This window comes from Archocentrus centrarchus, chromosome 6, assembly GCF_007364275.1.
Source record: "Archocentrus centrarchus isolate MPI-CPG fArcCen1 chromosome 6, fArcCen1, whole genome shotgun sequence".
Classification (NCBI taxonomy): Eukaryota; Metazoa; Chordata; class Actinopteri; order Cichliformes; family Cichlidae; genus Archocentrus; species Archocentrus centrarchus.
This window is the reverse complement of record NC_044351.1, coordinates 19,204,202-19,348,380: the sequence shown is the minus strand read 5'-3', so window position 1 is coordinate 19,348,380 and position 144,179 is coordinate 19,204,202. Positions and strand designations below refer to the sequence as shown.

The following is a 144,179-nucleotide window of genomic DNA, read 5'->3' as shown; positions in this document are numbered from 1 at the left end:
TTTTGTTTGTTACTACATCTTCAGACACTAGATGACAAGATACACATCAACACAAGTCTTTGATAGCCAATTAAAAATAAATGCAAACATGGTTAATGGCTAACAATAAGGGAGTCTATTCTCCCTGCTGTGCTTTCTCATAGGTGATTGTTTGATCGTTGGGTTCCTATCTATAAACAAATTTAAGTAAATGATTCAAATTATTCAAATGATTTGAATATTTCTTAACTTTGGCATTATTGCTCTTTTTCTTGTCTTTGTGGTGAAGTTTTCTGTAGGTCATGCAGTCTTGTACAAATAAACAGTCTCGGATTCCTTACACTGAAACGTCCATGGTTGGGAGAGAGAGAGACATTTATTTTAAGTGATATCCAGGTCTGAAGTGCCTCCCCATCACCAAAGCACTGTCATTCAATCATTACCTTGTTTATGCCCACATTTCACTGACAGACTTGAACGGCCCTTAAACCAACTCAGGTAATATGGCCTAATAAACTGGGACCAATAAAAAGCATTTAATCGTGAGTGTCAACATGATTAATTGTGCACTAAAATCCATGTGAGACCTCCTAGTCATGGGGGCAGTGAAAAGGCATTTTGCATTTCAGCATAACTGGCACCAGGACAAGCAGTTATGTGAGTCTATCCATGGAATGGTATGAATATCAAATTAATAATTAGTCATGTAATTTCTCCTAAGGAATTACTATGCCTCAAACTGGTTGGTGAATTTAATTATTAGCAGCCTTTTTGTTTCCATGTCCCTCTCATTACTGTCAGGATTGATGTAACGTAAACTTCATTAAAAATTTAAGCAAGAGTCTTAATTATGAGGCTACAGTGACTGAAGTTAGAATTAGCCAACTCAGTGATGTGCAAATGAGAGCATTATTTAAGAAACATGCTGGAAGTAGTTATGCTAATTTCAAGAGTTCACAGTAGCAGACCTTTTCACTTGCAGTTGCATATTCATTAAACACACTATGCAAATTTAATGTAGCAGTCTTCGTAATGCCTTGTTAATTTATTCAGATTTATTGAGAACGACTTGTAAAAAGTACCAATTTAATTACCCTATCTCCTTGGAAGGTAAGGGATATGGCCAAGGTTTTAAACTGTGTAAATCAGCATTAGTGTGGTTTGATGGAGAAAAAGGGAATGAAAGGACACTGCTGTTAATAGCCATGCTTGAAAGACATATTGATTTACTTAAGATATAATCCAGGTAAAGCGCATTCAACCAGCCAAATTTGTACTGCGCTGTACAAAAGTCTCAGTTTTAAGAATAGGAGATGCATCATAATTTATAACTGGTCATGTGTTTCACACCTAAAATATAATCCTGCAAATAAATGCTAATTTAAACAATGAAATAAATAAAGTCCAATGAAAGATTACTTTTTAATATACAACAGTTTCTATTATCATATTACTACTTAATTGCTTACTCATTACACCTGTTCAACTGCTCTGTAATGCAAATATTTAATTAGCCAATCACATGGCAGCAACTCAATGCTTTCAGGCATGCAAACATGGTCAAGACAACCTACTAAAGTTTAAACTAAGCATCAGAATGTTGAAGAAAGGTGATTTACATGACTTTGAATGTCACATGGTTGTTGGTACCAGACAGGGCGGTCTTAGTATTTTACAAACTTCTGATTTACTTGGATTTTCCCACACAACCATCTCTAAAGTTTACAGAGAGTAGTCTGAAAAAGAGAAAATATCCTGTGAGCGGCAGTTCTCTGGGAAAAATGCCTTGGTGGTACCAGAGGTCGAAGGAGAAAGACCAGACTGCTTTGAGCTGACAGGAAAGCAACAGTAACTCCAATAATCACTTGTTACAACCAAGGTATGCAGAAGAGCATCTCTAAATGCACAACATGTTGAACCCTGACGCAGATGAGCTACAGTAGCAGAAAACCACACCTGGTGCCATTCCTGTCAGCTAAAAACAGAAAACTGAGGCTACAATTTGCATAGACTCATAAAAAAAAAGTGGTTCTGATACTCACTAGTCCTTGGCCTCCTTCCTTCCGCTTAGCACACAGTAGCATGCAAGGTATCTGACAACTGGCAGGGTGTAGGTGTTGATTGCCCAGATCTTGTTCTTTCCATTCAGCTGACTTCTCAGGAATTGGCAGTTGCAGCTTTCCTAGCGGCCTCTTCATGGTTCTCATTTGCCTGTGGAATTCCAAGGTACTTGTAGCTGTCCTCAACGTCTACAGTGTTGCCTTCTGGTAGTGTAAGTGTTCTGACTACCTCCCCTCTATTTGTTACCATCTGACTACACTTCTCCTGTCCGAATGACATTCCGATGTCGCTGCTGTAGATCCTAGAGGAGTGGATCAGTGTATCAACATCTCGTTTACTCCTGGCATACAGTTTGATGTCATCCATGTAGAGGAGGTGGCTGATGTTTGCTCTATTCCTTAGTCAGTATTCGAAGCCAATCTGGTTAATGATCTGGCTGAGGGAGTTCAGGCCTATGCAGAACAGCAGTGGGAACAGAGCATCTCCATGGTAAATCCCGCACTTGATGGTGACATTTCTGCCAATTCCTTTCTGGGCCCCGCTCATGTGCCTGTTCATCTTAGCTTAGCATCTTAGCTGCAGCTGGTTGATTTGTGCTGCCAGGCACTCATGGAGTGCAGTCAACTTCTTTAGCCAGTAGATGTGAATCACGTTGGGGCCTTGTGCTGTCCAGCTCTTCGTATGTGAGACTCTTGAATATCTGCCACTGTGGCCCTTTTCCCACTGACCAGGTGTTGGTGCCAAGTGCTCGAACCATTCAGCGTTTTTTCTACCGCGAACTCACTTGGTGCTAGGCCGAAAAATAGGTTCAACTCCAGCACTGCAAGCTAGCTTGGATGGATTGTTTGCAGCACAATAAATAAAGTTTGCAAAAGGGGAGCGTGTTGTCCCACGTTTGTGCACTTTGGCTTCCGTTTTCAGATGAGGTTCAGCCACACATACATAAAGGATCAGCTCGCAAAGCACAGTGGAAACACAGGCGCATTCTTAAGCAGTTTGCCGGTTCATTAGAACCAGCACCAGCACTGGCAAGAGCACTGGCACCTCGTCAGTTGAAACGTGGTACGTGATGGCCACTGAGCATTGGTGTTATGTGGTAACATTACCATCTTTGGAACAAAAGGTTGGGGGTTCGAATCCCAACCAGGACAGGCATGGGAATATGAGAGCGATATAACTGAGCCATACCACCGCTGTTTTGAGGAACCAGGGCACACTAGTACAAAAATAAGTGGGCACTAAATATATATACATACAGTCATACCTTGCTATATCGCATTTCACTTATAAAGCCAAATATATATATAAATAATAAAGTAAATATATAATAAATATGATGCTGCTACTTTGTGAATTGTCCCAGCTTGCCCTAAGGGTGGTCTTTATCCTCCAAGCTCGGGAGAGGCCTGGGAGCTTGGCCCGGCAGCTTGAGGGTCCTGCACAGTAGCTTAGCTGTTCCCAGGACAGAGATCTTGGAGTCATTCTTCCAGTTTGGGGGTCACTGCCCCGAGTGTTCCGATTACCATGGGAACCACTGTTACCTTCACCTTCAACATCCTTCCATCCTTTCTACCTCTTCTGTGAGCTCTTGGTATTTTTCGAGCTATTTCGAGATACTGCAACATCTATCCTTTCTTCCTTTGTTTGTTCACCACTACTATGTCCAGTTAGTTAACCATCACAAGTTTGTCTGTCTGTATCTGGAAGTCCCACAGAATCTTAGCTCTGTTATTCTCGACCACCCTTGGGGGTGTATCCCATTTTGACCTTGGGACCTCCAGGTCATACTTGGCACAGTTGTTCCTGTAACATTACCGTCTTTGGAACAAGAGGTTGGGGGTTTGAATCCAGGCCAGGGTGTGCATCCAGTAAGGGTCCCCAGGCTAGACCCCCCCCTCCCCATGCTATCCAAGCCTACCTCAGAATATGAGCGAGAGATATGTGACTAAAGCCATGCCGGCTCAGACGTCGTACCGTGATAGAATGTGACCTGTGCAACAAGTCCAATCCTGAAACTTCCTAAATATTCCACAGTCAACTATTAGTGGTATTAGAACAAAGTGGAAGTGATTGGGAATGACAGCAATTCAGCCATGAAGTGGCAGGCCATGTAAAATCACAAAGCAGGGTCAGCGGATGCTGAGGTGCATAGTGTGTAGAGGTTGCCAACTTTCTGCAGAGTCAATCGCTACCATCCTCCAAATTCTCATCCAACATCAGTGCCTGACCTCTGATGAAAATTCTTTTGCCAATATAAATATATATATACTGCTCAAAAAAATAAAGGGAACACTCAAATAACACATCCTAGATCTGAATGAATGAAATATTCTCATTGAATACTTTGTTGTGTACAAAGTTGAATGCACTGACAACAAAATCACACAAAAATCATCAATGGAAATCAAATTTATTAACCAATGGAGGCCTGGATTTAGAGTCACACACAAAATTAAAGTGGAAAAACACACTACAGGCTGATCCAACTTTGATGTAATGTCCTTAAAACAAGTCAAAATGAGTGTGGCCTCCACGTGCCTGTATGACCTCCCTACAACACCTGGGCATGCTCCTGATGAGGCGGTGGATGGTCTCCTGAGGGATCTCCTCCCAGACCTGGACTAAAGCATCCGCCAACTCCTGGACAGTCTGTGGTGCAACGTGACATTGGTTGATGGAGCAAGACATGATGTCCCAGATGTGCTCAATTGAATTCAGGTCTGGGGAATGGGCGGGCCAGTCCATAGCTTCAATGCCTTCATCTTGCAGGAACTGCTGACACACTCCAGCCACATGAGGTCTAGCATTGTCCTGCATTAGGAAGAACCCAGGGCCAACCGCACCAGCATATGGTCTCACAAGGGGTCTGAGGATCTCATCTCGGTACCTAATGGCAGTCATGCTACCTCTGGCAAGTACATGGAGGGCTGTGCGGCCCTCCAAAGAAATGCCACCCCACACCATTACTGACCCACTGCCAAACCAGTCATGCTGAAGGATGTTGCAGGCAGCAGATCACTCTCCACGGTGTCTCCAGACTCTGTCACGTCTGTCACATGTGCTCAGTGTGAACCTGCTTTCATCTGTGAAGAGCACAGGCCGCCAGTGGCAAATTTGCCAATCCTGGTGTTCTCTGGCAAATGCCAAGCATCCTGCACGGTACTGGGCTGTGAGCACAACCCCCATCTGTGGACATTGGGTCCTCCCATCCTCATGGAGTCGGTTTCTAACCGTTTGTGCAGACACATGCACATTTGTGGCCTGCTGGAGGTCATTTTGCAGGGCTCTGGCAGTGCTCCTCCTGTTCCTCCTTGCACAAAGGCGGCGGTAGCGGTCCTGCTGCTGGGTTGTTGCCCTCCTACGGCCTCCTCCACGTCTCCTGGTGTACTGGCCTGTCCCCTGGTAGTGCCTCCAATCAGTGTTGCTTCCTAAGTGGACAGAAGTTTTATTTACTTGGAGTTATATTGTCTTGTTTAAGTGTTCCCTTTATTTTTTTGAGCAGTATATATATATATATATATATATATATATAACTCAAGTTTACAAACACACACACTTGCCATGACTTATTTTCAGGGGAATATAGTATTAGGGAATATAGTATAGTATATAGTATGTCCTTATAATACACATAGATTACTATAGCATTGAACTTAATATTAGTATAATATATATTCAGCAACAAAAGTTTTCTGTGTTATTCTAAATGACTTTTCATTTTGTTTGATTGCACTAATATTGTTAAGTACTATTCCAGTTAACTCTACTGACAAAATATTGATGCATAATCTGGTCCAACGTGAAAGCATCTCTGCAATGCAAATGACTCTCAGAATTTATCAGTATAGAAACAAGTTAATTTCCTTCAAGTTGGACTTCCAAATTCCTGTCTCAAACTCCTGATATAAGACTGAACCTGTTTACAGGCTATCTTTGACTTATATTTTTTGGCTTAAATTGACTGTTAGTCGTAAAGCTGTATGTGCTTATTTCACACCAACAGGTTGAATATGGTACACCAAAAAGAACAATAAATAAGACAGAAGACTATAATACAAAATAATTTTCTTCTGTGTATAAGAACATATCCAGCAATTATAAAAACAGCAAAAAGAACATCAACTAATTGCTCTCTCAAGTAAAAATCTCAAGTAAAATCCAGAGACTGTTAAAAATGGATACTACCATCATGACACTGATTTGTAAAGTCATGCTTTGAAGCCTCAGTTGTTGAATTATGAGCATATGAGCATTTATATGTGTGTGTATATATGGTTGCAGGTACAAAATACATTTCACTGTGCATTGTACTGTGTATAACTGTGCATGTGACAAATAAACACTATCTTAATCTTAATCTTAATCTTAATCCTGTTTTTGGAGCCATATACGTTGCTGATGTTAGCTAAATTATCAGCTTAAAGTGCTAACTTTAAGCCTTAACATGGTTTAAAAAGGGTAGATTACCCAAAAAGTGAAAACTCATCACCTGTACAGTTGTCATAGTCGGGGGGGAAATTATTTCAGTTAAAACACCTGCCTGAAATGGTCTCAGTATACTCCAGTGGACTTTTAAATCGTGAAATCAAAAATTAAATTGGCAGTAAAACAGCTGGAACAATGGCCAAAATAAGACCCAGCTCTTGTATGCTTTTGGGTTTCACCACTTGCATTTCAACTTAAAATATTATTGATTTGCAATCCATAATTGTTGTGTCAGAGCATATAAAATATTGGTTCAGTGAAAGGTGACCATTACAAACAATACAGCAATAAACATTTGCAACTGAGAGCATGTTTACTGCATTGGACCATATCCAAATATAAAGAGTTACTGCACAAAGAGAGGGGGGTTAATTAATATGTGATCCTAATTCAATCTATAAGCCCCTGAAGACAAAAATAAACATGTCTACACACATCTGGACTCGACCCGTTTCTTATAATAAACCAAAATTTTACAGGCTCATGTGTTTGTGGAAGAGCTTTTGATTTATAAACTAACAACAAAACCAGTATCTTCTCAGGTACATATCAGAACCTTCACAAAGGAAAGAAAGGGGAAGCTGCTACATTGTGCAACCAAATAATCTTGTTAGTTTCAAGTGGTATGGCCAGTTGTCAGTGACTAGATGTTAGTCCTGAGGGACAGAGTTGAAAGACTGAACTGCAGAAAAACATCCTTGGGGCTTATGAAGGAAGAAGCCCAATCACTGTGGTGGGAAAAAAAATAACCTGCAGACGAGCACTGAGGGTCGCATAGTTCTGACCGTGGCAGGGCAGAGCTCAGTGACTGCATACACCACTCCAGGAGATAATTACACTGGCTGGGTGTCTCTTGCTTGTGTCTGTTCATCACTCTCTGTTGTCCCTCAGGAGTCCCTTGGGGTGTGTATGTGAAACTGTGTGCGTGTGTGTGTGCGTGTGTGTGCGTGTGCGTGCGTGTGTGTGTGTGTGAGAGAGAGAGAGAGAAAGAGAGAGAGGTGGACCCTACAAGCCTCTCACTGGTTTGCTGCATTTGACGCAGTCATCCAAATAAAAATTAAACAAAGACACTAAACCAATTAATATGAACTCTGAACAGTTAAGCTGCCCAGGGTTATATTTATTATTTTGAAATCATGGATAAGGCTTGTTATTTCTTTTATTAGACTCTCAATAAATAAACTAGAAAGGGCATTTGGTGAGTGCATGTGCGGTTTTAAAGAAAGTGTTCTGGATCTGCACCAAAATTTTATGGGCTTTTCCTTTGCCCATGCGCCATCATTTAACCTTTAAGGAAATTTACACAATTTACACATTTAAGAAAATTCTGCTTGATATATTTCCTTTGTAATCTTGCTGACAGACAGAGAGACAGCAAACAATGTAATTAAAAAAAGACTTTCACTTGAAAAGGAAAATATTTGTAGGTAGAATCATGTATTTTCTTTAATATAATGAAGAATGCTTTAACATCATTAATGTAGTTAATATAATTCTGCATGCTCATAAATAAAGTTTGAAATGCCATTAAGCTACTTAGATTTTTTTTTTTTGTAAAATGTAAGTAAATTCTTTTGGATAACACAAATAGACCAGCTGCACACAATCTCAAAGTTCCTCTAAAGAATATTTTAATTGAACCTTTAAAGTTATATTTTTATGACCACATGAGAAGTGTGGATGAACTCATGTGAGTTCTGGACACAAGCAAGCTAAAAATAAACCCCCGAATCTCCCTGTTACCACGTTTTTTCAACCAAATATGCAAATATGTAAATATAGTTGGCATTATCAATTGACATTTAATGACCTATAACCCCATAAGATAGGTTTAGATGGGCAATAAATACTGGAGTCATTTGTCATTAACTCTGTATACTTTGGTTTTAGGACATTGATAGTGTCTACTGCTCCTGTTTTTCCGCATTATTCTGGCATTCAGTGCTGATGTCAGAATTAAAATGCTGATTGTATTCATCCCTATTGAACCTCCAACTAGAAGATGACTTAATATACATCCTTTATCATCTTGAGGGCAATAATTTCCATTTTTTCTACTAAGAGTGACAGATGCGAACCATCCCATTGACCATAATTAATCTGTGTTTAAAATGAACAGGCTGCATAGAAGTGGAGGCATAGCCCAGGGTCTGAGGGCCCGCGCCACAGTACTATCTGTCTGGCCCCATGCATCTCAGTGTAATTATCCCATTGCCATGAATAATGGGACAAGGGGGGATCCGAGTGATGCTTTGATAGAGATGAGATTAGTTTAATCAAGTTCATTGCTTGGGCTAGGCCACCGAATCTCATCATCGTTCCTCTCAAATCACCAGACCCTCACCCCACCCGCCAAAGCTCCTTTTACGCCTGCCACATTAGCAAGAAAAATTTATGACATCGTTAGTTTTTAAGTGCTACCTCTGTTAGGACAATACATACTTAAAGCAGAAGGCTTTGTGACAAAAGGATTCATATTAAACGGGGCAAAAGCAGGAGTCCTGAATATCAAACGGTCTGTAGGTACATTTACAACAGAAAAAAATATGTACATAACACAATAATTATGTTATACAATAGCATGTAATAATAAAATATAGTCAGCAAAATTATGTATTTATTTTCTCAACAGATTTATGAATTACAGTATTTCAGACATCTCATACCTTCAACTATAACCTTGGCCAAATAATTGAATAATTTAGCACCACATTTAGATTCATCATAAAGAAAAACTGTTGGTTTAGAATAGTTTAGGCACCTCCCATTAGAAAGTCAAACATGGGATTTGTCAGTGTAATGTGTTATCCCCCTGAGGCAAATATTCAAATAATAAAAAAAAAAGAACATTACAGGGCACTCTGTGTATTTACAGACAACAAATCATGTTTGGCAAAAGTGACAAACCCAGCGTGCGACAAAGCCGGTGGACTCCTATAGTGATCTTAGCTTGGAGAGATCTATAAACACATGTTCCCTACAGCACACCATCACTCTCTGCTGCTGGCCTGACGTCAGAGGACAGGGCTTTATCTGTCTTCAGAGGACGGCAACTTTGCAAACAAAGCCTCAAGTGAAGCCTCTCGGAAGTCCCGACTTTGACTTTCTCCTAGCTTCGTGTCAACACACCTCTCAGCAGCCCCCTCCACAAAAAAATACCACTATTACAGCACAATTTGGGAGCCATTCATCAAATAAGACATAGGATTAATTAAGCCCGAGGACTGAATTAGCCTCCCTCTTTACTCATCAAGGTGTACCCTTGGCCCGGGGTTGGAGAATGGGGGGGGTGGGGGCTCCTTGATGGTGGTGGTGGGGAGGGGGTGGTGGGGCTGTTATTTCATACCATTAGTATGTGTTTAGTAGCCTATGCCACAGATTCATGCTGAGACAGAAAATGAAAATTTCTTTAGCAGCAATTTGGTTATGATGTACGACAGTTAAAAAAACTCCAGAGGGGAATGCTACACCAGTGCTCTTCATTACATATTAGCTTTATGACAATATATTTATCAGCGATTGAAGCCTTAAAGGAAAATCTTGACAAATGATTGACTGACAAAACTTCTTTCCCTGCTGCTGCTTTTCCTGTTAAATCAAAAACACACATCCATTTCCCATGTATACTGCCTGTTGGAGCCAATATCACACATGATATATCACAATGACATTCAGCCTTTCCTGGTTGTTTTTAGTTGAATAATTTCACTTCCATAACAAGATCAATGGCATTAGGGCAGACCAGGCTCTACTGCCTGGTATGTTTGATGTGTTATGATAGTATGATCTAAGTAAAGATTCCCTCCCCTATGTACAGAAATATGACACGCATACATTCATAGCTTGCACTGAGTTCATTAGTCCATAGCATCCTGTCCCTGACTGAAGAGGGTCATGGTTTTGATGAATGGACTGTGTAGCATGTAGCTTCAGGCTAAGATTCAGCACCTCAAGAGGCAGCGAGGACTCATCTCTGGATAGAACGAAGAAAGAAAAGAAAGAAAGGAGGAAATGAGGGAGAGAGAGAGAGACGAATTTGGATTACCCAGGAGTTCTGTCTCCCCCGAGTCCTGCATCCAAGATACATTAGGAATCTAATGTGCTATTATTCTCTATCACCCCCCTAAGCCTAAAACATCTGTCCTTGGGGTGTCTCTGGTAATAGACAAGGGCTTTCAGACCCCTCGCTAAGACAAGATAGCAGCTTCTTCAAGGGCCCTTGACGTCCGGCTGACTTAATCTGCAAGTACTTCCACAAAATTGACATTGCCTAGAGAGTACAGCAGTGAGCAGACAATGGCGTTACAGAGCATTTATATTTCAGTGGTGCTTCCAGGGACAGTAAAACCTGACCTTTAGAAGAGAAAGAATTGGTTTTCTTTTTTACTGGTTTTTCTAACTTCAGCAGACTTTGATTTGACATTTGAGCTTCTTCAGGATTAGCGGAAGGTGTGTGGATCATTTCAGAACATGTGTGGGTGGGTTGTATGGAGATATATTGTATACAGTGTGTACACCAACAATATTCACAGCTATACATCCAGTATTTGTAAAAGCTGGAGAGTAACATGCAATATCACAGTAATGTAATAACTGTAATATGACATTAAACTCAATTTTCTTACCATTGCAATGTAAAAAGGGCGTTTTATCAACGCCCCAGTCACTGGTGGATTAAATCACTTGATTAGTGCTATGAGTGAAGTCAACTAACAATAGAAAATTATTCTTACATTTGCTCCAGTTCCTAATAACAATCCCAATGTAAACTTTACATCCCGTTTTTAAACTTGTGTGCTTTTTGCTAAGTATTAAAAGGCTTAAGCCAACAATGAATTAATCCTAACAAGTGCTTTCTGTGTACCACATGTGTGAATTGCTGGAATGACAATGAATCTAACAATGACTCTGATAAGCACAGGAAGAGCAATTTATTTAGAGTCAGGTCTACCTGTGTCCCCCAGTTACATAAATCACTTCCACATAAGCTGGTCTACAACCAAGCAATTATTTAATTCTATCTGAGCATTTAAAAAATACAGCGCCCAGATTTTTCTCTACATATAAACCGTTGAAAGCAAATATTTTTGACCAGTTTCAGTAAGCAGTTATGTCTTCAGTGGACATGCACGGGCTTGGAGCTTAGAGCCAAGAGGGAATTGAGGAAGAATTGACAGGCAGAAAAATGCATTGTTGGTTTTGGTGACAAAAAAACATGGCACATCTTTAATGACTGCAAATGCTAGAAAATTCAAAAGCATTTTTACTGCCACATATTTCCGTGTGTGTTTGATAGCTTTGAAAAATATTTGAAGGCTTTTTTGAGTTTCTTTCTGATCTAAAAATTTACCGCTACCGGTGCAATAAAGGGGAATTACTTATCCTAAAAAAAAACCAAACCCTTTTTTTGGTAAACCACAGCATTGGAGAAGAACGGTTTTCATATGATCAGAGATACAATATTCATGATACTCATTTTTAACATGAAAGATCTGTTAATGGAGGCATAGTATTTGATGTTGTATTTCTACTAATTGATTTAAATCTAGTCAAAGAGCAGAAATATTTGTCTTTAAGGCTTTTGGACCTCCAAGCTCTGATTATAAATGCATCCCATTAAATGAAAAGAATATATCTCGATTCATCCATTATTAAAGAGATGGAGCAAAAAATACTATGAGTACTCATTAATTTAAGAGAAATAATGTTTCATTCTTACACAGGACAACATAGCAGTAACTCTCCTTTCATGCCCATGGAGTCCCCTATATCCATCATACAGGGTAATGGAAACCATGCAACCTGTTTAAATAGGACGTTTCTTTGCTAAAGAGATGTGGGCTGAACAGATGGCCAACCCTGTGTCTTTCACTACTGTTTCTATTGAGCAATTAAAAGTTTCTGGCTGTTTTTCTCTCATCCCCCCAAAGTACAGATTGCAAACATGACAAAAGGTCAAATATCTGCAAGGGAAAAAGGAGTGGAACAACTGTTCCACCAAGCTGCTGCGGCCACAGCTGGTGTAAGCGCGGACGAGTATTCACCTGAACGAGGACTGGTAATCACCCCACACCGAAGTGAATAATTAGTGTAATAATTACCAGGCTTAAAATGAATCTGTGAGCTGCCCTCTCTCACAATGCCATCAAGAATAACAGGTGTTGAAAGTGCCTTGAAGGGACAGAGATTAAAGATTATTTCGTTATCCCGAGTCTCCTTCAGGCACAACTGTCTTGTGTTTTATCCTGTCATCCACAGCGAGGGTCATGTGGGGGCTCATTTTCCTCTGGCTTGGCAGTTCTGGGAGCTAGGCATTTGACAGAGAGTGAATGTTGTTTAATCTGGGAGTGTGGGCTGTCCTTGAGCTTCCTGGACACTCCATGTCCACATAACCTCCAGCTACATGGAGTTCGATTGTACTAATGGTTATTATTAGCTGCCACATTGTCTGTTACTTGTAACAAATAAAAAAAAAACAAAAACAAATAAAAATCACATTTCTGATCTCACTAAGACTAAATTCATATTTATTCAACAATCTCCACTATCTAAAAACAGGGAGTCCTTCCCCTTCCCTTTGCATTTCTTTTTTAAAATAGTGGACATCTTTCTCTGATTTGTGTGGCAGCCTTGTGGCTGGATCTGTTTTGACTTAAGCACTGAAGCAAGTAAGCCTAAGGGTGTTTGTTCTTGTAAGACTTACTTAAAGACTTGTCAAGATGCCACAACTCGTGCTTCGGTTCCAAGGCTCTCTCTGTGTTGATTATTTAGACTTCCTGTGTGTTTTTGAAATTGCTACAGCAGGTGTAACATGTCTTAGACACGGCGAATTAAATATTTGTTTCTAACGTTTAACAGAGTGTGTTTTGTGTTTCCATTTCACCGAAACTGGAACAGTCCCAGTAGTATTTCAGGGAAAAAATATAAATGTAATTGTAATACTGTTATAGTACTGTTGTGTATTGTAGTGATGTCACAATATTTTTGTGTGGGACCCACCTGCATAAATAGCTATTTGTATGTATTCCTCAGTGTTTCCTTTCAGCAGCGACTAGAATATGTGAATGTCTATGCAAAATCAAGATAAATGTGCAGTTAAAACAGACATTGGTTGATTATAGTACAAATATGACATCTCGCACTTTATCTTTTACCATGGCCTGTTGTGTTATAATGTTATATCATTAGTTTCCATGACAGTGATTTAGCATGCAGACATCTACCCCATTGACCTGTGCTGTGTTTAAATGTAACCTTCTTTTGGCCCTAGCCATCATTTGTCAATTCTCAGCTGTCAAATACACATAAATTGGACACAACCTGCCACTTCCAGTGAAAGCGAGACACAGAGGGGTTGCAAAACAAAAGCGGGGCAGTCACCTGCATCCAGTACATTTACATGGTGTGGGAAGGTTAGCAAGTTGTTCCAGAAAGATTACCACCTCTAATTTCTTTGGGGAGGATGGGACCTTGGTTCTGCTGCCAAGCCTGCTTTTCAGGTCAGGGCTCCCTGAATGTTAACTAAGACCCAAGAGCAGGTCAGCAGGCAGGCCAGGGGACCAGAGGAAAGCCTGTGCCCTACTCTTACAGTGGTGGCCAGCAAGTCGTGCAGAGAGTAACCATTCATCTTTGGCACAATCCTAATGATCCACTGTGGGTGATGTCTGTGGTTAGGAAGGCTATCCAGGTAGTCCTCCACTGGTGCCTCCCTGCAGCTAAGCGCAACACCAATTCTGAAACCTCTGCCAACAAAAACACAGACTCACTTACCAAAGAAATTCTCTAGTATTATTTCAGTAGGAGGCAGAATTGTTTGATGCCCTCACAGCTGCTCATCAACCCTTTGGTTGTCTTCTTTAAGCTATGCTGCAAGAAATGTTCATGCAGTGCCACAAAAGCGTGTTGCGCTTTCAGATTTTTTTTTTTGTGTTTTTGTTTTGTTTTACTTTGATCTCAATTATGAAGCATTCGGCTCAATCTCAAATTGTTATGAGTACTGCAACTATGTTTCTGAAGCTGTTATAGCCCTAGAATCTGTTTTGGAATGGCACTGAGTGCCTTCCTTTCTGTGTTGCAGGCAGCCAGCTAGACTGCATAAAAAACACAGGTGCAATATGTTGTTCAAACAAAAATAATTAGTGATTTCTTCTGCATGTGGACACACATGAAAAATCTCAAATTAAACAAGAACAAATTAAACAATTAAATGTGATTAAATATGTATAAAAGTATTTTAAATTAGGGTAAATTATAATAAGCTTCAACTCACTCCACTGAACATCTGTAATAAACTAAAAATCCAGAGTAAAATTCTTTTAAGTTTTCACTGACATTAATGCAGGCATGCTCACATTGTAAACCATACACATCTCAGTCAGTACCTGTAAAGGCAAAAATTATACTTGAATTTTAATAAATAATCCATGCTCACATACACATAATATCTATATATCTATAGAGCACATGTCATTTACCACATATAATAATTAATATTTTATACATTTATGACACACATTGTATACGTTAGCTGTTTTTAAAAAAAAATAAAAACAAAACTGAAGACCAGACATCATAAGCGTCAGCAATGTGCCCCTTGTCATTTTTATTTATTTTGGTTTACAAAGAAATGGCCAACTAAGAAATAACTTCATTAGTTTGTTAATAAAGCAGGGGATGGACTCGAGGGAACTTTTCAACTGGAAGTTAATTATGCAGTCTGGTATTCTCAAATGTTCTCTGCAAATGTACAGTGAGACTGTAATGCTGCTCTGTGCACTGGTTCAATTTCATATTTGCATAGCAGAGAGAGTGCCATGTGTTTTGCAGCTCACGCCACATGCAAACGCTCAGCTTATTTAGAAAATGTTGGTGGTATTTGTATGTGTAGAGATGCATTATTGGTACATCATACCTCACTGGGTTCAGTTCCTGGGACATAAGGTAGTAATCCCCAATGTTTGATTTTCAAAACATGAGTATAATCATATATTTATGTTGCTGATGCTCTGTAATCCACAGAGCATATAAGTACAAGAGCTAAATCAAATTTTCAAATGGTGCGTATAGATAAAAATAAGATGCAGTTCATCTAAATAATAAATTTATCTAAATTTATATCTATGAGCTGTACAGAATTCCTTAATGCGTTCACCTGTCTTCATTGAATTGCACAGGGAAGCTCAGGGTAAATGATGCTTGAACAGCAGGAAGATCACTCATTGTTAAACATATGGTTTTGTGCAAAAGGTCACCAGTGTTTCTGAGGGTTAATATCAAATGCCCAAACATAGGCAAGAGGGATCCATGCATATTAATCATAGCTCATATTCCCTTGTGCAAAGGAGACTGGGTGAATGGCAAATTTGTATTATTTTTTTTCAGACAGCTGCACACATAGTGTTTTCAGTAACTTCATAATCAGTGAATAAGTACTTTGTTTATTCTATTTACCTGACTAATACAATGACATTTTTAAGTCAGCCATCATGTCACACGTTAGACTGAGATGCTCTGAACTCACTCATGAAGTTTAAATATATAAAGATCACAAATGGTTACAATGAAAAGTGTGCCATTTTCCCACTTTTCTTTTGCCGACATTCCTCTTTACATTGACAGTGAGCGGGATCAGTCTCCCCCACCAGCTGCAATAAAAAATGTATTGGCTTTTAACAGTTAAACTAAAACATATGGATGCTCAAGGCCATTCCAACTATGTGCGAAAGCCTCAAGGCTTTTATGCAGAGTGCAGCTTCCCTGCAAATCTGCAATGAGCAACCAAAACAACTATCACTTCATGTGAGAATTAGCAAACAGTTATCATTTCTATGACATAAAAGAGTCCGTGCCAACGTGCACTGAAATAATAAAATATTGAAATGTCTATGAAACATAAATGTGAATTCTTGCTACATCTGTCTCTTGCTAATTGAGTTGCTACCAAGAATGTTAGTACTCTGGAGAATAATTTGTCAGTGCAAAACATCGAATGGACCAATTTATTGGTTGCTGCAGGCTGTAGAGTTCCAACAGTCTTTGATCAACCTTTTTAGGTCAGTATCTCTCGAAATACAGAGAGGAGAATTACACAGCAGAGAAAATATTTCATCTTTTTAAAAGACAAGGAGAAGTATTCTTGTAGTTACACTGTTTGGCTGTAATAGTGAATAAATTCTTTGCTTGAAGCCAGAGAGGGAAAGGGGAAGCTTTTGTGCACAGTATTTATTGTTTTGCATGGATGGAAACTTAAACATTTATTGTGAAAAAGTGACAGTAAGAGTAATTATAAGTTTTGTTTTTTCTCATCACTCGCTGGATGTAAGACGCACACACTGACAGCTACCGGTAGGCTTTTCTGACATACTAAATTAAAAGTGTGCTTCAAAGAGTTTTGTGTTAGCTGACGGGTTGATCTGTCTTTGATTTTTGTCATTTTGACAATGAATGAACTCAAGGTTATTTGATATATTAGGGAAGTATCAGAACTCTGTTTTCGCCAAATAATATTATAACTCTTACAGTTAGAAGTAGAAGTTGTGTGTTGGTCTTTAAGACAAGTGTCCTCATTGAACCTGATTCAATTTAAAATTCACTGCTATTATATAAATAGTGCCTTATCCTGATGTGCAATGTGCCAAATGTAGCCAATATTTCTATAAAAGTAAATCTTACTACCTTATATAAAATGACATAACTTCTACTAAAACCTGTGGAATACTTATATAGCAAATATGCTGCAAATAAGACTTTTACCCGTGTGTGAAAATAAAAGATCTATGCTTGTAAGATATCATTTTAGAACATTTCAGCTGATGTCTTCATCTGAATTGAATTTAAAATGTCTTTATATAACGCTAAGACTAGGTGTAATTGTACATGGTTGCTACACAAATCAAAGGTAACTGTGAATACTGAGGACTGTAATGTTGATAATTACCATTACCATAACCAAATCCTATATTTGCAGTCCAGTAATTCAGAGTTCAGATGTGTCCTCAAAACTGCTCTGACAGCCCTAAATAGCACATTTCAGTTTGTATCTATATAAATAATATTAAAAGTGGCCTGTTGGAGGAAAGCAACACGTAAAAAAAATCTTCCCCGCTTTCTCTTTATAATATTCCATCCATCATTTTCTTCCATTTATCCAATTCAGGGTCACAGTGGGGCTGGAGCCTATTCCATGATTCAAAGGGAGAGAGACGGGGTACACCCTGGACAGTATGTTGCAGGGCTAACACATAGGGACAGACAATCATTCACGCTCACATTCACACCTACGACCAATTTAGACTCACCAATGAACATAACAAGCATGTCTTTGGACTGTGAGAGGAAGACAGAGTACCCAGAGAGACCACGGAGAGAACACACAAGCCCCACACAGACGAGAGGAGCTTGCCAGGAGCTGACCGGTGGATTTAAACACAGTACCTTCTTGCTGTGAGGCAACCGCACTAATGACTATGCCACTGTGATGCCTGTTTATTTCCCACTGAAAGAAAAATGTTAATTTAAGTATCTTTTGTTAGGATTATGTTGATGCTGACTGCAGAAGAAGCTGAGCAGCTTCTTCCTGACAGAATTTGTGTAAAGACTATGCTTACTACTTGTAAAGATGCTGCTTTAGCACCCATTTGTAACATTTGTAACATTTTACAGTAACAGGTGATGTCTGCCTAAAACACTATATTGGAGTTTCTAACTTAGTTATATTACAAATGAAGTTATGGAATTTTCTTTAAAAATATACTATATTAAAGATGAAAAGACACATATTGTATTTTAATTAGGAGTGCAGCTGTTCTTTTTCTTACTTAGCAGATTTAGGTATAAAGAGTCTACATGCTGATCACCTTATCCCATTCATTATATCTATGAATGGTCCCTTGTTCACATGACTGGAAACTCCATTTATGCTGGCAGGAAAAAGGTAAAATTGAGTGGTACATTTAAAAATGCTGAATTGCTTTAATTAATTTTGTAAAAGTAGACTTAGCTAGTGGAGGTCTATTCTCCTGCGTCCTTTTCAAAAATGCTGTCTCAACACCACGCCAATGCTTTGTGCCCACATGAATCTAAAAGTAGCCATGTATACTGATATTCAATTCACGTAAAGCTGTATTGACAATCAAAAACATACGAGAGATTCTAGTTTGAAAAACTGGGTACAATCATATATGAACTGAAGGATACTGAGAAAAGTAAAGCAAATATGTGCTTAATATTATAATGATTTTATTATATTGAAACTACACTACTATTAAAAGACTCAAACTGGAAGAAAAAAAAAGTTTGACTTATCGCTTAATTCAGACGCAACAAACTTAAACATGTTTGCTTGGAATATATCCACACTCCACAATAGTGAGGTCATGCAATTCATTTTTACTCAAAACATTTCAATGAGGCCCTTAAGATAAGATATCAGGTTGTACAGCGCACTACATCATTAGCTCACACATGTACAGCATCTCAGAGGGCCTTTAATTTGAGTAGGAAGAGTCTGTTCCTTCGCTACGAGGTTAAAGAGTGGGTGACAAGTGAAGAAAATCACAGTGGAATGGATTAATTGGGTAGACCTAAAAGCATATTTATCAAAGGCTAAGCCATACAGGAATTATCTTAGAAAGGATCTAATAAAGATGTGGAGGTTAATAGAATAAAAGGGCCTTGGATAGAATGTGTGCTTATACATAAAATATCAACCACCTCCCACATGTAAAAGAATCATTAGAATATACAGATTAAATGTTATGGCAAGCAGATTCTTAACAACTAAAATGACCTCCATGTGGTTTGACAGCGGCAATTTGCTTCCTGTGGTCAATCTGATTAAAATGTCAAAACCTCTGACTTAATTCATTTTGGTCAAATTCCACATGAAACGGGCCAATATTTGCTCAGAGAGAAAAGACTGATTACATAAACCTGAATATGCTGATATCAGAAATAAATATTTAATGAACTCCCTTAAATCAGAAAACACCACGCTGGTCCACAGAGAAAATAAACAGCCTGGTGATTCTAGCTGAATCATCTAAATGGTGTCAATCACAAGTGAATAAGGAGGGCTCCGCTCCCGGGTCGTGATGACTGATGGCCCTTCAGCGGCGACTGAGGCAGACGGGGCTGATTGAGAGAGCTTATCTTTATAGTGGAGCCATGGAATTGTTAACAGGATGTGATGGCTTGCGTCCGCTGAGTTGAGCTGGGAAATAAAGCTGTTGGGCTCCGGCTGCCTTGCCATCATTCACAGAGGTAATGATCTCTGTCTGGCTCAGAAGTAAGTAATAGTCTGCCCACAGGTTAGTAAGGGCATGACACAGCTACCCTGACAAAGTTAAACTTGGACAGATGAGCACAGGTCAGAACGCTGCTACATTTATAATAAATTTAATAGGCAGTTTAACAAAAATTAGAATATGTGGTGAAACTTAAGATTCATAAGAGACGTGCAGCCTTTTATTTCTATCCATGGACATTTTTAGCTTTGTTTCTTATGACCCGTGCAGGAATAATGTCACGCAGCTGTAGAGCAAAAGATCTGCAAAACTCTGAATACAGTTCTTAAACTGGCATTACTATGTTATTACACCTTGGCATTTCTTTAAGGCGTTTCCTGACAACATTTTTCATTGTGGAAATTATATTCCTCATGTGATCAAAAAGAAGGCATATTGAGAGAAAGCAGTCAAAGATCTAGCTCCACTCAATTAGCTTCAGCAAGATAATTAATCAGTTCAGTATGCACGTCCAAGTCTCAGAGGCGTATTTGAGATAATTGTTCTCATTGACTTGAATAATTATTTGTTTGCTGATTTAATTATTTTCACATTTGGAAAAACAAATGAATGTGTGCCGGTACATACTTTGGATTTTTATTTCTTTATATATTTTTTATTTTGATGTGTGCAGGTGAGTGTTGGACTAAAAAAACGGATAACTCCTTTCAGAGAATGTGTCTTGAGAAATTATCTGCAACCAAATTCAGACAGTGTCATGATATTTTTTTTAAACCCTAACCTCAATATGAAGACAGTCAATAAAACATAAAATGTTTCTTCCTTTTAGCATCAATACAAGCTCCACTGAATCAAAGGCTAATATTTCTCAGACAGGAGGTCATCTCGGGGTTACAGACACAATGTCCTCATACACTGACTGGCATGGTGAAAACAATTGTCGGAGTCCTCACTTCACACCATTACAACTATGACTGAGACCTCGCGGCTACTGTAGCAAATAGCACAAATTATGAGGGCGATTTTAATGGCACTCTCGACTATTTATCATGCTGTTTTAAATGTTTTGCTCATTTGTTTCCATTAAATATTTCATCTTCCCTTAAATATTCATTTAACTTCCTCTTTAAATTTTTTACCACTCTCTTTGCAGTTGCTATCTTCTTGCCTCCCTTTTAGGCTTTGCAATCATAAATAATTATTCATCTACACCCAAAAAGAGATTGCATAAAACATGCACATGAATCCTTTTTGTCTTTTCTCATTAGTGATATACTTCGAGTAGCCTAAATACTTCCCGCTACCCCACTTATGGAAATTGGTCGGAGAACCTTCCTAATGATTCTGCTTCACAAATAGGATACAGCCTGCATTTCTGATCCTAACGTTCATCCCTCCTTTCAGGATGAAAGGTGGAGTCTGCTTCAGATCCCAAGTTTGTGTATTACTTTTAAAAGGAGGAATCATCCTGATACATTCTCCATCAGACAATGCTGTTTTAGCTTTCACTGTTTAAATCAAATGCTGGGCTACAGCAGACCTACTGTACTCTAAATGCAAAAATGCCTGCTTGCTGGCACTTAATTGTATATTGAGGAAAGAGGTTTACAATGCAATGCAACACAACACAAAATCACAACATTTCTCTTTCACTGAGTTTACCTTCCCATGTCCTTCTGACTTGACAGTATTTTATTTTTATATCCTTTTAATTAATTAATTTCTTTACCTTCAATATTTCTCGCCCTCATTTGGATTTTCACAAGTAAAAAAAAAAAATCACATCAAGGGTCAAATTTCAGCTCTCTTCCTTTTGGGATATAAAAAAATCATTCATAAATATTTAAGATAAATTCTTCAGACTGTGTTGCTAGATATGATAATAGCATGCCTTGGCTCAGTATATTTTCCTTGGCTAAACAGGCAACATTTGTCTTAATTTGTTAAATAATTTCAGCGTGGCTTATTAGCATGTAGTGCCATGTTGGGAGGTGAAAGGGAGGCATAAACTCTCAATTTGACTGGATTATCCTTTTGTGATGACGCCTAATGATCCAGTAGAGTAAATAGCAATGTGTTAATTAGAAATTACAGTGAATGATCCACTGCACACGGAGATGGTATTAACCAGGCTGCATCATTATACTATTGTTAAACCTTAAACCTTAAATCTTTCCTTTTCTTTTGAAATCTGAACCTAAAATGTCTATAAACAAATTATAGCATCTTTGATTGTAACTGATTGATAAGCTCCAAAAGTACTAATTTACCCGAAATGTTTATTGCTAAAATCACCCCTAAGGCATGACGGAAAGCATATTATATGGAGAATATATCTGTTAAAGCAACATGTACAGTAATGTATTAATTCCTGGATTAGTATGACTTTCCTGAATTCTGTTAATCTGGGAATATTATGGAAAGGGTTCTTGGAATTGTGGTTGCACTTGCCAATTTCAGACTTTGTTCAGTTTGGATGTTGCACAGTTTATAGCAGGTTTTAATCAATAAAGGCATCCCCCGAAACTACAACATTTAAGTAAGCGTCTGCCTCCATCTAGTGGCAAATGTTGGTTACTGGAGCTAGAGGGGATAAGAAATATTGAATTGTAAAGACTGATTAAAATTCTGCTGGTAGAAGAAGGAAGTGATATAAACCAGACAGTGTTACTATTATATGCTATGAAAGAATTTTAAAAAAAAAGCAATTTTGGTCCAATCTTTAAATGCACTCATCATGGGAATGAATGTCATGGTAAATTAGGGCTTGTGGATTTATTTTAACTGTTCTCTTTCCAGGGTGGAATGATTGCTTAGCATACATCTTTAATGACAAAAATTCAGTGCACAAGTTTGAATTTATTTTTGGAATTTCTCCAATCACTCACTGGATTGACCAATACTCAGACCAATGGGAAAGTCCAAGGAACTCAGTGAAGCTCTAAAAAGGAGAATTGTAGATTTACAAAAGTTAGAAAGGTCTCTTGAAGCCATTTCTAAAAAATCTGTAGATTCAAAGTTCAAGTACAAGTACAAGTTATTCGGCTATGTCGCTGCTTTGTTAATGTCTGGAAGAAGACCCAAACTGTCACCCTTAGATGACAGGAAATTGGTTAGGATGTTGAGGAAAAACACAGGGACCACCAAGGCTCAAGACTGCCATCAACTGGAAACTGCTGGAACACCACCGTCACTGTCCACAGTGAAGCGAGTTTTACATCGCCATGGACTGAGAGGGTGCTGACCAAGAAAGAAGCCTCTGCTCCAAAATCAACACCTTCAAGCGCGACTGAAATTTGCAGCGCCCATTTGGACAAGCAAATGCCTTCTGGAGAAAGTTTTATGATCGGATGAGACAAAGCTATTTGATCACAGTGACAAGAGGTGTGTTTGGAAGAGTAAAGGTGAGGCTTTCAAACTTAAGAACACTCTACCAGCTGTAAAGCGCAGTGCTGGTAGCATCATGATCTGGGACTGTTTTGCTGCCAGTATTATTGGTACATTGCACAAAGTGGATGGAATAATGAAGGAGGAGGAGGACTACCCCTAAACTTTTCAACTTCACCGTAAATCAACAGCTAGATGGTTGAAATTTGGACACAACTGGGCTTTCCAGCAGGTTAATGATCCCAAACACACATCAAAACTGGTTTTGGAATGGATAAAGCAGGTTAACATTAAGCTTCTGGTCTTCCCAAAGCCTCAACTTCAACCCTATGGAAAATTAAGGGAATAAAGGCTGGAAAACAAATTTTAGCAGTTCTGCTAAAAAGAGTGGTCAAACATCCAGCCAGAATTCTGCCAGAAGCTTGTTGATGGTTACTAAAAGCTTCTGGTCAAGGTACAACTTGCTAAGGGCCTCTTGTCTATATTTGAGTCTGTATGTATACTTTTGACGCCGTGTGGATTAGAGAAAATCAAAAAATAAAGTCAAACCAGTTTTTGCAAGTCTTTAGAGATGTGTGCTATACAATGATTCTATCCTGAAAACAGAACAGTTCAAGAAAATTTTTAAAAGACCCAAATTACCATGACATTCATAGCCAAGCTGAGTGTACATAAACTTTTGACCACTTTTGACTACATAAAAAAATAAAATAAAACTGTTATTATTATTATTAGCAAGTTGCACACAGCTACAAAATAGCATTGCATTATGCATAGGTTTGGTTGAGTGTACTTTGCAATGTAATAAGTTACTGAATAGAGTGATAAAATGTATGTAATCAATGACTTTTGAATTTCTTTAAAATTAATCACTGAAAATGTTGCCTCTGAAAATGTTGCACCTAAAATTAAGAAATGGATACAGCCACAAAATTTTAACTTACACAATGATTCTTTTTTTCAGCATTTTCATGCAAACAAAAGCACTTTGCATAGTCAACATTTACAGTTATTCAAACCAAATTAGCCTTGCAAAAGCAGAGGCCTACTGTACTAGACAAGTATCACATGCACGTACTTCAACAGCTTCATTATTTCATTGGTAATCATGAAAAAAGTATTTTAAAGATGTAATGAAAGGATAATCAATATCAAACATAAACTCCTTTTTACAATGTAACCTTTTCAGGCACAGCTGGATTAATGCTTATTAAATAAAGTGAATGTACATTAGGTTGACTGAATACTAGCTGTTACAGACACTGTAACAGAGAACAGTGACATCCCTAGTATAAACCATTATATCAAATGAAAACGTTGTGGTTTTAAAGTTTTAAAGAGATTAAATGGAAAGCGAACCCACTGCTGCACTAGCCGGTAAAATAAATAAATAAAAAAATAATAAATACAATTTTGACAAGAGAGCTGGCGTAGATATGTGCGCAAACCAGACTGTTTACCCCCTACCTTTGCAATTGGTACGTTTCCAGGATCAGCAGAGGGCAGTGAAAAATTGCCGGGGGTGTGACTCGTCTAACGGAAGGGGTGCCAGATTTGCTTGTTTTCCACGGAGCAGAGCAGAGTCGGATGCGTTAACTCTTTAGTTATATTCCGTTCCCCACCTCCCACCTTTTATTTTAAATTAAATGTTACTAACTTCATTTTGTTTCGACATGTGAGACACTGGAAAGAAGTGCCAGTTTTTGAAAATACAACACGATAATGCAACGCAGGGTCACAGCGGGGTTGTAAAAAAAAAAAAAAATTGCATTATATTGAAATTCAGCGGGCTTTTGTATGATTTGGACTTAAAGAGATAAATGCAGAAATTTCACGTCGTTTGTGCAGAAGAACCTACAAGAAACACAACTGGCAACTCCGCAGACCCATAAACTATGCATATACACGCTGTGGTACAGCTAGGCGTAGTTCGCAAACAGTTAACTTCTGTCATTAAGTTGTTGAGGCTCGTGTGTTGGCAAATTAAGGGAAGTAGTCTTTATATTTAACATGGGTCCAAAAAAACACTGACCTTACGCTGTGTTGCAGTTGATAACTGGCTTGAATTCTTTCTTTTTTTTTAATATCATAGCATTAGTTGGAATACATAGCTTGTTTTTGCTGTAGCTAAAGTTTTCTAGCTTCAAAGCTAGCGTGACTAACTGCGTTAGGTTCACCGGAGAACCCTCTGGATTTGGAGGAAGGAAGGAAGGAAACTGATAAGTAGGCTCACTGCGCACCTATGCTCGTGCAAAACTAGCACTCTTTAGGGCTCTTGGGTTCACACCGTGACGCAGTTAGAAAAGGTGACTATCTGTAGGCTTTGCGTGATATTTGACACTGTTTGGTTAATGAGATATGTTGTTACTTGGCATAGCTAGCTGCTAGCGCCACGTCTCTGGCTAGCTGTACGGCAGGCAAAAGCTATCCCATTAGCCACAAACTTCCAAAGAAGTTGTGTAAGCCAGATTTCGTCTTCTGATTAATCTTCACGGACGGACTCTTTAACTCTGATCCGCTCTAACACCGGGACGACCGGAGAAACTTAATGGCATCGGATGTGATTGAGAGTGAAGCTGTGCTGAGGGGTGTAAGGGATATGAATTTGAACAATGGCAGCCCAGATATTGTCACACCCAGGAGGACTCATGAGGATTTGGGAAACAGACAGACTTCTAGCCCGTCGTCTTCCGGTGTGTCGGGAGAAGGTGATGACGAGGAGACCGATGAATTGCAAAATAGCACCGCTTCTACTGCTGAAAAGGGCGAAAAGGAGTTTCAAGACAGCTTAACCAAAACAAGCGGTACGCCACAGGAAAGGACGACTCCAAACAGTGTCCAGAAACAGCGAGGAAAAAGCTCCACTCCAGTGAGCATTCCCCAGCCGTTATCACCATCTGGAGCCACTGGAAGGTGAGCCTTTGGACATTTTTTGTGTTTTCCTTGCATAGAAACAAACATGAAAACGTTAGCAAAGTTTGTGGTTCAGTCTGTCTATCGCAGCACAGAGTCAAACGATAGTTTTATAAATGATTCAATGATTGGACGTGGGTGTACATGTGACTGTGTTTGGTTGCTTTTGTGTTTGGTGTTCGTTATGGCGTAGTCTGACGACCTGTGTCAGCTGGAATAGCCTCCGGTGTCGTGCCAAAAAGCGATTTCCGGTATTTAAATTCTTGTAAATGACTTTCTGGCCTATAATCTGTGAAAGTTATCTCAAACATATCTCACACGAATGATGTCAAGTTATTTTGAGCCAGAAACAACATTCCTGGTGCAAGGTAGAAGCTGAAATCAGTTTAGCAAAGTGACTGTATATATCCTTTATTTATCCAGGTAAAAAGTCTCTGACATTGAGAGATTAGACCAAGAGGGCAGCAGAAATAGCAACAGATATAACATAACATTTCTTTAAAGAGATTTTAAGTGGCCAAAAAGGACTGGATTCGTTAAAATGTAGAACACAGGGTAGGTAAAAGAATGCAGAATCATACAGATACTTGCAAAACAGGTGATTTATTTATTTTATATATAAACCCTTTAATAAATCCTGTTCACTAGAGTCTATTTTACCAATATAAGTGAAGATATTAGTCATAAAAAAACGCATAGAAACATTTGTTTCGCTTATGGATGAATGAATTTCAAAGTTAACAGGCTACCAATCCTTAAGCGTAATTGTCAATAAATATTGCTCACTGTGTGGAGTTTGCATGTTCACCCCATGTTTGCACGGGACTTCTACAGGTACTCTGGTTTTCTCCCACAGTTCAAAAACATGCAGTTAGTGAGGCTAGGTTAATTGGTAATTCCAAATTGCCCATAAATGTGAATGTGAGGGCGGCTGGTTGTCTCTGTGTTAGCCCTGCGACAGGCTGGCGGGCTGTCCGGGGTGTACCGTGCCTCTTGCCCTATAGTATCTGGGTTAGGCTTTTTTCTTTTTTTCTTCAGTAATCTTGAAAATGGCTTGGCAGCTTCCTAAAATATCATCGTTTAACCTCACAGTTCATCTTGTCTGAAAATGTTTGAAACCAGTCATCCCAAAACTGAGTCAGGACCATTAGATTACCCTGCTGATGTTTCAGTTTCGCAAAATGGATGATTTACAAAAGTTTTCCTAACTCCTCAATGTGTTAAGATGCTAAAAATTTAAAGAGCTCAACCCTTGACATAAATAAAATGGGAAAATAATAAATAAAATGGGGTAATGCAGCATATTTTTATTACTGTTGAAGTCATGTTTAAGAAAAGTGACTTCTCATTTAACTGGTAACGCATTTAATTTCACCTTGAGCTTTATTTAAACAAGTTAGCATAAAATCTGTATGTTTAAAGTGTTGTTATAGTCAAACTATCCACCACTAATGCACATATTAATTCAGTTCTCTGTTAAGCTCAGTATAATAATTACAGCTTTAAAATGGCTTTCATTCTTTTCCTCTGACTTTCTAATGTAGCTAATTCCTTTTATATGCTTTGGTGAGCGTTGATTGCAATGGTTCCTTTTCAGGTAGCAGTTGGATTTCAGATGTAAAATGTGGATTAGCACCATGCATAAGTAGACAGCTAACGTGAGACGTTACGAAACGTTGAGTACTAAAATGCCCAGAATGCTTGTGTGTCTGGAGGTACAAATACTGCAGTGTATATGATTAATACATCAAAGGGGGCTCTGTACAACATGGATACAGATACCATTGGCCTCCACTGGTGAGCACTTGGTTTATAAACTAAGCCCTTATCGCAAGCTTGTAAGCTTTTTAAGAAGCCAGTGTTGTGATTAAGTGGCCACATGCAAGCTGAAATGCTGAGATTCTCAAACATGGGTCCACGTATTATATATGATTACTTCCATCTCATATTGACACATTTTGTTGATTGAAAATACCGGCAGTGAGGATATGCTTTCTTTTAGGATTGTTTTAGTCATTAAAAACCACATAACTGCTCTTTACAGTCTGTAAATATGCTAATCAATAGATTTTTTTTCTTCCACTTCAGTTATCCTTGGTTGGTAATAAAATAATAAGAGTAGAGCCTGACAGTTATAGAATTTCTAAGACTGATACCAATATTTAGTGATTTAAAAATCAAATGTATCAGCTGATTTTTTTTTTTTTTTCAGACACCTGAAACAACACAGATTTCCCTAACATTTGTTTTGTGTACTTATTTAGGAGCCCTTACTAAGATATCATTACAGTGCAGTTTCAAAATAAACTTGTTTTATTGACACAACAAGTCATGGATTACTCATTAATGCCTCGGTCAGCTCTGTGTGTGGGTGTTCCAAATAGGTGTTAACAGGTAAGTTTCAGAGTTCCATCTGGTGGACAAACTATTCAACATCAACACTGATAATATGGCTGAAGTGTGTTTCTCTCGTCTCTTATTTTGACATTTTCATTCATAATGGCTAATATTGGCTAATATTATATGATATATATATGGTTGTGCTCTGAATAAAAGTAAACAATTTTCATTATTTTAGTTTTATAAATTCATAAATGCAGTAAAAATTGTATTATTTTAACGAAAATGCAAAGTTAAGCTAACTAATAAGCATATATAGGACACTGCATAGTAGTCACATGTAGAAAACGATTTTAATTTGCACATATTAGTAATAGCCAAATTTATGCTTGGAGGCTGTGGCACCTTCATTATAAGGCTTAAATATATTTTGTAGCTCCTTATGGATTCTTTTTTTTTTTTTTTTTTTTTTTTTTTTTTTTTTTTTTTATTTCTTTGGTCTTGGTTTTGTCAGTAAAGGTTGTCAACCCCTGATTTGGACCTACATACCTGTAAAGGTACATTGAGTCTGTCAGTTGGCAAATTTTCAAGTACCAGAGGACTGATTTTTAATGCACCTTTTACATTAGTAGAGATTAAATTAAATAGTGAATAGTATTCTTCCTTGTCAGTTGACTCATTTAAAATGAAATCAATTCTTTTCTGAATGAAATCCAATTATTATGGTGGAAAAATTTCCCTCTTTTTTTGTGCACAGTGTATGAATATGTGCTTTTGTGCAGCCAAGTGTATCTATTATCCACTAACGTTTTGAAGGTTTTAACTGATGATATATTGGCCCAAGGGCAAATGTTGCCTTAGTTTCTGCACATCACTAGCACTTTTGCATTTTCCCCTAATCATTTGAAGACTGAACAACTCACTGTTTTAAGATGCCCAGTTATGTATTTGGATTTCACAGATAATCTCTGCTTGCCCAGCTCCTGATCTTAATACATTTTCTAGTACAAGACAACGATTGAGTGGTTGGAGATCATTAACCATAAAATATTCTTCGTCCTTTTTTCCCCTTTCATTCCCAGCTTGGAGCTTCAAGAGTCAGTTGCCACAACAGAAGCACGCTTAAGAATGGAAGGAGTTGAACTTAAGGAAGAGTGGCAGGATGAGGACTTTCCACGGTACTGTGTGAATTGCACTTAAATCATGCTTTGCATCACATGTTTCGGTTTTGAAATTCCAATTAACCGTGAACCTGCTGAACTTAAGGTTACCTCTTGTTTGAATATTAGGCCCCTCCCAGAGGAAGAGGAGCTTGAAGATGAGCTTTTTGCAGGAACCTCTGAGGCAGAAAACCCTGGTAATGAAAAAAGAGTACTGCTCTCTGTACTTTTACAGCCACAAAGGAAACTTTTACAGCATTTTATCTTAAAACTCACGTCCATATGTAAGTTAAGAGAGTTATGATAATCAGAGACCATCAGCTAAAACGGAAGCCTCTGCAGTCAAGTTTGACAAATCAAACAGGTATTTTCCAAGGTAGTCTTTTTAATACCAAATCCTCTCAGGTATTCTTCTCTTTGGAATGATGTTCATGGAAACAGAAATTTCCATGTTCAAAGACTTTTAATGTTGAAATTGGCTCTTGATTTGTGTACTACTCAAGCTTTACATTAGATTTGGCTGAACTTAAAATTTTCCACAAACAAGCACTCTGGCATACCAAAACATACATGTAGTATTAATCTGGCCTTGGAGCTGAAGACTAGTACTGATTAGCTCCAGCATTGTCACTTCAACTTTCACTACTTTAGAAATTTGGAAAATGGCCCTGAATTGGGTAAGAAGATGATTTCTCTCTTCATTATTGCTTTATAAACATTGTCACTGTCAGTTTTATTTATAGAGCACATTTCATTATGTGAACTCAAAGTGCTCACTATTATAGAAACATAAACTACATAGGTCTACATTGACTTAAAAAAAAGTTACAGTTATCAACTGTAAACCTGTGAGAATTAAAAGGTTTTGAGTCTGTTCTTGTATTTAGACACAGTTGTAATTGACTTTAGGTCAATAGGCAGCTTGTTCCAAAGAACAGTCCCACAGTAACTGAAAACACCCTCAGAGCACATAGATCTAATTCTGGGAACAGTTAATAGATCTACACCTGATGACCTGGAGATCTAATCGAGTTATAGACACTGAGCTACTCAGAGATGTACTGGGGGCCTAAACCACTGACTGCTTTATGAACCAGTAGAAGGGTTTTAAAGGTAATTCTGTATTGAACTGGGAACCATGAAGTGACTTCAGTACTGGGGTATTATGTTCAAATTTCCGTGTACGTGGAAGGACTCTGGCTGCTTCATTCTGAACATGGCGTCGTCCTGCTGGTGATTTGGGTCATCCTGCAAATAGAGCATTGCAGTAGTCCAATCTGCTTGATATACAAGGACAAATTTCTCAGTCAGTTTGAGATAAGAGTTTTCTAATTGTTATTGGTTGGTGTGATAAACTATTATTGGATCTTTTATCAGACCAACTCTTACATTTGCTGTAATACCGTCATATATATATATATATATATATATATATATATATATATATATATATATATATATATATATATATATATATATATATATATATATATATATATATATATATATATATATATATATATATATATAATGCTATTTCACTCTTCCCAATTCAGATGAGAGAATTTTCTTTTTTTTTTTTTTTTTTTTTACAGACACCCACTTTCTTTAATTTTAGGCTCTGCACTGAATCAGTGTAGAGCCTACAGCATAGCCTTCCCCAGCAGCCTATGCCATTTCATACTTGTGCTAGCATGCCGGTGTTGCACTTCAATTTCACCACCGAAACACTAGTTGGCGGTGGGGTTTCTCTCTCCGAGTTGATGCTTCCTCTTCCAGTCAGTCCTAAAAATGGCAGCTGGCAAAGTGGCTGGAAGAGCATAGGAAATGCTACTCCAGGTTATGGAATGAGTCCAGGCATAGGATTTCAGAAGGGCTTGTGGTTATGATGTACCTACGATGTATAAATCCTATCTAAGGAGTGAGGGCAGCATTAGTATTCTCACACATGCAGGCTGTGCTCTTAGTGAATATGGTGGTGAAAACTAAACACTGTAAAATGTGGCTGCGTTTCACAGAAGTCTATGCAGACAGTACTCGTTGTCTCAAGAGAAATAAGTTGTTTTTGGCTGACATGCAAGAACTTTCAAAACATTTAGAAACTGTGCTCACTGGCCTGGTTACATGATATATGCCAGCAGCAAAGAAAATCACACTTTAACAAAATAAATGTTAAAAAAAATAATCATTAGCTAGCTGATTGTTTGGCTATAGACGCTTTCATAAATTCAGTGAGATGGTGGGAGAATCACCATGAACTGTTCAGAAAATTTGTTTCTGAGCACTCAGCTCAGGGCTACATTTAGATGTTGGCAAGCTGAATGCTGGTTTTATTTTCACCACTTCTGTAAGAGAATTTTTGGTATTAGCAGTGGTAGAAAATGTTTTATAAATGTTTTCCATACGCAAAACAAGTAATGCTGCACAGTAAAAATACTGTCAAGTAGAAAGCCTGTGTTCAATGAACTCTGAAGGAGAGGGTTATCAGTAAAATGTAATTACATGCAATTTAAATTGTTTATGGCAGTGCTTTGATTATTACAGTACATGATGCACACACATCAACAGAAGTGCCAATAAGAATATTGCCAAAGTATGGGCTTTGTAAGTTAAAATGCTCATCCCTACCAATCCACAATACCAAACCCTGCTTAAATAAGAGATGCCCTGGAAAAGAACTCTTCACCACATGCAGTTACTGTGTTATCTTTGACCTGAAAAAGCTTGAACCCACCAGTAAACTGTTCTCCCAGTAGACAGGATAATCATTATTGATTTGGCATCCCACCCTAGGCTACGCAGTGAGCCATGGCAAGAAGACCAAGAAAAAACTTGCAGCTCCAGACATCAGTCTTACTCTAGACCGCAGTGAAGGTTCTGTTCTCTCTGATGAGCTGGATGAAAGCACAGAGCTGGACCTCAGTGACATGGACACACCCTCTGACAACAGCAATGAATTTGAATGGGAAGGTAGGAATTTGATGTAAGACAATGATAAAAACTTAGTATTTGGTATCCTTTAACCCTCTTTTTTTCTTTTCTCAGTTTGCTTGTTTAAAGAAAGATGTTAAACTTTAGCTTTTAGATGAGGTCAAATGAGGACGTAATGGCTTATTTCTGAACAGAAGGTCTCCAGCCTTTTATTTCTGGGTTCTTGCATCCATGTGCATTTTCCTTCCTTTTACAGGTCTGCTTAGGCAGCTGACTGCCTGATGTGTAGTTAAAATATGCTTTGTTGTTTTTGTGTTTCCATACTGCTGCCTTCCTCTTTTTCACTTGGAAGAATTGTTTCCATTCTCTGCCTGGAAACAGGCTGAAGGCCAGCAACAGGTTTCTCACTTCCTCGTGGTAAGGTCGTTTGGGCGGTTGTCTTTGTTCAAACAAATCAAGTTGTTTTTTTTCCTCCTTGTGTCATACTTTTTCATTTTTATTCAAAGTGTTTTTTTTTCTTTGCCTTTCTTTCAAATGTTCCTGTTTGAGTAAACAATAGCAGCTTGTCACTTAATGGTGAAATTGTTGGCCATTTTGTGCTGTTAGTAACATTTTAAAAGCCCTCAAACTTCAGACAGTTGAATATTAAATAAATATGGGAGCAGGAAAACGTCATTGAGCCCTGTAGCAGAATTGATTTGTCACAATTGCTTAACGCAGTAAAAAAAAATAAGGGAATGGCTTATAGTATAAAACTTAAATTGGAGAGACATTTCTCTTAAATTGATTCTATGTGGGGATCATATATTGTTCCAAAAAAAGACCTGACAATTAAAAAGCATCATAAATTCAGTACATTTTGGCCCTCTTCACAGAACAAACCCCCTCAATTTTGTCCGTTTGATTTGATCTCACTATTTGATAAGTTTTGATTTTTGCTTGTTGCATGCTTGATATCATGTGAGTACTTTGTTTGATGTGCGCATCATGATTAACTTGACATTCTGCACATCATGGAGCTATACTGTAAATCTCACAAAAGCTCCACAGACATTCTCAGGTATTTGAACAAATGCGGTGTGTTTCGTATTTCTTTTTTCCAGGAAATTATGGGTTTTCTCCTCAGTGAAATGGGGACATGGAATTGAGGTTGTGATTGTTGGTGTTGATTCAGAGAATGAGCTTTCCATACACAAGATTAAAGCAAGAAAATAAGCACGATTGAAAGTTAAAATATGAATTATTGAGTGATCAAAATAGATCTGATTTGAATTCCATCCAAAGTTTGCAATATTCAGGTTGTTAGTTTAAAGTGCTTCTTCTCCTTCAGATGATCTTCCTAAGCCGAAACCCACAGAACTCCTACAGAAGGGCGTGGAGTCAGTTCACGAGTATTCAGTCTCAGAGGAGAGGGAGGAGAGCCGACGCTGGAAAATGCTTCGTATTGGAGACCAGGAACACAGAGTGGACATGAAGGCCATTGAACCTTACAAGAAAGTTATCAGCCATGGAGGTCAGTAGCATCAAAGTAGTTATAAAAATAAGTCTTGCAACTCAGCAGCCATTTTGGCAGCATCTTGTGACATTTATTATTTTGAAGTCCCTATCTAAATTAATTGGAAAAGAGTCCTTATGTTGGTGTCAGTGTTCCACTGGGACATAGAAAATGCATTTATAGAATCATCAGTGAAATCTGATTTAAAAAAAAAAAAAAAATGCCATAATTGATGTTATGGATACAGTAAGCCAAGAAAATGTTTTTTTTTTTTTTAAAAAGTACATTTGTCTGCATGTCCAATATGTCTGCCACCACACAGCTGAAACTGGTGAGCCTTTCCTGTATGTGTAGCAGTGCAACAATGTGATTGGCTCATATTTTACTCGTACCTGCTGCTGTTTGGGTTTTTGGAGGCAGCAGCAGGACATCTTTACTGTTAAGGAATTCTCCCATTTTTCTATTCAGCATTAGTTGCGTGCCATGTCGCTTCCATATTCTCCTAATGTCTCTGACACTCACACCCTCACACCAATGTGGTAATTGGATGCAGGATGAATATTCTGTATTATACGTGTTTGACATGATTCGATCCGTCTGTACACGTACACTAGTACGTTGGTGTTTTTTTTTTTTTTTTTTTTTTTTTTTTTTTTAAAGCTTTTTAATATTAAAACCATTCTTTTTGAATTTCTCACTGCAGGTTACTATGGAGATGGTTTGAATGCCATAATTGTGTTTGCTGTGTGCTTTATGCCAGAAAGCAATAAACCAAATTACAGATACATCATGGAGAATTTATTCAAGTGAGTGTTCATTCCAAATTTCTTTTGATCACGCTTTTTTAGAGAGCCGCGTCTGATGGGATGTTCTCGTTTCAGGTACGTCATTGGCACACTGGAGCTTTTGGTTGCTGAGAACTATATGATTGTGTATTTAAACGGGGCAACTTCTCGGAAGAAGATGCCAACTGTTGGCTGGCTCAGAAAGTGTTATCAGCAGATTGATAGGAGGTGAGTCTGAGTTTTCACAACTTGGAAAACAAGTTTTAACAAGAGACAAAGCAAAGATTCCATCCAGTCTGTGAACACAGGCCTGTGACCTTTGGGTTATTTCAGAGAAATCAACTACAGGCGCTAACATCTCTCCTCACTCTTTTGTACAGGCTACGGAAAAACCTGAAATCCCTGATAATCGTGCACCCCTCTTGGTTTATTCGAACCCTGCTGGCACTCACCAAACCTTTCATAAGGCGAGTGTAATGTTGAAGGTCATTAAAAATCAAGCAAAGACCTTCTTGGTGTAATGTTTTGGTTCTGACTCGTTCCGCTTTCTTTCTTTTTCACAGCTCCAAATTTAGTCAGAAAATCAAGTATGTGTACAGCTTGTCGGACCTTGCTGAACTGGTTCCAATGGAGTACGTGTCCATACCAGATTGTATCAAACAGTAAGTGTGTTAATACAGCTGCACTGTTTTAAAATATAAGATGTAAGAAAGATTTTTTTTATAGTGTGTTGAACTTCTGTGTGAAGTCAGTGGCATTCAGCTGTCCTAAATGCACACACTGCATCTTCTTACAAAGCCTGAATATTCTTCAACAGCAGGTATTTTCCAGTATCACCGATGCTGTTTGCCCAAAGCCCATGAGCATTATTATTGTCATGCTTAGATTTCAAATGACAGTGAACACAACTCTAAGTTCTCAGTGTCAGCAGTCCTGAAAATAATGTAATTTAGATAAATGTGTTGTGTAAACTGCTATTAAATATTATAGCCTTCATTTCTTGGCTGATATGCATAACTGTTGAGTTGCACTAGAGATTGCTACTACCTTCTTCCTTGATGTGGCTCTGAACGTGGCAAGTCTTGTATTGTCACAGCCTTTAAAAAGGCAGCACGAATAACTGATCTCGACTCAGTGAAACTCAGTAAAAAATGTTTTACTCTTTTGGATGTGTGGTTGCTTTCGGCTGTGTCTTTGTTTTGTTTTTCCTTCTCCCTAACCCGATTTCCCTGCCCCTTCTTAAGGTTTGACGAGGAAAAAAATAGGAAAAGCCGTAAAAGGTATATGCACTTTCACCCAGGGTCAGTGTCTGCATCCTCTGCATTTCATAAAACTAACAGAGAAATAATGAGTTGGCTTTCAGAAATGCACCAAGACACCTAATATGCTTACTCATTTTCATAGTTGGATGATTTCCAGCGCCCGCCTGGCCAAAATCAACAACTTTCCTCTTCAGTTGCTCCCCATGTTTACCTGATTTGATTTAGGATTTACATTCATAAACGGATTGAGAGTACGTTTGGTCTCCAAAAATAGGTGGCTTGGTGATTATTTAACCAGATAAATAGATTTTCTGAGCCAATTCTGTAAAGATCAACACAAAACCAGTTGCATATATATTTATATCCAAGTATATCAGCTATCTGAACATTATTTAGAGCACTTTATACTTTTTTTTTTTTTAAAGGCTGCAGAGGCTACTTACTCATACTAGCTGTCACAGGCATAACTTCACAAGCTGTATCAAGATAAGGTTTTGAGGAAGCTGATTGTGTTGCTGCTTCTGAGGTAAAACATCAGGGTATTAAATTGCACTTATTCACATCTGTCTTGTGAAAAACAGGCTCATAATTTGAGGAGGTTATGTTTGGTAAGTTTGTTCCTATGTACAAATGAATGGGGTCAGGCAAGGAAGTAGCTCGCCTTAGTCACTGTGGTTTGTGGTTGCACTGTAGCCGTGTCCTCACGTGGTTCTTAGTAACTGGCTCTTGCTGAACACACAGCTTGTTCACTCTCACAGCTCTTTGCATGACTCACTGCTTTCCCTCTCCCTGCTGATTTTTGGTAATTGCCAGAAACAGTTTTCAGCCTTACTGGTATACACAGTAATATTTTGCTCATTATTGATTAAGTAATAACTGCTCATTTGAGGAGGTGAATAATTGACAAATATTTACATTGAAAAAGTTTAAAATTCAGGCCATTTAGGAGGATCCACAGGATCGTATATGAGATTCAGTGTTTTGTTTTTTGAGGTTACAAAACATTTCAACAGTTAGTTGTACTTTTGTTCAGTACATGTGTTTAGATTTTTTTTGACTGACCCGCAAGGCAAATGTTTTTCTGACAATATTAAAAACGTTTGCAGCTGAAGTAGAAGCTAGAGACACATGTGTCACCTATGTTAAGAATTTGTTCTGGGCAAGTAGGTCCAGTAAGTCTGGTAACTTTTACACAGATCTGTTTGCAGAAATATTCTTGACGCAAAACATTCTCGTTTTGATGGTGTCAAAGATCTGCGCGCTTTAATGATCACTGAATCTGTCTGCAGAATCGACCAGGAAATGCACGGCAAAATGGAGAGCGCAGCTACTACTGTCCCGGAGTGACCCTGCTCACACTTTGAGACGTGGAAAGGAGCAACGAATGTTTAGGACTGCAGCCATTTATGTTTGTTTTTCGGGGTGACGGGACTGGAGGCTTCTTTGAACTGAGAAAGTGCCTTTTTGAAATGATGCTGCCTGTTACACAGTGGACCCTTTTGCTGCATTTCTGCGTCAACCAGCTTGATCTTCAGCATTTCGTCCACATGCTGTCAGAAATGTTTTAATCCTTTTTATTTACTCCTGTATGTCATGGCAAACTAAACACATTGGTTTTCCTTTAGTTACTGGTGTATGTATGTACACTATTTAAGGCACTCTGTTACAAGTGGTTGATGCATGTTTTACTTTATTACATTTAAAAGTATATATTTATATTCAAAAGGTGTCAAAGGAAATAAATTAATATATTTTTATGGTGGATCTGATTTTAAACTGCATATTAGGTCACTGACTCACTGAGTGGCATTGCATAGAACACGTTTGATGGCATCTTGTTCACTGTTCACTGCTGATGTTCTTATAAAATCCTGCCTGGGGAAAATAATTTTTTTTGTTTTGTTTTTTGCCCCTCACTTGAATGTACTGTTTTGCTAGCTGAGGGTGAACACTTGTGAAAGCAATTTTCTGAACCAACGATGTAGGTCTTTATTTTCTCATTTCCTTCAAGTAAAACCATGAATCCATTCTGATTGCTTTGCCATTTTTTTCTCTATTTAGTGCATGTGGTACACTAATGTGGTAAACTAATTTAGCCTTAAACAGTAGGTTTGCAGTAAATCTGTTTTGAAACTGTTCATTCTGAATGACAAAATTGCAGAACCCCCTGTTTAACTAAAATATAATGAAGACTAGAAGCAGCACCACCACCTTTGCATAAATCTTCTGCTGTACTTGGTCTCCACTAGGTGGCACCATAAGTACAGGTTTCACTGAAATCATCCAGGTATTAAAAAGCACAAGTAAGAAATGACAGTGACATCCACAGGTGTTTGGATATTACATGACTGACATTTTGGTAAAGATTCTCAATATTTTGACAAAATATTGACTCCCTCAGTTCAGCTGTTGAGCCTCAGGATGCTTGCTTCGTGTCACTACACCTCTTCAACACACTAAAGGCAACAAAATGTTTAAAAATATATATATAAATTTGATTCTAAAAACATATCAATGCCATATTTAATATCATAAATGACACTTTGAAACCCTTCTAAGCATTACTTAGTGGCTGCATCTTGCTGAGTGAACAGTGGGTCAAAGCCTAAAGCTCTGAAACGCAGAAAGGACTCCAGGCACCTAATGGCAATATCATCAACCTCTGGATCAAACTTGTTTGCAAAGAAGTGGTGTTGTTTCAGGAGCCACTGGAGGTCACCAGTTCCATACACACAGACAGCTCTTCTGTAATCACCCGTGCATGGCTCATAGGGTGCTCCCTTGTTCATGTCTCCTGCTGAATAGATCCACTTCACTGCACGAGCAACGGCTAGCATGTCTGACACATCAAACTTATTGTTTTGAGGCAATGATCCAGGAACAGAGGGCATCCTCTGTAGAGTGGCCCATAAGTGTTCGTCAGGGCTGTATGTGTCCTTTTCCCACTCCAGAAATTTCTGAACCTCTCCGTCCTGCATCACATGTTCCACAAAAGCTCTTGAGACCACAAAGTAAGCATTTCCTGAGAACATAGGGATGCTAATAGGTGGGGGGCTTTTCATCACATCTGTCCTGATAACACTGTTTGTGATATTGTAGTGATATTGCCAACGAATTTTCTTGTAGTCAGAAGTGGCTTCAGACTCCAAGCTGTTCCTCCCATTGAGGGACTTCAGTGCTCTTACCATCTCTCTATTTGTTTTGATGGGGAAGTCCGTCCCACAGGTGTTAAGCAGGTACCTCCAGTTAACATGACTGTTCAGCAGATCTTTCATGCAATTCAGATCTGCCTGAACTCTGAACCAGGAGGCATATACCACTCTTTCTAATTTACTGGCTACAAACACATTAGGAAAGCATGAAACAATACCTGCCACAGCCTCCTTAAATTTTGCAGAGGATTTCAGGTCCATATGTACACAGTAGATGTTCTGAGGAGCATAAACAGCTCGTAGAAGCCGCTCAAACATCTCGATGTTCTCGTGGATCACCATGGAGTATGCAATGGGGAAATCTTTCTCCTCCTCACTGAGAGGCACTGTGATGAAACCTCTCTCTCGAATGTAAGCTTGACAGTCCTCTGTCGCATTAATGTAGAAATCCTCAGAAAAAACATTCTTCCTTCTCCTGGATGACAGAAGTGCTTCTAATTTACCTCCATCGCCACTAACATCTCCAGTGATAATAGCTGAGCATCCAGGCAGATCATTAGAGAACTGATGAGGTATTTCCAGATCACGTGATGACTGCTTGTCAGAGACAGTTCTCCAAAGAACAAAAGAAAGGGGCAAAATGATGAGGACGAGAAAAAGAGTTCTCAACACACAGCACTTTACAGTAGTCATTTCCTCGCTTGTAGGGGACTGCCACACAGGTGACTTTTTCTTCTGTGCAGGTAACAGTTTGACTGAATGGTGAGAGGCTAGATTAAACAAGGAATGCAAATGAAGTCAGCCCCTAAGGGTGTGTGTCAAACTAAGGTGTGGAAAGCTGAAACATTTCCTGGAAGGGGTTTAATTTTTTTAAAAAGCCTGTCATGTCTGACAGATCTTGCAAGCAGAACCGGTATCTGAATACACTGTTGTGCTAAACATATATGCTCTTTCAAGATGAGCTCTATATATAAACATTAACAAGGCTCCTCTTGTTAATGTTTGTCCCTTTACTTTTTTTATTTGTTATTTTTCACTTACATATATTTGTGCCAGAGTTGACAAGCTAAGGGAAAAGAAAAGAGAAAAGAAAAAAGGAGAGAGAGAGAGAAAAGGATAATGGGGAGAAAAAAGAAAAAAAAAGGGGGAGATAGAGCACAAGTAAATAAATCAAAATAGTTCATCAGCTACTGTACCTGTAAAAGAAGAAAAAAAACAATATACAAAATACAAACAGTACTTGAAAAAATAAATTTATGTGGGAAAAACAAAACATCTGAAGCACGGCTACGCAAACCAACAATTTTGTTGTGTTGTGATTGTCTGAGTGTTGGCATCTTTGTCATGAAATGTGTTTACGTAGGCATTCAATTCCTTGGAATCGTTAGTCTTCTTGCTTAATGATTCCGCTTATCGATTCCATTGATGTGAGGACACATTTACGTGATTACATTACACATGCGCCTTATTTGCTTCTGAATATAATATCCAACAGCGTTACACCTGTTAACTGGCCGCTCCAAAATCACCAAAAAACGCCTGAAAAAGCATACCCAAATTAAATCAGCTGCTGTTCCTGAACTCTTTGGAGTACATGCAAAAACTTGGTCTCTTTGTGAAGAAGACAAGCTATATTTTTCATTTTTGCAGTCAAAAATGCTGTAATTGTAATGAGTATGTAGCTATTAAGTTTGGAACACAGAAAAATTAGACAATTTTTGCCTCACCTGGATTTTTCCTGTTTGTTTTCATGTAACTACACACTGAGTGTAGAAGGTATCGACTGGAAAATATAATGAAGCTGTAGAATGAAGTCTTTTTACCATGTATTTCAAATTTTATCAAGATACCACAAAAACCTACTGTTTTGTAAAGGTTTTTGTCTGTTGATGTCCGGGCGTGGTCTTGCATGTGCCATTTGGAGACTCCGAGTGCCACATGAGAGCAGCCTTTGTTATACAAACTTCAAATGTCTGTAACTCCTCAATGCTTCAACATACACTCTAAAAAGTGTGACTGGGCTAAATTAATATTTACAAAATAAATATTAGTAGTTTTTTCATAAAAAATGACTGTGTGTAGTTTGGTATATTATTATGTTGATTTAATGATCTTTTAATTATTTATTAATTGAATTTTACTTAGTATTCAAAAAATACTTTCAGCTCAAAATTATTGAGTAGAATTTAATTACATTTTATCAGTAAGTTCAACAACGTCAAATAATTAGTAAATTCTACCCAATGGGAACTCTTTGCTTTTAACTGCCGTACACTTCCGCCCCAGCCAGAAACTGCTCCACACGACCGTTGGTTGAAGTGTGTTACTGCCTGTGGAATGCAATTTTATTCAAGGTAAGAGGCTTCAAAAGTAACACTTTAAGTCTATGTTGTTCAAGCAGTTGGATATTGTATTACTTTACCGTGAGTAACCTAACAAGTTTACTGGCAGTATGTTCTATTTAGTCCAGTTTATCGTAATTCAGAGTCGTAGCTTCCATCCCTCCCCACCTCAACAAGCTAGCTAAAAATTGAGCGCGAAGGCACACAAGAAATGTCCTCAATCCCTATTTATTCCGTGTTATCAAACTCTTGATGATTGGTTGTGGTGAAATTTTATCACACTAACGCCGTTAACGTGAGAGGTTAGTAACTAGGCTCCTACTGAGTCCGGCGAATTGTGCGCATTATAATAAACCGCGCAGACTCTGCTGTTCGCGGTCATTTGAGATATAGAGATCATAGTCGAATTATCTACTTTTCCCCCAGCAAATTCCCACACTTTGTGTCAGTTTGGAGAAGGAGAGTGGGCCCAGGGCGCCCTAATTGGGCACTTGGTGCCTTTCTACTCCACCAGGGCACCTAGCTCACACACCTGTTAGTGTGGGAAAGTTGCATGGCGGACAGCCGCAAGGACGCACAGACAGCTTGGTATCACCTCAGTGCTGCATAAAGCATGCTTCAGGTGTTTTGAATAACAAATATTTACAGGTTCATCATTTGTCTTATAGATCCAGGATGAGTTTCACCAAATTACAACTGGAACTGCATCTGGAATGAAAGTTCATGTCCAGGCTGGACGAATACTCTCCTAGGCTTCTGAACCTTTTCCACTCAAAGGGTGGGGCCATCGGATTAAGGTTGTGGACTGTCCTACTGAAGGTAACCATAAGTTTGGCCATATAATGTTTTATTTATGTTTGCATCAAATCTGTAAGAGAAAATGTTAGCCTGTGGTGTCTATAAAATGTTAAATAAGTGGATACTTTTGTAATTCCAGCGGTTTGTATGCACTTAATAGTAACCAAATTAGACATTGTTCATCACACCTTTTCAAAAATGTGACCATTTAATTGGTTCATGCAAAATATTTTCATCTTTACATACAGAAATTAAATAGTGTGCCCTATATACACTATATTGCCAAAAGTATTGGGTGATACCACAAAATCAATGATTTTAAGTGATAAACATGACATTTGAAATGTATTGGTTTTATGGAAGGACTAGTTACCTTCTGGAGTGATTGCTGGATTACTGCTGAAACCTAAGTTTAGACAGTAAGTGATTCAAAAGACTTGCTGCTTTGGCACTGCATTATTAACAATGGTTTCTCTAAATCTAAGTGTCCTGTTAAAAACTGAACTATGATCTTCAGTAATATTAATTTGTCATTTTAGGCTCCTAGCAATCCTACTGTCAGCTTGACGTGAGACCTTGTCATCCAGTGTTTGATGTTGTACTTTGGGGAATCTGCAGTTCCGCTCTTTACAGAGTATTGTGTAAGTTAAAATGCATATATCCTTCTATCTCTGTTTTTTGACCATCATCTTTAGCTTTACAGTCTAAAATATATATTTTTTCCTATTGTAGGATGCAGATGAAGACCATGTGGCACAGAACCTTTCTGGACAAGCAATGAAGATCTACAGCATCAAAACTGATCCATCAGAGGATAAAGAGGACATTGGTATTGCGATAGATGGAACAAAGGTCCTAGCTAACCTGGGCAACTTTCTAAGGGCTCGTGCCATGCTCAAGGTTGTGACTTATGCATTGACTCTTGTGTACCCCAAGGAGGTCAGGTACACTTTTGAAGCCTTTCAGAAACTCTTCCTCGAGCTGGATGGGTCAAAGCTTTCCCCAAAAGTACACAACCTCAAGAGCAAGTTACTGGCTACTTGAGGGCACAGAATTTTGTGCTGCATGTAAGTCTTCAGGACTTGTTCAGAAAAACAAATGTTATTGACATTGATTTGAAGGATATGATGTAATGCTTTTGACAATGACAAATGTTTTGAAAATGCAGAGCTTCTTGATTTGACTATGAGGACTTTGCCACCAGCTTAGGATCTATGGATATCAGTGACAGAATACAGTCCACTTTCACTTTAAACCACCTCACAGTTCCAATATGAAGATCGACAAAATTGTTTGACCTTCATCTGTTTTGTGCAACTCTTAATTTGTAAGCGCTTGCTGTACAGATCTGACACTAAGAAGTCAACCTGTGCAATTGTTCTGCCTCAAATACAGGGTGTCTTTGTTTGCCTACAGAAATACTTTATCACTCTGGTTGTGGGCCTCAAAGTTCTTGCCACTCTTGAAAACCATTTGAAAACAAATCTTTTTTTCTGATGTAGTGTTTTTTGTTCACTGTCACATGTCTGAGTTTCAGTGTTGCATTTCGTAAAAAAGTCAGTTTTTCATACTTATTGAGGGGCTTGCTTTTGTGACTCTGCTGTGTACACCAGGGATACATAATTGTTGCATGTTTTTAATAGAGGAATTTTGAATTGGCACAAATAAATTATTCACTTTGTACTTTTAAATTTTACACAAACATGGTTTAAGAAAAGGATAAAAATGTGTATGTTAGCAAAATTACTTAAATGTATACTTGCTGGTTTTGTATATTAAGTGATAATTTCTTAACTGACTTTCAATTAATTCTTGCAAAAAAGAAGGTATGATATTAAGTAGATTCAACAGAGAGATGTAAATAGATTTTAAGACGTGGTACTAGTTCAAAGAGAATTTGAACAATTAAGTAAACATAACCAACAGTTGCAGTTAAAATGTGCTGAATTAAGTGACACTGATACAAGTTATAAGTTTATGAAACTTGATTTATTTATTCAATTTAAATAAATCTTAATCAGAATTTTAGAAATATAGCATCAATTTTACCCAGCAAAATTAATAAATATGAATTAATTTAATTCAGATAATTAGTAAATATAAATTAATTCAACCTAATAAATTAGTAAATCCAAATCATTTTTTACAGATATTTGGTATATCAAAATTAAATTCTTTTAGATATTTAGTAAATATTTATCAGTTTTTGCAATAAAATTGGTTTGGATTTACTCAAAATTTGTGAAACTATTAGTAAATCCAACATATTTTAACCGATGATTTCATTATTTCCTATTTAATAGTTTTACTTAAATTTACTTAATTAAATCAATAGTTTTTACTTAAAGTTGGAGCTCTTAAAATCTACTCAATTATATTAAGTGTCACTTTGTTGCCATAATTTTTTTAAGTAGATGGTGGTCAAACTTTTCTGAGTGTACAGTCATCAATGAGGGCTCTAATCAAAGATACTACCCCAAGGAATCCTCTGCTAAACACAAAGTTACTGATAGTACAAATTAATTATAATTATAGACATATAAATCAGAAGTTGCCCTAATTTGTAAAAGAAGGAAAATGTTAAGCCTTCATTCAGTCTATTTTCAGTGATTCCTTCACACACCCAAAATAAGTAAATTGTATATTGCTCAAAAGTTACAGTAAATGTAAACACTACCAATTCACATAAAATAAAAAAAACACAATCCTCCAAATAGTCCTTCTCTGATACACAACTTACAACCTAGTACTATATCACCCAAATAGAGTACTTCACTCTCACACTGCTGGCTTACTTGTGGTTCCTAGGATACTTTTTTTATGCATTTTATTTTAAGTTTTCAAGGTTAGAACATACAGACAAACAAACAGGCAGAACCCAGATGCACAGGGTATACATAAAACATTCCAGTTGACAAATAATGTGTTCCTAGGATACTTAAGAGTAGAATGGGAGGCAGAGCCTTCAGCTTTCAGGCCCCTCTTCTATGGAACCAGCTCCTAGTTTGGATTCAGGAGACAGACGCCCTCTCTATTTTTAAGCTTAGGCTTAAAACTTTCCTTTATGATCAAGCTTATAGTTAGGGCTGGATCAGGTGACCCTGAACCACACCTTAGTTATGCTGCTATAGGCCTAGGCTGCTGGGGGGGGGGGTTCCCATGATGAACTGTTTCTTTTCATTCACCTTATTTACTCTGTTTATACTTCACTGTGTATTTAATTAATAATAATTAATCTCTGTCTCTCTTTCACAGTGTGTCTTTTGTCCTGTCTCTCTCCCCACAGCCCCAACCAGTCACAGCAGATGACTGCCCCTCCCTGAGCGTGGCTCTGCTGGAGGTTTCTTCCTGTTAAAAGGGAGCTTTTCCTCCACTCTTGCTAAGTGCTTGCTCATAGGGAGTCATTCTGATTGTTGGGTTTTCTCTGTATTATTGCAGGGTCTTTACCCACAATACAAAGAGCTTCGAGGTGACTGCTTGTTGTGATTTGGCGCTATATGAATAAAATTGAATTGAATTGAGATAAAAATACGCAAAGGGCATACTTAGCGTCTTGCCCATAATCGCTGTTGGTGTTTATACACAGATACTGCCTTTTTGTTTAGACCGTAATGTGTGTTCACAGCACAACAGTGTCGTCTTCCACAGAGCCATGTGTGTTTCTAGGTACATAATAGTAGCCCAGGACGGAACCCCCCCCCCCCCCCCCCAAAAAAAAACTAATAGGCCTGTGTACACTATGTTAAAAATATATTCAAGTGTAAATTTCTACCCTTGCTGATTTTTTAAAAAAAAAAAATTTTATTATTATATAATGAACAAGCTAGACAGGCACGCACACACACCCCACAAAACCAAAAAAAAACATTCTGGCTTAAACCTGTTTGGCTCACACTGTAAGTATGACTCACAGTCACCTCCCAGAAAGAGACAATGTGGGTATATTATACATTGCCTGAATCCTTAGAGTCCTGTGAGTATTGCAGTGGTTGGCTTTTGTGTCCCTGATGTCCCTGGATGCCAGAGGGCTAAAAGAAACTATTTAGTTTAGGTGAAAATTATGGGGAAAATTGTATTATTTGTGGTTTAAAGATCTCTACTAACCTCTATGTTGGTCAAAGAGATCCAAAATCTGGCTCAAACGAAAGCCACGAGGGTTCCCTTTAAAATGATACCAAGCACTATATTCTAGACCATGAGCCTAAAGTAGATATACACAGTGTCACAAAACAAAATTTTTCTTAAGGGGTTGTTAATTTCATGAGCCAATAACCGTAATTAAGTTACCTCTTTGAAAGGGCTATCATACCAAAATATCATCTACAGACATGTAACTTTTCAAAAATTATGGTTAAGTGTTGTCACCCTGAGATGGACCAAAAAGTGGTCTGGCTCATGGACTATATGCAGATGGATTGTTAATACGAAAAAGTATTTCTAATCAGACCACTCAGTTAATCAATGTAATAATCCATAGTTGCAACCAGGGTTATAATAGTTTTGGATTTTACATTATCGTTTAGTTTCAGTTAGTTTTTACTTTTGTTTCTCTAATTCGGTTAGTTTTAATTAGTTTTCAGAGTGGTTTTGCTCATTTTTATTAGTTTTTATTTTAGGTTTAATGCTTAGTTTTAGTTTAGTTTCAGTATTAGTTTTAGTATTTTCATACTTTGTCAGGTGCAAGATTCAATGCGCAAAAGTGACTATTGTGTAATAAAAACTCAACAAAAGATACCATAAAGAAATATATTCAACAACCAACGGTTGACAGAAGCACTACATGCTAAATGTGTAAAAATTAGGACGCACATGAACATCATCAGGGAGAAACAAAGAAAAATATGAACTCCCAAACTCAATAAATTCTACAATAAACTCCCAATAAACTCCAGCGTCAGTGCAGTAGATTAACAACAGCTACATGTGGTGTTTGACAAAAACAAACTATTTGAAGGAGTCAAAGGTCAAATCCAGCTGCATCCTGATGTTTTCCACTACCCGAAGCTGCTTCTGTTTTGGAGCTAGCTTGGTTAGATGCTGCTAATTAAACTTGCAGGGTCTTTGCAGCCTCTGTACACAACCTGCAGAAGTGTCCGACCTCATGTCCGCATTTATGCTTGTGTAGCTGTGTGTGTTGTGTGTGTTAATTACCTTGTGGTCGTGTGCTGCGGTGCCAGCTGGGACTTTTTTTGGTCCTTGCTCTTTGTGCTCAGTTTTTTGGCTGCAAACATATTTGTCCCTGTTTTTCCACTTCCTTCATTTCCTCACGTCCATTCCGACAGCAGTCTCCCTCCAGGAATTTGCTGACATTTGTGAGTCCTTATACTGATGCTTTGATTATTATTCCTGATTGTTATTCTCTCACTGATAAAGTAGACGGAAACGCACAAGAATTGAACAGGTTCATCACAGCGTTGCGGCAGCGTGGATCCGCTCTAAACCCGGTCGGTTCAGAGCGACTCTGCCGCTTTCTCGTGCACACGCACGCACACAGCTGCCCGACGGCGCTCCCAGCTTAAACTCGGAGAGCGGAAAAATGATCAATCTACAATAATTTCAGTTAGTTTTAGTTAGTTTTTTAAACTCACAATACAGTTTTAGTTAGTTATCGTTTTTTCCTTTTAATCATAGTTTTTATTTATTTCAGTTAACGACAATGTTTTTTCAATTTCAGTTTTCGTTATTTCGTTCGTTTTCGTTAACTATAATAACCCTGGTTGCAACCCTATTTTACTGTACTGATTTCACTATACTGTATGAATAATCTCCATCTCCTGTAACATTTAGCTGATGAGGACTGCCAGAGTCTGGCTGGCTCAGTGGCCGTTTCTCGCACACCTTGCAGTTGTATTTGATGTTAAAATGTTTTTTTTTAATGTTAAAATATTAATAGTATTAATTTTGAAAGAGGAACTCTTATTTTTTCATACCAGTTTTAATTTTGTTCTTTTTTACATTAAAAAGAGTTAATGCAAACCAACCCATTTGCGATATATTTTGTTCACTAACCCAGTGAAAATCGATAAGAGAATCAAGAGAAATCGAGTCGATTAGTTATATCGACAATGGAATCGGAATGAGGGAAGAACGCCGCAGCTCCATCCATCAGAAGTAGAGGTGGGTAGAGAAAGCCCCAGGAAACCCAGGCCACCAGCAACCCATCAAGAGCCATGAAGACCCTCGGTCATACATTCCAAAGACAACTGCACGCCCACCCCAGCAGATGGGAGAGGGAGGTCCCAGATCGAGCCCCCCACCCCCAAAGTCAAGGAGCAAGGGCCCCAGAGAACCTGAGGAGACGTTATTGCTCTGCTCGTTAAGTAATGACTGCTCTTTTTTTTTTTTTTTTTTTTTTTAGGTTACAAAGCATTTCAACAGTTAGTTGTACTTTTGTTCAGTACATGTGTGTAGATTTGTTTGTTTTTTTGTTTGTTTTTGTTTTGTTTTTCTTGACTGACCCGCAAGGCAAATGTTTTTCTGACAATATTAAAAACGTTTGCAGCTGAAGTAGAAGCTAGAGACACATGTGTCACCTATGTTAAGAATTTGTTCTGGGCAAGTAGGTCCAGTAAGTCTGGTAACTTTTACACAGATCTGTTTGCAGAAATATTCTTGACGCAAAACATTCTCGTTTTGATGGTGTCAAAGATCTGCGCGCTTTAATGATCACTGAATCTGTCTGCAGAATCGACCAGGAAATGCACGGCAAAATGGAGAGCGCAGCTACTACTGTCCCGGAGGGACCCTGCTCACACTTTGAGACGTGGAAAGGAGCAACGAATGTTTAGGACTGCAGCCATTTATGTTTGTTTTTCGGGGTGACGGGACTGGAGGCTTCTTTGAACTGAGAAAGTGCCTTTTTGAAATGATGCTGCCTGTTACACAGTGGACCCTTTTGCTGCATTTCTGCGTCAACCAGCTTGATCTTCAGCATTTCGTCCACATGCTGTCAGAAATGTTTTAATCCTTTTTATTTACTCCTGTATGTCATGGCAAACTAAACACATTGGTTTTCCTTTAGTTACTGGTGTATGTATGTACACTATTTAAGGCACTCTGTTACAAGTGGTTGATGCATGTTTTACTTTATTACATTTAAAAGTATATATTTATATTCAAAAGGTGTCAAAGGAAATAAATTAATATATTTTTATGGTGGATCTGATTTTAAACTGCATATTAGGTCACTGACTCACTGAGTGGCATTGCATAGAACACGTTTGATGGCATCTTGTTCACTGTTCACTGCTGATGTTCTTATAAAATCCTGCCTGGGGAAAATAATTTTTTTTGTTTTGTTTTTTGCCCCTCACTTGAATGTACTGTTTTGCTAGCTGAGGGTGAACACTTGTGAAAGCAATTTTCTGAACCAACGATGTAGGTCTTTATTTTCTCATTTCCTTCAAGTAAAACCATGAATCCATTCTGATTGCTTTGCCATTTTTTTCTCTATTTAGTGCATGTGGTACACTAATGTGGTAAACTAATTTAGCCTTAAACAGTAGGTGTGCAGTAAATCTGTTTTGAAACTGTTCATTCTGAATGACAAAATTGCAGAACCCCCTGTTTAACTAAAATATAATGAAGACTAGAAGCAGCACCACCACCTTTGCATAAATCTTCTGCTGTACTTGGTCTCCACTAGGTGGCACCATAAGTACAGGTTTCACTGAAATCATCCAGGTATTAAAAAGCACAAGTAAGAAATGACAGTGACATCCACAGGTGTTTGGATATTACATGACTGACATTTTGGTAAAGATTCTCAATATTTTGACAAAATATTGACTCCCTCAGTTCAGCTGTTGAGCCTCAGGATGCTTGCTTCGTGTCACTACACCTCTTCAACACACTAAAGGCAACAAAATGTTTAAAAATATATATATAAATTTGATTCTAAAAACATATCAATGCCATATTTAATATCATAAATGACACTTTGAAACCCTTCTAAGCATTACTTAGTGGCTGCATCTTGTTGAGTGAACAGTGGGTCAAAGCCTAAAGCTCTGAAACGCAGAAAGGACTCCAGGCACCTAATGGCAATATCATCAACCTCTGGATCAAACTTGTTTGCAAAGAAGTGGTGTTGTTTCAGGAGCCACTGGAGGTCACCAGTTCCATACACACAGACAGCTCTTCTGTAATCACCCGTGCATGGCTCATAGGGTGCTCCCTTGTTCATGTCTCCTGCTGAATAGATCCACTTCACTGCACGAGCAACGGCTAGCATGTCTGACACATCAAACTTATTGTTTTGAGGCAATGATCCAGGAACAGAGGGCATCCTCTGTAGAGTGGCCCATAAGTGTTCGTCAGGGCTGTATGTGTCCTTTTCCCACTCCAGAAATTTCTGAACCTCTCCGTCCTGCATCACGTGTTCCACAAAAGCTCTTGAGACCACAAAGTAAGCATTTCCTGAGAACATAGGGATGCTAATAGGTGGGGGGCTTTTCATCACATCTGTCCTGATAACACTGTTTGTGATATTGTAGTGATATTGCCAACGAATTTTCTTGTAGTTAGAAGTGGCTTCAGACTCCAAGCTGTTCCTCCCATTGAGGGACTTCAGTGCTCTTACCATCTCTCTATTTGTTTTGATGGGGAAGTCCGTCCCACAGGTGTTAAGCAGGTACCTCCAGTTAACATGACTGTTCAGCAGATCTTTCATGCAATTCAGATCTGCCTGAACTCTGAACCAGGAGGCATATACCACTCTTTCTAATTTACTGGCTACAAACACATTAGGAAAGCATGAAACAATACCTGCCACAGCCTCCTTAAATTTTGCAGAGGATTTCAGGTCCATATGTACACAGTAGATGTTCTGAGGAGCATAAACAGCTCTTAGAAGCCGCTCAAACATCTCGATGTTCTCGTGGATCACCATGGAGTATGCAATGGGGAAATCTTTCTCCTCCTCACTGAGAGGCACTGTGATGAAACCTCTCTCTCGAATGTAAGCTTGACAGTCCTCTGTCGCATTAATGTAGAAATCCTCAGAAAAAACATTCTTCCTTCTCCTGGATGACAGAAGTGCTTCTAATTTACCTCCATCGCCACTAACATCTCCAGTGATAATAGCTGAGCATCCAGGCAGATCATTAGAGAACTGATGAGGTATTTCCAGATCACGTGATGACTGCTTGTCAGAGACAGTTCTCCAAAGAACAAAAGAAAGGGGCAAAATGATGAGGACGAGAAAAAGAGTTCTCAACACACAGCACTTTACAGTAGTCATTTCCTCGCTTGTAGGGGACTGCCACACAGGTGACTTTTTCTTCTGTGCAGGTAACAGTTTGACCGAATGGTGAGAGGCTAGATTAAACAAGGAATGCAAATGAAGTCAGCCCCTAAGGGTGTGTGTCAAACTAAGGTGTGGAAAGCTGAAACATTTCCTGGAAGGGGTTTACTTATTGTATAGCCTATAAGATATCTCAGCTTTGACACTGGTGAGGTCACTGGTGTGTGAAATTCAAACAGATGATGTTCCCAGACCACTGCATCATACAGTACCAGTGGTACTGTATGATGCAGTGGTCTGTTTCAAGGTGTGCCAAAGACATCAATTAGAAAATATTTTATTTCTATTTACAACAAATCATGCAAATTTCACTTGTAGCATATGACCAATCCACTGTTTCACAAGCACATCTTTAATATCAAGTTGAAAAAAGAATATACATACATTTACACAAATATGTGTCATTTTTCAGTCTTTACTCACTTGTCTAAGAATGTGTATTATACAGATACAGGCACTTCATAGAATAAATATTCACCTGAACTCAAAAGAAACGTACCAAAGCAAATTATCTCTTCATTCTCTTTTACACATTGACTACTTTAACTCTGAATGCTTGTCAATCTTGATACTGAGTATCCACAATACATTCCTTAATTACTGTAAGCGCTAGTTCCATCTAAGTTTGACTAAAACAGGTGTTCTCGTCCACATCCTGGTCTGCATCTGTGTCCTGTTCATGGATGAAGCTGTAACAGCGGTATACTGATCCACCTTTACTGGTATACACCATATCTACCTCATCTCCGCTATCTGGCTCAGGCACACCATGAGGCATGTTAATGTTGGCGCTACCACTCAGTCTCTCATAGCTCTGGTTCCAACAAAGCCTCTTCCTGGTATGGGCCTTAACCAAGACAAATACAGCTAGTGCCAAACCGACTGCCAGCAGCAGGACAACTGGCAAGGCAGCTGAGGTGTGCTTCAGAGCACTGGAGGACAAGCTCATGTCGGTTTCCTGGCTGTCTCCTGATTTGGGCTGGGGGGCCTCCACACAAAGTGCTAGAAAAACACAAAAATAATTAAAGGCATCCAAACAGTTCTACTTTGCTAATGATGGGCAGCATCTCTACCTGAGCGGCTGTCACAAACACAGCAATTAGTGTAATTCCCTGCAGTGTGACAGCAGCGGGCACAACGGTTCTCCACAGCATGAAGAGCAGAGTCAGTGTGACAAGTCAGACAGTGGTCAGGTCCGGGGCCGTAGCAGTGCCTACATGACTCGTCGCAAGGCTCACAGCTTTCCTACAATTGAATAGTTAGACACATAACCATTAGGCAAATAAAAGGCCCACTGTGTGATACTTGAAACAGATTGTAAACAGCATGTTAGAGTTGTTTGTGGTTTATTTTCATTTTTGTATTAAAACGCTAAGTTATTTTATTGGTTTTTGCTCAGGATAATTTGTAGTTTCTCTTTCTTTGGGAAATCTGAGTTAACTTTTTTCTGGCCGATCAAGCCTATTTTACATAAATAGGTAAAATGGGACGAGTTAGGCAGGCATAGGGACATATGTTTTTTACCAGGTGACAGTGAGGCTGCAGGCTAATGTACCTATATCTATAGGTTTGATGGAATATGGTGAATAAACCTTCAGAAATGCACTTTATGGTATGGAGTTTGTCTTTGACCTGCATTTGATTTTGTTTTAGTGTGGACAAATGGCCACTATACAGCACTGTTTCTACTCTACTAACTGTAGCCTGACAACGCAGTACTGTCACAGGCCGGCCCATGGCCCATAACAAAAAATGAGGGGAGGCAAAGGTATAGGCCAATCAAAGTAGGTTTATTGAAAAGTATACTCAAAACCCAATGAAAGATAACAAATATGAGATGTGGATATGTCAGTATGTTGAGTGTGTGCAATGCATGAGTGAGTGGACATGTATGTGTAAATCTGGAACAATCCTGCAACCCAAAACCAAACTAAAACAAAAGACAAACCGAGTTTACCTGGAGGAGCAGAGAGAGGAGAATGAGCCCTGCCTAAATTACTGAGGACAAGTGGTTCCAATTACTCTGGGCCCACCTTTGCCTGCAGGAGGCACCAACCTTGCAGGTCAGAGGAGAGGCCATGACAATATAAACAGTGATTATTCTGAGAGGATGTATGCGGACTTTATTTTATGTAATGTCACAAATGACCAGTAGGCATCCAGTGAACCTCAGTGGTATCTGACCTATATATGCATGACCTAAATTTTCATGTAACATTTTTATTATTGCATTCATTTCCAGAGTAATGTGATCAATTAGTGTCTGTAGACAGACTGTATACTTTAAAGAGAACACCTGAGATTTGCCTTTAAATATTATGATTATGAGATACACAGTAGTACAATAGCAAAATGGCAAATAAATCATAACCCACCTTTTCAGAAAAGTATCGCCCCTCCTTACAACGTGGATAGCAGACTTTGTCCTGGAGAGTGCTGCCCCAATCACACGTCAAGCACCCCTGAGGTGAGGCATCTGCAAATACAAATACATGGACTGAGCAGATGCCTTATGCAAAAGTGAATGCTCACTATTGGAAATATATAACACATTCAGAAAGCATGCAGCGTAGCCACCAGGTTCTTGACCACCTCTAATTCAAAGGTGATTTTCTCACGATTGCTCAATTTGGCAGGTAGCCAACTCTAGAAAGCGTGCTTGTGGCTCCAAATTTGTTCCCTACAAGAATATTGGAGGCCAGTGTCTCCAGATTGGTGCCTCCACACAGCCCTGTCTTCAAGTACTGTAGGGAGAGCTTTTGAGTTAAGTTTGTTTTTGCTTTTATTAAGTGGCTTGCAAAAGTATTCATACCCCATTGAACTTTTCCATATTTTGTCACATTACAACCACAAACATAAATATATTTCACTGGAATTTAATGTGAAAGACCAACACAAAGTGGTATAAAATTGTTAAGTGGAAAGAAAATTATACATGATTCAAAACATTTTTTACAAATAAAAAACTGAAAAGTGCGGTGTGCAAAAGTATTCAGCCCCCCTGAGTCAATATTTTGTGGAACCACCTTTTGCTGCAATTACAGCTGCAAGTCTTTTAGGGTATGTCTCCACCAGCTTTGCACATCTAGTGACTGAAATTTTTGCCCATTCTTCTTTGCAAAGCAGCTCAAGCTCAGTCAGATTAGATGGAGAGTATTTGTGAACAGCAGTTTTCAGATCTTGCCACAAATTCTCGATTGGGTTTAGGTCTGGACTTTGACTGGGCTGTTCTAACACATGAATATGTTTTGTTTTAAACCATTCCATTGTAGCCCTGGCTTTATGTTTAGGGTCGGTGTCCTGCTGGAAGGTGAAGCTCCGCCCCAGTCCTAAGTCTTTTGCAGACTCCAACAGGTTTTCTTCCAAGATTGCCCTGTATTTGGCTCCATCCATCTTCCCATCAACTCTGACCAACTTCCCTGTCCCTGCTGAAGAGAAGCAGCCCCAGAGCATGATGCTGCCACCACCATATTTGACAGTGGGGATGGTGTGTTCAGAGTGATGTGCAGTGTTAATTCTCCACCACAAATAGCGTTTTGCATTTTGGCCAGAAAGTTCAATTTTGGTCTCATCTGACCAAAGCACCTTGTTCCACATGTTTGCTGTGTCCCCAACATGGCTTCTGGCAAACTGCAAACGGGACTTTTTATGGTTTTCTTTTAACAATGGCTTTCTTCTTGCCACTCTTCCATAAGGACCACATTTGTGCAGTGCATGACTAATAGTTGTCCTGTGGACAGATTCCCCCACCTGAGCTGTGGATCTCTGCATTTGGTCTAGAGTCACCATGGGCCTCTTGGCTGCATCTCTGATCAGTGCTCTCCTTGTTCGGCCTGTAAGTTTAGGTGGACGGCCTTGTCTTGGTAGGTTTACAGTTGTGCCGTACTCTTTCCATTTCCGGATAATGGATTGAACAGTGCTCCGTGGGATGTTCAAAGCTTGGGAAATCTTTTTATAGCCTAAGCCTGCTTTAAACTTCTCCACAACCTTATTCCTGACCTGTCTGGTGTGTTCTTTGGACTTCATGATGCTCTTTACTCCCCAATGTTCTCTTAACAAACCTCTGAGGCCGTCACGGAGCAGCTGTATTTGTAATGAGATCAGATTACACACAAGTGGACTCTTTTTAGTCATTAGCAGTCATCAGGCAACTTCTGAATGCAATTGGTTGCACTCAGAGAAAAGGGGGCTGAATACTTTTGCACACCGCACTTTATTATTTTTATTTGTAAAAAATGTTTTGAATCATGTATAATTTTCTTATATTTCAGGTTTTCCTTTAAATTAAATTTCCTATTTCCATTATGGGGGTATTGAACTGAAATGAACTGCAACATAACAAAATGTTAAAAAAAAAAAGAAAAAAGCCTTTGAAATAATTCATCCGTACCTATGCATGTCTGACAACTGGTGTGGCACTGTTTGCAGATGTCATTGAGCGGATAGAAGCGGCGTGGGCAGTGCTCGACACACAGCTTGGTGCCTTTCAGCTCTAGAAGAGGAGGTGAACAAGCCCTGCAGGACTCGGGCCCTGGTCCCGTGCACAACTCACAGGACTGGTGACATTTATGACACTGGGAGCCCTCCCTGTAATACCTGAAGAAATGCATAAAAAAAAAAAATCAGACATCCATGGACATCTAATGCTCGGAGTCATTCAGATATCACGTTTATCACATATGTAATTGAGAAGAAATGTTTTTAGAATGTGTTACCCTACTGCTGAACAACAAGAAACCACATTACAGCCTTCTCCTTGAGAAATATTAACTTCCAAAACAAATACTGTATTGCAGTTCTGTATCACAGGAATGTGAATGTCAGCTGGCTATTTGCACATATCATTTGTCTATATAAAGTAAACAATAAAGTAAACATTTAACAATATTGTGGTAGAGCACTGAGCTTTCTACCCAGCGGGACAATGCATGACACAGAGTTGGAGGAGCCGCAGATATCCTGGAGAACAGGTAAGGCAGTCTCTTGGTGATGCACCAGTGCAAGTGGAGCAGATGTGGTCACATGGGAAACAGAATCCCAACATCTTTGCATCAGCTTCCTGTATGGTGGCATATGTACCAGCAGGACACTCACTAACACACGTGCTGTCTGGAAAATAGCATACATCAACAGAGTTAGCATCTCGACTTGCTAGTTTATTCACTTCAAAGAAGCAAACGATTCATCCAACAGTTGTTCAATTGCACAGATCTGTTAAACCTGGACTGAAAGTGTGAAACAGTTTTAGAAAAGCCATTGTCATGCAGCCAGCTGTGAAAGCACTAAATGCAAAGACAAAGTCTAGAACTCAGGCAAAATTTTCATTTAGTTAGGAAAGGTTATTTTCAAGCCCCTGGAGAGCTAACACTTTATAGAGAAATTGTTCTGATTTGTTTGGTCTTTGCACAATAAATTGACTTCAAAACAATCTGTTTTATACTGATTTTCATTTATGCCACAAACCACCTCTGTGTCTGCACTTTAATTTATGGAAAATGCTCACTGTGAAGGTATCTGGGAACAGCGCAGGTCTGGCAGTCATCGTTGCCTGGCCCCTTGCAAGAATAACAGTGTCGGTGGCAACTCTTGCAGGTGAACTGGTCGTTGTGTAGGTAGGTGCCTTGAGGGCAGGCGGTATCACCTGTCACACCACATAGTAATGTGTTTGGATCCAACACAAGTCCCTTCTCACACTGGGTGCACTTGTTGGCGTCCGGCCCGGTGCAGCTAATACAAGTCTGGTGGCACTCTAGACACAGCCAAACAAGACAGACGTCATCACTCTAATGTTACAGTACCACACTGACACAACAGCGTGTGATAACCATATTTAAAAGGTAAATAATTATCATTTGATGTAAATAGTGCTTGGCATATCTAGACAACAGTTCCTTCTGTACACTTTTTCTGTCGATCTCTGTTTTCTGGCTGATCAAGCTTTCAAGGTTATGTCATTGTGCACCTCTGGATCACTTCCAGTGTGCTCTTTTTAGATAGTTCTCTCTGAGTCTGTATGTGCTGGCCTACAGCATACTGAAAAGACCACACCAACACAAAGACCACCATAGGCCCTCAGGCATATGTGGCTCCTCGTGAGTTTATCCTCTTCCCCAAAATGAAATTCATGTTGAAGGGCTGCTCTATTGACACAGTAGATTGTATTGTAGACACACAAATGGAAGCGCTAAGAATGGCACAATTGTGCTGAGTGAAGCAGAAAGCTGTGCTGGAAGCAATGCGGTGCTGCTAAGGAGACTTCCTGCAAACTGATTAGTCAAATATGTTTTTGATTTGAGTGGCGTCACAGATTTATGATCTCACCAGAAGTAGTAAAAATCAAAAATAGCACTGGCGAGTAATTTTTCAGAAGTTGCATGCTTCAGCGATAATATGTTTTATTTCTTAGGGATTTTGATGTGCTGAACCCAAATATGATAATTAAAATAGCTTACTTATTTTTTTTTTACCATCCATCCATCCATTTTCTTTTGACCATAAATTGTCAGCTTATATTGTCTCACCTGTTTATGGTTACTTCATAGTTCACCTTTCTTTGTTACTTAACATTTTAAAAATCAGAAAAGGTCTATATGGAGCTGGTTTGATATAAAATACTATCATAGAAAGCATTGCTGGGTTATTCTACCTCAATTCACAAAAAAAAAAAAAAGAAAAAAGAAAGATTGAATTTATTTAGAGCCATGCCAGTTTACAATGCTGTGATAATGCCAGTTTCATCAGTTACCCAGAGTATTATGACATGCAGATGCACTGGTTTCAACATTTGGTTACATGTCTGCCTGAAAATCTCTCATTTTCTTTCACAAGAAATGAGAGAATATTATTTGTGGGGTATGGTTGTAAGTTTAAAAAAAAACATGTAGCTTTAATGTGCAGCATTACAGATTTCCTGCTACTAGGAAAAATGAAGGTAATATCACTGGATTTAAAATTTGACAGTTGTATTTCATACTTGATACAACTTCAATTCATAAAAAATTGGATGAATAGTTAAGGAAACATGGCCATCTGAAAATTTGCATCTACCCCCAATTTGGGCCATTTTGTATTGCAAAATTCAGGGATTGAAATGTATTATAATCATTTCTATTTTAATCAAGAACTTTTGGTCTTAGAACTGACCTAGCAGCATAATGAAAATTCAAGCCAATCAGCCAGCACTTTGGCTGTAGAACAGCATAGCCAGTTTTTAAAACCCAACCAAATTTATGAATCCAGAGGCTCACCTTGACACTCCATAGCTGCAGTCTCGTAGTAAGTACCAGTGGGGCAATCCTTTGAACATACACCTTTATAGAGCTTGGGGCTGATGGCTGAGCAGGTCTCACAATCATCTGCCAAGGGCCCTGAACAGCTGCCACAGGTAGGGTGGCACTGAGCACAGCGGCCCTCCTCCATGTCCTCATAATAGCCCTTGGGACAACTGGCCTTACACTCACCATTCAACATCATGTAAAGGAAACTGCACCCTGGAATTATTTGATGGAGGGGTGGAAAAGTTATAACACAAGTTAGTGATTTTAGGATGTATTACAATCCCTCATCAGTTTAGAACCTCAGATTTTTTAAAAATCTGTTGACTATGGTAACAACTCACTGAAGCAGGTCCTGTCATCTGAGCAAATGTCACAGTGGGGGGGGCATCGTCTGCAGGTACCGTCTTCTGCAGGGTACATTCCCAGCGAACAGTTGAGTCTACACATACCACTCTCCAGGTAGTAGCCATCAGCACAGGACAGACACTGGGATTTGATCTCATCACATGTGAGACAGGAGCTGTCACAGGCTTCACATAACCCCTCTGCTGTCTCAAAGTAACCTCTAAAAATTAAAGTCAAGAGAAACCATAACACACAAAGAAAAGCAAAGTGTAAACAAGACCGTGCCATCATTGCCAAGCTTTGTGTTTGTTTTACTGGTTAACTGATCAAACTGCTTACTCTGGGCAATTAGACCAGCATCGGCCTTGGTGGAGAAAAAGTTTGTAAGTGCCTTTGGAACAGCTGATGCAGATATCACTGGTGTCCGCACAGGTCTCACAGTTTGGAGAGCAGTTCTCACACAGCTGAGTGGCAGAGTTGGCAAATGAGCCAGGCGGACACTGTTCTACACAATAACTGTCCTGATCCAGGAAATATCCTGTGACACACACACACACACACAAAATACACATTAAAGAATTAAGCTCGTTTTCCAATTGACTCTGAATGATCAAAAGCTGCAAATATTACCTTTAAAACAAGAAGAACAATCCAGTGCTTGTGGGCCAAAACAGGTCTTACAGGATGCATCACATGTGTGACATTCACCATATTTCCCTGGAATTAAAATAATAATAGTGCAGAGCCTGTTTTACCTATCCCCACCACAAGAGGGAACCATAACAAATTGCAAGCATCTCGAACACAGACTGTATAAAAAGGCTTTATGGGCCGAAATAATTCAAAGTGATTAATATTCAGGTGTCTTGGATGACTGTATTCTGTATTCAGAAGGAAACACTGAAGACAGTTATCATTCCTTTTAAACCATTTATGTTCAGTTTTGTCTATGGATAAAACAGGTACCGGTATTAGAATACACTGAATTGCAAACGCACAACTTAATAATTGTTGTAATTCACCACAGTGCTTTGAGGTAAAAAAATCAGTGAAGCTTTTATTTACAATAGGCAGCAGTGTACTGCTTGGAAAAATACTTGATGCCTGAATGAGAACTGCTCCTGACAGGGCTGAATTACCCATGCAAGAGAGTTAATAATAAAGTCAGTGATGCAGAAATGAAAAATATCAGCTTACTAACTGTGTATGGCTGATCACAACAACAATGGAGTACTGTATCTGAGTGCTGGTGACACAGACAGGAAAGGGAAGCAGTTGGAGAGGTAGATGATTGAGGCAGATGACCCCGGAGGTCCTTCAGCAGGGCTTAAGCCTGTATGCTCAGCAGCAAGCATTCACCTTCCTAAAGCGTCCTTGAGCAAAACAACGAATCCCTCCAAATTTCTTGGACAGTGTACTGACCTCTAGGGTCACTCAGAGGAGAAAAGCAATCATTTCCATCAGAGACTCAGTGAAGTATCATGTTACAAGTGTTATCTATGACTCAGCTGTGGCCTGATATGCCACTCTGTCCATTGTTCACTTTGATTACAGTGGATCTCATGAAACTTCTTTTTAACCAGCCTAAGTTGGGCTTCATCATAGTTGTTCCACTTACCATCAAAATACTGTCCCAAAGGGCAGTTAATGTGAGGACATTGTCCATGTAGAGGAAAATTCCCACCAGGACAAAGGTCACAGTCTGCTGAACGAGGTCCGTGGCATGTCTGGCACGAGCTGTGGCAAGGCTGGCAGCGCCACCCACTGGAGTCATGGAAGCTTTGCTGAGGACACTGTTTAATACACTGTCCCTCTGACACAGAGAGGCACAGAGAGGAAGTGATGTTATTATGACATTATTCTATTATCACACATCATCTATACTGGCAATACCACAGCTTGAAAACATAGACAATATAGCAGACAATACATATTTCTCTATATTTTCTTCTTTATCTATTTTCTTTAGACACCAGACATCAAAGTAGAAAGAATGTCAAGAGAAACACTAAGAAGTTACTTTTATTTGTAAAACACAATATTTATTTTTGAAATGGCTCCGATGTACATATTCCCAAAAGTGAGCCGTTCACTTTTCTCCTTTGCCTGCCCTTACAAGATCACTCTCTCCAAATTCCATCTGACTGCCCAGGCACAAAACAATGACCTAGATTTTTTTTAAACTGGACCTTGTAGCCAGAGAAGGTAGAGGCCGATTAGTGTAGCAGCGTGCTCGCCAATCTTTGTTTCTTATAACTTTGCTCTCAGGCTTTATTTACAGTCTCCAAGCTTTTTCCTCCCATGCCTATAGGACACAAAAATGCAATCCAACTTCTTTGTTTACATAAATCATACATTTGCATATCTCATGTTACAGATTTGCTGAAACGAACATGATTTGCAATCCAAATTAAGACTCGGAGTGCTTTCATTTGTCTTCGGACAGAATGACTGCTTACTCTCACGAGCATAGTGATTTAAGAATATATTGAATATACTCTTTTAGTATGGAATGGAAGGCCTGAATCATTTAGTATGCCAGTACTAAACAAAACATATAAACAGGATTGTTATTTGCAACTACCACTGAGGAAGTAACCAGGCTGGCAGGCAAGGCAGTGTGTGTTATTCCTGCAGTCTTCACACGGCGCTGGGCAGGAGAGACAGACACGTCTGCCTCTGTCCTCATAGGTGCTCTGGGGACAATGTCTGCGACACTGGTGCCTGAAACTGCAGGAAAAGTTTCATTCAAAATCCATTTGTTTTTTGTTTCTTTTTTATTTGTTTTATATGCTGAGAATTAATATTCCCCGGCAATGAGCAAAGTATTTGTCCCGAATAGGACTTGTCTATGTGCATGTAATAAGGTCAGTGGCCTTTCCTTGAACTCCCTGCCACGGTTATTAAATAAAAGTAGACTTTTGTTTTGCAAAGCAAACATGCAGAACAAAACTACTGCGATATCAAAAAGCTGATGAAAAGCACTGGGATCTGATGCCAGCAAAAACACAAAACGTACCACATGCAAGAGGTAATCCCAATATTGTGTCATTCCACAGCACACCTGTAGCTGAATTATTGACTTCAATACGCTCATCTCCCAAATGATACCATTCAGTCAAACAACAGTACGGATGGTAAATGGAGAGGAAGCACAATGTAGGCTGGCTTCCTTCAAGCATATTGTGGTTCTATTTTCTTCTTAAGGCAAAAAGTTAATTGGTATTTTATTTGTAGCCCATGGGTATGGGGTGATTTCTGTCATTAACCTATTCCATCAGTCCTTCAGGGCTTAAACTGTCTTATTAAATATGAGACAGCTGACCTAGAAACGAGCCTAAAAAAGTGTAGATTTCTTTTGCAAAGATGTCACACTAAAAACACTAAGGAAAGAGGGACCCAAAATAAAGCAAGCTAAGCAGCAATAAGCCACTAACATTTTCTAATTCAACATCTTCTACTGGCTATTCCTACATGAGGGAATCTGGCCAGTGACAGCCCAACCTGCCCTTCCTACAGCGTTGCCTTGGATCTGGGGCTAAGATGTGGGGGTTGTTTGAGGAGGAACAGCTGGAGGCGCCACACTGCATCCATCAACTAGTTCACAATAGCAGCTGGTGCAAACCAGGCCCTGTCTCTTGCCAGGAAACAGTACTCTGCTTTAAAACCTGCAGGATGTTTAAGAATCCCTCTGTGCAAACATCAGGCTATCCATTCCAGAAGAGCACATTTGCATTTCCAACGCAACTTTTGTTTAGGTCTTTTACTCCTGGGCTTTGTTAATAGGGAAGAAAATATGCTGTAGGTAGTCTCCAAAAAGAGAGAGCCCCAGGAAATGAATGGTTTAAATTATAGTGAGGAGAAAGAAAAAAAAAATCACAGCAATTTTTGGTTTAGCTGCACTTCTTTGGTTCCTTGGGGAGGAAGGTAAATGCCAATAAATACCAAACATCCATCACGCTGTGATTTCTTTTAAAAGGCAGTGTTTAATGCAAGAGCAACATTGGCCTCACTGATTCATGGTTATGCCAAAGCTGTCGAACTTTAACATTTTTCACTACTACCAGCGAAACCTCAAATGGAGGAATTTCTCTAAGTGCTGTAAACTGTCGCAATCTGTCCCAGTGCGGCTGTTTTCCCAATTTATAACAGCTCCCTGCTGTATTATATTTATTTCAGTTCTATCTGCTACACATGGTAGATATATAATAGCTATAACTACATTAAATGTGAAGCTGAACAGTCATTTCAAATCTCTAAAGCCACGACTGTTAAGGAAAACTACACAAGCAGATGCAGAAAAGTAGACTGCCTGTGTAACATCAATAAAAGGAGGGGAGTGCAGTGAAGTGGTGGATTTTTCTTTCATCCCATCTCAGCAGTCAGTAAAGTTAAAATGCTGCAGCTATATAGTCACAGCTACTGGCTTTGATTTCCACTTATTTGTCCTTGTTTTTCTTTATTTTCCAGCGCTCCTCACACAAAATATAAGAACTCACTTTGTTAAGTCTCTTCTGAGCTCAAACCAAAGCTCAGGTAACAGCGTATGATTCTGAAAGAAAGGTAACCCGACTCACACGATTCCAGGAGGCCTAAACTCAAGGGAAGAGTACACAATTGGGGGTTTGTTCTGGCTCTATAACCTGTGGTGCACACTGCATCCAATTGATAAGCTGGTGTAAACAGAAATATAGATGCAATTTTCTGAAGAGGGAAGAAAACTAAGCAAATTCTGATAAACAATTTGTGAAAAGACCGCGCATATAACGCCTCACAGTGCACATACATTTGCCCAGCTCTTTTTTTTCTCTCCTGCAAAGCAATACCAATGAAAAATAAAAAACAATTACAGGGTCGTTTTGAGGTTAATTGTTTCGTGGCAGCATATTTAATCTCCATAAAAAAAAAACCACATAGGAAAAAAATGTATGAATAAATCATAGCACCAAAAATCATGAAATATCACATGCACATGTATGACAGCTTGATGTCAAATAAACAAACAATAAAGTCAACTTTTCTAGTGTTACTGTTTACAACCTTTCAATATTTGGGGACTTTATTTTCTGACTATGAACTGAATATTAGCAATTATTAGTAAAAACAGAAAAATTTAAATCAGCATTAGTTTTGTTGTTTATTTGTGGGGTTTTTTTCCTTGTTTTTGAGCAGCTTTAAAATTTGTTAATCATAGTAATAGAAAATACTGGTCAAATTAATTGATAATGAAAAACTGATTTCTAATTGACACCTTTGTTCATAAATGTAAGGGATGTAAAGGAAATGCTGTGGGTGACTTTATCGCAGAACACGAGGGAAACACAGTTATTAAAAGATAATAGTAAGCTTAAAAAAAAAAACTCACAGAAAATAACCTTCAACACAGCTGCTACAGATCTCAGGGTCTTCTGGGAACAGAGGAGAAAAGGTGATTAATTAGCATTCATGGGGAGAAACAAACTGCATTGTGCACCTTTATCATCTGGGTTTTAATATACATCGCTGATCCTCATTACACTGGGGAGACAACAGTATGGTGTGTGGGCCTCATACAGAAAGCATGTTTACCTGTGGAACATGTTTTGCAGCCAATTTCACAGTCAATGCACTCTCCTGTATCAGGGTCCTGCACCTGCCCTGAAACACAGAGACCCAGAATACTGAATGCCTCTCTGTTAGGCAAAGATACAACCTACGCAAAAACTCTGCTTTACATTTACCTATGCCACACAGTGATGTTTGGCAGACCCCACTGTGAAGTTTGTAGTGTCCCCGACATTTGGCGCATATGTTGCCATCTGTGCAGAGTTCACAATTGGCTATGCAGGGCAGGCAGGCATAGTGACCCCTGTCAGGATAGAATCCCCGTGGGCAGTGCGTCCGACAGCGACCTTGGTGGAGGAAACGTTCCTGTCCGTCTTCATCTAAAGAAGTAGAGGAGGTCACGGAGGAGTTGTTAGCATACTCTATTTTTCTTTATCATAAAAATGAGTGCTATTTGCCATCCCCAGAAATTGAAAAACATTCAGATTCTCACAATAAACACAGAGATAAACTTTAATCTTTCCATCATCCACTTGGCTGTTGGATGAAGGCGAGTTAAAAGGACACACCAACCGTGTGCCCAGAGGTACAGCAACTTGCTGGAACAGTTGAAGTGAAACACTGGGCAATGAAAATGAAAGACCAAGCTTACTAAGTGAATCGGTGACACCGGATTCAGAGATTGCACAAGCATATTTAATAGAAACAGAGAATAGTGGCAGCAAATGGAAGGCATAAACATCATCATAAACTCACTGCAGATAGCAGCAGTGTGAGATCCCTTCTTGACTGATGCTCCAACTAATATAAACACTGGCAATTAGAGGGAGACCAGAGATCAGAGCTGTAGGCAGAGACAGCCTTGTGTTGGCCCTAATGATTAATGCTCTGCCACCTGCCACTAGCCTAGCAAGGCACCTGTGGCACCTGAGGCATCTCTGAGAGCGGCCGAGTTACAGCATTGTCTCATCTCCTCAGCACCGCACAGAAGATCTGTGAGACAGGGAGGAGAGCGCCCACGAGCTGCTGCTGCTGCCTTTTTGCCCTTCCACTTCCCTCAATCACAGCATGATCAGAAAAATATGGCATGCCATGACCATGACAACCAACCACCAGTCCACCCAATTAATGAATGTATAGTAAGATAATCAGTAAAAAAAAAAAAAAAAAATCTGTTGTTGTGGTAATGTGTATTCAGTTTGAGGGAAAAAAAAGGAGAGACTTGCAGCTTTTGCAGGTTGAGCCTAGTGAACTGCAACTGCAATACTTCCAGCCTGAGGGGATTTTTTTTCTCTCCCTTCTGATTAACAAAGGCCCCTTTCTGACATGATCACATTACACCGTGAAAACTCGGCTGAAAAACGATCATACATTCAATTCTTACCTGTTTCAAAGGTACCCCTGTGACAGAAAAAAAAACAGGTCCTACAGCCAATCTCTGACTGTTTAACAAGAGTAAATGGTAAACCAGAGCCGAATGCTCCTCGTAGAACAAAAGCCTTTTAAAAACAGCTTGGTAATCATTAAATAGGCTTGTGTTGCCTTAAAGTAAAAAAATTCACTATTTGGATTAATGAGTCTTTGACAGGTCTTTGTTAGAATCTGGCATCTGTGTGTTAAAATACAATTAAAATTTTGTTTGATAACAGGAATTATATGGCCAATGGCAGACACATTTAGTGGTTTTATACGCTCGTTTCATAGATACTATGTTGGATTTTTGCCACATGATGATAAAAACTTAGTTATTCTCACACATTCTCTACATGACTTTAAAAAAATCCGTGGGTATATTAAATGAAATAGACATTTAATAAACATCGCCGATTTTTCATTTGAGAAAGCCGTCAGTAATATATTCCCTTATAGCGTTATACATGCAAAGGAAATCACACTCACAAACTCCACAGGTAGTGCATTCAAACAGCTCGTGTCCGTCGCACTCGGAGCAGGTGGGATGACACAGGACGCACTGGTTCTTCAGCATAAACTGGCCACTCGGACAGGGCGACGAGGGTTTACATCCAATAAATCCGATGCAGAAGACGAAGAAGATCACAAACGCGACGAAGGACCTCATGACTGTGCCCGAGGACTTTCGGCTGAAAGTGAGAAAAACAGCAAACAGTGAGGACTGTCTCCAAAGACGCAGTGTCCGTGCGGCAGGTAAGGCTGGCGGATCGATATGGGGCTCGGTGTGAGGCACCAGCCCAGAGATAACTTGCCGGACCAGTTCAAGTGAAACACTGGACAATGAGAATGGACCGCGGTGAGCATTTAGTCAATGAGCCAAACAAAATGAGAAAACACCCAGTCTCTGTGAGTCACAGTAGATAAACAGCTAGACGGATAGACCATAATTTCCCTGAACACTGGAATTGAGAGCCCAAACCAAATATCTACCTGTGAGGTAGGTCTACTTTAATATCACCATTAAATACAGTTGGAGAATTGCATTCTTGCAGAAACTCAAGATTTGTCCTGTGTATGGTAAAACTTTTAGGTTAAAAATTGTGATTTTATATATTTTTTCAAGCCATGCACATGTTGGCTGCTTTTCAAGAATAATTTATTTCAAAGATTTCCCTAACCTTTTGTCTAACCCATTAACAGCCTAGTAGCCTTCCTCACCACCACCCCACCACCCATTTTGACTTCAGTAACAAAAATTATGTAAAATTAGGCCTAGGGTTCTCTTTTTGTTCTAAGTAATTCAAACAGAGAAAAACAGAGATACATTCAGTGGAATAGCCTTGTAGTCACCGGAGTTTTATGCAGTCTGGGGTTTTCGCTGGCTTGCTTTTTTTTTTCTTTTTTTCACAGCGGCCTCTGGCGGCGAAATGCTGCATGCGCATGCGAGGGCGTGTGCAAAGGGGCTCGTCAGAGGCAGACGTCACGCGGCTGCCGGAGGAGGCGTGGCTTGGTTCTGCTGCAGCGGAGAGAAACATGACATGGGGATGAGCGAGAGAGAGGGAGTGAGTGACACAGCCTGATAGGAATAAACGGCTCGTCAGAGGTCTGGACTGAAAACGTTATGATGGAGAGCAATGACTGAAAACGGAACGGTAAGAGACACGGATGTTTTTTATTTTATTGTATTTATTTATTCTGCACGCACGGCGCGACACATAGATTCGTGGCTCGTTTGGTAGAGAGCACAAAAGGCTGCCACTGCAGACAGGTGCACCTGCCTTTATGCGAGTACGTGCCTCGATGCAGTCAACTTCAGCTCCAGTGCAAATACCTTTAATTTTGGACGGAGGCAGACACACCGAGGCCACAGATCTCCTCGACGGTTTGGGATGAGTCTTGGGAGTACAATGCTGTAAACATGGACCTCTATGCTTAGTCACAGACCTTTGTGATGTAGCAATGTAATATAGGCTTCATCCGAGACAGCTGGGTATATATTTTGCAGCCTATTCTAATACCTAATTTGCTTTTTGAGGCTGTGAATCAGTGAAGGTTTCTTTTTCAGACATGGAATATGAACCATTCCAGTGTTTTGTTTTTTTTTTTTTTTGGTGCCAGGTGGCTTACATGAAGATGGTGATGAAACACACAACAGCTGGTTGTTCTATGGTTAAATCACAGCAATCTCACTTTTAGCTGAAGCCGAACAATAACTGCAAACACCACTGCCTGGTTTCATCCAGGTCCCTGTATGCTTCTCTTATTGTTGGCCTGGTTGATAAAACCTACCAGTTCTGCCTTGCCTGTAAAGATAGTGAGGCCACTGATTCATTGCCATGGTATTTTTAAAACACATTCACGTACTCTGACAAAGACCTTCATAATAATACCTCTTTTCTATCACTAATACCAGCTTTTATTTGAGCTAGGTGCAACACTAGTGTAATAAACGCCACCTGATTTGAGGAGGTTTTGCATCAAATCAATGTTGCTGTCTTAACTTTGCCTCCTAAGCAGGCCTTTATTACCTCCTTTTAAATTGTTTGCTTGGGTTTGTGAGTCGGGCAGCTGACAGTAGGCGGGTGTGATTTGGAGATAGCTTGAATAGTCCAGGGCAGAGCTACAAAGCAGAGCCCGCGGTTTCAAGGCCAAGCCAGGCCATACCAGCTCCATGGAGGGCTTCGGTGCAGCAGGGCACCAGGGAGAGGGCACTTGGCACCTGATCAGTTACCACAGTGAATTCTGTTCCTGTCAGTGGCATTTAGCTACAGAAAAGCAGAGCAGAGATGACGGCTGTTGTTGAACTCAGTTGGGCTTTCATGTCACTGAGGCAGTGCTGCTTTATCAAACTGCTCTTTGACTGATACAGAATGACAGCCCCTTGCAAACATCTGTGCCAGTTCCCCTACCTACTCAAAAACCTAAGCAGAGAAATGACCTTCATAACATATCACTGTGGAAAAAACCCCCACATTAGATTCATTATAAATGCACCATGTCAAATTTATTTTTATATACATTTTGCACCGGGAGGACATTATAACTAATGCATTTTTCATCTGGTATTACTCTAAACAATCAACATATATGTTTTGTGGACCCTAAAAAAGTTAAGTTCTTCAGAGGAGATAAAACGAGTCAAGTACCCATGGTAATCATGGCCCAATCACTGACTGCATGGCTTTGAAGTGGGGTCTGTTCTTCAGACATCTCTACAGGTGGGGAGGCAGTGTTAAGTGGTCTGTCTGCAGGCAGAGGGAGGTCAGCTAGAGGCCAAGAAGTCAGGCAGAGGGGCTTCTCTCACACATCAGCATAGAAAAGAGCAAAGCAGGTAGTGGTCAGCTTTCCAGTCACTTGCACTGTGGTCCAGTATGAGGACTTTTTTTTCTGGAGGTGAGCAAGAAGAAAGGCCTCATTCAGCACATTGTTGAATTTGTGTATGAAAGAAAATATGACGTGTACCTCGAAATTACAGCTCAACTGTGTCATAAAGCTCCAGTAAATCCTTACACAAGTATTTCCTTTCATACTGTGGTAAAGGCTTCATTCACAGAAGTGTTCTAATAAGCTGATTGTGGAAACCCTTTATTGTAGTTTTTTTTTTATTTTTTAAGGGAAGCTATATTTGTCCATTTTCACTAGAAAGGCAAAGGCTTGTATTTTATATTTTCCTGTTTTTGATGTCTGAGTAACTTCAGAACTACACACAGCTTGTAACCAAAGGGGATCCACACAACCTCAAGGTTCCTAAAAATGATGTTTTGCGATGAAGCACCGACTTTTGTCGTGTCGTTTTTGTTTAAAGTGATAGGCTGAGACGCGTGTCAATCAAGCAAACACTCCCACAGTGATGCCCCTCTTTCACCCTTTATGTTGTCAGAATTAATAATTTGTCACCCAGTTAACAGGAAAGGCATACATAAGCCTAATTTGAATCAAAAGTATTTAAAAGAGAATTTTAGAGCTTTTCTTTTAATACTGACTGCAGACAGTTTGGGGTGTTAGGCTTTACCAAGAAGATGTATGCATGCGGGCACGTTTGTGTCTGCGCCTCTTGCACCTAATTGCATTTGTTTTGCTCGGCTTGTCTGATGCTGAGCCTAGGAGCAGGGTGCTCCTGGAGACATCTGCCATTGAAACATTCCCCCCTCAAGGCCTAGTGGGCACAGCCATCCCCTGTTCTTCCTTGAATCAGCAGGGGAGCAGTTTCTAAATCAAACAGAACACTGTTGCACAGGATACCCTTGGTGACTCAATTTAGATTCAAGCAGGCCCACAGCGTAGGTCATTTTCATTCATTCAGAGAAATAGGTCAGACTTCTTTTTCCCTGAAAAATCCAGCTGCATTTTTTAGAAACTCACTGTTTCTCCATTTTGTCACATATTAAAAGGGAAATGCACGCAACCATGGGAAGAGAGTAGCACGGGTGCTGTATTTGATTGTGCTCTTTACGTCGTTCATTTCCTTAAGTACATACAGAAAATGCTCTCACTGTCACTGCTCCGTCTTTCCTCTTTATTTCTTGAGCCATATAATATATCATTAAATGTGTAAATAAACCCCTTCGTGGACTGTTTAGGAGAGAATTTGAAAAGGTCTGAGAGAAAACGACTGTTTCAAGAATTACTGTAGTTTTTGTACACTTATTAAAGTTTTTGCTGAACTTGTTGATGTTGCCCGAGTTAATAGGCACACAACTGCACATACTATACACTCAGAATTTCCCAAGAATCTGTGGCAGAGGTGTACTTTGATAATTTCCCGGCAGCTGCTTTCCTCCCACTGGTTTTTGATATGAGGTCACCATATGTGTAGGTTGGGTCACAGAATTTTTGAGATTGTTTAATTATTTCTTATACAAAGCAAGAATTGTGCTTGGATTGATGCCATTCTTATTAATGCAATTTATATCAATCCAAAACTTCTTTAAAAAATAATGTGCACATTATTGTCAGTTTGGCAACACTAACTGCTGTGGTCCTTAAGATTTTAGTGTCTTATGATTGTAATCCTCAAGGTTTCGTGCTTGATTCAGCAATGCTAATCTGCAGGCAGCAAATTGAACAGCTGGCTCTTGCAGACCACCGTTTGGATGTGGGGGAAGTAGCTAGGTGTAGGAACAGCAAGGTTTAGCGTGAGCTCATGATCTGCAGTGGTGATAATCTAATAACTATGTTGTGAGAAGATACAAACTTTGAACTGGCAACAGAATTTAGTGAAACTTCTGCCAATGCCTTGGTGCCAGATACAACAGGGCATTTTCGGATGTCCTGTGTCTACGCGGCTGGTGATGTTTTTGCTGATGAAGTGGATAATTTAAAGACAAATCAGAAATATAGGGAAAACTTGAACCCTTGACCCCAACAGTGAGTCTATTTGGAAGAATGGTAGATTTCCAGAAATTTTGTGAATCAACCCCTTTTCACTGGGTTTGGCCAGTAAATCTAAACTGTACTGCAATACTGATGAACTGACAAACTTCAAAACTTTATACAGATCAGTGAGAGGATTACATTTATTAAACCTCTTGAATAATAGTTCTCAAATGCTAGAAATGGGTTAACAGAAAGATGCAAAATGTACAAAATAATTTGGCAGTAGATTTTTATGAAGGAAAGTCTATAGTCTATATTGTTAATAATGATAAATTATCCTACTTTTTTGATTCTTTGCATGCTAAGATATTGCTACCAAATTGTATTATAGATTTAACATAACTTAAAATTAATATTCAGCCACCTTTGTCGTCTAGTAAGTGTGTACAAGCGCTGAGAGGTCAGCCAGCTGACCTCTTAGTGTTCCTAACATCAGATTGGACAGAGGCTGTTTTATGGAGGCTTAGCTAAGAATGGCGTTAAGGTGCAAAATGCTCCCTAGGAGTTTGTATACCTTTTATTCTGCATACTATATTAAGGATAAGGTTATGTGATACTGTCCTTTCCACCTACTCAGTGTACATGCACAGCCATGCATGCACCCACCCACACAATCAATCCAAAAGTGGTGAAACTCTGTACAATGTTAGTATTGTGAGATGTGGACTCTGGTATAATAACAGGTGTCAAAACATTTTTTTCTGTTTACCTTCTTATTTGAATTACCCTGAAAAACTCTTTATTTGTGGGTGTGTTGTTGGACAGTGGTGGCTTTTTGGTGATTAAAGCTGGATTATTTATAATAGATTATCTTGTTACAATGGATGGGTTCCGTAGGCTCAGCTTTTAATGTCAATGTGTTTTGAGGAGTTAAAATGAATAAGAAGAAAGTTCTGAGGGACTAGAGGACCAAACTAGGATCATTGTACATGATTGGGTAGGAGCATCTCCAAAACAGCAGGCCTTACAGTGGATAGTACCTATTAAAAAAGGCCCAAAGAAGGAAAATCAGTAGTGACAGTGTCAAAGGAGTTAAAGGCTGACCGATTCTTTTGGAGAGAGAAGGCTGGCGTGTGCGCTCCAATTTCACAGAAGATTTACTAATGCGATTGCTGAAAATCGTAATACTAATGAATGGTGTCAGAACAGTGTACTTCATATGGGGCTTTGTAAGTGCAGACTGGTATTGAGTGCCCATCTTGACCTGTCTATTGCCAAAAGAATCCACAATGAGTCTGAGTATCAGAACTAGACCATAGGGCAATGGCAAAAGGTGGCTTGGTCTGATGAGTTCTGTGTTGTTTTATACAGTTACAGCCACAATTTGTGGGACAAAGACCCAGTTTTTATACTCTTACTTCTGTACACTGCCACAGTGGGTTTTAATGTAAACAGTCAATATGTGACTGGAATGCAGCCATTCAGCTTTTATTTCAGGGGTTTAACAAAAGTGTTGCATTAACTATATAGGAATTACATTATTATGCACAGTACCCCATTTTCAGAGGCTCAACATGAATTTTAAAACTAACATAATTTTAAATATAAAGAGTCTTTTTTAATATTTGAATGAAAATCCTTTGCAGTCAGTGACTGTCTGAAGTCTAGAACCCATGGACATCACCAAATATTGCATTTCTTCCCTTGATCTGCTCTACCTGGCCTGTACTGCAGCCTTGAGTTGCTGTTTGCTTGTGGGTGTTTCTGTCTTCAGTTTTGTATTTAATAACTGAAAAGCATGCTCTATTGGGTTGAGATCAGATGAATGGCATTGAGGAATATTCAGTTTCTTTGCCTTGAGAAACTGTTGGGTTGCTTTTGAAGTATTCTTCAGGCCATTATCTATTTGCACTGTGAAGTGCAGTTGAGTGCTTTTGCAGCATTTGGCTGAATCTGAGCAGGGGGTATAGCCCTGTACCCTCCAGAATTTACCCTGCTGCTTCTATCAGACGTCACATCACCAATAATCACTAGTGACTGGTTGCACTGAGAGCCATACAGGCCATGCCATAATAGTACCGCCACCATGTTTCACCATTAAGATCATGAGCTGTTCTCCAAATGTTTCTCTTCTCATCATCTTGTACAAGTTTCATCTATACAAATATTTTTTTCCAGAACTATGCAGGCTCTTTTAGATGATTTCTGTTAGAAATCTAATCTGGTTGTCCTGTTCTTGAGTACAACCAGTGGTTTACACCTTGCTGTAAACCCTCTGTATTTCCATTCATGAAAGCATCTCTTGATTGTAGACCTTGACAATGATACATGATCTTAAGCATGTAAATAATTCTCTCATCCTGTACTTTAGTTGTCTTCTGTGGTCTTCCAGGCCTTTTCGGTGTTGCTGAACTGGACAATGCCTTTGCAAATGCAGAGACCCTACAACAGTACAGAGTAAACCCCAGTGACCCCCTATAAGCAAGCTCTTGGCAGCAGTGGGAACGAAAAACTCCCTTTTAACATGAAGAAACCTCCAGCAGTACCAGGATCAGGGATGGGCAGCCATTTGCTGTGATGGGTTGGGTGTGAGGGGAGCGAGACAGGACAAAAGACACAGCGTGGAAGAGAGCCAGAGATTAATAATAACTAATTATTAAGTGCAGAGAGGTGTATAAACACATAGAGAGTGAAAACAGGTGAGTAAACACGGGAAACCCCTCAGCAGCCTAGGCTTATTGCAACGCAACTAAGGGATGGTTCAGGGTCATCTGATCCAGCCCTAACTATAAGCTTGATCAAAAAGAATACTTTTAAGCCTAATCTTAAAAATAGAGAGGGTGTCTGTCTCCTGAATCCAAACTAGGAGCTGGTTCCACAGAAGAGGGGCCTGAAAGCTGAAGGCTCTGCTTTCCATTCTGCTTTTAAGTATCGTAGGCACCACAAGTAAGCCAGGAGTCTGAGAACAAAGTGCTCTATTGGGGTAATATGATACTATGAGGCCTTTAAGATAAGATGGGGCCTGATTGTTCAAGACCTTGTATGTGAGAAGGATTTTAAATTCAATTCTGGATTTATCAGGGAGCCAATGAAGATAAGCCAATATGGGTGAAATCTGCTCTCTCTTTCTAGTCCCTCTCAGTACTCTAGCTGCAGCATTTTGGATCAACTGAAGGGCTTTCAAGGACAGCCTGATAACAATAAATTACAGTAGTCTAGCCTAGAAGTAATAAATGTATGACCTAGCTTTTCAGTATCACTCTGAGACAGGATGTTTCTAATTTTAGAAATATTGCGGAGATGCAAGAATGCAGTCCTATATATTTGTTTAATATGAGCATTGAACGACATGTCCTGTTCAAAAATGACTCCGATTCCCCCAAGGTAATGCCATCCAGAGTAAGTATCTGGTTAGACACCATGCTTCTAAGATGTTTAGAGCTCAGAACAAAACCTTAGTTTTATATGAATTTAGAAGCAGGAAATTAGAGGTCATCCAGGTCTTTATGTCTTTAAATCGTTCCTGCAGTTTAACTAATTGGTGTGTGTCATCTGGCTTTATGGATAACTAAAGCTGGGTATCATCTGCATAGCACTGAAAATGTATGCTATGCCTTCTAATAATACTGCCTAACGGAAACTTATAATGTAAACAGAATTTGTCCTAGCACAGAACCCTGTGGAATTCCATTATTAACCTTAGTATGTGATGAAGATTCCCCAATTTTTAGATATAAGGAAGGTTAGAGATTGGCCTATAATTAGTTAAGACAGCTGGGTCGAGTGATGGCTTTTAAGTGATGGTTTAATTACTGTCACCTTAAAGGCCTGTGGTCTGTTGCCCATTAATAGAAATAGATTGATCATATTTAAGATTGGAGCATTAATTAATTGTCAGACTTCTTTGAGCAGTCTTGTGGGAATGGGGTCTAATAGACATGTTTATAACTTGGAGGAAATAACTAATGAAGTTAATTGATAAATAAATATCAATAGAATGTAAAGTAGCTGTATGCAATTAGATATAGGTTTACCCGTGTGGTGGCTAAATTATGGACCAAACTGTATTATGTGGATAACTGGGTGCAGTGTTGTTTATTTGGTAAAGAGATGGCAGAAGGTTGCACTATAGGAAAAAAGCAAGCTGGGAGAAGTAGAGTGATGCTTTGGGTAATGTTCTGCTGGGAAATCTTTGATCCTCGTATTCGTCACATACAGCTGTTAATGGCAACAGTATTCCCTGATAACAGTGGCCCTAAAGAGTTTATGTTGTGAACTTGTTTTCTGGACTCTCTGGATTTCAATGTGATCATCTGTGGGACATGCTGGACTAGGTTCAGTCTATGAAGTCAGCATAGACTGCAACATAGATTTGTCTATAACATCCCTTGTTGAGGACATTTATTACAATGTGTTGCTCTTGTGGTTTCTTGTGCTATTCAAGATGAAATAATGGAAATAATCAGGTTAACAAAATAATTTGAATTACAGTATAGCCCCTTTGCTTAGCCATATGTGGCCGAGTGTGTCTCATTTCTGAAGTTCAGAGAGTGAATTAAAAAGGTACACTATTAAAAATTACTGTATACAGTTCCTGGCCATAGCTAAATATGCACAGTAACAGTACAGTTGTGATAATCACTGACCTGTAGTTGATGACAACCTTATCAATCTATTGTATTTACTGAAGAGATCCTCAACAACCAAGACTACTCAAAGACATGCAGGTCTTTGAGTTGGTGAGAATAGTGAAAGCAAGCACAAATGCCTTTGTGTGTAACACAGAAGACACTCTCCCTCAGCACAAACTCAAATAGGAAACACCAGCTGGCTTCACTTATCTCACGTGGCATCAGAAGATTCATCATAAAATAGCAAGCATTTTTATATACCTACTTTGTATATATCCTTGCTTCTATGCTTTAAACCCTCTCTACAAGTCTTTAATATACCTGACAAAGATTGCTAAGTGCTATTTATATCCACAGTATGTTGAGTGCCCCCCACCCCCCTTTATTTGGCTTCTTCTTCAAATCAACAAAAGTCAAGTTCCTGCTTTGGAAGTGCTTCGGTCTGTAGTCCCAGCTGTCTGCTTGTGGCATTCTGTCTAAAAGGGACCAGTCAGGAAAAGAGGTATTGGCCATTGCAATAAGAAGGCTGAAGGGACTGACATTTTAAGGGGTCATGATCTTGTTCTGTGCCCCTCAGCTCTTTGTTTGGGTGCACGCTGTACACACAGCTGAGCTGTGTTCAGCTCTGTTAGAACTCAAAGTTTAATTTCACCATACAGTCACGTGAAAAGGAAGGTTTCTGTAAGACTCTATGCAGTCCTTTTGTAAAACTAAGCACATTCTGTGGCTGCAAAACAAGCCCTCGTCATCACTCCTCCACCACCGTGGTTGACAGTTGGTATGAGGTGTTTGTGCTGATATGCTGTGTTTTGTTTTCTCCAAACACGGCACTGTCTCATTATGGCCAAGCATCTCCGCTTTGGTCTCTTCTGTCCAGTGGATGTTGTTCTGTCTTGCCTTGTGGTTTGTTCAGATGCAACTTTGCAAATCTAACCTTGCTGCCATGTTGTTTTTTTCTTTTCTTTTTTTTCCTAATTGCACTGTCATGAACTTTAATATTTAAGATGTTAACTGAGGTCTGCGGAGTCTGAGATGCACCTCTTGGGTTTTTTGCAATTTCTCTGAGTATCGCAAGGTCTGACCTTGGGGTGAACTGCTGGGGTGTCAACTCCTGGGAAGATTGTAGCATTGTGTCACCACACATCTGAATGCTCCAGACCAGTAAACTGCCAAAACATCTGCTTTTATAGAGTTGGCCACACTTACTGATGATTGGTTAGTTAAGTGCATTTAATTAGTAGCACCGGACTGCTGCTTACCCTCTTAATTCCTATGGAAGCAGGAAGGATGTACTTAGATTTTCACAGGATTACATAGAGTCCTGTAAAAATGTACTTTATTGCATGACTGGAGGTCATACAATTGAATTTGCTTTGTTAAACTGATTTATTGCTTGTAGTGTAAATACTTTACACGGTATTTTGGGAATGCATGAGGCATAACCTCAAACGTGAAGCAGAAAAGTTGTGTTTGTAAATGAAACTTTCATAGTGCCTGATTGTAGTTTCTAAATTAAAAAAAAAAAAAAAAACTGCTTGGTTTATAACACCAGCGTCCCTCAGGTACTGTAAACAGCACATTGTCCATGCTGTGCAATGCATCATTAATCACAATTTACCTCAAATAATAATGTGATAATACATTTTAGTGCTAATTGACAATATCTCTTCAGTACATAAATATGCTGTGCTGGCAGTATGCAGCGCAGTAATGAAATGCAAAGTGACATTATTGCTTCTAGCAGCATCTTTCTCACAGCATGTACAAGGTAACTGCACTGGAGTGTTTTTTTTTTTTAAGTTTAACATATGAGAGTAGAACAGAAGGTAACGGTATGAGTGTGTACGTTACTTCATTACAGACTCTGTCAAGAGGTCAAGAGTTGTGACTACGTTGTCCTGCATTAAACAAGAGTAATTAGTGTTTGATGTGAAACAGAGCTCATCATTCCACATTGTCAGCTTTTCTTCTGTCTCCACATTCTTGTCTCTGGAAGTGCTTCTCAGCAGTTGATTTCTCCGAGTGTGGGGATGCTCTCAAGTCCCTGCAAAGAAATGTCATTTGTTGGTTTTTCTGATGGCAGGCTAAGTCCTGCTACTGAATAAAGTATCATGGAGGGACAAGTAGGGACACAGCACACTCCAAGATGTTGATTGGAGAGGGAGAGACAGACATAGTGGGTGCTCTCAGAAATCAAAATTATTTAACTTGATGAGCTGACACCAGGTCAGGACTGCTATCCAGTGCACTGATTGAAACACAGCAGGCATTCCACAGACCACCTATTATCCTGTCCTGATGATGGGATATATGCATTTACATCAAGCAGGAACCTTAAGGCCTGAAAAATGAAGCCAATGCAGATGTGCCAAAAACTGCAGTTCTTTAAATGGCCGCTTGAGGCAGTCCTCATGTTCAGAGACAGAGATAAAATACATTATACAGCCTGGTATAAAAATCGGTTTTGGTCTGTATTGCTAATTTCTCCCTTCATAACAGCTGTCTCAAGGATTTTTCTTTAAATCATGTGTTTGGATTTTGCTAAGGTTTAAAGTTAGATATGTGGCCACTTGGAATGACTTTTGCTCTGACACAGGCAGCTGCAGGGATAAATGTCTGCGAGACCTCACTTCCTCCATTTCAAATCACTGAGCTGGACCTGTTTTTGGCATTGGTGCCTATTGAAGTTTTTTTTTTCTCTTTTGGAATTAACTGACAAAATAATATGGCCTGCTGTGTGGAAAAGCACATCCAAAAAGTCATTGCTCCAATTTTGGTGAGTGAAATTTTAGTATTATATTTATATGTTACTTAGCACTGATTAGCTGGTATCTATGGTTGTGCATTGCACCATACAGTTTATTGCTAACCAAGTTTGCCAGCATTAGTTGATAACTTACAAGCCACCCTCTCATCTAAATATGGTAACTTCTAGCTCCAGAAAATCAAGATGGCAATGGCCATAAAGTCCGTCTTATTATCTACAGCACAGGCACACACTTCTGAGGTAAGTGTGCAGTCACCACAATTGCAAGCTTGTCATTGTGTATGCAGTAAGAGAAAGGACAGAGATTGAGGCTAGCTGACTGATATAAAGTCTGAATAGCAAGTGATGCTTCCACCACTCTGCATTGAAATTCACTAATTGAATCTTGTGCTCTCAAGCAAGGACTTTGAATAGTGAAAGTGCTTAGTCTTTAGTTTGGCGAGATGTTATAATATCCCATTACATGCATTTCCCATGCTAGAAATGTGTGCATTGTGTTTTTGAAGCACACTAATGGACTACGTTGATTATTCAGTACCGATGCAAGGTGGAAATGAACTGTTTTCCTGGAACAGTGCTCATTTGTTTCTCCAGTATATAATTACCCCGAGTTAAATGTTTTTCCATTACTGTATTTTGCCAGTGTGTGCATTTATGTATTGAATCCATCAATAATAGCTGGTGTTGTTGTTGTTTGCTTTTGGTGTTTTCATCTTGTAGTATATTAAAATATCTGAGCTGTGTCCATTGTTGCAAAAATAACGGGCTTGTTTTTGTGTTTCTCTCGGACCATAACTGAGAGGGTGGCTTGACATTTTGCTGTGCACAGGCATGTGAATAAGTACTGGGTTAGAATGAATGCCATCTTTTATTAGCTGTCGTCTGTGTTTTGGCAGCCCTTTGTGGAAGCACTTGCTTCGTTAGCTTTGAGATTGGTAAACACACTGAGGGATCACAAAGTGAACATGCCACAGTGTTCCACACAAACACGTGCATTTTTGCATTCACACACTCATGGACTCCAGAGAAGAGGATCATAGGGTGTTTATCTACCAATGTTGAGCACAGCAGTTTCAGCCTGTTGGTTACTGGGCCTGCTAACTGCAGCTCAGCTCACATGCTGGTGAAGAAGCCACAGTTGGCTCGAGGAAGCTGCTTGTGCGAGCCAGAATATAAGATTTTATTCTCTGCTTGTCTTGAAGATTCCAAAATATTCCGTCCAGCAGAGGAGGGATCATGCACTTTGAAGACTGATTTGATTCAATTTGTGTTTAACCAACAAGCCCACATCGTGTCCAACCTCGATGGATCGGTCTCATGCCACTATTTTAGAAACCAGGCACAGGTTTTAGGTTTCAGACACTCTGCTGACACTTTGGACTAGTGCTTCCCAGTATACTGATGGGAAACTGTGTAAGAAACGGGTTATTTACAAGCAAAATGCACTGAATCAGCCTCTGCAATTACTTATGTTAGTTACGAATGTCATTTATTTTGCAAGAGTAAAAAATGTTTATCAACCCGAAACTTTTGTTAGAGCCAATCAGTGAGTTTTCTTAACAAGAGGACATGTCATACAGTGAGCAGTCAACACAAAAATAATACACTGATTGCTCATAGATCAGATCAGAAGAAAAAAATATATTTAAAAAATGCAGCTACATGTAATTGTCAACTTTACAATTGTAAAAAAAAAAAAAACAGTGTCCTCTCCGCTGGCACTGGGTTGAAGACTGACACCAGATGTTCTGCTATTGGCAAGTTCAGCACTAGAGTGTCACCATGTGGCACTCAGTCTTTATAAAAAGGTTTCATTCACCATCTTCAGACTAAAAAGCTTTATGCTTTGTCAAGTTAAGATGTTTTTGCATCATTGGTAGGTTCCATGAGACCACAGACTGTATATAAAAGATGGACATAGCTTCCAAGTTTAAAAAGTGAAGCTGACGCAAAATTGCCTTAAACCTGCATTCTTTCTAATGGCCAGCAGGAGGTGTCTATGGCAAAATTATGCTTTGGCTCCCTTGATCGGTGTCCTCAGTAAATGATGATGGGTTCATGGTCTTAATATCTTGTTACAAGCTGTATTAAGATAACATGATGTTCATTTTATAAATTAGGGTCCCCAGAGTCAAAAAGGAGGATAAAGCAAACTATGCTTTGGGACAGGCAGTGTGACTGACAAGTTGCTACTCTGTAATGCCACTTTTCTCCTAGTACCTACTCAGTGCAACTCAACTCGACTTAAAACGGTTTTCTTTTGTTTTCATTACAATTGCATACCACCTCAATGTGGGTGGAGTTGATATAGCAACACAGGCAGAAGTCATGCAACTCAACGGGTCCATTAGCTCTGAGACTTCCTGATATACTCTCATTTCTCGTCTGCCACCATGAGACCACCATGGAAACGTCTTGGTCGCATTTGATTCTGGTGCAGGAGTTGCTCTCGTGACACAGCTAATGACGACACACCCTGGCCAATCAGCATGCTGTTCTTCGATGTCACATTTTTGGGATCGCCTCATATCGCTTGGAACCCTGGCTGAGTGGGTACTAAAAAACTATCTGTTACCTGGTACCAGGACCTAATGGCAAACACTACAAACAATGTCGAGTCGAGTTGTGCTGAGTGGGGAGTCCTTGGTTTCTTAGTGTGAGCTACCTCTCGCTGTTTTGTGTCCTGTTTAAAAACAGCTAGATGATGAAAGCAAAAAGGGTCAACTTCAGCTTTCAAAATGGGACTGATCCAATATCCAGTACTGGTTACTGTATATAATTTATTCGAGCTGGGTGATTTGCTTCATAGTCCAATCGTCTTAGAGGAGCCTACCATTATGGTTGCGCTATCCACAATCCACAGCATACAATGTGTGTCCAAAAAAAAAACAAACAAAACAGAGCACAGGTGAAAGAGAAACATGCACACCTGGAGTTTATTCCTGACTTCCAGTCTAAAGAAACGTTTGCATGTTGGCATACAGCGCTGATTGATTTAGCTGACCATAACTACTGAACATAAGTTCCGGATGTTAGCTGTACAGCTATAACATTATTAAGTCATGACATTTACCAGCTCTTTAATTTTTTTTTACTTATACCAACAGTTCTACTAACTTGTCCAGTTAGATTTTTTCTTTGTAAAATGGCTCACCTGTGACTCGTGGACTCTTCACTGTGCCCTTCTCCACACACAGCTGAGTTTTTCACCAACAGAAATGCCCCGTGGGAAAAGTTAAGGGGACGAGCTAAATGAGAATCTCTGCAAATGCACTGTCGCATTACGCTCTGATATAAAAATCAGTCCATCAGTCAGGTATATTCCTTCTCCTACTTTCTCACATTTGATGTTGGTTACAATGGATCCTTGTAGCCACTCCACACACACATTAACTTCAAAGCATGTAGAAGTCGAGGCATGAACTTGTACGTGCACACCTGTGCAGACAAGTGTCGGATATATATGTGGAGGTCTGAAATGAAACTGTGGCTTTGTAGATTTAACTTATGAATCTCAGAATAATGATAATATTAATTTAATGCGTCAGTGGGGAAATTAGATCAAAATTGCCTTCATTGAAAATCCCTGATAAAATCATTCATCGGCACAACTCTAGTATATATTGCACTTATGGAGTATATATTGCACTTATGGATAACACCTTTCTCATGATATAATTTACATTGTGTATAGTCCTGGGCTATGAGACTACACTGCTTTTTGTGTGATTCTGTTTCTGGGAAACAGTGTACCGGGGTTTTATTATTCACAATATTTTGAATAAAAAACAGACACCTCTGTTATGTTTTAAATTTTTGTGTTTTTGTGACTTTGCTTCACAACTTCACATTTTTTTCACAAGAGTTGACAATCTTTTTTTTCCCTGTTTTAGGCTATGTTCCTCATAGCCAGTTGAAGATTAGTGATATGTGGCATAGCGTCGTAAAGCTTTATGCACCTCTCAGAGGAGAATAATTCAGATCCACCCAAGTTAGATTGTGCCAGAACAAATATTTGGAGTGTGGAGAGGAGTGAAAGACAAGCCATTCTTCCTATTGAGTCAGTGTGCCATCAAATAATTTGGAAGCTGTTTTTTTACACAATGTTGTCACCAGGGTTATAATAGTTTTGGATTTTACATTATAGTTTAGTTTTAGTTAGTTTTTACTTTTTTTTCTCTAATTCAGTTAGTTTTAATTAGTTTTCAGAGTGGTTTTTCTCGTTTTTATTAGTTTTTATTTTTGGTTTCATGCATAGTTTTAGTTAGTTTCAGTTAGTTTCAGTATTAGTTTTAGTATTTTCATACCTAATCAGGTGCAAGATTCAAGGTGCAAAAGTGACTATTGTGTAATGACAAAAAGATACCATTTAAAGAAATATATTCAACAACCAACTGTTCACAAGACATGCTAAATTTGTGTAATATTAAGGACACACATGAACATCAACAGGGAGAAACAAAGAAAAACATGAATTCCCAAACTCAATAAATTCTACAATAAACTCCACAATAAAGTTCAGCATCAGTGCAGCAGATTAATAACGCCTAAATGTGGTGTTTGACAAAAACAAACTCTTTGAAGGAGTCAAAGCTCAAATCCAGCTGCATCCTGATGTTCTCACCACCTGAAGCTGCTTCTGTTTTGGAGCTAGCTTGGTTAGATGCTGCTAATTAAACTTGCAGGGTCTTTGTGGCCTCTGTACACAACCTACGGAAGTTGTCGACCTCATGTCCACATTTATGCTTGTGTAGCTGGATTGTGTGTGTTAATTACCTTATGGTCGTGTGCAGGTGTTTGTACTCAAAGAACCTCCATACGAGACTCTGCCGCTTTCTCTGCAGACCGCAGCCATTACTTTGCGGACCAGCACATGCGCACGCACATGCGCACTCACACAGTTGTCTTATGGCGCTCCCAGCTTAAACTCGGAGAGCGGAAAAAAATGATTTCATATCAATCCACAAGGCTTAAAAAAAAAAAAAACAAGTAAATGAAAGTCAGTTTATCGATTATTTCAGTTAGTTTTACTTAGTTTTGTAAACTCACAATTCAGTTTTAATTAGTTATCGTTTTTTCCTTTTAATTATAGTTTTTATTTATTTCAGTTAACGACAATGTTTTTTCAATTTCAGTTTTCGTTATTTCGTTCGTTTTCGTTAACTATAATAACCCTGGTTGTCACACAGACCTAGAAAAAGTGAGTATTCCCCAACTGGTTGGCATGTGGTTGCTGGCAGTTGCTATGAAATTGATTGCTAAAGCCCCAGTCATGCAGGCTTAGAGACCAGTCATTGATCTCCAAGCACCCTCTAGTCGTTAGGGAAAGTGTGTATTTCCCAACTGGTTGGGAAGTGGATCCTTGCCGTGCCTAGGTGAAACTGGCTACGAATAGGCATATGGTGCTGAATCAGTGTTTTTCATGCAAACTAAGGGTGACTGCAGCAATATGCTAGTGACCAAAACTATTGTAAGGGGGTTTTTGGTACAGCACTCTCTTTGCGACTGATCTCAACCAATGACAGCCAGCAACCTCCAGCAACCAATTGCCACCTAGATGGGGAATACATATTTTTCCCTACCAACCAGAGGTTTCCAATTGTTCTCTAAGCCTGTATGACTGAGGCCTTAGATAGATAACTAATGATAGCTTTGTAGAACTCACCATTGATTTGACAGTGTTTCATCCAGATGAAAACCACATGTAACTTTGTTTTGTGCACATTCACAAGACCTGAGTTTAAATGCAGGATTTTAGGTGTTGCGCTTAATTTAGCTGATTCTCACAAATCTAGCACCTTTACAGACCCCACTGTAGTTCGTTAAGTAGGCAATCCATGCACCAAAGGCAAGCCCTTCCAGAAGCATCCTGGCTGAGTGCACCCTGGGCCATTTTCTGTGTGCCATCACCCCCCCCCCCCCCCCTCACTTTTCCTGTCTACGCTACATTATCTATCAAATAAAGGCAAAAGGGACAAAAAAATAATCTAACACTTTTATTTATTTAGTTCCCAAACACAGTTGCAGTAATATAATGTTTAGCTCCAAGTTTGCACTGGTGGGAAGCAATTAAGCAGAAGTGCCACAGAGGTGGACTGACAGCTGACCAGAACAACACCTGCTGAGCTCTCTCTTCCACTCTTTATGAGGATAAGCACTCCATCTGCTATTTCAGGAAGCCTTGTTAACAGTTGCTGAAAGTGCAAACAAAAGTACCCGTAAAGTTAACAGTAATGACTTTAATCCTCAGGACCCTGAGACAGATGACATTAAGGTGAAGCAACAGTGCACAGACAGGTTTGGACTAATTGCCTTAGAATATATCCATTGGCTCAGTCTGTAAAATACAGGGCTGACACAGACATGACAGAGAATAGGGAAAGAGCAGAGCAGGTGAGAATAGGGCAAAGTATATAAATCCCCTCTTATGTGAAAAATTTGGGGGGGTTTGACCCCTGCATTCATCCTGACAGGTGTGTAAGGTAAGATATTCTCCAGAAGATATGAGTAAACATTGCTCAGAAACTTTTCTGTCTTAAGTCTGTATTATTGTAGGGTCTTTACCTTACAATATAAAGCACCTTGAGGCAACTGTTATTTGGTGCTGTATAAATACAACTGAAATGAAATAACCAAATTGAAATGCTTGAAACAGGCCCAAAACCTGCACTGTTTTTTTTTTTTTTTTTTTTGTGATTTGCTGTTGTTGTTGTTCTTATTCTTCTGAAAGGTAAACATATAATCTAAATGTTAATTGTTTGCAAATAATGTGAAATTGGCAGCTTTGTGCTGCAGTTCTATGGCACGTACACGTTTGCCATCATGTCGTAATGGGGTTTTTGGCCTCCAGGACTCTATGCTAGTCACATGACTGAAAACTGCAAATTGCTGGATTCGATTTTCTTCAGCGTATTTCAGGCAATTTCACCTGATGCTAAATTATATCCACAGGTGCCATAATAAACAAAAAAATTACCTAGATTCAACTAGTAACACTGGCAGGTCCTCTGCTGTGAAATCAGAGTTTTAAAAAAGCTTCTCTCTTTTTATTAGTTATGTGATAGATATACAGATTTTTTTCAAGGACAATACTATCAATGGACCAAAATAGAGTATCTCTTACGTAATGATGTGTTTTTTTTTTTCTTCTTTCCTCTGAATAGCATACTGTTTATCTGTTTACGCTCCTCTGATTAGAAGAAGTGCTTGAGGGGTTGTAGAAAGCATGCTATAAGAAGAAGGCAATCAAAATCCAAAGTGGAAACAGACAAAGCAGGTTTATGGCCATATAACCTGTGAACATACTGAAAATTAATGAAACCTAACTGCAAAGCGTGTAACCAATTGGTTGTGTAATCTGACAGCTACATTAAATCACATTTGCAAAACCTGGAAATGTAAATCAAAACAGAAACAGGCTCTGAAAATCCTATTTGAGAGCATAACTGCACATGTATACACTGCTGCTGACCTCCATATAGGGTTTGCTGCCTGGCTATTTTCCAGTTATGGAGGAGATTCAGTGCAAAGAGTAGAGTGTAAGTGTTTGTACAGTATGTTCACCTCCCACCTGCTGTGTATCAGCCTTGCACGTGGGCGATCACCGCTCACTATGGAGACAATTATCTCAGCTATAACTCATCCTCTTGCTGTAAAATGGCTACTTATACACATGCACATCATGGAAAAAGCCTGCAGTTTTCATGTAATGGTTTAATTTATGGAAAATGGAATCTTTAATAGATGACAATCTGTGTGGAACAAATTGTGTCGAATTGATTTTTCCTGTCCATTAACTATTCGCAAAGAGAAGGCTGCACTTTTTTCTTTTTTTTAGATTCGCTGATATAATTTCACACTTTTTAATCACCCATCTGGTTTACTGGTGCCTTAAAGTAGTGAAGCTTTACGCAGTGCTGAACATATCAAAGGAAATGGTGGGTGTGAACCTGTGTGCGAGTATTAGCTTAGCGTTGCTGTTATGAAGTGATACGGTATTTCTTAAAAGGGTCATTAAAATTCAGTAGCTATAAGGACCTTCAACTAAAGGATTGACACAGGTAGGTTTATTTACTTGCCTTATATACAACAAATCATTTTAAATGCCACTTAATTAACAGTGTCTTTGGTATTTTATTTATAAACATTAGCAGCGTACTGCTCTCAGCAGGGTGGATCCATCAACTCCATTTTATGGTTTATTGATATTAGTCTTTTCTGTGCAGTGTTATTTAAATTCAGGCCATTGTCTATGAAAAACTGCAACTGAGTTAAAGTCTGAAAAAAAAAAAAAAGTGGGTTTATATATTATTTTCGCATTTGAAATTTAGGCAAAGCTTCTTTGTGCTTGAGAGTTCACTGGACTGTCGAGTGTTTGTGCAGCCACATAGTTAAAAGAAAAAGTCCTCTGTCTTTGTATTTTCTACAATTGAGCCTCGTACATATAGAGGGACTGCAGGCAAAATGCTCATGACTCAGGAATATAGGAGGTAAACAATGCAGTATGAGTCTGTGTCTCAGTGGTTTTTGAATACAGTTAAAATACACAACTTGACTCTGTTCCTGTTATTTATGTATCTGTCTGCTACTCGGCAGTATAATTAGAAGGGTAAGAGACCGAGAACAGGAACGCTTAAGTGAAAACAAGATTATTTCACCTCTAGTCTAAAATTAAAGTGTTTTGACCACAAGATCAAAGTTACAGAAGATACAGCCTACAGCAGACACGTGTTTTGTCTCTGATGCAGTTATATAGTACTAGCATACACACTATTGAGCAGGTGTGAAAAATTCTGTATGCACATACCATATATTGAGACAGATGAGCTTTATTTGGAAACTTTAAAATCAGTTTTGTTTGTTTTGGGTTTTTTTTAACCTCTCAGTTGCTTTAGAAATTGAAGAATTCAGTGATGAAGAGGTATTCTGGATGTTAAGTAACATTTGCAATAATAATTTAAAGTATTCCAATAAGTGAAAACCTTGATAAGGTATTAGTAACATTTGGTTACCAGGGTAACCCCTGTTCTCTGAAAACCAAGTGTGGTATCTCATTATGGTAAGTGCCCTCTGTGATTGGTCATACCAGAGGGCACTTCCCATAATGAGATACTGAGTGAGGTTTGAAAGAGAACATTTACTAAGACAAAGTGAATGTATTCCTTTTTTTCTGTCAGTGTTATTCTGTTGAATGATTATTAATTAAATCTGCAACAGTGTTTAATATTTTAAAAGGGTTAACATATTTACATGCAACTGCTGATGTAAAAATGTAATGTAGTCTGAGGTTAAAAAGCTGCATGAAATTGAAATTGCATTGGTATCAATTCTTATTTAGTACTTTCAGATTGTATTAAACAACAATACTTTAGTAAGCGTATTTCCACCAATCCACCAGTGAAAGAATTAGAAACAAGTGACAGCTGGGACTGAGGTGGCAAAGTGATTTCACCAATCATTGTGAAACTGATGATCCGTTATTGGGCTCCTCATGCCTGAGTGTCTTTAAAACAACTCCAAATTTAACACTTACATTTTGTAATATTAATCATAAATAACAGATGTACCCCTCTAGTGTGCACTAAATTGGAGAGGCAATTCATTTGGTCAGAAGTGTGTACTTTTATTGAAAGTTAGTCAGGGTCCAGCATGAACCTTTCAGAGTGACTCTTACCCAGACAAGCCTAATATAATTCCATATAACCTGTGGTCAAAGGCCCTTTTATTTCAGATTTAAAGTACAAACTATAAGTGAGGATTGGCTCAGATTTCAAGGTAACACAGAGTGCTCTGGCCAAATCGTCTGTGAGAGTTTGTACAAATAAACAGGATACATAGAGTTTATGAACATTTCTTCTGTTGATGTGAATAATACATGATGCTGAAGGATATTTTAGTAGCACTTAGCTTTCACACTAACTCCTCAGCACTTCACAGTGCTCTGCTGAAAGGGTGGAGAGAGGCGTCGGCTGGTGTAACCAATTGGAGACACTGCTGCATTTGAACTGGAACTTCATACTTACTCTTCTCTCGTTGCTTATATTCACATGCTATATAGCCTAAACACACATTTGTCTGCTGTATCATGCAGGATCATCCTTGAGGTTCATTGTAATGCACAACAAATCCAAAGTCAAGTGCTAAATTTACTGGCTTCATATTCTTACCATTTTATTACATAAAAGCAGAGATCAAGAGGCTATCCCTGCATTTTCTTTATCACTTTTTGTTCCAACGAGCACAGTGAGTTATGGAACATTTACATCTTAAGCTATTTTGTGGATTTAGAAACATTTAAAAACACAAGAAGTTATAGCAAATGGAGAAGATGGTTTGAAGGTTCTGTATTATTTCTAGATCAGCAATCCAACCAAAATCATTTAAGGGGAACTGATCATGTTGACTCTTTTGTACAAAAAAGTCATATATCCTTGAGTTATATTGTATCTATTGAATTGAGGATTACATGAAATTTGTTTTAAAGAGCTGGCAGGGTGAAGGCTCTTTTATGTCTGCTTTGACTTTTCTCATTCTCATCCTAACCTGTATAAAAGATGAACATAGCCACTGTGAGATCACTCATTTGTTTTGTACACTGCATTTTGAAGCCTCAACAGCCTTTTGGTAGGTTAATCAGCCAAACCCAGTAAGCTAGTTTATCAAGCTGCATACTTAATCTGTACAGATGCATTAACAGACTAAACACTAGAATTTCACTCTCTAAAACTGAAGCACAAACTTCTTGGACAGGCTGTTCCACTCAGTAAGCCATGTGTCAGATAATTCCATTAAAAATGCTCCCAGAGGTACCAACACGGTTGAGAGAGGTCTAGTTCAGTGACTAATTAGTGGATGTAAAGCCAGGAAACCTGTCAATCAAAGCAGCCACACCCCTAATTCTGATATCCAGGTGGATGAGTTATTAAAAATAAATAAATCAGCCCTGTCATACTGTTGTGAAAGGGAAACAGGCTGTAACCTTGCTTTTTATATGTTTGGCAGTTGACTCACTTTCAGAGTCAGTCTCAAGTTTTTGGCACTTCATGTTGGCTTTATTTTTCAGCCCTGGAAGTTGCTGCTGGGTTTTCACATGCAGCTCTCTTGGGTGATGTCTATAAAAGTTCAGGGTGCGTGCAGTGCATATGAAAAAGAAACAGATGCCACTCAAGCTTCCATCGAGTCATCAGAGATTTGTTTAAGTGACTTAACTTGTAGCCATTGTTGACCTGTTAATCCAGCCAAACTTTAAATAATTAGTATTGTGATGGGTCTAAGTAAGTAAAAGTGACAGAAAGTGGATCATTATTTTTAGTAAATGGGTCCAAATCATTGCTAGACTTAAGGTTTGTAAGTGGGCAGTGCATAGCACTTTATAACACTTTCTGGACACTGGATCAGTTGTGCAAAGCACAATCAAGCACACCAAAAGTAAACACAATCAAATCATCAAGCTTCAGTCACAGAGCGGTAGAAAAGCAACTTTTTAACAGAAACAGAATTCCAGTGAAAATAGTAGGACTCCAATCAGCAAAAGTACTGTCTAGTTGTGGTCTCAGAAGATGAGTAGTGGTCTCTAAACTGCTTCACAACTCTTATTTAAATTATTTATTTATTCATTTATTTGCCCACTCTGGAGTTGGCCATCTGCTCCAAATCCACTCCACCTTGAGAAGAGAGAAGTAGCACTGTAGTCATCAGAGACATCCACAGGACTGCGTCTTTGTGGAGACGCATTTGTACTGCAGCATGATAATGAACCTAAAAACACCTTTGTGAACAATACCGAGAAGTGCTGATTGTCGCAGACATTCCTCCACAGTTACCCGAAATTAAACCCAAGTGAAGATTTATGGGGCACTGAGAAAATCACAAGAAGCTAATAACCCATGTCTGCATAACATGGGAGATTCCATCATTAAAAGGGATTAAGATGATTGGGAATATTATTTGTTTGATATTTCATCAGCATTCAAATGAGAATATTGACTCTTGTAGAATAATACTCCTGCCATAGTAATGACTTGCAGTTATTTGGCATTTTGGTACAGTACTTCACGGCAGATTCAGAATAACCTTAGCCAAAGCAAAATGGCCATACCTGAATGTTTTAGAATGCTAATGTTCAGTGTCTTTTGTGTGTTTTAGGATTCTCTTCTCTGCGTCCCCAGTGTCTTCCTTTTCTCTGCTGCCTCTGAAGTCATGGACTAGCCCTCCGTCTGGTCCTGTGGTCATCAGATGGCTTCTGAACAACCCTCAGCGAAAACACAGAATGTATGTTTCCCCACTAAAGAAACAAAGTTGTGTCACAGTCATCTATCTTGTCACATTCAGCTGGTAGATGACATTAATAAGATTAGACTGGACAAATACAACCCCACTGTGTAGCCAGGTTCACCTGGCTCCCACTTTCTCCAAAAACACATCAGTGAGCAGCACTGCTGTGCTGGGCAGCTTGTTCTTTCATTGATGGACATGACTATTGTTGATTTGAGTCTCAAATGCAGCCTTTTGTGTGTGAAATGTTCATTCATATGTTTTTTAATTTGTTGTTTGCATATTACATGTTGCTATCTTGAGCTAGCTTTCTTCTGATAGGCTGTCCCTTGCAAAAAGAAGGTTTGAACAGCAAGTGGGTGGGGCTTCCGTGCTCATAGCCAGAACTGTGTGCCTGAGATGATAATATTAGGAATATCCTCTCTCTGTGACATTATGCACAGCCAAGAGTAGAAAAAACTGTGTAACACAGTGTTTAGAGCTGTCTGAAGCCATGAGCCATGGCTCACAGGGATTACTTATACAATACTGACCTCATTATTTGAAACTTTGGCCATGTTTAATATGTTTATTCACCACTGTAATGCTAAATATATGGCATAAAAGGTTCACTTTAAACTGGAAGTAGTGTTTTGCTGTTTTGTGGCAGATAATTTGCTGGAGATAATTTGACCTCATTATATGTTACTTTGGTATTGAAAACGTCACAATATGGCATATTTTCAAAGCTTATGGTAAGCTTGTATGTAGAACCTTAAACAGCAAAGTATTGGAAGTGATGCATGTCTGCTTCTACAAGTAGGCGAGGATCCACTCAGGTCAGAGTGACACATATATCATCGTCATAAGGCATACACAAAGGTCTGCATAAACTTTTGTGTACCCTTCAGTTTTTTTTTTTGCATGACCATAGATGTCCACAGGCTTTAGTGTCTTCAGGAGAGTATCATCCTAGTAGTTTCTGTACTAGTTTTTTTTTTTTTTTTTTACAGCTTATATAGCAATATAAAGCAAAATAAATTTTAAAAAACTGGAGTCAAGAACAATAATTAAATGAATTTAATTATTTGCATTCCAATACAGTTTGCTACTACACTAATTACACTACTACACTAGTTACACTAATCAACATCTAGATATTATATTTTGAAGGAAACTTCACTGGCCAGTTGTTCAAGGCAGTTGCAGCAGACATTGCACAGGAGTTTTGGTCCTTTTGGTGGATTTGTCAGCAGTAAGAAAAAAATATAGCAATGTCACATGCCAGCCTTAACCTTTAAAGTGGACGATTTTGACTCGACTATGCTGGCTGTAGCTGTACTATAGCGTTCTACTTCACATTTTACAGAAGCATAACACATTGGGGTTGGTGATAAATATGCTAATTGTCACAATGACTAACAGGAAGCTGGATAGACCTATAGATGCTTTGGCCCACATGTTTTTACATCAGATAGAAAAGCATATATTTGAGTGTTTTTGAGTCATAATTACCTCCCACAGGGAAAATGACCTCAATGGGGTTGCTCTTATGGGAAACTATGAGGCAGTGGCTTCTAAATAATCAGTTATTTCTGTGTCCTTCTCCACCACTCATCAAACTTTTTAATTGCAGAGCATTATTGATATTCTTACTTGACAGGCAGCCTGTTAATCTGTATTGAATCTGTACTGAGCCCCTAGAGCAGGGAGCAGGAGGTGTTTTTGTTGTTGGACTTTTTTTTTTTTTTAATGAATATAGGAATATATGAAGTGCTCAGAGACCCTGAGAGACCCTCACAGCAAATGAGACGGGAGCCCCACGCAGGCTGGGGAGTATGCTTGGCAGCCTGTAACGATCCTTCCGCAGGTTAACCAACAGAAATCTCATTACAACTTTTACTTCCTTTAGTTAGACAAGTTTGATTGCCGAACATTTTTTCTACACAAAACAAGGCTAGACTCACCTTCAGCTGTGTTTACAATCTGATCACCATCAACAAAAGCCGGCTCTTCAGTGCAGCGCAATGCTGAAAATACTTGAAGTCACATGGTTCGATCTTGCATTGTAATTGGTTCAAGGGACGTGGAGGCTTTTATGGGCAATGGGAAGTGGCGTTTTGAGGCTTTTGATAATTCAGACTAGTCAGGGATGGATATTTAACAGGTTATGATGTGATATGATTGATTGGCATATAGTACAGGTGGAAAGGATTACATAAATATTATCTCATTTTTGAAAGAGGTGGCATTTAGGGGCTTTTGCATCTGAACTCTTCACATTTTTTTCCTCACTAGGCTAGTCTTGATTTCAGTAATATTTGGGGGGCCGGATGGAAATCTCTGGTGGGCTGGATGTGGCCCGCAGGCCGCCAGTTGATGTTCACTGCCCTAGAGTGTAATTATGCACACAATTTTTGCCTCTTCAGTCCTCAAAGATGATAAATATCTCACAGGCTGCATTCAGGGGTTTTGAAATTCCTGTAAGCAGCATTTATGGCGGAAATAAATTGTTTGCCTTTTACAGAACGACCATTTTACAAAATGTCCGGTTTCAAATAGTTCCAGATAAAGAGATGAAGTCACATACAGTGCATGCTGTCTCATAACTTTATTACACAACCACAATCTCATGATCGAGGACAAACTTTTGTTACACTCAACCACTCTGTATTTCCTCTGTCTAGATTCTCTCAGTACAATAATCTACATGCAACACAATGCACTCTAAGTAGGTCAGCTAAACTACAGCTTAAGTGCAGCTTTAACTCATTAATAATGCATATGATAAAGACTAAAGTTGCTGAGTGTTGAAGAATGACGTTTTTAACTCTAATGCCAACAATCAAAGAGCACTCAGTTATATTCTTTTATGTCACGTGCCTTTAATTTTCATGTGATGATAATTGCTGACTGAGGGGACATTTCAATATTAAGGTTGTTCTGTCATGGTCAGCAAAAGATGCCATGATATTCTGCTTTCCCTCATCATGCTGTCAGAATAATTCACTGTTTTTTTGTAGCCTCAGAAGCGGGAGTGTCTGTCGGTCCATAACATTGAGCCAAACCCCGATGGACTAGCCAGTCCATGTGGCGCACTTGGAGCTAGTGCTTCTGTCCTGCTTGCTGCTGTCATGCGGGGGCAGAGTATCTGGATGGCTTCAGCATGCTCTCACTCTTCTGAAGGTCAAAGTCACAGATCTGAACTGCTTTCTAACTACTGGTCAGTACACAGGGGCCTGGTGTCAGAGCTTCAACCTGTAGGTGTTTGTTTCTTCACTGACAATGCTCTGAGCTCAGTTCCTCTTTCAACCCACACAGAATGAAGTGGCATGAAAGCTATTCATTCATTCCATGGGCTGAGGGAGTGAACATGTGTGCATCTCAGTTGTGTTGTTTATGACCTAACAAGGCGATGTTTGTTGATCATTAGACCCCTGGTGCTATGTAAAATGTCATCATACTAAATAACATTGCACTGAATCACACACTTCCACAAACAGTCAGAGGCGTCCTTCCTTGGAGTCTAAATCAGAATATTGATGTGATTAGATACTGGATCATACCCAAAGCTCTCAGGTTGACATTCAGTGTCAGGAAGAAGCTCAGTGTTGTTATGCTCATGGGCAGTTGGTCAGATGCATTGGGCATATGCAGGTGAGTCCTGGATGTGATTGCTGGTTGTGATGTTGATATCACTTCTGTGATGCTGGTTATTATGTTGTGTTATGTTATGACTGTTAGCACAGGCTGGGAGGAGTGCTGGGAGTTGAGAGTTCTTCACATTATTATGAACTACGCTCTATAAAGCACTGCACACCAGTACAAGCTGGCTTGGGCTGCTGGCTAGGATTAAAATTAGAGAGCGGGGCAGTCTCTTCTCACAGGGGTTAGTGAGGAATGAGTTTTTCAAGGTGTGGCTGATGCTATTAAACAGTCTGCTTAAAGCCTGCTTGTGTTTTTCTCCAGATGAGAACGTGAAGGCTGGCGTCCACCAAGGCCACCGCTGCACCTTGGGCAGCACACACACATGATCACATGACTCTGGACATGGACGCGGTCCTGTCAGACTTTGTTCGGTCCACTGGGGCAGAACCAGGTCTGGCAAGAGACCTGCTGGAAGGTAAGAGATAACTACAAACTCCTTTCATTAGCAGATTTGGTGTGTGTGTGTGTGTGTGTGTGTGTGTGTGTGTGTGTGTGTGTGTGTGTGTGTGTGTGTGTGTGTGTGTCTATATATATTTTTTTTTTTTTTTTTTGATCGGCTCCTCCCTGTTGTGCCATGAGCAGAAAGGAGAAAGTAAAAGGAATGGAAAATAAAGAAGACAGGAGGAGAGGAGAGGGGCCTGCATCAGAGAGCAAGCTTGCTGATTTAGAGGCCTGTGTGACAGTTTTACGAGGGCGCTCCCCAGAGAAAGCTTTGTGCCCATTCATTGGAACTCATTGAGGAGCAGAGTGTTACTGGCACTTGTATAGCTTGGATGCAGTGCAGCTCTAAAAAAAAAAAAAGGAGAGGAAAATGCAAACAGCCTCAGAAAGCTGAGTGACAGTTAATTGAAGCAGCTTCAATAGATATATATGTTGTTCTCGGTACTCCCAGAGGAATTTCTATGATTTCATCTAATTTAGCGTAAAGCAAAGCATGCACCCTAAGTGCAAATGCATTCTTGTCTACTTTACAGGTATAAAAGCTTGCACCACAGTAATCAGACATCCATTAGGGTGATGAAGTCTTGGTGGAGTGCTGGCAGTGTGTGCGTGTCCTGGATATGTTTTTGTCTGAGTGTACATCCAGTGTCTGGGCTGATGAAGAATGAAGGTTTTGGGTGTCCCATTCGCTCTCCCTGTTACTGTCATTTTCCCTGATTCTGGTTTGGCACTACAGTGGACTATTTGTGACACTAACAGACACCAAACAAGACGGTGCACTCAGACAAGACAGACAAGAGCCTGGATGAGCTGTTTCATCCAGGCTCTGTGACCCTGTGGTCTGAATCAAGATGGTGTGAAGAGACAGAAATATGACAGAGCCACATGTGGTGCTTCCCTCTAGAGGCTAGTTTATATACTGACTCTACACCATTGAATAGGTTTTTGGCCTTTGCTGTCACATGTTATGAGTTTTAAGGAGATTATTTTTAACTTTAACAGGAAATGAAAAATCTTGTGACCTCACTTTGTGATTTTTTTTTTTTTAATTAACTACTAGTTCAAAAGTCTGTAATAACAGAATATAAGGTCACTGAAGCTTCAGAGTATCTAATGGATTGTGATTTATGTTCATACCGCAGATGAATTTATAAGTAGTTTTTTCTTCTTTTTTTTTGCAGACAGCCGTTATAAATGAAAGAATTGAAACGGTGATTTCCAAGCCAAAGTAATAGTGGGCTGATGTAGAAGCTTTTAAAGACAGTGCATTAGGTGCTGAGTGGCTGTGCAGCTGGACCATAAGTTGTATTCCTGTATTTGTGTAGCTCAAGATACCAAGATCCATAGAGTGGAATTAGCTTTGCATTGATTGGTGTGAGAGACAGCGATTAGTGGTGCCGGTTTTCATATGCAGACGCTTTGCAATCATTGTGTCTGGAAGTCAGTAAGAGAGGACAACTTCCTGCAGGTCTATTTTACAAAGGGATTCCATTAATGGACTCTGACTCATGAGCATGCTCAGATTACATGACAGCACACCCGTGGGTTTTAAAATGTGTGGTTTGCAGAGAGTTCCTGTGGCATTGTTAAAAAATATCACACTGAGGTATAATAAGACTGAGACTTGACTCGTGTCTTTTAAACCTTGAGGGGATTTCTGTTAGAGAGACAGCACCCAGAGGAGACAACTGTGTCTCTGCGAGTGTTACCAGTATGTGTGTTTCGTTGTGGGTCCCTCCTGCACATCAGGATATTGCTGTCACAATGTTAATGGATCTGCTTCCCCCACACTGTCTTTATAACCTCAACATCTACGTGTGTATTTTATGTGATGCAGCGTGTTTTCTTCAGGCAAAAGCACTGTGTGACTGTGCTCCATGTGGGCCGTATAGCGTTACAGTTGAGGCTCATTCTTTTAAAATTTTAACATATGGGAATTTATCTGTATTTATCTGTACCAAATGCGTGGATTGCCCTTTATCAGCAGCTTTTTTGCATTCTACCCCAGGGTTTCTCAACTTCCTGCAATAGGTAGTATTTTACCATGAGATAACTGTGGTTACTGTAAGCTGTAATTAAGCGTGTCTTGTTGTTAAAAAATGGTTTTGAAGAATGGCAAACATTTGGTGACACATTTTTTTATTTTTATTTTAGAAGAATCACAGCAAATTGGCCTACTTTATCAGCAGCATTTATTCTTAAAATACACGCTATTGCCAAAAGTATTCACTCATCTGCCTTCACACACACATGAACTTGAGTGACATCCCATTCTTAATCTATAGGGTTTAATATGATGTCGGCCCACCCTTTGCCGCTATAACAGCTTCAGCTCATATGGGAAGGTTTTCCACAAGGTTTAGGTGTGTTTATGGAAATTTTTTTCCAGAAGTGCATTTGTGAGGTCACACTGCTGTTGGACAAGAAGGCCTGGCTTGCAGTCTCCGCTCTAATTCATCCCAAAGGTGTTCTGTCAGGCTGAGGTCAGGACTCTGTGCAGGCCAGTCAAGTTCTTCCACACCAAACTGGCTCATCCATGTCTTTATGGTCCTTGCTTTGTGCACTGGTGTGCGGTCATGCTGGAACAGGAAGAAGCCATCCCCAAACTGTTCCCACAAAGTTGGGAGCATGTAAATGTGTTGGTATGCTGAAGCATTAAGAGTCCACTGCTCTAGAGTCCAGTGGCAGCGCCGCTACACCACTACATCCGATGCTTTGCATTGTGCTTGGTGATGTAAGGCTTGGATGGAGCTGTTCGGCCATGGAAACCCATTCCATGAAGCTCTCTGTGCACTGTTCTTAAGCTAATCTGAAGACCACATGAAGTTTGGAGGTCTGTAGTGATGGACTGCAGAAAATTGGCGACCTCTCTGTGATTTTACGTGGCCTACCACTTTGTGGTTGAGTTGCTATCATTTCCAATCACTTTCACTTTGTTATAATACCACTAACAGTTGACAGTGGAATATTTAGTAGTGAGGAAATTTCACGACTGGATTTGTTGCACAGGTGGCATCTTATCACGGTACCACGCTGGAATTCACTGAGCTCCTGAGAGCGACCCATTCTTTCACGTTTGTAGAGGCAGTCTGCATGCCTAGGTGCTTGGTTTTATACACCTGTGGCCATGGAAGTGACTGGAACATCTAAATTCAATAATTTGAATGGATGAGTGAATACTTTTGGCAATATTGTGTATATTCAGTGTGTCATTGACCCCTTTTTTTTTTTTTTGTCCCAAAGGTAAAAACTGGGACCTCAGTGCTGCTCTAAATGATTATGAGGAGCTCAGGCAGGTCCACACTGCCAACCTGCCGCAGGTCTTTAACGAGGGCCGCTATTACAAGCAGCCAGAGACGCGTGACACGCCCACCCATGTCAGCAAGATCGACAGGCCTTGTGCGCAGAAGCAGGAAGACAATGCACAAGGTAGCCAGGCCATCTCAATGTGACCATCACCATTGCCAGGGTCCAAAAATATTTTCTTTTTTCAATTTGCTTTCCACTCAATTCATATTTGTCTCTCATTTCTAGAGAAGCGTCTGTCACGTGGAATCTCCCATGCCAGCTCTGCTATCGTCTCCCTGGCTCGGTTGCAGGTGGCTAGTGAGTGTACCAGTGAGCAGTTCCCTCTTGAGATGCCCATTTACACATTCCAGCTGCCAGACCTCAGTGTCTACAGCGAGGACTTTAGGAGCTTCATAGAAAGAGATCTGATAGAGCAATCCACCATGATGGCTCTGGAGCAGGCTGGTGAGTACTGTAGGATATAATACATTCACTTACTTGTCCTCCAACTGATACAAGATATGTTATGAGAATCTATGAATCTCCCCATAGTCCCAGTTTAGATCACACTGAAATGCTGAAGCCTCACAAAGCAGTAGCACTGAGAAAAGGCTCTGAAAGTCAGTGAAGCAGACTGATGTAGAGGGTTAGGCTGAGATTAAGACAGAGAGACGGAGCAGATCAGAGTAGCAGCATCATCTGGAAGGGAGATGACAACAGCTAATTCAAAGCATCCAGGACCCCAAAGGATTCATATCCCAGCCGATGCTTTGAATTACGGAGAGAAACTAGTTAGAGAAGTTTCCAGTCTTCCTGCAGACTTTCCACACCAGGACTGCAGAGACTGTAAAACCTCTCAAACCTGATTCTGTTCAAGATCTGGGAACAAGGAATATTGGGTCAATTAACCATTAACACATAAATAAGACAGAAGCACTCTCTTTATAGTCATTTTTTAACCAAACACAAGATGTATCCAATCTCTTGTGAAAAAAAGGATTTACAGTTCTAAAAGTCTTAACACTACTGCAAATTTACTCTGAACTTTATGCATCACAGACTGTGGGTACCACAGCTCAGAAACTATTATAAAATGCATATTTCTGCAATTAAGAAAAGGTACAATAAAGTACAACCAGTTGCGTATTAGCCTTTCTTCATGGGTGGTTGAATCTCACTGGAATATTCCATGTGCAAGGCATATGGATTAGTCTTTGATGTAACATCATAAAAAGCACTGGGAAGTCACGCTAGTCCAACTTTCTAGACAACTGACTTGAATATTTATTGCAAAAAAAAAAAATCAGGAGCTGCAAATCGAGAAAACATCTGCATTCTGAACCCATCTACACTGAGGGGTGAATCATTCACAGGCTCTTCTGTGTTAACTGTTGTTAAATAAATGATGCAGTCAGATCACCCCCAGCTCAGAGCAGTGAGGCTAGCTGCAGTAAAGCAGTGTGCAGTGCCGACGGCTGTGAAACAGTCAGGCAAGGTGATGATGAATTGGAAAACTGTAGATACTGGAAAAGCTGGGCTCATTTTAGGGAGACGTACTGTTTTTGAAACAAATTGTACTTGTTTTTTTTTTTCCCTCCATAAACTGTTACTAGACCCAAGTCCAATGCACTGACTACTGCTTGCTATATGCATATAAGTCACAGACTGCAAAACTGCAATTATCAAACTTCCCATGACATGGTAAATGACGTCTTATCTATATATCTTATTTGCCTAGTTATATCTAAATTAGACTTTTTTTTAATCAACCTACCCTTAGACTCTACATTTCTGTTGTTAATAAATACATAATTATTTTGCCCATCTGCTTTAATTCACTTCTTCAGGAAGCAGAGTAGAAGTGTTCTGGCACGACTTCAGCTCCTTCCAAAGTGCATGGAAAGAAAGAAAAAAAATCTAAAGACATTTAAACTCCACTAAGTCTTTACTGCTAAACCAATACGTTCTGGCATGTAGCCTTCATGTGGGTCAGGATTTACTTTTTCCCATCTTGACTCCTCGGTCGTTCATGCTGTGTCGCCCAAAGTTTCTTTCTTTCTGTGTAATATTTTTTGTGTCTTCGTGTTGCAGTTTCAGTGATTCATGAGAACAATGAATCAAACTGTGAAAAACGCTGTTTTCTTGTTTCTGTGATGCACAGAGACATTAATAAATGTGTTTTCTGACATCCTCATGTTGCTCTCGCTGTTGTGTGCAGGTCGTCTGAACTGGTGGTCTACGATGTGCACCAGCTGCAAGAAGCTGCTTCCTCTGGCCACCACAGGGGATGGGAACTGCCTTCTGCATGCTGCCTCTTTGGGTGAGTTATTCACTAGTCATAATATACCCATATATACCCATAATAATGGAGCGCTTCTCTGAACATCAGCTGTGCAACTTGGTGTCAGATCTATCTAAAAATCGTGTCAGTGCTGCATCACAGCTGCTGAATATAAGGAATGGATTAAGGAAGGAGGAATTAGAGAAAGCTGAGGAAGGGAGGGAGGCAGGTGACCTATACACTGCAGGAGACTTTCAGCTGTAGGGTTTAAGAGATGGCAACATATTCACGTATCTGCTGAAGCTCCCCAGTGTGAGGACTGCTAGAACAGCACAGGGTTAGACACACCAGATTTAATGTAATCTGCTGTGATAGTCAGACAGCTGAGGCTCTTTGAGGAGTGATGCAGGACATTATTAATAAAAGGCTGTGGACATCAGTGATTTATCAACATAACTGTGTAGCTTGGCACAGATAAGAATTACATCTTGCTTTGTATGTAATGACCATTCAGTAACATGTTGTGTTTGTATTTATCAGGGATGTGGGGCTTCCATGACAGAGACCTGATGCTGAGGAAATCCCTGTACACCATGATGAAGAGCGGAGCAGAGAGAGATGCTCTGAAGAGGAGATGGAGGTGGCAGCAAACGCAACAGAACAAGGAGGTTGGGAGAGCGTCAGTCTCCACACACTGAAAGTCCTAAATGCACCGCGTCCTCTTTCATTAATGACATATTAATAAATCCATATGAGCAAGCATCGGATGAGCCACAGTTAATAGCCGTTGATTTTAGCTTCCTTGCCGAGCAGCTAATTTAGATTTTTGCTGTGAGGAAAATTGTCTTTCTGTGATACCAAGTGTGCATTAGTAGCAGTGCTGCTAATACTGTCAAATCCTCTACATTTCCTCCCTTCTCTTGATGTTCGTGGATTAAAGTATTTTCAAATCTATTAGAAAAATGGTGTCACCAAAGATAGCTCAGGCAAAGAAGTAGTCCAGATGCTCATGTTTTAATAACGCCCAAGGCGTCCTGGTGGCCCAGTGATCTAAGATGCATCTCATGTAACGCACCGTCCTGGTTTGAGTCTGGGCACGGAGCATTGTTTCACGTCAGCCACCTGTCTCTAATTAGCTGTATTTCCTGACTTCCTCTTTTACTAAATACCCATTAACAGTGGAAATATGACAAAATGTCCAAGTGTGAAATGCGAAAAGCTCCAGCAGATAATCTTGTCCGGGACGCAAATGGCAGAAATGAATAATTATAAAAGGGACTGTGTGGGTGAGTGATGCGCATATTAATCAGAATCTTTTTTTTTTTTTTTTTTGGGTTGGGGTGTGTGGTGGTGTTTGTGCAGTCGGGGCTGGTGTACACTGAAGAGGAGTGGGAAAGAGAATGGAACGAACTCCTGAAGTTGGCCTCCAGTGAGCCTCGAACCCACCTCAGCAAAAACGGGAACACCAGTGGAGGGTAAGGTCTTCCAAACAATCCCACAAGTCCATGCACACATTCAATTCCCAAGACACATTCCTTTGACCAGCAAAAGTTGCTCTGTAATCACTTCATAAAATGAACAAAATGAGACAAGCTGCGCTGTTTTAATCCCACATTACAACCCTACTCCTTTGTTTCCTAACCCTCTGTGTTGAAGCACCACACAAAGCCCACAGCTAAAACAAAAGTGACCTTCTCACTAAAATCAATTTGTCAGGGAAACTCATTGTTTCCACTTGGACAGTTTCTCTCCAGAACTGCTGCCTCGCTTTAATAACATTGTTTAAGCTAATGTGTGAGACTGTGCCATCTACTGGCTGTCATCAGTATTAGTTTGTGCTGTAAGCCTCCCCTGAGCTGTGGGTTACTTTTAGCTGCAGAGAGCCGCATAAATAAGCGTAACGTGGGGTTTATCTCAGGCTACAGAGACAGATTTGAAACGTACTCTGGTTTCCTCCTCCTACGCAGAGAAACTTGTGGTTTGTTTCTGTTTCCATATTCACTGAAATAAACATGCATACTTTCTCACGTAGATGCTCGGTATGGTGAAGTGAAAACAACTACGATGAACAGTCAGATTCATTAAGGTGTCTGCTCAGTTCAATAAAGTTCCATTTAAAGAGGCTGTGGTTATCTTTGCTCATCATTACATTTTATTTGAGTTCAAAGTTAAGTGTAAAAAGTTTCCTTACAAACTATTTCTGTTTGACTGCAACATCTTAAAACAGCACAGTGTTTCTGCATTATTCCCAGTGTTTACTTATCTGGTGCATAGCCCTCCATTGCTGAAAATTTGGTGTTAAAGAGAATAATTTCCACATTTTGTCTGGTGTTTTTAACCTCTCATTGAGTTTGACTGTGATACAGTAATCAGGTTAGGGATGTTTGATGGTCCTAGTGTGAGATGAGGCCCTAAATAGGATGAGTGGGATCGCATATTAAGAGGCTCTTTATTAGAGTGTGTTTGGCAGCGTGGCTGTTTGTGTGGCTGACAACTTAATTGTTGCACATCCTCTGGTTCCCTGGTGGGTGCATGCCTGAGAGCTATGCCTCTGCTTTTTCCTGGGCTCTCCATCCCTCCCTCCATCTTTTCCTCTTCTGCTCTCTTTTACTGAAACACATGTATGACAAGATGGACACTGTTGTCCTGTCTGTTACAGCCAGCCAAATGGGAAGTGGATTCAAGAGGATCAGATTAGCCACGTGACTAGCTTGGATATTTGCTATGTTGGCTGTCATCAATACCAAAGCAGGAAATTGCCACCGTATTGCTGTGTGAAATGTTATGTTTCTTTTTTTTTTTTTTCTTCCTTCAGGGTGGATAACTCTGAGGATCCGGTCTATGAGAGTCTGGAGGAGTTCCATGTGTTTGTGCTGGCCCACGTGTTACGCAGGCCAATTGTAGTTGTGGCTGACACAATGCTCAGAGACTCAGGAGGAGAAGGTATACTGAAAGCATCACGACTCCCTCCTCTGCAGTACAGCAGGTCGAGCAATAGAGTGAAACTAAATTACAGTTCTCTAACTGAATTCCAGCGTTTGCTCCCATCCCATTTGGAGGTCTCTATCTGCCCCTCGAGGTGCCCCCGAGCCGCTGTCACTGCTCCCCACTGGTCCTGGCGTACGATCAAGCGCACTTCTCCGCACTGGTGTCCATGGAGCAGAGAGACCAGCAGCGTGAGCAAGGTAAGAAAATGTCTAGCATCTCAGAACCACTTGCATATCCTGACAGAAAGAGCCGATGGCATCCTCAGGTGGGAATCTTTAATGCAAACCTTTTCTTGACCTCCTGTTCTTGAAAAAAATCAAAGTTTCTGCTGACAAAATCTGCAATAGTTTGACAGTCTTTGCTTTTAACTTAGTGGGTGGAGGACTGCGAGAGGGAAGGCGAGTGGTCTGCCTGTCCTGCTAGAGGTGAATAATGTATGAGACAGCAGTCTAATTACTCGTGATCCATTATTTAAACAGGCCAGTTGGCAGCAAGATCCTGAGAGTAGCCAACATGCAGGAAAGTGGACAGCACGCTCCTTCTTCTGGCTTATTAAGAGCTGACCAAAAAATTCAAACCTCACCTAAAGTCACTGTTGTGAGTTTCATTTGTCACAGTAGGGGTGTCTGTTTATATGCCTGCCTGTCTCACAGGAATTTGTGAAATGGTGCTGTGCAGAGCACATTGATTGTGTTATGTTGTGGTGAGGAAGTGTGGATTGTCCTTTGTGTAGAGCAAGTCTTGTTTTATTCTTGTTTTGCTTATTCGGATGCCAGTGTTCTCACTCTGGGTGCATTGCTTGCTCTTGAGGTCAAAGCATTTCTCACATGGATGTCTTTAATTGATAAACAGAGTGGATCTCCCTGACAACCAGTCTTAGTAGTCACGGCACTCTTCTCTATCTGACTCAGTGGGTGGAACTCACGTGTCATTTGCGGGGGCAGCTGGCTGACTCTGTCTCTGTCTCTTTTTTCACACTCTCGAGTACACAAACAGTTTCATTCTTCCTCTCTGTCTTCCTCCTTCCCGTCTCTCTCTCTCTCTCTCTCGTGCTTTTCTGAATATTCAACGTCCTAATCTGGGTCATTAAACACCAACCTAGTTATTAAGTCTGTCTATAACCACTGCAGGCTAGCAGACAGACATGATTACTAACCTGCCATTCCTGCCCTGAAGTCATTCCCTTTAATGCCCTAGCAGCACTTCAAAGCCAGTCTACCCCACAGCCCAAAACTACTGAGTACTCACACTAGTGTTTGGTGGTTTAGCGTGCTGCTGGTTTCTCTTCTTGTCCACCAGATGGTGCATATGTCCAAAGACCACACAGCAGCCTGATCACAACACCACTGCATGGCTGTACTTTTTCCCTTCTGGTACACAGTGTACTGTGATAGGATCAGAAAGTGTTTCGTCTGCAGTCTTCACAGCATGTAATAACTCATACTGCATGGCAATGATACAAATCTGTACTGCTTTCATTAGGATTTTCAGCATCTGCAAATGTATGATTTATATTTTCTTTTCATGCTGAAATTATTATAATTATAATGAGTGTCTGCATTTTAATATCATTTGTAAGTTTCATGACGCAATACTGTGTTGCCATGCTGGTTTGTAAATGCCAGACGGACGAGCAGTGAGTCTGACTGACAGACCTAATCTTCCACTGCCAATTTAGGAAGAACCAGCCCCTGCAGCCCCAAAGGCCTCACCACATCACCACATATGGGCAGGACCCTGGGTTGCTTGGGCCCCAACAAACCAACCCACTCTCCTGACAGTAAAGCCACTGTGTGGACGTCTCAGGTGGATGGTTACTCTCAATTTCCCCTTGCACAGCGACGAGCATCTGAGGGGCTGTTGGCCTTGTGTGTGTTCAGGTGTCAGGGGCTGGGTTAGAATACTGCCTCTTTATTCAGCCCTCTGTATGGAAGATTATAGTGGAGTCCTTCCTAGTAACCTGATTCTAAATCACACTGACAGATCAGGCTTCTGCTCCTTTAATAGCATGCTTGCATGACTTCTGGGGTTGCACTGATGGCGGATGGTGAAAAAAACAACACGTGAGGGGTGACTGAAGCCAGAGGTTATTGTAGTTTTTTTTTAATCTTTCCTTTTCTTTTTCTGAGCATTCAAGTGGCTTCCTTGGGTGAGGGAGTCAGATGAACCTAGAGACCCATGGACATTTGTATGTTGTGTATGAACCCATTGCTGTTCACCTGCTGTGTAATAATGGCTAGTTCCTCAGTAGATGCCGCTTACTGCGTTTCATCAGCTTGTTTGTGCTTCTGCGGCTAAACAATCTATGAGAGGAACTGACCCTTTGGAAAACTCTGGAGCTATTTCCAGCTCTGCTCCCAAATCCAAAACACTTTGAGGTTTTCTTTGGCATCACATCATCACACTTCTAACACTCTTTTGAATGAAAAGTAAATGGTCAACTTTTATGCAAAGACCACCTACCTGTCGTTTATTCACACAAGATTCACATGTTACGTAAACATAGTGTACAATCATGTGCAAAAGTCTTGAGCAACCCTTCATTTCTTTATATTTTACTAGGAAAATGAGAAATGGGTGCAGCAGTTTATTGAAACATGTAGATGGAAATACAGTATATAAGACAAAAAAAGAGTTTGTACAATTAGAATGAGATTGAAAGTCAGTATTTGGTATGATCAGCTTTATTCTTCATCTTAGGCAGCTTTCTTGTCATTTCTTTAAGTAGTCTTCAGGAATAGTTCTCCAGGCTTCCTGAAGGACATTCAAAGCTCTTCTTCGGATGTTGGCTGCCTTTTGTTCTGTTCTCTGTCAACATGATCCCACACCGCTTCAATAATGTTGAGGTCCGGGCTCTGAGGAGGCCAGTCTGTGAGTGACAGTGTTTCATTATATGTTGCTCTATCCGGGTATGCTTTTACTGCATCGTGTGTTTGGGATCATCAAATCTGACTTGACTATTCTACATTCATAAATCTATCAATTTTGGCAAGATCCCCAACATTAGTGGCTGAAATGGAGCTCCAAACCATGACAGAGTCTCCACCATGTTTTACAGATGGCTGCAGACACTCACTGCTGTACCGCTCTCCTGACAGAGCTCAAATTTGGATATTCAACACCTGTTGATTTTCTGTAATTTGGCATACCTCAGTCTTTTCTCCCTGTTTTCCTTCTTGAAGAATGGCTTCTTGACAGCCACCTGTTCACTGAGACCATTTCTGATGAGGCTTCAGTGAACAGTATGGATCAACTGAAGGGCCAGATGCATCTTTCGGATCCTTTTTTAGGACTTTGCTGGATTTTTTTTTCCTATATCTTAAGGACGTGACTTTCAGATATTGTTCATCTGCCTTCCATAGTTTTTAAGCCTGCCACTTCTACTGTTGTCCTCCACTTGTCCAGTTTCCTCAAGGACACACTGCACAGCATGCCAAGATATGCCAAGCTTTCAGCTACCAGCTCTGGCTCAAGAGTTTGGCACAGTACAGTATTATTCACATTATGTAGACAGTATAAATTATACCAGTATGGGAATGAACATTAAAATTGCATTTATTCCAGTTTTCTGTGCTACTTTATATGTGATCCACTTGTATTATCCACCATGATTTTCTGAGGGAAAGGCCGAGACTTGTTTATATGCATGACTGCTGTTTACTCTGGTGAATTGAGCCTTTTAAATCTGCAGCTGTGCAGAGTGACCAAAGTCAGGAATTCAAATTTGTGCATTTTCCAGACAGTACAAATTGTTCTTGAATCTCAAAACAGAGGGAAACATTGACTCAGTGGTCCTGCTGCCAATCAAACCTTGTAAAAGGTGACTTTGTCTAGGCAAGAGAAAAAGAGAAGCTGGAGAAGCCACTTTGTCATCCTATTCTGCTGTTATGATACAAAGACACACAGTTATATGTGTCATTTGACCAACAAAAAATAAGGACAAATATGTTTATGTCCAATCAAGTGAATGGACGTAATTCCAGTTTTAATTTCCAACAGCTGTTTTCTTATAGTTCACACCTAATTTTTGTGGGTGTGTATCTCCCCGAATCAAATTGCAAACTTAGCAAAGCGAGACAGGCCATCAGCTATGTTGCTGAGTAAACAGCTTGCATACCACACAGATCTGTGATGTCATCCAACCATAAGGTATGGAAATCGGTCATTCAAGGACAACAAAACAAGGCTGCCAACAGGGAGAGTAAATACATTACAGCACACTTTAGTCCCCCAGAGCTCAACTGGCAGTGTTGAATCGTTAAATCTGGACCAGGCCCAAGTGGGAACAACAGCACACACGGCACTCAGGAATGGCGAGAAAGAAGGACAGCTGCATCGTGGGAGCCAGAACGGCACCTTGCAAGACCTCTGCTGCCTGCTGCATGACCCGAGTGGGAACTGAGTGGGAGCTGGTTCAATGTCCTTTGCCTGTCTGTGTGTGTTTGTGATTATGACTGAATTTTTCTGGGCAAGACTGTTCTAGGAAAAAACTTCTGTAAAGAAAACCACTTTCCCTCTCAGCGTACAGTGCTGCCAAGCCAGTGCCAATTACTGCTTGACTGTGTGGCTGCAGGCATAAGTCATGCATTTGTTAAAATATGTGTTTAATGTTGTAATTTGCAGGTAGTCAAAGGCAACCTTGACCTCAAAGGACAAATTTCTGTCACAGGGATTTGTTTGTGACTAATGATCATGTCCAACCAGTGTTTTAACACCTGGCATTAATCGTGTACATTTCATTATGCATATGAGCTAAAAAAGACACACAAGAGGGACAGAGTGAGGATTTGACATGCAGGGACACAGGAGGGGCATTTGCTGCTGATATCTGTGTCTCCATGAAGCCTGCAGAGCAGAGCAGCCTATTGGCAGTGGAAGAATGATGAAGCAGGGAGGAGACTGCATCTTCCATCTGGGTCTGACAGTGAAGGCTGGAATGTCCCCAGCCTGAACAGCCTGCCTCTCTCTGCTGTCATGTGGACAACAACCCCCACACTAGGTAGCCTGAGGAGAACTGTCATGTGGGCCAGTGAAGTCTAGTTAGTCCTCCTTCTATACTGTTGTTTTTAAAAGGCACCCACACACTCAAACCAAAACAAGTACTGTACATTCCTGCACTGTGCACACACTGTAAGCACATTTACCACAAGAGGAAGCTGGGTAGGTGTCTGTTTTATGTTCTCTGTCCAGTGATTACTGTTGAAAACCTCTTCCTGCTTGCAAGTAGCTGATCATATCAGATAAGCATGAATGAAATTATTTCAGCACTCCGGCTCTTATCCTGTACTGCTTTGTCTGATTGCAGTCTATTTGTCGTATGCCTAAAAGGCAATAAAGCTAAGTGGACTTTTAAGCAGGACTCAGTACAGACACATTCAAAGTTCAAACGGTTTATTGAATGAAGCCAAGCAGAAACTGGAGGTGAACTCAGTCATGGGAATTCCTGGAGTAAGTGAGAGAGGGGAGAGGTGAGTTGAGTTAGCCTTGAGGAATTCACTGACAGGAGTTCCACAGACCTGATCCAGAGAGTGCTGTGTGAGAGGAATGAGATTGCTTACTTGGTGGGTTCGGAAGAGGTACTTGGACAGGGGCCACTGGTCTGTTTGCGCCGGTGAGTTGAGTCGCAGGAGGGTGGGCAGGCAGGTGCGGTGAAGTGGAGAGTTGCCCTGCTCGCCTGTCAGGGGTCCGCACTGGAAAGGAGCAGCTCAATTGGAATGAATACGTAGTACCAGAAATGGTGCTGCTCTTTGGCCAAATGGAGAGTACTAGGAAAAAGGGAGACGAGGACGTTAACTTGGAGCAACAGCAAAAACCACTGGAGCTACATGGAAAGGCCGGATTACCACTCTAAAGAGGCAGACAATCTGGTGAAGAATAAACATCGGAGCTGGTCCTTAAGTACTGACAGGAAATGAGGGCAACAGGTGTGGTGGCCAAAGAGTGGGAATCCAGAACTCCACCCACAGGCAGATCTTTACCTGCCCAGCCCAGCACGGCCTAGACTTGGAGAGAAAGGAAAACCCAAAAACAGCAAACAGACCAGTGCTGAGGAGACCAGCTGCTTGTCCCATTCTTGGCTGATATGGGATTCTAGCTGCTCAGCAGTCCTGGGTCTTATTTGTCATATTTCTTTCTTTTAAATTGGTGAAAAGATTGGACTGCAGGCAGGCCAGTTCAGCACATGAACTCTTCTCCTACAAAGCAATACTACTGGAATAGATGCGGTATGCAGATAAGCATTGTCTTGCTGAAATATGCAAGGCCTTCCCTGAAAGAGACATCTTCTGGATGGGAACATATGTGGCTCTAAAACCTGTATATACCATTCATCACTAATGGCACCTTTCTTTTTAATTGTGCAAGCTGCCAGCTCCACAGGCACTAATGTACCCCCATACCATCAAAGCTCCAGGCGTTTGAACTGAGAGCTCATAACAAGCCTCTTTAGTCCAGAGGATATGGTGTCCATGTTTTCCAAACACAGAATTTCAAATTTCAATTAATCTGACTACAGAACAATTTCCCACTTTGTCTCAGTCCATTTTAAATGAGCTTTGGCCCAGAGAAAACAGCAGCTAGAACCCTGAATCTAAGTGAAAGGATAAGAGAGCAATGAACAGTACTAGTAAGAGCAGTCTGAGCAGAGTTTGTTCAGTTTTGCAGATTGGTAATGCTCCCTTCTGTTATAGCAAATTTTAATTTTAGCCTTTAGGTTGGGATTGAGAGTTCATTCATGATTTTCAAAGCAGTAATCAATAAAACAGTCTCACCACAGGGTCTGTTTAGTTGCTATTTTTAGAGCTTTCAGATGTATTACATGAAGCAGCACTCAGAGGCTCCAGACCAGCTACAACCTAAGTCGCAATAAAGAAGCTCTTTCCTTTAATTTTCTTCATGGAAAAAATAAAAGTCTGGTTATACTAGACTAATCAAGTCAGTGTAGGTTATAATAGAAACAGTCAAGTTTGACTGAGGCCCTTCTCTGTTTGAATGAGTCATCTTGAGTGACAGTCACAGGTCATGGCCACTTCTCTGCCTAAAAAATGAATGACAGTGTGAATACACCTCCAGTATATTTTACCCCACACTGACAGGCATCTGGGATCATTAACATGGCATTATTCTAGTGTGTCATTATGGTGTCACTTGCTTTCATTCTGACGCTGTGAAGTGGTAGCGTGTTTTTTAGTCTCTGGTGGGAAAGCTGTACCAAACTAATGTTCTAATAATCTCATGTCTTCCAGCTGTTATCCCTCTGACCGACTCGGAGCACAAGCTGCTGGCACTCCATTTTGCTGTGGACCCTGGCAGGGATTGGGAGTGGGGGAGGGACGACAATGATAATGCTAAGCTAGCCAAGTAAGTCCTGTACAGTAGATCACTCGGTGATGGTTACCAGCAAAGCACACAGAGATGTTGAGAGTAAAACCTGCAGGCCAGGGCAGTATTTCCTGTTCACCTGCAAGGTGCTATATGGAGGAATTGATTCAGATTATGGGCTCCAGGCTCAGGTCACTTTAAAGAGTGAGAGCAGTGAGAGACCAAATTATGAGTTACCCATAGGGTTTCCCTCACTAAACTTAGACCATTTATGCAGTGGTCTAAGTTGAGCAAAGAGTTAATGTAAGAGGTTCTGTTCCATGTTCCTGCCAGTCAGGGTGTCATCTTATCCTCAAGCAAGCTGCAATATGAACAAAGCAGAAATACACAGAAATGATGCACAAATGACCATCTCTTCCTATTGCCCTCAATACGTTTTAGGCCTTGTTTATGCAGTAGTTCCACTTCTGCATTTAAACAATGAAATGCGTCATATTTCGTGCATTTCAGTTTGTCCAAGATGGTACAAAGAGCTTTAGTACACCCACATATGCCACAAAATTTTGTTAAACATTCGTCATACATGTCACACACGTGTTGTACACACTGCTTGTTGTTAATCATGGATTCATGTTTTTCCTCCAGTCTCATCTTGTCTCTGGAGGCCAAACTAAACCTGCTGCACAACTACATGAATGTAACATGGATCCGAATTCCATCTGAAACAAGGGTAACTTTTTTTTTTTTTTTGCTTCACACAAGTGTGTTTTGTTATGGTTAATTTAGCACTATGGAGAGACTCCTCCATTCCAGATGTTCTTGAAACCCCAGAGTCCAATCAGCCGCTTTTATTTACTCTCACAAAGCAATAATCTTAGACATTTATGTGTTTACTGGTTATGAATAATAAAAAACTGGCAATTATGCTCTTTTGATTTTTATTCGTTTATTTATTTACTTATTTTGAAATGTTGTCTGGAAATCATTGGGAGTACTTGACCTCGACATTAAAATGGCATATTTGGTCTGTAGTGCTCTTTATCCATCCAGGAGTTGCCCAATTTTAGAGAAATCAACTGTAGAGATGTCTGTCTTTTGTTAAATAGCCTAGAACTAGAAGACACTTTCTTTGTGGTGCTCAAAGTACCTAAAATAGATTTGAAAAACTCGGCAGTAATGTTTCTTATCAGAAAACATGACCCAGATACAGCGAGCATAATTTGGTAGAAGGAAAATAGTTCCTACATGAAGCTACAAGGTCGGTAAAGAGGCTTTTTTTTTTTGTATGTTTTGAGCATCACAAGACAAGTGCCATCTAGTTGCATTTTATTAGGCAGACATCTCTATAGCCAATATTTCAAAAACTGGGAAACTCACTCCACAATAATTCAGATGGATTCATTGAAAATATATAATTAGGATCTTGGGGGTGAGCTTTCCCCTTAATTCTTCATGCTCCTAAACCACACATGAATTTTGAACAACTCTTCAGTTGGTTGTGTTTGTATGTCTTTGTGCAGGCTCCCCTGGCTCAGCCAGAGTCTCCCACAGCCTCCGCAGGTGAGGATGTCCAGTCTCTAGCTGAGTCCATGGACTCTGACCGTGAGTCTGTTGGCAGCAACTCTAACGTCAACACTGGCAAGCCCAGCAAGGAGAAAGATAAAGACAAGCAGCGCAAAGATAAAGACAAGAGCCGGGCCGACTCTGTAGCCAACAAACTAGGTAGCTTCAGCAAAACCCTGGGAATCAAGCTGAAGAAGAACATGGGAGGCCTGGGTGGCCTTGTGCATGGCAAAATGAACAAATCTAACTCTGGCTCAGGTCGTAGTGGGGAGAACGGAGGGGAAAAGGTAAAGAAAAAGGAGTCTAAGGCAACCAAGGGAAGCAAGGAGGACTCGGGCCAGTCTGCAAGCTCCACTTCTTCTGAGAAGGCCACTAGTCCTTCCCCTACTGATGGAGACAGACCCTCAAGCTCCTCCCCCACTGAGAGACAGGACAGTTCAGGTAGAGTCTCAGGGGACAAGACCCTGGAAAACTGGAAATACAGCACCGATGTCAAGCTCAGCCTCAATATCCTGCGGGCTGCCATGCAGGGGGAGCGTAAGTTCATTTTTGCAGGACTTCTGCTCACCAGCCATCGACACCAGTTCCACGAAGAGATGATCAGCTACTACTTGACAAACGCCCAGGAGCGCTTCAGTCAGGAGCAGGAGCAGAAGAGGAAGGAGGCCGAAAAGAAGCCCGCTGTCACTAATGAGGTAGCTGTGAAGAAGCCTGAGCATGAGAGTGTCTTCCAGAGGGAGAGATCAGACAGCTCGCCTCCGGAGAGCTGCTCTCCCATCCTGCCTCACCACACACACACCTACAACAACTCACAGCCCCTGCTGGGTCTCAAGATGCAGGGCAGAAACAGTCCCACTCCTGCGGCCCCTCTTGCCTCTGTCCCGGCCCCTCCTCTCACCCCACCTACAGCCTTGCACCATGTCTCTCACCCGGCCCCAGCCCCTGCGCCTTACTCCTCCCCCAGTATTGGTGCTAAGAGACCTGGGCCTGTTCCTGTGTCTGCCCACTACAGCCATACACCGCCCATCCAAAGGCACAGTGTGATCCACTTACAAGATGTCAACATGCAATCCTCCATCTTCCAAGATGACCCCTACAAGCCTGTGGTAGGCACTCTAAAGACATGCGCCACCTACCCCCAGCAGAACCGCACACTTTCATCCCAGAGTTACAGCCCTGCTCGCCTGTCAGGGGTCCGCACTGTTAACACCATAGATTCGCTGTCCTACAATATGCCTGGCGAACACAAGTCCCACACCTACACCAATGGATTTGATGCGGGAGACATTCAGGACTGCCTTGAGTTTGCTGATGAGGACAACTCATCTCACACCTGGCTCAACCAAGACAAAACCAAAGGGCGGAGCTCTGGAAGCCCTTTGTACTGCTTTCAGCAGCGCCGCTGCAAGAGGGAGAACTGCTCTTTCTATGGCAGGCCAGAGACAGACAACTACTGCTCCTACTGCTACAGAGAGGAGGTGAAACGCAGGGAGAGGGAGAGCAAAATGCAGAGGCCTGTATAGCCATCACCGCTACTTCAGCCACTTGTCAACAAGGCCGCAGGAGACTTGAGGGAACAACACCATCTGCACTCTGCATTTAGAATAACATGATGGCAAACATTATCTTATTTTGTTGAAGAATGCTCGTGTATTCCTGTCGCCCTTCCCTTGTTGGTAAAGATTCTTACTTTATGATGGGGGAAGCAGAACTTAAAACAGTGAGCAGCTTTGGCCAGATATTGTAATTTTGTTTTACTTCTGTCCCATTGAATTTAGTCTTTTACTTGTTTTAGAGTAAAAGTCATCTTTCTGTGATGTAACTTTCTGTATGTGGAAAGGAAAGTTCTTTATTTTTCAAAGTACAGAAGATTTGCATCTTGTCAGGAAGGAACATTTGATCTCTTAATCAGTTTGAATGCAATACCTCTGCTTTGTTCTTCAAAATCTCTGTGGAAAAAAACAATTTGTAGTTGTTTTGCAATCAAAATAAATCTAATGAGGGATTAATATTAGAGTTTAAAGCAATAAATTGGTGATTTTTGCTACACCCTCTCTCAATTTTGTCTATGCACCAATAATATAGTTACTGTAGGTTAACTGTGTCTTGTAAATTGTAAAAGATCATCAGTGTGCTTTTGTAAACCAATTTGAACTACAGGAATTCAAATGTGTAAGCATTATAGATTGTAATGTCGGATTAGGATGAAATGTAAAACACTCATATGTCAAGTGTACCTTTGTTCTAGCCACATTGCAAAGGTTTGCTGTGTTGGAATTGGACTCAAACTATTGTGTAAGAAGTTATTTCACATTTTTGCCCATAATCAACCTCCTAAACTCCACAAGCACTGCCAAACTGGCTTCTTTAACAAAAAAAAGAAAAATTATAGTCAAATTTTCAAAATGTTTTTTTTTTGTGCCAAACACTAAACAATGTGCATAGGATGATTTGCTTCTCAAATATGCAGTGTTTATGGTGCGTTTCTCTGAGTTGCTTGTTGACTGCGCTACTTGGTAAATGTGTTAGATGAGAAGAACTGTGGGTAGTGAGAGCAGGTCGATGTGTATTTGTCTGAAGTGTTATTACGTGTCTCTTGCCCCCTACACACAACACAACACAACACAACACAACGTGCAATCATGCTATTAGCACTATGTGGTGACATGCAGTATAGATGTGTCACCGGTCCAGTGTGAGATTGTCCTTCTTCCATATCTAGAGGCCGTTAAAAGAAGCACCTGCTGCTATGAGCACCACAAGCCTTTGTGATCATCAGTGCTTTAACTAATCAGAGGGGGTTTTTTGTAAAGACCCCAGGCCTCCAAGTGCTTTCTGCTCATTTGACATGACTACTGTAAAGACGCAGTGTTTGTGTTGCTGTTTGTTCTGGTGATGCTTGGATAATGTACCATGCTGTCCTTAACTTAGTGTGTCCTGGCCAAGGATGTCCACTGCTCTCTCAGTTTGCTTCTGTCTCTCTCTCCTGTACACACTGCAATGTTGCTCCTCTTTGTTTCTATGTGACGACTAGTTCATGGACTCTCCACCATGTTAGGACTGTAAGATATGATTTTGTATTCCTTTAAGAGTTTTACACTACTTTAAATTATTGATTTGCACATTAGGTACAGATGTAAATATGAAAAAAAAATAGTTTATTGTTACAAATATGGTGTGTCTGTGTTATTTTTGTTTTTCTCTGAAGAGTGATCAGGAAAAATCTGGAAGGATAAATTACATTCTTAGGCTTAGAAATATTTTTAACCACTGCTGTATTCTCAGAGTTTGAAGTCATTTTATAAGAATCTGCTCTACATGCAGTTCAATACACTTTTTTGCTATCTGTTTGCTTTTTATCTTTTGTTCCTTTTTCTGGTGAAGCCTAAAAGCAGGTGATGTGGGTTTGGGACTAATTTATCATTTAAACTGTTCCAGATTTATCTTTCCATAATCAGTGCTTGGAGTTACCGAACATCCTTAAACTGGTGGACCACCGTATTAGGGCTACAGTCCTGTGAAAAACTAAGCACATCCTATGATTCACTAGCTTGAAGAACCACCTTTAGCAGCAATAACGTGAAGTAATTGTTTTCTGTATGATTTTATCAGTCTCTCATATCGTCGTGACCCACTTTTCGTTACAGTGTTGCTTCAGTTCACTGAGGGTTGCATTCATTTATACACTGCGCTTCGGATCGTGCAAGTATTATATTGGGTCATGCAAGATTGTCTTGTTGCATGATCCATTTTCATTTTTTTTCTTTTGCTGTCAGACAGAAGGCCTTACATTAAACTTTGGTATACAGAGGAGTCTGTTGGTATGAGCTTTTGGTGCTGATATGCTGTTTTGGGTTTTTGCCAAACATCTCCACTGGGTCTCATCTGTCCGAAGGACTTTATTCTGACAGTTTAATGGTTTGTTCAGATGCAACTTTGCAAACCGAAGCTGTGCTGCCGTGCTCTTTTTAGCGGGTTTTAGCAACCCTTCCAAACAAGCCATACTTGTTCAGTCTTTCTCTAATTGTACTGTCATAAACTTTAACATTTAACATGCTAACAGAGGCCTGTAGAATCTGAGATGTAGCTCTTGGGGTTTTGCAGCTTATCTGAGCATTGCACAGTCTGACCTTGGGATGAATTTGTTGGGATGTCCACTCCTGGGAAGAGAGGCAGCTGTCTTGAAAATTTTGCACTTGTGAATAATCTTTCTCAGTGTAAAATGATGAACTTCAGCTTGTTTGGAAATGACCTTATAACCATTACCAGATCGATTCGCAACAGCAATTGCGTCTCTGACATCACTGCTGATGTCTCTCCTCCCTAGCATTGTGTTAACACACACCTGAATGCAAAAGGCCAGCAAATGAGCTAAAACTTCTGCTCTTACAGAGGTGGTCACACATGCTGATGATCAGTTAATCAAGTGCATTTGTTTAGCAGCACCTGGCTGCTACTGACCCTCTTAATTCCCATGGAAGCAGTAAGGGTGTGCTTAGTTTTTCACAGGACTACATAGAGTCCCATGAAATCTTTGTGTTTCACATGACTGTTCAGTAATGCATGGGAGAATTGCACATGACTGACTGAAGACGCGCTACAGTGTATCGGTTTTACAAATAAAGGTGAGTTAACCTGTAATTGAGAACCCCTTTCCACCTATGAAAACATGTAATCAGAAACACGATGAGGAAGACAGAGCAGTTAAAGAATCCTACGTTGAAAACTGCAGAACAAATCTTCAGCAGTTGTGGTGGTGGTAGAAGTATAATTACAGTACCCCAGGAAATAAAACCTTATTTTAGGATAAAATCTGCAAAAATTGTACCCATTTTTGAGAAATCTGGCAACATTTTATATGCAGTTTTTAATGTCTTGATAACCATCAAAGTTAATTAAGATAATATCTCAATATAACTGCCCAACATCTGTATCAGGAGGTTTCACTGTGGGGAGACTTGTACAAGGACTTTGATACTTTGATACAGTGTCATGTAGCTCAGGAAGAGAACCAAAGTAATTTCATCAGGTCTATCTTTAATAAGTCACTCATAGTTTATAAACTGTGTGGCATGGGCTATTCAATAGATATGTGTGTTGCATTACAGGCACTAAAATCTGGATATGTCAGCATCCACTGCACCAATAAAGTCTTTGCCTGATGTGATTACGCGCTCTTTATGGATACTGGAGAAGTCATTTAAAATAACTGTCAAAACGTATGCATTGAAAGCTGAAACATCCTTGCTTTTGTTTGCAAATTCCATTTGTCATATCCTACATTTCCCACACTACAACTCAGCAGGCTCTCCTATTCCCAAACAAAGACATATTTTTTTCCATAAACAGGTACTTAGTCTTGTGTCAGCCTTTTGAATGAGTCAAACCAAATGGAATGAGGGAGAAAAATCCCACTAAAATCAGTGTTACAGAGTTAAGATTCTTGAGTGAACTGTAAAATGGGGCAGTGTTCAAGGCTCAGCACTGTAATTCCCCTGGAGACACGCCTGCACTGGCAAGAGGATTGACACCCAGCAACTGAAGAGGATGGCAAAAAGCAGTGGAAAAATCACCAAGTGCGTTCTTCGAGAAGTGCCTCCTCCTACCTTCAGCGATTAAATCCAGTGAGGGCTTTCTGGATGTGAGCATAAGTCTTATATCAAGATAAATGACATCAAAAACCACACAAAAAAATGACTCAGGATATTCAAAAAGATTTACTTGTCATCACAGCAATGTAGAGATGAAGTTACTTACAGCTTAAATTAATCTTTAAATACACGGAACAGGAGGTGCTTGTGAGAATAGCTAAGTAAGAAAGGCTTCATTCCAGTGCATTAAAAGCTGTTACCAAATACAGTTGCTCATTACACACACAGAGCCGGTGTTTGCATTAGTTTCCTTCCACTTCTATTCACTGCTTCTGTCAGGAAAAACTCAAAGCAACAAGTATGACCTTGGAGCTCGCCTCTTAGTTGTTAAAGCTAAACCATAATCCAGCCGCGAGAGAGGAGAGAAACAAATGGCTGTCAGAGTGAATAAAAGTGTAAACAAATCAGTGGTTACACTGGCTCGGAGAATTATGAAATGCATTGAAAAATATTAAATATATAACCCCCTTTTTTTATTCATAGTGAAGCAAACTGGGCTTTGAAAATGTGCACAGTCTGTACAGTAGCAGCAGGCTGGAGTTGGTGGTGAGGGCGGGCAGCAATCCTGTAATGTGTGGGATGAACTGCATACTTCTGAGTGTATAGTCTCGTGACTGAGTTGACAGAGGTGATGAAGTGGGTTGGATTCACCTCTCCGGCGCTTGCACCACGGCTTTGGATTGCGGCCGCTAATAATACGAAATGACTCGTTGGGTCTTTAAGATGAATTACATCTCCACGTGATGTCCAATGTTAGTCACACAATGACACACAAGGGCTTCTGTCATCACAGCAGCATACCCCAAGCTCTTGCATTATGAGCCTTTCATAACAAGCATCAGCCAAGACAGAGTGCATTGTCTTCTTTCTTGGATAATATCTTCTCAGAATGTCCTATAAATTTGCATGAGAGACCCCCTTTTAGTTTTCAAAGTGACAAAGAGCTCTAGCAGGCATGCAGCAGTAGTTTGGCAGACCTGCTTTTCTCTCAAACTGCACAGTCTCCATGTTGTCAAACTCACTCAGCTCATTTCTAACCGAGATTCATACTAAAAACACCATGCTGCATTTTATTTGTAGATGCATCTGTTTTTTTTTTTCCTGGCATAATTAGAGCCCATTACAGGCTTTAAAGGCACACAATAGTCCATAAATATTGATTTTTTTTGGTAAGCGGTTGTCTCATTATGATGGCGAAATGAAAAAGTAGGACAAATATGCATATCCATGCATGCATAAATTGAGTGTTTAAATCCTCTCTGCACAGTTCTCTTCAGGTTTGGAAGCCACTGCACCTCGCAGTATTTTCAGGTCTGTTTTAAAGAGGGGTTGCTGCCTTTGATGTCTTTGCTGCAGTGAGTTGTATGCCCCCCCCCCACACACACACACACACACCCCCTCCCCAAAGCTAAGCCTTGTTCTCAGCCAGTGCCCGCCTCCAATATCTGAGCTCATCCCACCCGCTCCACAAGAACAAGCGCCAGCCCTGCCATGCACTGCACTTGAGAGTGGGTGGCATCACATGGCCCTTCAGCCTGCCTTCTGGGGTTTGGCATGTAAGGAAAGCACATGCACACGGCTACTATGTGATTATGACTGCTGCCGCTGATGATTATGTCTCTTCCTCTTTTTCTGTGGAGTAATTTTACATATTCTCAAAGTCAGTGATGCCCACACACCTCAGTGGAGCATAGACCCTTTTCCAGCCTGCAATGCCTCCCACGCTGTAGACTTTGAGCGTTTCTAGGCACCAATCAGCGCTGGGTAGCACCACCAAAACCGCCTCCTCATCCTTGTCTTCCTTCTCTCACACACATTGTCCTGCACTTTCACTGAGAAACCACTGTGAAAATAACTCATGGATAGCACAAACACAAAGTTTGTTGAGCACGCAGAATTTCATCTGGAAACTTGGTGCTCAAGAGCAGATAATCCAAAGAAAAGGTGTGAATAAAAAAGATAACTCAGTCAAACTGAAACCAACTCCTCCACCCCCACATCCTGTCTGCAGGGTAATAGCAGTAGAGATGTGTTCCTGCTACTCATATAAATGTCTGTACTTTGCCCTGAATCTGTAGCAAAATAACACAGTAAAAATGTGTCATCTTGAGAGCAAATGTGTGATTGAGTGACATGAAATGCGTGCCTTGCCTTCACAGTCACCTGAGATATTTCTTGTAACAGATATATGTGTGTGAATTAACCCATTTACTAGTCTCCATTATGTCTTGACTCTTGCATAATCAGGACTTTCACAATTATGTGGAAAGAAAAAGATAAAATCACATGAAACACACATGTTAAACTACACAGAAGTCCCTCATGTTTGCCACACAAACAGACTGGAAAAAAAAAAAAAAAAAAAGCTTTGGGAAAACGCCGGCTGTGATGGCCCTTCACTGTGAGGTGGTCCCAGGGGTGGCAGCTTGTCTGTTTGTGTAGCACGGTGTGCTGGTAGCGCCAACCTGCTCAGAGACAGGAGGCGTACAGCTTGAGCAGGATGAACACCATGCTCCTCATCAAGAATTTTAATGCCTGCGTTCTTCCTCTTCCTTCCTGTCTCACCCAGCACCACATGATTCAGTATGAGCAGGAAAGGCCACGCCTGTGATCTCTGCTGATGTTGTTTGGCAAACTTAGCATAAGAGTGGGATAAAGAGATATTGGCAGTGATTTTGCAGAACAGCAAAATGCAGAAGGTTGGAGGCACTCTGCTTTCTGTGTGTCATGTGGTGTTAAAGTACACGGGGAAGCTGGAGTTTCAAATGAATCATCCATTCTTGCAAGTGCACTGTGTGTGTGTGTGTGTGTGTGCAGGAAACTTCACACAGTTTGTCTATTTGGCCTGAAATACAATAAAGAAGGAAGGAGTCCCCTGCATTTGGTGCCCCACCCATTGTTGATACCCCAGCAGTTACTGTAAATATTTGCATGAGTGAACTGAGGGAACAAGGTGTACTTCCTGTTATAAGAATAATACTGAAGCACGTGACAGACTTGTGAGAAAAAGCTGTCTGACTGAGGAATCCCTTTCTACACTTCTGTGCTGTTTACTGGAATTTTACAAATATGAAAATAAAGAGAACCTGGGTTGTTTTTTGAAAAGAAAAAGACATTCTCCCTACAGTATATTAAAATTAAGTTTACATTTATAGGCAATGAAGCACACCTTTTCTCACTTCAGCTGGTGGCTAATCTTAGATAATAGTGGCTAATCTAGCTCCCTGATCTACTGTATATGGATGGCAGGAACAGCAAGGATATAATTTAATACAGCATTAGCTTGAGAGGTTTGTGTAAGGGTGTATATTATCCTTACACAATGCTAGACTACCTCTATTTTTTTCTGGTAGTGTCAGGCTGCAGGTCTGAAAAACAAAGCAAATGCACACGGGTGCCAAAAACTGCACTTCCTGAAATGGCCACTTGAGGCTGGCTCAAAAAGCAAGTCAGTAACCAAGCTAGAATACCCATCTTTACAGCTAAAAAGTGTTATTTTTACAGTCCAGTTACAAAAAACTGTTTGATGCATTGTGTTTGAGACTATGACCTTATTGTGTGGCACTGGTTGTTCTCCATACCTGGAGGTGAAGCTGATGTTTTTTTAATTCTCTTCTATGTTCATGGCTATGCAAGCTCCAGGTGATGGCTGACCATTGGCTGGAGCCTGAAGAGTGCCGGCTAAAAAATTCCAAAATATTACGAGACCTCAAGGCTCATTTGTCTTATTTAGAGGAGCCAGCTAAGGGACCTCATCCATGGTCATACCTCGCTTTTTGGTGACAAACCCATTCAAACCATTGAGCGTGATGTTGGTGATCACAAGCCCATTAGATTAGATTACGCTCACTGTCACTGTGCACACAAGGCACACAACGAAATGATCGTTCCAGATCACTCATCCAGAGACGAGCATCTGCGGTCATGCAGCCAGAGACCGGCGCTACCGTTAGGCAATGTGGTTTAAGTGCAGGGACTGACCTGTCTTGAACCTGCAACCTTCCGGCTGCAAGGTGAGTGCCTACCCACTGCGCCACTGCCAGCAGCATGTCTACCATATTAACCCGGTGAAGCAAGCTGTCATGCATAGGGATGTTGAATACCTCTTGGAGAATGGTTTTGCCATTCCTAGCTTTAGCCCATGAAGCTCACCTTTGCTTCTAGTGCCAAAATCTGACCAGACCCCACGTTACTGCAAGGTAAATGCCATCACCAAACCCGACTCTTTTCCGCTCCCACGCATGGACTGTTGTGTGAATAGGGTGGGGTCTGCTAAGTTTGTCACCAAACTCGACCTCCTGAAAAGTTACTGACAGGTGCTTCTTTCCCAACTGGCCTCTGACATATTTGACTTTGTCACACCTGACCCCTTCTTGAAGTATATAGTAATGCCTTTTGGGTTGAGAAACGCTCCAGTCACGTTTCAGAGGCTGATGAATACCATCCTGTCTGGTGTCAGCAATTGTGAGGTATATTTATATGCTGAAAAGCTAATTCATGCATTTATTACTTCTAGGGTGGACTATTGTAATTCATTATTATCAGGCTGTCCTAAAAGCTCCCTGAAAAGCCTTCAGCTGATCCAAAATGCTGCAGCTAGAGTACTGACAGGGACTAGAAAGAGAGAGCAGATTTCTCCCATATTGGCTTCTCTTCATTGGCTCCCTGTTAAATCTAGAATAGAATTTAAAATTCTTCTCCTCACATACAAGGTCTTGAATAATCAGGCACCATCTTATCTTAAAGACCTCATAGTACCATATCACCCCAACAGAGCACTTCGCTCTCAGACTGCTGGCTTACTTGTGGTTCCTAGGATACTTAAGAGTAGAATGGGAGGCAGAGCCTTCAGCTTTCAGGCGCCTCTTCTGTGGAACCAGCTTCCAGCTTGGATTCGGGAGATAGACACCCTCTCTATTTTTAAGATTAGGCTTAAAACTTTCCTTTATGATAAAGCTTATAGTTAGGGCTGGATCAGGTGACCCTGAACCATCCCTTAGTTATGCTGCTATAGGCCTAGTCTGCTGGGGGGTTCACATAATGCACTGTTTCTTCTCATTCACCTTATTTACTTTGTTTATACTCCACTCTGCATTTAATCATTAATTGATATTAATCTCTGGCTCTCTTCCACAGCATGTCTTTCCCTCCCCTCAGCCCAACCGGTCGCGGCAGATGACTGCCCCTCCCTGAGCCTGGTTCTGCTGGAGGTTTCTTCCTGTTAAAAGGGAGTTTTTCCTTTCCACTGTCGCCAAGTGCTTGCTCATAGGGGGTCGTTTTTGACTGTTGGGTTTTCTCTGTATTATTGTAGGGTCTTTACCCACAATACAAAGCGCCTTGAGGCGACAGTTTGTTGTGATTTGGCGCTATATAAATAAAATTGAATTGAATAAAATTGAATTGAATTTGGATGATATTGTGGCCTACTCGTCAACCTGGTCAGAACACATTGACACCTCGCAGGAAATCTTTGACAGGTTAGAAAAGACATGTTTGACCTTAAATCTGGCAAAATGTGAGTTTGGAAAGTTGGTCGTCACCTACCTGGGGAAACAAGTTGGGCAGGGGAAAGCGCGGCCGGTATTGGCTAAGGTTCAAGACATCATGGATTTTCCAGTGCTGGAGACACGGCGTCAACTCCGCCGGTTCTTGCGCATGTGTGGCTATTACCATGGGTTCTGCAGGAACTTTGCAAGTGCAGTTGCTCCCCTGAGTTGACAAGTCCTGCCCTCCCTTTTGTGTGGTCCTCAACCTGTCAGGACTCATTTGATTCAGCAAAACCTCCTTTGTGCAGTGCCCCAGTGCTAGCTGCTCTTGATTTTGCTCGGGTTTTCAAGCTAGAGGTTGATGCAAGTGCTCATGGGGCTGGGGCTGTGCTGCTGCATGAGGATGACAGGGGTGTTGATCACCCAATGTGTTTCTTTTCAAAAAAGTTCAGCAAACACCAAATGAATTATAGCAACACTCCAGCTCCACCCCAGTTGCTGTTTACACTGACCACAAATGTTTCTGTCACGCATGCACAACAACAATCAGCGTCTTATGCGTTGGTCATTGTTGCTACAGGATTTTAACCTTGAGATTCATCATCTTAAAGGGGCTGATAACATCGTGGCGGATATGCTATCTTGTGTGGGGTGTTAGGTCAAGCAGTTCTGGGGGTGGTGGTAGTGGTGCTTGATCTTACGTGGTGGTGGTGATAATGTTTTTTTTTCTTTTCTGTGTTCATGGCCATGCAAGCTCCAGGTGGTGGCTGACCATTGGCTGGAGCCTGAGGAGTGCCGGCTATAAATTGAGACCTGTCAAGACTGGCCACTCTCTTTCTGCTGTCTTCCTGCTCCCAACAAAGCTGTGTCGCCGTTAGAGGAGTGTAGTGCAGGGTATTTTGGTGTCTGGATGTGCGAGATTAGATCCCTTTGTATCTGTTGTAACTAAACTTAGCTTACCTGTTAGCTGGAGGGGTGGGAAGTCTTCTTGTTTTAACAAGTTTCTCCTGTTTTGGGTAGGGAGACCGGTAAGAGGCCTGTATTTTCTTTTGGATTTCCCTTGGCGTGGGTAAGTTAGTTGTTTTTCTTTCAGAATGTTTTGTTTATGTTGGCTGTACCCACCCTGAAGTGATCTACCCTCCAAAACCAATAAAACTAACTTGTTTGAGACTATGACCTCACTGTGTGGCACTGGTTGTTCTTGGGAGCGTGGAGCGGGAGGAGTGGCATTTGTGTTGCACTCTGGTTTCTCCTAGGCTGGGGTGTAACACTAATTTCAGCCACTGAAATAAACCATTTGTTGTGTTAATGAAATTACCTGACAATTATAAAAGTTACTGACTGTGTTCCAGTTTTGGTGAGTGCCTTTTTAGTATTTTATTTTTATGCATCCCTTCATTTTCTTCCACTTATCCAGTTCAGGGTTAGGAGGAAGCTGGAGCCTATCTCAGCTTTCTAGAGCTTGTTATATGGTACTGCATTTGGGTAAGTATTTGCCTATGCAGAGCCTACACAAAGCGGTATGCAACCAACATTGTGTGCAGTCCTCAAAAGACCCAACAGCATGTAGCTTGGCATTAGTGTTGCCAATTCCTCAGTAAGGAACGTTGGTAATGACAGTCCTAAAAGTCGCTAGAAGTTGCTATAACATCCTTACCAAATTTGCATAGTTGGTCATTTGTAGCTTGGTTGTAATTGAGGCTGTAGGAGAGATGAGTAGCAACGTTGGAGAGACAAAAAATGCGTAAACAAAGATCAAGGGGAGTGGGGGTGTGCCTGAATTTTGGAAGACCAGGTAGAACACTATCTCAGCTCTGAGACCGACCGCCTCTCATACTACGTTTCCACCGCCGAGGCGCCGGTGCTCGTGTCAGTGCTGGTGTTGGTTTCAATGAACCGGCGAAATGCTTAAGAACGAGCCTGCGTTTCCACCACGCTTGAACTGATCCTTAACATATGAGTGTGGGCGGTGTCATGGTCCGGGGTCTTTGTGACCCTGTGTGTTTTTGTTTTGGCTTTTATTTGTCTGTTCTGGGGGTTTTTTCTTTAGCTGTGGGGTTTGATTATGTTTGATTTTCTAGTTCCTTGTGTTTCCCAGTGTTCAGTGTCAGGTCTGGGTCTCTGTTCCCTTGAGTCACTTCCTGTTTTATTTTGACAGTTTCGTGTTCCCTGTGCTTTGTGTTTAGTTTTGCTTCACCTGTGTCATTAGGTTCATTTGTTTCATCTGTTGTTTCCACGCTCCTTGATTTCCTTGTGTGTATTTAAGCCCTCAGTTTTCCTCTGTTCATTGTTGCGGTGTCGTCATTGTTAACGTCAGTGTTATCCCCTAGCTGTGTGTCTCCCAGTTTAGTCTTCCCCCTTGTTCTCCCAGGCTTGTTTTGTCTTTACAGCCTTGGTTGAGATTTTGTTGTATTTCGAGTTTTTATTTGTTTATATTTGTGAGCCTCCAGCAAATAAAGCTGTTTAGAGTTAAGCTCCAGTTTATGCATCCTGCATTTGGGTCCTACCCTTTCCAGCACATAGTCTCGACCGTGACAGGCGGGTCCTCGTCTGGACACAGAAGCCGAAGGGCACAAATGTGGGAGAATATGCTCCCCTTTCTTGTGCTGCAAACACATTTTACGGTCCAAACAAAATTACTGCAGCATTTGTGTGCAGCATAGAGGTAAACACAGACAGCGATTATGAGCAAGATGACAAGTACGCACTTTGCGTCCTTTTATCTGTGATATGAACCGATACAAAGCAGCAAGTTCAGCCTTAGGGCCCAACATAATTCACAGCATTGAAAATTGCATCGCTTTTCTCATGTAATACACGCCATGCAATGAAATAGAAACCTTTACGTCGAGATGGCAGAGTCATGCCCTTCTGCCGCTTTCATCACGTGTTCTCGGTTCGAGACCAGCTAGCTTGCGGGCCCAAGTTGAACCCGTTTTTCGGCCAAGCACTGAGTGCGTTTGCGGTGGAAAAACCGCTGAATGGTTCAAATACTGGAACCAGTACCGACGCCTGGTTGGTGGAAAAAGGGCCTTAGTGCTTTGGGACAGGGGAGAATTTGTGCTTTCATGTGCAGTCTCCAATAGCATCTGAAAAAAATCTGTTGCTAGTCGCTTTTTTGAGAAAAAAAAAAAAAAGTCGCTAGACTAGTCTGAAAACTCTACTAAATATAGTGACAAAGTTGCTAAGTTGGCAACACTGTCGAACGCTGGTTGGTTGAAAAGTGGGCCGGAACAGGAAAGGGAGTGACAGCAGTGTTCACCACAAATAGGAAAAGCACATAAAAACCACAAAATAAATAAGTAAAAGCGCAGACAGTGGCTGCAGTGGACATGCGGCTCTTTATGTTATGATGTTGCTCTTCTCTGTGGCTGCCAAGGACCAGCAACAACACAAGCAAGAGTAGCCCAAATGCTTGTGACACTGCCCCCTGATAATAGTAAACACATGCAAACAAAACTGTCTTTAGGCTGCTTGGGACCACCAGAGAACCATGTTAAAGGCCATATGATAGCTGGAAGAGGGTCCAGGGATAAGCTATCATTTAATTTTATGTAACTAGCAACCTGTTACTACTTACCATTCCACCTTGTGTCTGATTATGGTCACTTTTGCCTCACCTGGTTCACCTTAAAGTGGCTACATCCATCTTTGATTTACCAGAGAACCATGTGTTTTCTGTCTTTATGATAAGCTAACTGTCTGCTGGCAGTAGCTTTATATAGACATGACAGTGCTGTTACATTTTGGAGCATAGGCATAAGAACCAGGGGGGACGGAGGGGACGTGTCCCCCCCAATATTGGAGACAGGCGCATTTGTCCCACCCAAAAATTACACAGCGGAAGAGAAAAATACTTGATTTTGAAATCTTTAACTCGCGTGCTTTTATTTTGAAGGCACAACATAGTCATGTCACTGCGCCTGGTTTCTGACCACCAGGGGGCCCCCAAGCTCACATACATTTGAAATGAAACTTTTTTTTAACATGCTAGTGCACTGGTAACAATTATCTGTGCATTGGTAACAATTATCAATGCATTGGTAACATTTATCTGTGTACTGGTAACATTTATCTGTGTACTGGTAACATTTATCTGCGCATTGGTAACTATGCATTGGTAACATTTATCTGTGCACTGGTAACATTTATCTGTGCACTGGTAACATTTGTCTGTGCACTGGTAACATTTATCTGTGCATTGGTAACATTTGTCTATGCACTGGTAACATTTATCTGTGTACTGGTAACATTTATCTGTGCATTGGTAACATTTATCTGTGCATTGGTAACATTTGTCTATGCACTGGTAGCATTTATCTGTTCACTGGTAACATTTATCTGTGTACTGGTAACATTTATCTTTGTACTGGTAACATTTGTCTATGCATTGGTAACATTTGTCTATGCACTGGTAGCATTTATCTGTCCACTGGTAGCATTTATCTGTGCATTGGTAACATTTATCTGTGTACTGGTAACATTTATCTGTGCATTGGTAACATTTGTCTATGCACTGGTAACATTTGTCTATGCATTGGTAACATTCGTCTATGCACTGGTATCAATTATCTGTGCATTGGTAACAATTATCAATGCATTGGTAACATTTATCTGTGTACTGATAACATTTATCTGTGTACTGGTAACATTTATCTGCGCATTGGTAACTATGCATTGGTAACATTTATCTGTGCACTGGTAACATTTATCTGTGCACTGGTAACATTTGTCTGTGCACTGGTAACATTTATCTGTGCATTGGTAACATTTGTCTATGCACTGGTAACATTTATCTGTGTACTGGTAACATTTATCTGTGCATTGGTAACATTTATCTGTGCATTGGTAACATTTGTCTATGCACTGGTAGCATTTATCTGTTCACTGGTAACATTTATCTGTGTACTGGTAACATTTATCTGTGTACTGGTAACATTTATCTGTGCATTGGTAACATTTGTCTATGCACTGGTAACATTTATCTGTGCATTGGTAACATTTGTCTATGCACTGGTAGCATTTATCTGTGTACTGGTAACATTTATCTTTGTACTGGTAACATTTGTCTATGCATTGGTAACATTTGTCTATGCACTGGTAGCATTTATAAATTTATCCGTGTACTGGTAACATTTATCTGTGTACTGATAACATTTATCTGTGCATTGGTAACATTTGTCTATGCACTGGTAGCATTTATCTGTGCACTGGTAACATTTATCTGTGTACTGGTAACATTTATCTGTGCATTGGTAACATTTGTCTATGCACTGGTAGCATTTATCTGTCCTCTGGTAACATTTATCTGTGTACTGCTAACATTTATCTTTGTACTGGTAACATTTGTTTATGCATTGGTAACATTTATACGTGCATTGGTAACATTTATCTGTGTACTGGTAACATTGGTCTATGCACTGGTAGCATTTATGTGTGCGCTGGTAACAATTATTTATGCATTTGTAACAATTATCTATGCACTGGTAATATTTGCCTATGCACTAGTAACAATTCTTTATGCACTGCTAGCATTTGTCTATGCACTGGTAACAATTATCTATGCATTGTAACATTTATCTATGCACTGGTAACATTTATCTATGCACTGGTAACAAATATATATGCATTGGTAACTATGCACTGGCAACATTTATCTATGCATTGGTAACATTTGTCTGTGCTCAAGCCAGTTTGCCCACGTCTTACGATTATAAAACATATACATATGTAAATTATCCATGCAATAATATAGGTGTACACAACACTATTTTTCCTAGAAACATTTGAAAAAGAAGAAATTAAAAGATCAAATAGCATTTTCTTTCTTTGCTCAGAGTATTTATGGATCTGTCAGGTTTCCAATATGTGTCCCCCCCCAATAGGAAACTCATTTTGGAGTAACAGTATTTCCAGACATTTCAAACTATGCCTTTAATGAATCTCTCTAGTAGTAGTAGTGTTACACAATCCCCTGTTTTAATGTCCTATTATTGTGGTCACCATGGCCGCAGTTCAGCATAAAGTAAAAAACTGCCCACAACAGAAAATGAAAGTATGCCAGAACAAATTATGGCTGCTTATTTTATGAATTTATTTCCAAATGTAAACTTCACTATTTCATGCATACAAGTTATGACAACATACATTATTCAACAATCTGTTAATTTTCATATTTGCATAGGACATGGTCACAATATATCGTCTAACATGTAAAAAATAATGCCATAAAAAGATACAGCAGAGCAGCTAAGACCAGCACATTAGATGTGTGTAGAATCCAAGGAACTGTACAACTGTAATACTTGAATGTAGTGATTTTGGTTTGCTGAGAGAGGAGAAAAAGTGACACCTGAAGGTTAAAATGAGGTCATTGGAAAATGTACTGGCCATAGCTGAGTCGAGAGTTATTTACAGAATAGATTATACTGGTGCTAAGAGGGGAAGCAGCACCATGGAGTCACTACAACAGGCAACTGATGGTGAGGGGCAGAGGAGGAACACACAGAGGTATCAAGAGAGCAACATTACACTGAGGAGGTACACTGAAGACAAACAGGTACAGGAAACAGAACCAAAAGGCTGGTGAGAGGCTCCCTCTTTGTGTTCAGAGTGAGGTCATTGACAGCACTGCAAGCTGTATAACCCCGAGCAGACTAATCTTTTAAGGGCAAAATTATCAGCTGTTAGAATAAAAGCCACACAATCAGTGAAGGATACCGACATGGTCTGCGTTTTTTTCATACCATACCAGACTTTTTTTTTGTCTCTTATAAATTCTGAATTTATTTTTACTTTTATGAATAAACTGGGTTTGATTCATTCAAGTTTTTTTTTAAAGCAATAAAAAAAAAAAAAACAGAATAAAGTTGCTTACTTGAGGAGGAGGTCCATATCAAGCACAACATCCACTGATCGACAATTACAGCACGTAAAACTGAACCCAGAAGTACAAATGGTGTTGGATTCACAATTACTGCAACATTCATCTTTTCCTTCAAAGCCTTTGGTAACAACAATCAAGAACCACTTTATACGTTTATGGCTGCTTCTTGAAAATCATCCCTACTTTAAAAAAAAAAAAAAAAAAAAAAAGCCTCAGACATCCTCTATTCATCCTTAACTTTTAAACATCTTTTAAACATTTCCTACACAAAGAGCCCAAAAAAGAAGAAAGGCGAGGTTAGATCTGGGACAATGGAAAACGTACCTTGTGCACAACTCACAATGTGTAAAACCTCACAGTCGAGACAGAGTTCTAGTCATAACCAACAAAAATGTATTGGGTCGATGCAAGCAGCACATTTATAGTAAATGCAATGCGTCAATCCTTTGGAATGGTTGGGCATCTGTTTCATTAAGACTGTTTTTGTCCCCCCCCCCAAAAAAAAAACAATACCTGCAGTAAGCCATTATACACTGCTTCTTGAGTACTGAACAGCAAGAGAAGAAAACAAAAATTAAATAAGAACCAAACAAAAACAAAGCTACACAATCAAAATGTTTACATAAAGCGGAAAAGAAATATTTAACTTAGAACACTTGCATATCAATGCAGCGTCGCTTTATTAAATCCTGTACATTACATAAAGACATGTCACACCTTATAAAACTGTACACATTTGTTTAATGTCTGATAGTAGCTATTTTTTTGTTGTTGTTGTTTTGTTTGTTTTTACCCTTAACATTTGTATCCTCTTTATCAAGTTACCATTATAGTTTGGCACACAATTGCATCGCTCATGCTTGAGATCAGTGACAAAGAGTTCTGTGAGATATACTGATGTCGTTAAAATGAACTCCTTAAATAGACTCGTTAGTTGTTCACACACCAGGCAACAATTACTTCACTTTCATATATATATTACAATCAGAGGAAAATGTTAACTGGTAAACAGTTAGTATCTTGTTGCAGTTGCGAGTCCTTATGCTCTCACGGGTCTTGAAATCTTAACAGGATAACAATCAGTAAATTGGATTTAAAATGCTAAAATTAGGTGTCATAGTAATTTACAGATGACAGCCCATTATATAAACAAAAATTTAAACCAGAACTTTGTGGCGCTCAGTAGGTTTAAAGGATTTTTGTAACAGAAAATAAGCTCTTAAATGCCTTGGAAAGATTACTTTTTGCATCTACAAGGATGTGCAGGACTTGGCATTATGGAATGATTATATAAAATGTAGCCCAGTGTTTTGTTTATTTTTTAAAGTTTTCTTTCTTTTTTTCTTTTTTTTACAAAAAAAAAGTCTCTGTCTTTACTTTTTCATTCAAGTAGGAACAAATGAAACCACCTATTATTTGTGCTACTGGTCAAGAAAATGCAAGCTACATGATGGATGTTTGGAAAAGATATTGAAGTACAACAAAAGTATTTCAAGAGGTATGAGTTCTAAAAAATATACAAGCTTAAATATTTTATGAGACAAAAAAAAAACAAAAAAAAAAAACTACATTGCTAACTCACAATGTGGTGGTCTCTATTCTTATGGGAAACTCTGAAAGGAATCTAAACAAAAAAAAAAAAAAAAAACCACTCAACAATCTGAAACCAACATACACAGAGGTCACTAAGTTTCTTTACTTATAATCACCCCAAACAACCCCAAAACTTTCATTTTCTTTCTTTTTTTTTTCTTTTTTGGATGACAGGCTAACTGGAATAACCTGCATCCTGACATCAACAAAGTATTAATTGTTCCTGATTAAAGGGATGAACCCCATTAATGGAGCTAAAATTCAGATTTCAACATAAACGGTGCTTTGAACTGCTCTGCAAAAACAGCCAAATTCAAAAGCTGAAATGACCCGAAGACAATGCAAAATCTAGGAAAACAAAAAAGAAAAAAGGAAAGGAAAGCACAGATTATACATCTTTCTTCAGAGAGGTTAATAATTATTTGACAACAAACACAAGTACAGTAAAAATGGACATGTACAAAACTGTGTTCAATGGCCTTTTCTGTTGAATTATTCAAGTACATTTGGTACAGTGAGAAGAAAAGTTTTGAGAAACTGCCTGTGGACGCCTTTATGTCACCAGTGCTGTCTGGATGGATTGATATACTGGGAAGATTACACTGTACAGTCGCTTTAATTCAGAAGGTAGGAGCTTCTTTTTTGCCTTATGTAGTCCCCCCACATTAAGGGTCAAAGATGTTTAAAGGGGCATTTCACTCCAGAGTACTTGCTAGCGGGACTGTAGGGTTATGACGACATAATAGGCAAGGAGTCGAGCCTGTGCTGAGGCATTCCTGTGTTTCCAGTGTGGTTGGACACTGACCAGCAGTGAACACTAAGCACCCAGGACCACCAGAGGAGGCTGGCAGACTTATCTGTGCGGTAACTGATGTTACAACAAAATCCACAAACTGTCCCATATCTGCTTAGCAGATGTCAACCCTGAGGAAAATGTGCAGATTATGGATTAAGAGCTGATTACTGAAACCTACTTGAGGGTGAGCAACTCAGATTTTTTTTTTTTTTTTTTGCAAGAGAAAGTTACTCTGCAAACCAGGTCAAAACTATAGCATAAAAAATGGACACAGAAAAGCTGTTCAACAGCAATTTCAAGAATTGGTTTGTGAAAATCTGCGTTTTCTTTTCATTTAGAAATGTTGAGTGTAAAATCCTCTCACTTCTTCTGTCAGAGCTGCTGATCAGTGGCATTCGAAGTGTCATCTTGCAGTTTGGAAACCATTTAAACATCTGGCAAAGAAATCATGTTGCGCGTGGTGTCTCGAGAAAATTACTGCACTGGATCGAAATAATGAATGTTTTCTTTCTCGAGAATGTGACAGAGCTGATTCATCACAACTTTAAAGAGCGATGGCTGCTGTGGAGAACGGGGGACAAGGTCTGCCATTCATGGACTTCCACCTGCCAGACCGCCTCAAAAAAAAAAAAAAAAAACGATCCACGCTTTCAAGGCAAAGTTAACATGCATATAGTGTCGGGCACAGGACTGCGGGGCAAAAAGATGAACTAGTACATGCAATTCGTGATGACAACAGCCTGGAAGGATTTGACAGGACCAAACTACAAGATTGACAATATTTCCAACTGTAGTGCTGAAGCATTAAAAAAAAATGTAGGCATAACACAGACTGGCGGCGCAGCAGCAGTTTTGATAGCCATGCCTGTTTCCGTGGAAGGTTTACTGTGCCTTTTGCCTGACCTATTGAGGCATGTCTGTCTAGAAACACAAGTCAGCTTTCTCACGGGACAACTGAGCTTCACAGGCAGGACGAGGTGAGGCTGGTGAGCACTGGACTTTGCTGATATGTTCATTTTGGTTCAGATGTTTTTACAACAGTTTAAAAGCCCGCTTGTTGTGAGAAAGAAGTTTGAAAGCAGCTGTTTGAGACCTCAGATTTGTCAATGTGAATTTTGGAGCTGTGTCTACCTTGGCATTGTGAAATCTGCCTCTTCAGCAGCAAGGTTTCTGTCTGTGCTTAGGATGGAGTTGGCTACATCCCACCCACACTGCTAGTTGTTCATACACTTTTTTACTCTTATCCTATAGTTTGGATCAACCCACTAATTACAGCCATTTTTCTGTTGGCTGTTTCTACAGTTGGTGGGAGGAGGGGAGTTGGGGAAAGAGAAGGAAATGGGGGTTGTCTGCGACTGGGTGTCTCCTCTTTTGTGCTGTTCAGCTCATGATAAACCTCTCCTTTTTTTTATCAGGGCCTGCCCTTTCTTGCCTGTTTACTGCAGATAGCTGCTTTCTCCACTCTGTACTATGCAATGTCACAGCAGAGCTCAGCTCAGGCCTGCCCACCACTGTGGCCTACATTTGACACACAAGTTAGGCAATCTTATGCAATTTAGCAGGCTTGGAGCTTTACCAGTTTTTGGCAGGACAGGTCGAGCCAGATGAGTAAGGATTCTCTGGGGAATGGCATGTAAGCACCTTTCCTGTAGGTTGTGAATAGCTTCTTTTGGGTGCAGCTGTTTCCTCCAGGGAAGCCACAAAAGGCAGAGCCAGGAGGAGGGAAGCGAGCCGGCATCTGGCTCTACCTGTGATATTGCCGACCACCAGCTCGAGACCTCAGTGAAGGGTGGCTTACAGGACTGAATAAAAAGCTTTCATTCACTCTTGTCTTTGGTACTTTTCCCGATGTGCTCGAGAGATGGATTAACCTTGTTTCAACTTGGGTCCCTTTGTGTCCGTTTTGTGTGAAATGAACAGCTGCTTTGAAACTTAACTGTCTCTATGGTTGGAAAAGTTCTTAAACTCATTAATATAACGAAAAATCTTAACCCAATCTTTCCACAGTTCAGATGCACACAGTTTACACTGCACACAACTATTTCATGCAGTACATATTTAACCCAGTGTAATGTCAATGAATATTAACGTTGCAGAAAAGAAACAGACGCATTTTGTTTTCTGAGGCGGGGGCTTTTCTGATTGTTCTATTAATACACAGCAATCACATTAAATTATGAGCCCACTAAACATTAGGGAGAAAATAAATGTTTGGGTATGCTTCACATGTGACAGTGGGGCTAGTTTCCTCAAATATGAGAGCCAAAAAAAGAAAAGAAAAGAAAACAAAGAGTGCAAATTGTGTTGAGTGTAAGGCTGCTATATATGTACTGTATGTTTCTCTTCACCATGTTCATTCTTTCAAGCTAACAAGGCCATCCCTGAGCAGGGCATAAAATTCAACCCCTGTTGAATTTCAGAATAAAGTGATGAGTATATTGTGCAGTCAATGTGAGTACTGTTAAGTACTGTGGTATTACAGAAATCACAACTGTCTTCAATCCTGAGGTGTGTGTGTGTGTGTACCCCTTCTCCTAACCCTTTCATAAAGAAAACAAACAGAAATAATAATTAAAAAAAAAAAAAAACCCAAAAAAGAACATTTATAAGATTTGTCAGGGTGTCTGTCTTTTCCCCCCCTTCTTCTAGACCTTGTTTAGCTGACTATGACCATACATTAAACAACTAGCCATGATCAGAAGCCAAAAAAAAAATAAAAATACAGACATGTGGTTCTGAATGCAGATATTGCCATCTGAGAAAGGCATTACCTTCTTTTAGGATCACGCGAGTAATTGCACTACAATAAGCAGTTATGTACATTATGGTACACCACAGCAAGCGCAGGAATAGCAAAGGGGGAGGGTAACTGACAACTGTGCAACAAAAGTGTTATGATGAAAACACAGGCCTCATAGTCTGGAGGCAGAAAAGTGCGACCGGGTTTCAGTTTAAGGCGAGTTGGCTGGGCTGAGCGTGGGGCTGGAGGCATCTGAGCGACTGTAGTCGCTGAGGGAGCTGGGACGTGTGGTGCTGCCTCCGTGGGGTCTTTTCAGCATTCCTGGCTGGAAATCCGAGTGGCGCCGGGCATGCTTCATCAGGTGGTCACTCCGCATGAAGCGTTTTTCGCAAAGAGGGCATCCGAACTTCTTTTCCCCTGTGTGGGTGCGGTAGTGGCGGGCCAGCTCATCGGAGCGGGCGAACTTCTTGATGCAGTCAGGCCAGGTGCATGGGAAAGGCCTTTCTCCTGCAAAACAGAGGCAGGGGAGACGTCTAATTACACATTTTTTAACATCAGTGTTGGTTGATCATTTTCCACGTTTTACATAAGCAACAACCACCAGGGCTCCAAGATGAAACCAACACATTGTCACAAACTGTAATTCTTCTAATAACTCCTTAATAACCAAAAGAGAGTCAATCCCCATAAACTTTAATGTTAAAAAGACCCAACCTCAGAGATGATGCCTAGTCCACAGTCTCTACAGCTAATTTTTCCCTTTTACGCCATATGTTTTTTTCTTTTAACTCACCTGTTTGACTTTTGCTCAGGCTTAAAGTTTGGTCAGTAGCTGCTTTGATAGTGTTGATAAAGGCAGCAGTGGCAGACAGCAGTCAGCTTGGTCTCACTTCTGCTAATTTCAGACATGAACTGGACCGTCTGACCTTGTTTGTGGTTTTGGTGATTTCTGCAGCAATAATCTGACCAATAAAATATGGTTTGCTGTGTCAAACAGCCTGTTCAAGAATCTCAGGTGAGTGAAATGACAACATTTTTATTTGTATGTTACTTTGCACTAAATAGCAAGCATCTGTGTCTACGTGCTGTATCTATATAGTCTGTGAATAGAAGCTTGCTAAGAACTTCTGGCTCCAGAAAAATCAAGATGGTGATGGCTATAAAGCTAATGTTTTGGCCATAAATCAAGAAAGCAGAAACCAGCGAGTGACTTCGAGGTGGCGACATCCATCCTTTATACCGAGTCTATGGTTTTATGCCCATTGACATCACCCTGCCAGCAGCCTAGCTGCTGTTTTACATGATTGCATGTTTTCAAACCCATTTGTGGCTTCCCGTGTCTTTAAAATTCAACACAAACTTTGTAACTCTGGCCAAAACATAACTCGATGGGGTTATTGCATTATGATGGAGTTTCTATTTCAAGTGCATTTCAAGTCTCCGCAGGCTGATTTTACCACTGCAGTGAAATAAATGGGAGCCAATGCCAGAAATGTTGAAACATAAGAATGAAAATGAAAATGCTTTTTTAAAACTAATGGGTGAATAGTGGGCTGGAATTTTACAGTATATGTGATTTTTGGTAAATGAGCCAAAACATGCTGAAGCCGCTCCAAATGCTTACATTTTTAGCCTTTTGAGTACAGTTTAATATTTAATGCATTAGGACCTTTCGGATGTACCAGAACTTTTGGTGAGTCTCACTCAAATCAAGTCATGCTAACTGATGATGTGTGCACATTTCTGCACTCTGGTGTCAAAAATGGTGCTCGCCACGTAATAAACAGCTCACCACAGTGCAAGTAATGACTCATCCAGAAACAACAGTCATAAGGTTATTCCTAGTAATAATATTAAAAAGCTCAAAGACAACTTCAAAACATTAAGAAACATGAAATGAGCAACAACAACAACAACAAAAAGGTTTGAGCAGTAGGACTTGGTGTAAATCAACTACAAATTGGCACAGTACTGGAGGAGCAGACACAATTTAATTACCTAATCTCCAGATGCTAATCATGCTCACAATGGTTACCCAGCCCATTTTCTAGCATGCGACTATCTGTGACTCGGCACGTGGGAAATTACAACCCCCCCCCCCCCCCCCCCCCCCCCCCAATCAGCCAATAAAAGTGGGCTTTGACAGAAATATACTCAAGGCCAGATGATACAGTATACCATACACCATACTAATGTGGAAACAGTATGCACTGAACCTAAATGCAGCATCCTGCATCTACTGGTCAATACTATATTTCATTCAGTTCCATTTTACTGAGCTCCTGCCCAACAATAGTGAAATCCAGCAGTCTAATTTTACCAGCATGGCTTTCCAGAACTAAAGAAAACCGCAGGACGTGTTCTTTTAATGCTTAGGCTCTTTCTAGTGAATAAAAATAATCAATCATAATGTGCACGCCCATGGCAAAGATTTGAAATATGAAAGGGAATAGATAGAGAGATGCGTGAATGTTTATAGGTGGCACATAAGAACAGGCCTGCCAAATGCTTTCTTTGTTCTGTGGTTTCCCTCTGGGCCACAATGGAAACAGTGCTGTTAAGAATCAAACGCTCATATGCTACCTAATGCCAGAGAGTCTCAAAAACAAGAACTCGGTGCACAAGTCTCAGTTCCCTCACCACCCCCCACCCCCCATCATATACTGCATGGTTACAAAACATGCAGACAGACAGAGCAAGTCTAGACAGTCCGGTCTGTGTTCCTGCCTCTGACGCCTCACCTCAGCTCCAGACAAACTCAGTCAGCCCTGCCCATTACAGTTCCTGCTGCAGGCTCACACAGGGTTCAGTATATTTAAACACTGTAACTGACATATATACATTTGCATACATACACCAAAGACAGCCTTGTCTCCTATCATGCCAACTATTTATACTTTTTGACTCTTTTGGCAGAGCTAACAAAGACACACATCCTTTCCTGCGTGAGGTAGAGTTACAATTTATAAAGAATGACGCGACTGTGTTTGTTTAAGCTCCCGGAGGAAAAGTAAGCAGTGAAGTGCTCATCTGGTTGACATGGCTGATGATGGAGTGATTTCATACTATATTAGCGAAAAAAGTAGGCTGTGCTGCCACCTGACATTGCAAAATGAGTTACTGGCTTAAAAGCATGGCTTAGATGTGCAGGCTGCTTAAAGCTAAATAACCAGTGTAACGGATCCAACAACATTAATATTTAACCAGACACAAGAGAGCTAGACTGAGATATCCAGTCTATCTGCCCTGATACAGTAATGCGTAGTGGAAGCATCAGGTATCCAGCAGCAACTCACTGAGGTGGGTCAAATTATTTGCAGCTCCATGACTTCTTGGAAAAGGCAGAATTCACAGACAAGGTGCCTGTTCTGATCTCACGCTGAACAGCTTTGAGCTTTTAGGCCAACAATATGAATATTAATAAATAAAAATAAAAAAAAACCTGCTGCTTTAATGTCAACCTCAAAAAAGGGCCCTGTGTAAAGGAAACGCAGTGGAGTGTCCTGATTAACTGTTGTTTCGTAACACAAGGATTGGGATTTCCATGAACGTGGTAAACATATCCTGGTAACAATGAGAAGGTTTGGGGGAATAAATGCTTTAATTATGAGTGGAAATAATGATAGGGGTTATCAGCCTGTGTAGTATGAGGATGTGACTTCCCACAGTTTTTCAACAGACTGCAGCTATTACTCAGCATTTCTGTTGAAAGAAGAATGCTCTAAGCTACTCCGCTTACCCGGCTTTTCTTCCCATCTACTTCCAGTGTTGTCACAGCAGGGCACCATGGTGACTGTGACGCCAGGACCCACTGATTGGTTGTCCCATCTCTGGCATCATGCCATGTCAAGGGTGCGGTTTGTCTTTCTCAGAATGTACCGGTTGCAGAGGGCGAGCAGAGTTGGGGGGGTGGGTGGGTAATGAGGGAAGCTTTTCCCTAACGAACACAGTGACCCAGTTACCCATAAAGTGAGTTACATCATACATCATGCACGCAAACTGTACCTCTACTAAGCACAAGTGTCCCCCCTCCAAGGCAATGAGATTATGTCACAGGTACTCTAGTTATATAACTGTTCTCTGCGAGTCCACTGGGTCAGTAAATAAACAGCTCATCTCTGCTCCTATCCCTCCATCTTCCTCTCATTCATATCTGAGAAGCTGTGCTCCTAAATTTCTAGTGAAATGTTTAAAAGAAATGGAATCTGACTCCCCGGTGTAAGGGATGCTGTCTGCAAAGGAAAGATCAAATCTCTTTTTGACGTGAGCCGCAGTGGAGGAACTGAGCTCGATCACTGTTCCAACAACAGCTACCAGCATTTCAACCGAGAGCAGATAACATTCCTGGTGTGTCCTCGGGCATGGGCCAAACTCACACAGCGTACATGTGAAAACTTCATGTGAACCTGCCATAAGAGAGTTAGAGTAAATAGCTCAGCAGGGTGAGAGGGGAAAAATACATCAGAGATCACCTTGAAGTTAACCGTGCATGCACAGTGAGAGCCAGAGCAGGAAATATCTTTCACAGAGCTTACAACAAAAACAAGATGCACCTCACACCTACACAGAAGCAAACAATTCATGAGGAGAAAGTATGGAGCCTTACTGCAGATCACGGCTCATTACAGTTGGAGCCACCTCACTTCAAGGTTGGTTTGGTGGCACAGCCAGCTTGGCAACATGAAATGGGACACCACTAACTCCAATGGTAGGGCTCAGCACAATCCTATAATTTGGATCCATGTTTACAACAGACTATGACCTGAAAACAACCAGAAGCCATCTTTGCTGCCAGCAGACAACCATTCGTGGGATTCTGGGTAATACTAAAATGACTGTTGAGGCCCTCATCAGCATAAACCACTGGAGCAGACAGGGTTAACCCAACCGTGCCCAGCCTCTCCCTCTACACACACCATCACGTGCCAAGACGATATAAACACTAACATGTGTGCGCAGAACAATAAATATACAATAAGGCTCCTGCAGCTCCTCCTTTCTTTGTTCACAAAGCTGTATATGCAGGCTCTGCTTGTGCAAAAATAACAACAAAGGCTTACAAATTTCTGCGGTCTGCACTAAGACTCTGCTTGATCTGATACACATTTGAGATCAGACCAACTGTTTCTGTGAATGTTAGTCTGTGAAAAGGGTACGGTTGTACCTCAGCGAGAGAGGAGACAAATTACCAAGAATATCAAACATGTTTTCTCAGACGAGCCCATTCAGAGTTTGTTGTAGATGAGAATAAGTCACCAGGAGCAACAAAGGACCTCTGGGTGTGTCAGGTGCTCGTGACGAGAATCAACTCAAGCTTGTCAGGAGAAGCTCAAAAACAGAGTATTTAATGTATTATCATCTTTTGTCATCACTGAGAGGGACCTTGCTTGTGGCTGAATAGCCTACCTATCCTTGTGAGCATATAGCTGTCAGTTTGTGAACAATAGCAGCAGACTCTCTCCCAGCAGGAGAAGCACTCCTGTAATGCATTTCAATCAGACAGGCTGCAAGTACGAATGGTAACTCACTCCACTTGGTTTACACTGCACTGGGCTACTGACATTCACACAGAGAGACATAGAAGGGGTCGAGTGTCACCATCTGATTGCTATGCACACTTTGCCATACATTACTTCATCCTCTTAACTGTTTAAGGGAAAAGCAGGGAGGGGTTGCCTGCATTGAGCAGCTCATCAGATTTGCCTCAATTAGCTGGAATGGGCACTCTCTTTCAGCCTTGAGTGCATGCTAAAACAACCTGCAGCCTTGATACGTTGCAGGCAGCCTACTTATCTTTTAAAAACCAGTTAACTGATGACATGCAAACAGCTGCTGTCATTAAAGTGTGTTTATAGTTGTTCCACAGAAGCAGGTGGGAGCACACACACGGTACAGTGCCAGCTCTTTCTACTGATAGAGTCTGACACTATAGCTCACATGAGATAGATATCCATAACCACCATCAAACAAAGGGGTACAACCCCGCTAGATCCTGAGAGGCCCCACCACATTGCGATAAGAGGAGAGACAGGCTGGAGATAATGCCAGCTGTCCCAGTATAATGCCTGATACTTTGATGGTGAGTGGGAGAGAAATATTTTCATGTCTTACAGTGAAAATGATGAGGCCATCCTTCTCAAAAGACTTCAAAAACTATTCATCATTTTTTACCCAGGGGCCACACCCCATTATGATGTGGTCTGCCACTGTCTGATTTATCACACAGAGAAAGCAGACACACCTTACGTACTGTAGTGAGAAGCACAGCTAGAAACAAAACGCTCCCTCTGATGTTAGTTCACAGCCATTTCTCTCTATTCAAACTGTGCTCAATTTAACACAGTGGACACAGTCAGAGTGTAACCCTCAGATAGAACCTTGTGAGTGCCAGGCTGCCAGGAGCAGGTTCTGCTGCTGAGGTCGCAGCCTTTCAGACGTTAATCAGATTAGATGCAGATGCAGCTGAATAAATGACCTACATCAATGGAGGGCATTGACAGTGAATATCCTGGTATCTGACCCCACCCCCACCATGCCGCACTGTATATTCTGTCTTTGTACTGCAGAGCCCTCTCTCACATGTGAGGTGCGGTGGAGGTGAAAAAAATATGCACAGTGTTCCACAGGTCTGCATCCCTCTCTTCCTGCCGCTGGTAATCAACACCACAAGACGTGGCCTCACAACACGACATGCTTCAGCACCTATTTTGCTTTTCAGGCTGGAAAAGGGGGGGGGGGGGGGGGGGGGGGGGGGGGGCTGGTGCGGGAAACAGACAGAGCGGCTTTTATAGAGCTACTCCACAGCTAACTAAAGAATACACGAGCCCTGTGGGCCATTGAAAGCAGCACAGCTCAAGGTACTGCCTGACAGCAGTCTTTCAGTATTATGATTGTCCACTATGCATGCTTGGGTGCTTAATCACAGTGAAATCAGGTTTATATGTCAACAATGAGGAAGTATCCTACTATCAGATTTACATGTGCATATGCAGGATAGCATATGGACAGCACATGCCTTGGAAATGTCTTCCACCGAGCAGTAACATTGCACCAGCAGATTAACAGGAAAAATGGTGGCTGCATTTTGGTTTTATTTACATCCTGAGGATCAGGTAGATGTAATTAATACCTTATTTCTACTGGACACATACTGTACTGCATGTGGCCTTCACAAGGCCGACCACATTTCATCCAGGAGAGAACAACACACTTGAATGTTTGCATCTGTAAATTCCCAACAAGACTATGCATCTACAGCCATGCAGTGATATGTTGAGCTAAACTGATTTTGCTACTTACTATAAAACATAAAGCAGTAAAGCTGCCCAAGCACTGGAGAAATTATGCTTTCAACCTGTTTATGGAGCTAAATGAAAAGAGAACCCTTGCAGTTGAAACAAAGAGTAGCTAAAATGCACAAATCTTCCATATCTCATATAATAGCAGTTAACTCATGACAGTAAATTCAAAACCAAAGATGTAAACCTGCTGCAAACACTACAGGAAAAGCCAGTTATTTTTTTAGGCCTTACCATAGGGGAATCATGAATCATATCACATCAAGGCAAGGGAATCCATCCCATGGCTTCAGTTTGAACCAAAGTCCTGGTCCTTTTGGTTACAAACACATCCCTCGCACAACATTTGGATAGTGACAAATGGAAACTTGTCTCCAGCCTGAAGCATGAGCTTTTTATTACATGTCAGAAATAGGGCTCAACTGGGAGCAATGGTGGAAATCCTGCCGTGTCACAGGTAGACAGACCTGCCCCAGTTGAGCTTTTACCAGTTGCTGTGCCAAGGTTAGGCCCAAGCAAGGGCAGGAAAACCCCATCTCCACCCTGCTACCTCATCACTGCCACCAGCCACACAGGCACATTGTGCACTCTGTGCAAAAGTGCAGCCAAATATAAAACCACTGGCAGAAAAGTAGTATATACAATCAGAGACTCCTGTTGCTTTTTCCATGTGGAATTTGGGATAATTTTACATTTAAAAAGTGTAATTAACCACAGTCATTTGACTGAAAATAGATAGCATGCATGAATAACTGGGTCTACCAGGTGCTCCCACTAATTTTTAGGGCATAATTTACGGCCATCTCAGAGTATTAGAGCTACTCCAGCGGAACACAAAAGAGGTTCAGACAAAACGTCAACCCAAGTGTAAAATATGGCATTAGACTCTTTGTCTTTGAGGAATATTGACGCTGTTCCTCCCTGTGATTCCAATAGTTTCTGAATAGGTCTTCTACA

At 40.3% G+C, this 144,179-nt stretch overlaps 6 protein-coding genes and 2 long non-coding RNA genes across 12 annotated transcripts in view; 4 read left to right on the top strand and 4 right to left on the bottom strand.

Annotated features, from left to right (window-relative positions):
* Positions 1-25,046: 25,046 nt before the first annotated feature.
* bnip2 (BCL2 interacting protein 2) lies at positions 25,047-38,075 on the top strand. Of its 3 annotated transcripts, none has more exons than XM_030731861.1 (11): positions 25,047-26,069; positions 29,492-29,587; positions 29,699-29,766; positions 32,363-32,539; positions 33,831-34,013; positions 34,699-34,801; positions 34,877-35,008; positions 35,161-35,247; positions 35,344-35,442; positions 36,025-36,060; positions 37,332-38,075. In XM_030731861.1, exons 1-11 carry the CDS (start codon positions 25,705-25,707, stop codon positions 37,387-37,389), a joined length of 1,404 nt encoding a protein of 467 aa, XP_030587721.1. In that variant the 5' UTR covers positions 25,047-25,704; the 3' UTR covers positions 37,390-38,075. The 3 variants fall into 3 exon arrangements, with proteins under 3 accessions (XP_030587721.1, XP_030587720.1, XP_030587722.1); XM_030731860.1 differs by having other exon boundaries at positions 36,025-36,081; XM_030731862.1 differs by lacking the exon at positions 36,025-36,060.
* A 111-nt stretch (positions 38,076-38,186) lies between these two features.
* On the bottom strand, positions 38,187-39,928 carry LOC115782004 (beta-1,3-galactosyl-O-glycosyl-glycoprotein beta-1,6-N-acetylglucosaminyltransferase 3-like). The gene has a single exon (XM_030731975.1). It carries the CDS (start codon positions 39,885-39,887, stop codon positions 38,604-38,606), a length of 1,284 nt encoding a protein of 427 aa, XP_030587835.1. The 5' UTR covers positions 39,888-39,928; the 3' UTR covers positions 38,187-38,603.
* Positions 39,929-41,375: 1,447 nt separating this feature from the next.
* LOC115782005 (uncharacterized) lies at positions 41,376-44,046 on the top strand. Its single transcript, XR_004020109.1, has 4 exons — positions 41,376-41,548; positions 42,205-42,355; positions 42,874-42,975; positions 43,067-44,046. It is a non-coding gene; the product is annotated as an uncharacterized LOC115782005 (long non-coding RNA).
* A 4,488-nt stretch (positions 44,047-48,534) lies between these two features.
* LOC115782161 (uncharacterized) lies at positions 48,535-49,763 on the top strand. The gene is made up of 2 exons (XR_004020120.1): positions 48,535-48,654; positions 49,020-49,763. It is a non-coding gene; the product is annotated as an uncharacterized LOC115782161 (long non-coding RNA).
* Positions 49,764-50,291: 528 nt separating this feature from the next.
* gcnt3 (glucosaminyl (N-acetyl) transferase 3, mucin type) lies at positions 50,292-51,613 on the bottom strand. The gene has a single exon (XM_030731069.1). The coding sequence runs from the start codon at positions 51,573-51,575 to the stop codon at positions 50,292-50,294; it is 1,284 nt and encodes a 427-aa protein (XP_030586929.1). The 5' UTR covers positions 51,576-51,613.
* Positions 51,614-52,044: 431 nt separating this feature from the next.
* On the bottom strand, positions 52,045-67,328 carry LOC115781870 (proprotein convertase subtilisin/kexin type 5). Of its 2 annotated transcripts, none has more exons than XM_030731776.1 (16): positions 66,704-67,328; positions 64,981-65,184; positions 64,829-64,897; positions 64,626-64,668; positions 61,845-61,990; positions 60,879-61,073; positions 59,891-59,977; positions 59,600-59,798; positions 59,257-59,480; positions 58,886-59,128; positions 57,142-57,387; positions 56,552-56,747; positions 56,029-56,234; positions 54,014-54,114; positions 52,712-52,883; positions 52,045-52,640 (listed from the first exon to the last, which is right to left on the bottom strand). In XM_030731776.1, exons 1-16 carry the CDS (start codon positions 66,882-66,884, stop codon positions 52,258-52,260), a joined length of 2,895 nt encoding a protein of 964 aa, XP_030587636.1. In that variant the 5' UTR covers positions 66,885-67,328; the 3' UTR covers positions 52,045-52,257. The 2 variants fall into 2 exon arrangements, with proteins under 2 accessions (XP_030587636.1, XP_030587637.1); XM_030731777.1 differs by having other exon boundaries at positions 64,626-64,665.
* A 10-nt stretch (positions 67,329-67,338) lies between these two features.
* otud7a (OTU deubiquitinase 7A) lies at positions 67,339-115,945 on the top strand. Of its 2 annotated transcripts, XM_030731778.1 has the most exons (13): positions 67,339-67,869; positions 91,076-91,201; positions 95,153-95,306; positions 98,576-98,761; positions 98,867-99,085; positions 100,839-100,940; positions 101,442-101,569; positions 102,264-102,376; positions 103,717-103,844; positions 103,937-104,086; positions 111,134-111,248; positions 111,855-111,939; positions 112,730-115,945. In XM_030731778.1, exons 3-13 carry the CDS (start codon positions 95,222-95,224, stop codon positions 114,293-114,295), a joined length of 2,877 nt encoding a protein of 958 aa, XP_030587638.1. In that variant the 5' UTR covers positions 67,339-67,869; positions 91,076-91,201; positions 95,153-95,221; the 3' UTR covers positions 114,296-115,945. The 2 variants fall into 2 exon arrangements, with proteins under 2 accessions (XP_030587638.1, XP_030587639.1); XM_030731779.1 differs by lacking the exon at positions 91,076-91,201.
* Positions 115,946-129,979: 14,034 nt separating this feature from the next.
* Positions 129,980-144,179, bottom strand: part of klf13 (Kruppel like factor 13) — an 18,418-nt gene continuing 4,218 nt past the window's right edge. Inside the window, exon 2 of the mRNA XM_030730864.1 lies at positions 129,980-136,431. Coding sequence (XP_030586724.1) covers positions 136,136-136,431 — 296 coding nt within the window. The 3' untranslated portion in view covers positions 129,980-136,135. The remainder of the gene's footprint in view (positions 136,432-144,179) is intronic.

What these genes read in the sequence shown, in the direction of transcription:
- bnip2 (XM_030731860.1), top strand. Translation starts at nt 25,705, where the DNA reads ATGGCATCGGATGTGATTGAGAGTGAAGCTGTGCTGAGGGGTGTAAGG. An exon ending in ATACCAGATTGTATCAAACA is followed by an intron (nt 35,443 to 36,024) that starts GTAAGTGTGTTA and finishes CCCCTTCTTAAG; the next exon opens with GTTTGACGAGGAAAAAAATA. An exon ending in TATATGCACTTTCACCCAGG is followed by an intron (nt 36,082 to 37,331) that starts GTCAGTGTCTGC and finishes ATCTGTCTGCAG; the next exon opens with AATCGACCAGGAAATGCACG.
- gcnt3 (XM_030731069.1), bottom strand. Translation starts at nt 51,575, where the DNA reads ATGACTACTGTAAAGTGCTGTGTGTTGAGAACTCTTTTTCTCGTCCTC.
- otud7a (XM_030731779.1), top strand. Translation starts at nt 95,222, where the DNA reads ATGACTCTGGACATGGACGCGGTCCTGTCAGACTTTGTTCGGTCCACT. An exon ending in GGCAAGAGACCTGCTGGAAG is followed by an intron (nt 95,307 to 98,575) that starts GTAAGAGATAAC and finishes TTTGTCCCAAAG; the next exon opens with GTAAAAACTGGGACCTCAGT. An exon ending in GAATTCCATCTGAAACAAGG is followed by an intron (nt 111,940 to 112,729) that starts GTAACTTTTTTT and finishes GTCTTTGTGCAG; the next exon opens with GCTCCCCTGGCTCAGCCAGA.
- LOC115781870 (XM_030731776.1), bottom strand. Translation starts at nt 66,884, where the DNA reads ATGAGGTCCTTCGTCGCGTTTGTGATCTTCTTCGTCTTCTGCATCGGA. An exon ending in TTTGGGACAGTATTTTGATG is followed by an intron (nt 59,978 to 60,878) that starts GTAAGTGGAACA and finishes TTTTAATTCCAG; the next exon opens with GGAAATATGGTGAATGTCAC. An exon ending in TGCAGCTATGGAGTGTCAAG is followed by an intron (nt 57,388 to 58,885) that starts GTGAGCCTCTGG and finishes GGCTGTGTCTAG; the next exon opens with AGTGCCACCAGACTTGTATT.
- LOC115782004 (XM_030731975.1), bottom strand. Translation starts at nt 39,887, where the DNA reads ATGACTACTGTAAAGTGCTGTGTGTTGAGAACTCTTTTTCTCGTCCTC.